Below are 102,414 nucleotides of genomic sequence, written 5' to 3'. Positions count from 1 at the left end.
CTATTCCTAATGCAGGCCAGGATGCCATTGGCCCTCTTGGCCCCCTGGGCACACTGCTGGCTCATATTCAGGTGGCTGTCAATCAGTACCCCCAGGTCCCTCTCTGTTTGGGAGCTCTCAGCTACTCTGACCCCAGCCTGTAGCTCTGCATGGGGCTGCTGTGGCCAAAGTGCAGCACCTGGCACTTGGACTTGTTGAATGCCATCCTGTTGGCCTCTGCCCATCTGTCCAGTCAGTCGAGGTCCCTCTGCAGAGCCTTTCTGCCCTCTAACTGACCAACATCTGCCCCTAACTTTGTGTCATCTGCAAACTTGCTGATGACTGACTCGACCCCCTCATCCAGATCATCAGTGAAGGTGTTGAAGAGGACAGGGCCCAGCACTGATAGGACTGCTTGCAATACTGGTTAGATTCAGCTCAACTTGGCCCCGCTGGCAAGCCTGGCCACAGCTTTCAGGTGGGGCAAAGATTGTCTTGGTGAAATGGGTTGTGCACCAAGGGGGCTCCAGTCTCTCAGTCCCTGGAAGATGTTATAGGAAGCTGGCCAGCAGCCTTCTCCTCAGCACTGTGAGATATGCTGCTTAAGCTTTCCCCAGGGAGAAGACTCATGCTGTGGCAATGTGAAGAGGAGAAGAGGAGAAACCTGTCTCCTCACTGGTGTGCCTTGGTGTGCCGAGCTAATGTGGTTATTCTTGTGGTTGCTGCCCCTCTGAGCCTGCAGTGAGCTGCCACAACAGATGAGCTGGTGCTCCCTGGCTGTCCCAGGCAGCCTGCATGTGGACAGCCTCCTGTAGCTGTCTGTAGGCTTGGGCATGTCTTGGGATGAGGGAGCTGTGTTGGATGTGGCCTGAGAAAACAGAAAAGGGAGCCTTTGCACTTAGGGCTCTCCTGGGGCTGGATCTAGGGCAGAGATGGCTCTGGGGGCCTCAGCAGCCTCAAAAGAAGACTCTCTCTGTTGGAGGTGGTGTGCATGCTTGGCTTTCCCATTGGCACAACAGGGGCAAAGGGTGGCAGGCACTGTGGTCATCATGGCCCTGCCATTGCCTTGGAGGAGATGCCAGGTTTGCTGGGCAGCCAGAAACCAAGGGGGAAATGTTGAGAGAGAGACCTCCTGGCTGCACTGAAGGCAGGACGCCGGGGGGCTGGCCCTTCCCTGGCCCGCTCTCTCAGCCCCCTTGGCTGACGTGGCACAGCAGGGCTTGTGGCTGGAAATAGCTGCTCTCTCGGTGCCCTTTTCTGACTCGAAAGAGCAGCTCTTGTGAGAGAGCAGGGCAGCTAAAACGGGGCTGGGGTGGAGAGCCAGGTGCAGCCTGTGCAAAAGCTTTCCTAGCGTGCCAGGTGCTGATGACGTGCTGAGCAGGGCAGGGAGAAGAGGAGAGAGAAACCAGACACAGCCCCTGCCTGCACACAGCAGCTCAGGGGCCTGGCTGAAACTCGAACCAGGTGTTTCCTGGGGTACATCAGCAAAGGGGCTTTTTTGCAAGCCACTTGGATCTCCATCTTCCTCCTCCTCATCTCCTGTCACATCTAAGCACAGCAAGGGAAGTGGAGTCGCCTCTGCATCCCTGAGATGAGGACTGCTCCATTGCTTTCCTGCACTCCTACACCCTGTACAATGACTCCTGCCCCTGGTTTTCTGCTCTGACCCAAGCACCAGAAGCTTCATGCTCTCTGGCCAGCAGAGAGCCCATCACGACAGGGCTGTGCTCTGGCTCCATCGGTCTCCATCAGCCACTGTGGTTGCCTGCAGCCACAGGGTTTGACACAGGCAGGCGGAGGAGACCTGCACCCAGGTGGCTGGCTGAGTGGAGCAAAAGCCTTTCAATAGAGGTGTCATATGATGCCTTCAAAAAGCTGGTGGTTGACTTGCAAGCAAAATGCCACACACTGGTGAAGTCCCCCAGTCTCAGGCTGTGCCAGGGGAAGTTTAGGCTTGAGGTGAGGAGAAAGTTCTTCACAGAGACTGTTGTTAGCTGTTGGAATGTGCTGCCCAGGGAGGTGCTGGAGTCACCATCCCTGGAGGTGTTCAAGAGGGGATTGGATGTGGCACTTGGTGCCATGGTCTGGTGATCATGAGGTGTTGGGTGACAGGTTGGCCTTGATGATCTTTGAGGTCTCTTCCAACCTTATTGATTCTGTTTGCTTTCATGTGCTCCTGTGTCTGTGGTTCAGCCTGGTGATGGAGTGAGTCGCCATCCCAGCACCAGCTTGGTGCCTGCTGCCAGAGCAGCGGCCTGCAACAGGGTCTGGGGCTTATACAGCAACTGCTCCATGCACAGCTCTTCAGTGACCTGGCTGTGCTGTTTCCCAAACCTGAATCCAGTCTGCTGTGTGCCCAGTGCCACCCACACTCTTCTCATGCTCCTCTCCATCCCACCCTGGGGAGCCTGGAGCTGGTGGAGTGGCCAGGGGGGGATGTTCCTGGAGGAGCAACGTGTGGGTGCACCTAGAGCACAGCTTAGGAAGTTTCTAAGCTGTTCATAGTCCATCCCAGTAACCAATCTGACAACTGGTGTGTGTGGTCCCTGGGAGCACTCGCTCCTTTGGGCAATACAGACTGCCCCCCTCTGTGGTCCTACCGAAAGGCCTCTGTGGTGCCGTGAGGGTTCCTGCCCCTGTTCCTGAGCAGCACAGCGCAGCAGGCAGAGTGGGTAACGTGCTCACCTGGCCAGCTCCTCTGCTTTGCAGCAGGGAGGGACTCTCTGAAGTGCAGTTCTTCAAAGACTTTGGCAGCTGTGGATGGCAGCTGTGGTGCATCTGACAGAGCCCACAGTGCTGGCTGAGCCCCTTGGCTGCTCTGCCCCTGCCAGGTGCCAGTCCTCTGGCGTTAGCGCCTGGGCCAGCACACAGGACCCGGGAAGCTGCCCCTCATCTTTGCAGAGGAGGCAGTGCTAGTGCTAAGGACATGTCATAACCCCCATGCTCCCTCCCTGGCCTGCAGGCTCTGCAACACAACATCCCTGCCCGGCAGTGATCCCTGCCAGGCAGCACACGCTGGAGACACAGCAGCGGGGGCAGACTAAACATCAGCTGCCTGAGAGGTTGTTGATGCTTTCTCGGGAGGAGAAGGCTTGGAGGAGGCAGTGAGGCAAGGTTCCATGCCAAGAGGGGACCCTTTCCACATCTGCAGCCTTTTTGGTGAGCCTTTGTGCACACACGTGCCTGCTGGCCGTGCTCACCGCCCCGGCACACGACCCCAGGCTGGCGTGACTGGGCCTTTACCCCAGGACAGGGGAGGTGAAACCAGCCCTGAGTTGTGCCCTAGCTGAAGAGTCACACTGTGATTTGGGATGCTGCAAGAACAGAAGAGAACAGAATAGAACAGCACAGAATAGAAATAGAAATAGAAATAGGAATAGGAATAGGAATAGGAATAGAATAGAATAGAATAGAATAGAATAGAATAGAATAGAATAGAATAGAATAGAATAGAATAGAATAGAATAGAATAGAATTAACCAGGTTGGAAATGACCTTTGATATCATCAAATCCAACCTATCACCCAGCACCATCTAATCAACTAAACCATGGCACCAAGCACCCCATCAAATCTCCTCCTAAACACCTCCAGGGATGGTGACTCCACCACCTCCCTGGGCAGCACATTCCAATGGCTAACAACTCTCTCAGTGAAGAACTTTCTCCTCACCTTGAGCCTAACCTTCCCCTGGCACAGCTTGAGACTCTGTCCTCTTGTTCTGGTGCTGCTTGCCTGAGAGAAGAGACCAACCCCTTCCTGGCTACAACCTCCCTTCAGGTAGTTGTAGAGGGCAATGAGGTCACCCCTGAGCCTCCTCTTCTCCAGGCTAAGCAACCCCAGCTCCCTCAGCCTCTCCTCACAGGGCTGTGCTCAAGGCCTCTCCCCAGTCTTGTTGCCCTTCTCTGGACACCTTCAAGTCTCTCAATGTCCTTCTTAAACTGAAGGGCCCAGAACTGGACACAGGACTCAAGGTGTGGCCTAACCAGTGCTGAGCACAGGGCACAATGACTTCCCTGCTCCTGCTGGCCACACTATTCTTGATACAGGCCAGGATGCCATTGGCCTTCTTGACCACCTGGGCACACTGCTGAGGTGTTGAAGAAAAACTGCATGTGGTGCTTTCATGAAAGGTGTGTGTCCCTCCAGCTATGCTTGAGACAGTTCATAGAATCACAGAATGCTGGGAGGTAGAATCATAGAATCATGAAGATTGGAAAAGAGCATCGAGTCCAACCGTAACCAAACTGCCCTGACCAGTACCCTATATGCTGCTGCACCACATCTTCCAACCTGGTCCTATTCTATTCTATTCTATTCTATTCTATTCTATTCTATTCTATTCGCTTCTTGAACACCTCCCATGATGGCAACTCAACAGGCAGCCTGTTCCAATGCCTGACCACTGTTTCAGTAAAGCAATTTTTCCTAATATCAAATCTAAACTGCCCCTGACACAACTTAACTCCATCTCCTCTCGTCCTATTGCTAGTTACTTGGGAGGAAAGACCAGCACAGGCCTCACTGCAGCCTCATTCCAGATAATTGTAGAGTGCAATGAGATCTCCCCTTAGCCTTCTTCCTAACATCCAGCCTAAACCTCCCCTGGCACAGCTTGAGACTGTGTCCTCTTGTTCTGGTGCTGGTTGCCTGGGAGAAGAGACCAACCCCCTCATGGCTACAACCTCCCTTCAGGTAGTTGTAGACTGCAATAAGGTCTCCCCTGAGCCTTCTCTTCTCCAGAGTAGACAACCCCAGCTCCCTCAGCTGCTCCTCATATGCCATGCCCTCCAAACCTCTCACCAGCCTCATTGCTCTTCTCTGGACACGCTCCAGGACCTCAACATCTTTCTTATCCTGTGGCTCTCAGAACAGGCCTCACCAGGGCTGAACACAGGGGCACGATGGTTTCCCTAGGAGGGACTTCTGGAGATCATCTAATCCAGCCTCCCCTCTAAAGCAGGTTTGCCTGGAGCAGGTACACAAGGTGGCTTTTGAAAGTCTCTGGAGAAGGAGACTTCACAACCTCTCTGGGCAGCCTGCTGCAGGAAAGATGTTGAGTGGCTGGAAGGTGTCCAGAGAAGGGCAACAAAGCTGGGGAGGGGTCTGGAGCACAGCCCTGTGAGGAGAGGCTGAGGGAGCTGGGGTTGCTTAGCCTGGAGAAGAGGAGGCTCAGGGGTGACCTTATTGCTGTCTACAACTACCTGAAGGGAGGTTGTAGCCAGGTGGGGGTTGGTCTCTTCTCCCAGGCAACCAGCACCAGAACAAGAGGACACAGTCTCAGGCTGTGCCAGGGGAGGTTTAGGCTCAAGGTGAGGAGAAAGTTCATCACTGAGTAATTGGCCATTGGGATGTGCTGCCCGGGGAGGTGGTGGAGTCACCACCCCTGGAGGTGTTCAAGAGGGGATTGGATGTGGCACTTGGTGCCATGGTTTAGTTAGTCCTGAGGTGTTGGTTGATAGGTTGGACTTGATGATCTCTGAGGTCTTTTCCAGCCTTATTGATTCTATGATTCTGTTCTATGATGTCTCAAACAGAAGGTGTCTGCCTTCAGGGAAGTGAATGCTAAAGGAAAACAGGGTCATCAAATTGTTTCAGTCAGAAAAGACCCTTTTAAGATCATCCAGTCCAACCACCATCTAATCTCCCAAGCCTGGTGCTAAACCATGGCCCTCAGCACCACATCTCAGCATCCTTGAAGCACCCCCAGGGATGAGGCTTTGGCCACCCCCTTGGTGCTTTAAAAAGGTTAAAGATTTGTAATTTGAGAAAAAGGAACAAACCAACCCCAAACCTTGGGTATCACAGCTCAGGCCAACAGACTAACATCTCCAGAGTTCATTCTTTGAAGAAGAAGGTTGTTCATGCTCTGAGGAGGACTCTGTGTTTCTGGTTTATTCTCTAGGCAGTCCCAAGGCGCTGCCCAGGCCCTGTCTGCCTGTGCCAAGCAGCGCTGTGGGTGCTGTGCCTGCCCACGCTGGGGGCAGGTGGCTGTCTGTCCTAGCACACCACAGTGTGTCAGAACACAGCAGCCTGCACAAGACAGGACTGAGCCTAGCTTAAAAAAAACCCCAATAAACCATTTTTTTGGGGGGGACCCTGGGAAACAAAGCCCCCCTCCCACATCTTCCCAAAGGAACCAAGAGGTGTTCTGCAGGCCTTGCCTTGTCCCGGGGGGAGCAGCCCCAGTGTTGGCCCTGTCCTCCCTGCCATTCCTCCCTGTGTGAGGTTGCTCAAGTGTGTGTTTGAAAACAACTTGTATGTCCAAGTTTATTATTTCTCCTAAGCAGATGAGAGGGTTGGAGGCTGATCAGAGCAGAGGATTCTCCTGGTGAGTTTGTTCTTCAAAAGCTCGGGTGGGCTGCTTCTCATTAGGGCTTGTTCCAGAGCCAAGAGAAAAGAATACTTCTCTCTGGATGAATGTGCATGCCCCTCTACTGCTGTCCTGGAGCTGCTGCAGCTGCTCTTCTCTTGGGATTGGCTAGACAGAGCAAAGCCAACGCTGTTTAGGCTGCTCAGTGGTGCGGGCAGCTGGAGGTGGAGGGCGGTGAGCAGTGTGAGCTCCCAGCTGTGCAGCGCTGCCGTGGGCACAGCACCCATCTCTGCTGCAGTGCCTAGGTGCAGGCACATGCTCCCTTCACACAACCCTGCTCCATTCACACATCAAAGAATGACTGAAATGTCTAGGGGGGATGCTTTGTTTCTCTCCACCCAAAACACCCCATGCCAAACCCCTCCAAACCTCAGGGAGAGTCTGGAGTCAACATGTTCACTTTATTGATGAAGGTTTACAAACTGCATTGATCTGTGCTGTGGGATGGGGTGCTGCTGGAACTGCTTGCCACCTCTCTTGTCCTTGCTGCTTGCTCCAGGGGTGCAGTATATTTCCTTGGGATACCTGACAGAGCATTGCCTTGGGCAGGAGATGTGTGCAAGACTGGGCTAATGAGGCAGTCCTCCATCAGAAACCTTTGCTGCTGATTCTGCAATGTTGTTTTCCACAGCTTTCCACTGTTCCTAGTTCTGCTGCTTGCTATGTCTCTGAGCATCCAACAGCAAACTAACTCCCATCCAACAGCAAACACTGACAGGCTTTTCCAACCCAGGTACTGGAAAGGTGGTGTGCTTTGAGCCTCTGGGAAGTGGGCCACCAGAGGGTGGGGCAAGAGAATCATAGAATCAATAAGGTTGGAAAAGACCTCAGAGATCATCAAGTCCAGCCTATCACCACAGACCTCAGGACTAACTAAACCATGGCAGCAAGTGCCACATCCAGTCCCTTTCTGAACACCTCCAGGGATGGTGACTCCACCCTGGGCAGCACATTCCAATGGCAAATTACTCTTTCTGGGAAGAACTTTCTCCTTACCTCCAGCCTAAACTTCCCCTGGCACAGCTTGAGACTGTGTCCTCTTGTTCTGGTGCTGGTTGCCTGGGAGAATAGGCCAACCCCCACCTGGCTACAACCTCCCTTCAGGCAGTTGCAGAGGGAGCAGTGGGTTTTGCAGGGGGCAGCCCCAAGTCTGTTTTGAGCAGTTTGATCTGAAAGCTTATTGCTAGTTGTGGAATACTTCAGCACTGCTGCTCCAGTGGTGATGTTTCACTGGGTCTGCTCACTGCAACAGCGATCACCAGGGTGTAGCAAGGGGAACATCTAAGTGTGATGCAGCAGAAGAGCATTTGCCTAACTGCTCCACAAGCTGCCAAGAATCACAGAACCATTAAGGTTGGAAAAGACCTCTAAGATCATTAGGTCCAACTGTCAGCCCAACACCACCATGCCCAGACACATCCAGAAGCACTGTGTCTACACAGTTTGCTAACACCTCCAGGGGACTCCACCACTCCCTGGCTAGCCTGCTCCAGTGCTTGGCCACTCTTTCAGTACAGAAACCTTTCCTAATATCCAAACTAAACATCCCCTGGTGCAACTTGAGGCCATTTCCTCTCCCCCTGTCCGTTGTTACTTGGGAGAAGAGACCAACCTCCAACTAGCTCCAACCACCTTTCAGGTAGTTGTAGAGAATAAGGCTGGGGAGAGGCCTTGAGCATAGCCCTATGAGGAGAGGCTGAGGGAGCTGGGGTTGCTTAGCCTGGAGAAGAGGATACTCAGGGGAGACCTCATTGCCCTCTACAACTACCTGAAGGGAGGTTGTAGCCAGGTGGGGGTTGGTCTCTTCTCCCAGGCAACCAGTACCAGAACAAGAGGACACAGTCTCAAGCTGTGCCAGGTGAGGTTTAGGCTGGAGGTGAGGAGAAAGTTCTTCCCAGAGAGAGTTGTTAGCCATTGGAATGTGCTGCCCAGGGAGGTGGTGGAGTCCCCATCCCTGGAGGTGTTCAAGAGGGGATTGGATGTGGCGCTTGGTGCCATGGTCTAGTCATGAGGTGCTGGGTGACAGGTTGGACTCGATGATCCTCGAGGTCTCTTCCAACCTTGGTGATACTGTGATGCTGTGATAATAAGGTCTCCCTTCAGCCTTCTCCAGGCTAAACAACCCCAGTTCACTCCTGTCGTAGTTTGGGCTGGCTGCCCTCTGCTGCAGGGGTGTTTCCTGTGTCCAGAAGCCCAGCCCAGTGGGTGGGCACAGGAAATTAGGTTATTTCCTACCATGATCCCTTGCACCACTATAAGTCTCACGGCAGGGTCTGGCACTTCCTCTTTCCTTCCTCTCCACCACCCGGTAACTGGGGGAGAGATCTCCCGGCCATGGGCCTGGTTAGGCCCAAGGCCACGGGGGGATGGGCAGTCTCAGATCTGGCCAGCTGAGACTAGCCTAGCAGTGGGGGGGGGGGGGGGGGGGCAAGGAGGAGCCCTGGGGGTCTTGGGTGCACCCTCAGGTGGGGATGGGATCTCTCTGGGTCTGTTTTGGGGTCTCTCTTGTCACAGTGTTTCTAGTTCTCTGCACACTCTCACTGTTCTCTGTTTAAACTTTCCAGCACTTTTGCAATCCATTTGTCTGAGTTGTTATTTCTGCCTGTGGTGGGGAGGGGGGGGTCTGCCCCAACCCATTACACCTCAGCTACTCCTTGTGCCACATCTTGCACATGGCTAATCCATCTGCACAAACTCCATCTTCCTTGGGGCTTGGTATGCTCTGTCACACTCAGTACCCATCCAATGCCCCTGAGCTCTGCAGATCTGAGCTGGCACATCAGCAGGTCCCATGAGGGCTCCTACTGCACCAAGCCAGGCTGCAGAGCATTCCTATGGCTTATTCCTATGTTTTATTCCTCAGTTTAAGAAAGATGTTGAGTTGCTGGAACATGTCCAGGGAATGGCAACAGAGCTGGGGAGGGGTTTGGAGCACAGCCCTGTGAGGAGAGGCTGAGGGAGCTGGGGTTGCTTAGCCTGGAGAAGAGGAGGCTCAGGGGGGACGTCATTGCTCTCTACAACTACCTGAAGGGAGGTTGTAGCCAGGTGGGGGTTGGTCTCTTCTCCCAGGCAACCAGCACTAGAACAAGAGGACACAGTCTCAAGCTGTGCCAGGGAAGGTTTAGGCTGGATGTTAGGAAGAAGTTCTTCCCAGCAAGAGAGATTGGCCACTGGAATGTGCTGCCCAGGGAGGTGGTGGAGTCACCATCCCTGGAGGTGTTTAGGAAGAGCCTGGATGAGGCACTTGGTGCCATGGTTTAGTTGATTAGATGGTGCTGGGTGATAGGTTGGACTTGATGATCTTGAAAGTCTTTTCCTACCTGGTCTATTCTATTCTATTCTATTCTATTCTATTCTATTCTATTCTATTCTATTCTATTCTATTCTATTCTATTCTATTCTATTCTATTCTATTCTATTCTATTCTATTCTATCCCATTATGTTCCATTCCATTCCATTCCATTCCATTCCATTCCATTCCATTCCATTCCATTCCATGTGTTGTGCTTTGAGGCTGTCAGTTGTTTGGGTTTCTAGTTTTATCATCATTATTAGTTACAATCCTGGATCAGTCCCTTGCAAATGCTTTGGTACACTGCTGTAATGGAGTTCAAAGAGCTGCTCAAATGCAAACAAAGCTCCATGGAGCATTTCCCTTGACTGCCACAACTTCTTTGGGATCTGCCAAAAGCCACTCTCCTACCACTGCCATAAAATGTGTTTGCATTTTTGAACTGCTCTTGTCTGCTATCAGAGCAGAGCAGCTCTTCTGCTTAGAGGTCTTCCTTACAGCTCTGGGCTTAACAGAGAGTCTTGTTTGGCACAGAAGGGTGACCTCTGGAGATCACTTAGTCCAACCCACCTGCTAACTCAAGTACTCCTAGGTCAGGTGGCACAGGAATGCATCCAGGTGGGGTTTGACAGTTTGCAGAGAAGGAGGCTCCACAACCTCTCTGGGCAGCCTGGCCCAGTGCTGCAACACCCTCACAGTGAAGAAGCTTTTCCTGATACTCAAATGAAACTTCTTGTGTTCTAGTTTGTGTCCATTGCCTCTTGTCCTACCACTGAGCACCACTGAAAGGAGCCCAGCCCCATCCTCTCATCCTCCACCCTTTAGATATTGATAAGAATTGTCATGATCCCCTCTCAGTCTTCTATTTTCTTTCAGGCTGAAGAGCCCCAGGTCTCTCAGCCTCTGCCTCTGCTTGTAAGGGAGATGCTCCAGGCCTCTCATCATCTTTGTGGACCTCCACTGGACTTTATCTAGGAGTTCCCTCTCTCCCTTGAACTGGGGAGCCCAGAACTGGACACAATACTGACCACACTGGCCTGCATTAGGAATAGTGTGGCCAGCAGGAGCAGGGAGGTCATTCTGCCCCTGTACACTGCATTGGTTAGGCTGCACCTTGAGTCCTGTGTCCAGTTCTGGGCCCCTCAGTTTAGGAAGGACATTGAGACACTTGAAGGTGTCCAGAGAAGGGCAACAAAGCTGGGGAGAGGCCTTGAGCACAGCCCTGTGAGGAGAGGCTGAGGGAGCTGGGGTTGTTTAGCCTGGAGAAGAGGAGGTTCAGGGGAGACCTTATTGCCCCCTACAACTACCTGAAGGGAGGTTGTAGCCAGGAAGGGGTTGGTCTCTTCCCCCAGGCAACCAGCACCAGAACAAGAGGACACAGTCTCAAGCTGCACCAGGGGAAGTTTAGGCTGGAGGTGAGGAGAAAGTTCTTCACTGAGAGAGTCATTTGCCATTGGAATGTGCTGCCCAGGGAGGTGGTGGAGTCCCCATCCCTGGAGGCGTTCAGGAGGAGATTGGATGTGGCACTTGGTGCCATGGTCTAGTCATGGGGTCTGTGGTGACAGGTTGGACTCAATGATCCTCAAGGTCTCTTCCAACCTTAGTTATACTGTGATACTGTGATACTTCTGTTGAGGCCTGGCTGGGGCAGAGTAGCAGGGCAGAAGAACCTCCCTCAACCTGCTGGCCACACTTTTCTTAAGGCACTCTGGAATACCATTGGCCTCAAGGGCACACTGCTGGCTCATGGTGAACTTGCCCACCAGCACTCCCAGGTCCTTCTCCACAGAGTGGCTTTCTAGCAGAGCATCATGTTGACCATCAGCTGGTGTCTGCTCAGTAACATCTTCCCAAGTCCACAGTTCATACTGCTGTGTATGAGCTCCTGCATGCTTTCACAACAAATCAGAGAGGCTAATGTTCCTGACAGTGCCACACTCTGCAGTCACCTTTGCAGGAGTCCTCTGAGACCAGAAAAGAGGCACTGCCCCTGGCCTGCACTCCAGAGCACTTCCAGGGAGAGTTTCAGCTATGGCCAGCAGTTTTCTGTCAGGGATTGATGGGCTGGTCTGACCAGGCTTTACTTACCAATGGGGGCAGAATCAAATGACCTCAGTGCCTGAGTTTCTTTCTCCTTTCTTCTGTGGAGTGGAGCACTTGGCTGGGTACATGTGGGGCTAGTTTAGTGACTCTTTGGGGCTCTCCTGCAGCTGGTTCATTGCTGGATCATTGCAGCTTACTGAAGAAGCACCCTAAAGACATTGAGGAACTCCCAAATCCACTGAGCATGCATGCAGCTCTGAGGGCAGGGCCTAGTTGCACTTAGTCTGTTACTGCTGCTGGCCAGGACTGAGAAGAGTAGGTTTGTTTATGGTGGATCCACCTGCCCAGGCTGGATATTTCTTCTTGCATGCTTCTGCCATTTCTCTTGTGTTTGATCCAGCAGGGAAATGAGGGCTCAATGCTCTAGTGGGAGCCCAAGATGATGTGGAAAGGTGGTATTTTGAAGGCTGTCTAGAATACAATAGAACAGAATTAAGCAGGTTGGAAGAGACCTTTGAGATGATCAAGTCCAACCTATCACCCAATACCACCTAATCAACTAAACCATGGCACCAAGTGCCTCATCCAGGCTCTTTCTAAACACCTCCAGGGATGGTGACTCCACCACCTCCCTGGCCAGCACATCCCAATGGGCAATCTCTCATTCTGGAAAGAACTTACTTCCTAACCTCCAGCCTAAACCTCCCCTGGCACAGCTTGAGACTGTGTCCTCTTGTTCTGGTACTGGCTGCCTGGGAGAAGAGACCAACTCCCACCTGGCTACAACCTCCCTTCAGGTAGTTGTAGAGAGCAAGAAGGTCTCCCCTGAGCCTCCTCTTCTCCAGGCTAAGCAACCCCAGCTCCCTCAGCCTCTCCTCACAGGGCTGTGCTCCAAACCCCTCCCCAGCTTCGTTGCCCTTCTCTGGACTCGTTCCAGCAAGTCAACCTCCTTCCTAAACTGAGGGGCCCAGAACTGGACACAATATTCAAGGTGTGGCCTAACCAGTGCAGTGTACAGGGGCAGAATGACCTCCCTGCTCCTGCTGGCCACACTGTTCCTGATGCAGGCCAGGATGCCATTGGCCCTCCTGGCTGCCTGGGCACACTGCAGGCTCATGTTCAGCCTACCATCAACCAGTAGCCCCAGGTCCCTCTCTGCCTGGCAGCTCTCAGCCACTCTGACCCCAGCCTGTAGCACTCCCTGGGGTTGTTGTGGCCAGTGTGCAGAACCTGGCACTTGGATGTGTTCAATCTCCTGCCCTTGGACTCTGCCCATCTGTCCAGCCTGTCCAGGTCCCTCTGCAGAGCCTCTCAACCCTCCAGCAGATCAACTCCTGCCCCCAGCTTGGTGTCATCTGCAAATGTACTGATGATGGACTCAATGCCTTGGTAGAGTTAGGTTATGCTTGGACTAGATGGTCTTACATGTCTTTTGCAACTGCAGTGATTCTATGGCTCCCCAGGGGAAGGGTTTCTCCTTGTAACCTTTTGGTGGAGGTGTTGAGCACATGCTAACATTTTGGGGTGTGCTGCCCTTGTGCTAACCGCGCTGTAATCGCAAGCAGTCCTGCCCCATCTGGACAGGGAACTGGGCTTTCAAGGGAAGCACAGCTGGAAAAGGCCTTCAAGCAGGATCTGATTAGCTGATTAAAAGCAGATGCTGTGCTGGCAGAGAGGCTGCCATGGATCATCCAATGCAATCCCCTTCCCCTCGTTCCTGTACATAATGTCCTTCCAGGCACAGCCACCTCCCCCACAGCTACGTCTAAATTGCATTAGGAATCTTGGCCTTTTTCCCCTCATGCATGTTGGGAATGGTTTACCATTGCAAGTATTTGAGGGGGATTGCAGAGTCAAGTGGTTGCCTGCTTATCAGAAACCCACCTTGTGTTCAAAGGAGGCAGCAGGTCTGGGGCTGCAGCATTTTGATCTCTGCAGTCCTTAACCTTGAGGCAGCATGTTTCCCCCTTCCCTCGCAGAAGGGAGCTCCATCATCTCGTGCACTGGATGAGGAACACCCTCCCCACCCCCATGCTTTGCTTGAGTTTTAAGCATACAAGATAAGCAGGCTCAGTACCCCAATACTGAACCATCAAACATCTTTCTCTCATTCAGCTTTGGAAGGGAACAGCACCTTGGAGCAGGTTTGTTTGCCTCTCACTGCTCCAGTATGGCTCAGGGCTACTTTAGCTTATCCACAGCCTCAGCTTAGCCGAGTGCAGAGACTGCATGCTGCTGGTCTATGTTCTCAGTAATTTTCCCCTGTAACTCAGGACTGATTCCTTTCCTAGGGGAGGCTGTAGAAAATCCTGCAGGCCAGTTGCCTGAGGGGTACAGGATGTTAGTCCTCCTTGGCACTGGAGAACCATGAGTAGTTCCAGGTAGACTTCTCTTCTTACCCTCTTCCCCCCAAACCAGCTGAAATACTTCCCTCACCCTCCCAAGACCAGACTTACTACCAGAAGTCACTGGGATCAGGTCCTGTGTAGCCAGAATCAACACATTCAGGAATTTCTGTAGTATGCTTAGAGGTGCAAACAAGTTTCACACAGGGACTGTTCATTTGGCTGCTCGGTCACAGAGGTAACAGGAGATTCATCCCAGAGAGGCCAGGGAAAGGGGGGAACTCCCTCTGCTCTTATTTTTCAGTCTGACAAAGGGCTGCTATCAGCTTGCTGAATAGCAGAACCATCTAAATTAATTTCACATGGAGTGTCTGGTCTCAACAGCAGGACGCTAAGCCTTTGCAGCGCTCCAGCCCCAGAAGTGCTGCGGGACAGAGCGGGGAGAAGGCCTCGCAGCGCAAAGCTGAGGCCACAGAGGCACATGTGACAGGAAAAACAGAGGTTTGGGCTACTGCTGGAGAAGGGAAGATGCCAAAGTCAGCAGCTCAGTTTTCATTCTAGGATTCTGTCAGCAGGAAAGAGCAGCTCAGCTTGAAGCGTCCATGGCAAACACACAGCAGCTCAGTAGCCTGTGAAAAGGTGACTCTGACCTTCCCCACATCTGCTTGCCCCTTCCTACTGCCAGGAGCATCAGGTTAAGAAAGAAGCACAAAACACAACAGGAGAAGCTGCCACCTGATACTTTGACCTCTCACTGCTCTGGCAGTTGCTTCAAACTCTGGCCTGGCCAAAGGACAGCAGGTAGGCTGAGATACATTGAGTCACCTGCCCATGGTCAGATGTCAGCTTGACAGGCTCCGTCTCTTACAACATCTAATTGCAGTTTCTGCAAGGGAATAAGGCTGCTTTCAGAAGGGCTGTGGCTGAGACAGCTGAGGCTCTTCAGCCTGGAACATCAGGATAAGCTTCTTTACTGTGAGGGTGCTGGAACATTGGACCAGGCTGCCTGGAGAGGTTGTGGAGTCTCCTTCTCCAGGAACACAACCTGACTGGATGTGTTCCTGTCCAACACAGCATCACAGAATCACCAAGGTTGGAAGAGACCTCAAAGATCATTGAGTCCAACCTGTCACCACAGACCTCATGGCTAAACCATGGCACCAAGTGCCACATCCAATCTCCTCTTGAACACCTCCAGGGATGGTGACCCCACCACCTCCCTGGGCAGCACATTCCAAGGGCTAACAACTCTCTCGGTGAAGAACTTTCTCCTCACCTCCACCCTAAACCTCCCCTGGTGCAGCTTGAGACTGTGTCCTCTTGTTCTGGTGCTGCTTGCCTGGGAGAAGAGACCAACCCCCACCTGGCTACAACCTCCCTTCAGGTAGTTGTCGACAGCAAGAAGGTCTCCCCTGAGCCTCCTCTTCTCCAGGCTAAGCAACCCCAGCTCCCTCAGCCTCTCCTCACAGGGCTGTGCTCAAGGCCTCTCCCCAGCCTTGTTGCCCTTCTCTGGACAACTTCAAGTGTCTCAATGTCCTTCTTAAACTGAGGGGCCCAGAACTGGACACAGGACTCAAGGTGTGGCCTAACCAGTGCAGTGTACAGGGGCAGAATGACCTCCCTGCTCCTGCTGGCCACACTGTTCCTGATGCAGGCCAGGATGCCATTGGCCTTCTTGGTGAACCTGCTTTAACACAGGGGGTTGGAGTAGATGATCTCTGGAGGTTCCTTCCAATCCCCACCCTTTCTTAGCTGTATATTGAGAGTGCCTAAGCACCACGTCTGAGCTTTACTGACAACAACTTCCCTCTGCTGTCAGCATCACACAGGGGGTTCGAGTGGTAATAAGGTCAGCCATCATTATGCTAATACAGTGCTCTTTTGAGGCAGACCTCTCCCCCTCTTTATGGCCCTGCAGAAGGTGTGAAATAGCCTTGGGCAAGGCAGTAAAACCTTGATCAGAACTTTTAATTGTACAGTGACTGCACGGGGGAGGGCTGTTAAATTGCAGACAGAATGATGGCATCCACAGACTGCCTCCCTGGCCTCTTCCAAGAGGAAATCATTGCAGCCACCCCTAACCAGGGCACCTCACTGTTTAGCTCAGCCTCCATCAAAGGCAGTTCAGCCAGTTGAATTCTGATATGCAAAACACCAGCACTGAACAGTCAAGCATTAGCAACAGCAATGGATATCCTGAACACTTCAATGATTTATTTCCCACTGCCATGCCACATCTGGAAGCCTCCAGTAAAAAAAGGGATAATAAAATCCTGGTGAATTAGCACAGCTCCAGCCTTGGAGGAAAGCTCTGCAGCACAATGCAGGTTCTTGTCTTGCCACTGAGGTTTGTGAGACTTGGGTAAGGGGAGGAAAAAAACAATGATACATAAAAGAGGCCAAGCCAAATCTTTCAAGGGAAAAATATACACAATGAGCTGCAGAGTGCCAAGATCTCCTTCTTGCTCTGCAAAAGCTCTGGAGGCACATTCACACTTCCCTGAGCCAAGTCGTTGCTTAAAATGACTGGACTAGGGGCTGAAAAACGTGCAGCCTGAGTCCTGAGAGGAAACTCTTTCAGTTTCGAGACTCTGAGCCATCTGTGAGCTGAAAGGGCAGAAAGCATCTCGAGACTGAGAAGCGGAGAGCGGCTCTGGTTTCCACAGCCTGCTCTGAGCCACCTTTAATCCCCTCGTTAAGGGGACACTGGGTGGCTCCGCAGCGGCCTCCCTGCCAACGCCAGGGGGTGTGAAAAACAGCAGATGGTTAATGTGGGTGGAAAGCTACACAAATTGTTAAGGGGAGCGTGGAAAATTCATTGCTGGCCATAAAAGTCACTAGACAAGGGCAGCTGTTAACAGCTAGGTGAAAAAAGGGAGGGAGGGACACATGGTGGCTGCCCTGTAGAGGCTGCTGCTGTTCTCAACAGCCAGCAGAGAAGGATCAGAAGAATCCTGTGTGAACTGAGCAGAAGGTGCAACACTCCCAGCTATTGACTCCAAGGTGGTTTTCCATCATCCTAAAGTTTCCAGCTTTGAGCAGAACCTTGGACCTGGTAATGGAATCACACAAGGACGCTGTGGGACACTTCAAAAGCAAACCCACTTGCTTTTTCTGAGTTGCATAGGCTCAACCCCAGCCCAGAGCCTACCTTCTGTAACTGATGTAACAGCAAGCTGAAGTTACCTGGAGTATGAACTTGACATTAAGCCAGGAGGCCACAGCAGAAAAGAATCACAGAGTGGCATGGGTGGGAAGGGACCTCTGGAGCTCATCTAGCCCCATCCCCCTGCTAAAGCAGGAGCACCTACAGCAGGCTGCACAGCAATGTGTCCAGGCAGGTCTGGGGTCTCCAGAGATGGAGACTCTGCAACCTCTCAGGGCAGCCTGGGCCAGTGCTCAGGCACCAAGAGGTTTCTCCTTATGCTTAAGTGAAGTTTCCTGTGTTGTAGTTTGTGGAAGGAGACTCAGGAGGGCTCATCTCTCACTGCACTCCCAGAGTTCAGGCTTTTGCAAGCTGACTGCAAACACAAATTGTGACATGCAATTAGGCAACCAAGTTCAAGAGGATTTTCCCCCTGTTGATCTCAGCAATTTACAGTATCTTTAAAGAGCAGAAAGATCTCTCTCTAACCACCACAATGGGCATGAATAACCACCTGCTAAGGTATCCCCAGAATCATAGAATCAATGAGGTTGGAAAAGACCTCAGAGATCATCAAGTCCAACCTGTCACCCAACACCTCATGAGTACTAAACCATGGCTTCAAGTGCCACATCCAGTCCTATTTTTGAACCCCTCCAGCAATGGTGACTCCACCACCTCCCTGGGCAGCACATTCCAATGGATAACAACTCTCTCTGTGGAGAACTTTCTTCTCACCTCCAGCCTAAACTTGCCGTGGCACAGCTTGAGGCTATGTCCTCTTGTTCTGGTGCTGGTTGCTAGAGAGAAGAGACCAGCCCCCACCTGGCTACAACCTCCCTTCAGGTAGTGGTAGACAGCAATAAGGTCTCCCCTGAGTCTCCTCTTCTCCAGGCTAAGCAACCCCAGCTCCCTCAGCCTCTCCTCACAGGGCTGTGCTCCAGACCCCTCCCCAGCTTTGTTGCCCTTCTCTGGACACATTCCAGCAACTCAACCTCCTTCCTAAACTGAGGAGCCCAGAACTGGACACAGGACTCAAGGTGTGGCATAACCAGTGCAGTGTACAGGGGCAGAATGACCTCCCTGTCCTGCTGTCCACACTCTTCCTGATCCAGGCCAGGATGCCCTTGGCCTTCTTGGCCACCAGGGCACACTGCTGTCTCATGTTCAGCCTACTGTCAACTAGTCCCCCCAGGTCCCTTTCTGCCTGGCTGCTCTCCAGCCACTCTGACCCCAGCCTGCAGCACTGCCTGGGGTTGTTGTGGCCAATGTGCAGAACCTGGCACTTGGATGTGTTCAATCTCCTGCCCTTGGCCTCTGCCCATCTGTCCAGCCTGGCAAGGTCCCTCTGCAGAGCTCTCCTACCCACTAACAGATCAACTCCTGCCCCCAGCTTGGTGTCATCTGCAAACTTACTGATGATGGACTCAATGCCCTCATCCAGATCATCAATAAAGATATTGAGCAGGATGGGGCCCAGCACTGATGCCTGGGGGACACCACTGGTGCCTGGCTGCCAGCTAGATGTGGCACCATCTCCTCTGCCATTGGCCTTCTTGGCCACCTGGGCACACTGCTGGCTCATGCTCAGCCTACTATCACCCAGTACCCCAGTGAGAGAAAAGGAACCACAAGTGCATTTCAATTTTATTCTGAGTGGGAGGGCAGTGGCATCCTGACATGTCACATCATCCAACAGAAGCTGTCAGGGGCTTTCCCAAGGCTCCTCATTCACCTAGCATTTGTGGTAGCAAGTCTTGCAGCAGTCTTGGCTTGGCTGTAGTGTTTTGTTCAGCCTGCAGACATGGCATTCCCAATTCCAGATAGTTTTGCTGGGTCAGGACCAAAGTAATCAGCACTAACAGAAAGGGAAAATAACCAGATGTGAAACAGAGACTGAATGGTGACCAATGTGCCAGGGCTGGTACTGCACAGTATCTGTTCAGACCAATAAGGAACAGGCTTTAGAAGTGGAGATGGAAAATGGCTGTAGCTAAGACCAGGAGAGGATGGGAGATATCAGACAAGAGAAAGACTGTTCAGAAAGAAATGGCCACAGGTAAAAAACAAAAGCCCAAACCAAACAGAAAACCAAACCACAACAGAAAAAGAAACCCCCAACCCTCTACACCACAGCAAAGCAAAGCAAACCCCCCCAACATTTACATTGGATAAATACATTTGAAAGAGTTGTACAGTTCACAGTGGCATAAAGTTCTCTGATTGCTTGAGTGCTTGAAAATATCTCATCAGTAAAAAAATACCAGAGCTGGGGGAGGAAAACCCTCTCTCTGAGTTCTGTACATGGGCAAATGCACAGGTTTTTGGCAGGCATCAGGTCCACTGGATCCCCGGGGAGCCAGCAGCGTCGCAGGACTGCAGATCACAAGTCAGGGGATGGAGGGTAGGAAGAATAGTAAGGCCCGTTTTCCTGCAAGGAGAGCAGAAAGAGCAGGGAGGTAAAGGTCTTCTCCAGCACACCCTGGTAAAATGGATGATGACACAGGCAAAGGAAAAACCAAACAAACCCAAACACCAAAGAGGTACTTCTGGCTTCATTCTCCCCAAGTGCGTAGTGACTGCCACAGTTCACCCAGGAGAGGACTGTGCCTGTGATAGGCAACAACAGAACTTGGCTCTGCCTGGGTTTTAAGCCCTGTGAGGAGAGGCTGAGGGAGCTGGGGTTGCTTAGACTGGAGAAGAGGAGGCTCAGGGGAGACCTTCTTGCTCTCTACAACTACCTGAAGGGAGGATGTAGCCAGGTGGGGGTTGGTCTCTTCTCCCAGGCACCCAGCACCAGAACAAGAGGACACAGTCTCAAGCTGTGCCAGGGGAGGTTTAGGCTGGAGGTGGGGAGAAAGTTCTTCCCAGAAAGGGTGATTGCCCATTGGAATGTGCTGCCCAGGGAGGTGGTGGAGTCACTATCCCTGGAGGTGTTCAGGAGGAGACCTGCTAGGGTGCTTGGCTGCATGGTTTAGTTGATTAGGAGGTGTTGGATGATAGGTTGGACTTGAAGGTCTCTTCCAACCTGGTTTATTCTACTCTAAGCAAAAAGTTGCTTACACAGACACACAGCTCTGGCTGTTACTTCAGAGTTCCAGCACATCCTCCTCTTTAGAATGATTTGACCAATGCAAGCCACATTAATTTCATCATTTGGCTAGAGGTGTGGGATGGAGAAGGGAAGGGGAGCGGGAAGGAGGAACACAAAGGCAAGGCTCCCTGTTACAGTTCCACTTTTCCCCTCCCACCTTTTTCCTCCCCTCCTCTTCTTGTGTGCTTGGGGCAGGGATCATGAAACACAGGATATTTTGCAGACAGTGTAAGGCATGCAGCAGGTGTGTAACACACATTTCACCTTGTCCACTGGTTTACAGTGTTTTATGTTACAGCTCCTTACTGAGGAAAGGAAGTCTGCCTTGTATGTCCATAGGAAGCTTCCTCCTAGCTGAGCCCTCTACTGGGACTGATGTAGAAAGGATTACAGAAGAACACCTAGACCCTCCAGGAACCTTCCCTTTCTTCTTGTTGTTAGGATGTGGAAGTCAGTCCCTTTAAAGCTCTTTCAGAGCAGAATGAGAGAAGCACAAGAACCACACTCAGCAGCAAACACTCCTGCTGGCTGCATGCAACCACTTACCCTGGCGTCATACTCGAGGACGAAAGGAGGGAGATCAATCTGTTCTGGGGGTATGGCTGTGAATAACTGCTGAAGGCTTTCAACATAGTGAATTTTGTCCTTTAGCCCTGAGACTGTAAAGGTTGTGAAAAACCATGCTGAGACCTGCAAATAAATGCCAACAAAACCAAGTAAAGGTGGTGCTGTTTCAAACCCTTCAAGCTCAGCACGACACGCTGCAGTTCAGCAGGCTGGAGCCACAGCTGAAACACTAATAACCACAGCAGCAACACAGTCCAGTTCTGGGCCCCTCAGTTTAAGGAGGACATTGAGACACCTGAAGGTGTCCAGAGAAGGGCAACAAGGCTGGGGAGAGGCCTTGAGCACAGCCCTGTGAGGAGAGGCTGAGGGAGCTGGGGTTGCTTAGCCTGGAGAAGAGGAGGCTCAGGGGAGACCTTATTGCTGTATACAGCTACCTGAAGGGAGGTTGTAGCCAGGAGGGGGTTGGTCTCTTCTCTCAAGCAACCAGCACCAGAACAAGGGGACACAGTCTCAAGCAGTGCCAGGGGAAGTTTAGGCTGGAGGTGAGGAGAAAGTTCTTCACTGAGAGAGTCATTTGTCATTGGAATGTGCTGCCCAGGGAGGTGGTGGAGTCCCCATCCCTGGAGGTGTTCAGGAGGGGATTGGATGTGGCACTTGGTGCCATGGACTAGTCACGAGGTCTGTGGTGACAGGTTGGACTTGATGATCTTTGAGGTCTCTTCCAACCTCAGTGATACAACAAGGTGTGCTAGTTTAACACAGCCTTTTCCCTAGCACACAGAAGTGAGGGGAAAGTAACACACAACCCCCCCTCTGAGTTCAGCTGAGAGTTCACTGAAGAAATGGGATAATACAATGCACAGCTGCCTTAGCCTATTAGCAGAGAAAGCACAGCAGAAAGCAGCAGCAAGCAAGCTGCAAACCCAAGGCAGTGAGCTACTCCCCCACCCCTCCCTGTCCCACTGCCATCTCAGCACAAGAGCACCAACACCCCAAACCCAAGAATCCAAAAGCAGTAACCAGAACAGGAAGCCTCATGCTACAACCTGAACTTCAAGCCCCATAATACTTTGCTCCAGCCAGCACTTGCATGAGGAGAGGCTGAGGGAGCTGATGTTGTTTAGCCTGGAGAAGAGGAGGCTCAGGGGAGACCTTCTTGCTGTCTACACCTACCTGAAGGAAGGCTGTAGTCAGGTGGGGGTTGGTCTCTTCTCCCAGGCAGCCAGCACCAGAACAAGAGGACACAGTCTCAAGCTATGCCAGGGGAAGTTTAGGCTCCAGGGGACAAGAAAGTTCTTCACAGAGAGAGTTGTTAGCTGTTGGAATGTGCTGCCTGGGGAGGTGGTGGAGTCACCATCCCTGGAGGTGTTTAGGAAGAGCCTGGCTGAGGCACTTGGTGCCATGGTTTAGTTGATCAGATGGTGTTGGGTGATAGGTTGGACTGGATGATCTCCAAGGTCTTTTCCAACCTGGTTAATTCCTTTCTATTCTATTTATTGGACAGAGACTTTCAGCTGTTCAAAGGTCCTACTGAAATCTGCTCTCTGCTTTGGGCTGGCTGTGTCCTGTCTTACCACATTTCTCATCCAAGCCTTATCAGCTGATTTGACAAGATTTTAAGCATACCCACCGCTCTCACCTTTTGGATGCAAACAGGGTAAGGAACTTTTGTTTCACACAGGCCAGTAAAACATCACTGGTACTTCTGTAAGCTAATAAGTCTTCCTGTTTGGATTCACTGCTTGTATTGTCCAGCTTGCCTTCTCCCAAGTGAAATGCTGTGATTATTTTTGTATTGCTTTTTAACATTTCCTATCTGGTCTTTTCCCGTCAGACTGAAGGGAAAGAAAAACAATGTTCTACAGGCCACAAATCCTCCTATTAGGGACCATCCACTTAGCCCTGGGCAAACAGGTGCTGCTGACCCTGCTTAAGCATGGGTGGCCTGGACTAGATGTCTCAGAATAGAAGAATAGAACAAACCAGGTTGGAAGAGACCTTAAAGATCACCGTGTCCAACCCATCAACCAATCCAACACCACCTAAACAACTAACCCATGGCACCAAGCACCCCATCAGGTCTCCTCCTGAACACCTCCAGTGATGGTGACTCCACCACCTCCCTGGGCAGCACATTCCAATGGGCAATCACTCTCTCTGTGTAGAATTTGTTCCTAACATCCAGTCTAAACCTCCCCTGGTGCAACCTGAGACTGTGTCCTCTTGTTCTGGTGCTGCTTGCCTGGGAGAAGAGACCAACCTCTGCCTGTCCACAACCTCCCTTCAGGTAGCTGAAGAGAGTAATAAGGTCACCCCTGAGTCTCCTCTCCAGGCTAAGCAACCCCAGCTCCCTCAGCCTCTCCTCTCCAAACCCCTCCCCAGGTTTATTGCCCTTCTCTGGACTCATTCCAGCAACTCAACCTCCTTCCTAAACTGAGGGGCCCAGAACTGGACACAGGACTCAAGGTGTGGCCTAACCAGTGCAGTGTACAGGGGCACAATGACCTCCCTGCTCCTGCTGGCCACACTGCCAGCCTCCTTTTGTCCAGACCAAACAACTCCAGTTCCCTCAGCTGCTCCTCACATGACCTCCAGACCCTCCACCAGCTTTACTGTCTGCCTCTGGAGCTGATCCAGCACTTTTTGTAGTGAGGGCTCCAAAACTGAACCCAATACTCAAGGTGTGGCCTTACCAGTGCTGAGTCCAGGGGCACAATCACTTCCCTGGTCCAGCTGGTCACACTATTCCTGATACAGGCCAGGATGCTGTTTGCCTTCTTGGCCACCTGAGCACACTGCTGGCTCATGCACATAATTTATACCAACTTCATACGAAGAAATCAAATAATGATGGTTGGCACCAGGAAGTGCATTGAAACCATGCTGGTTTTCTAGGGGCACATGAGTATCCAAGAGAGTTGATGAAAAGCCTTTTGATCCCTTTGTGGTGGTTTAAGCCTTAACTGGGAGTTAAGAGCTCAGATGGGGGCAAGGCTGAGAACCTCTCCCCTGCTCTCCACCCTCCCTCCCAGCAGAGATGGGGAAAAAAAGGAAAGGAGCAAATCCACCAAACAATAATTTGGAGTTGGCCTGGAAGTAGAGAGGTAAAGAGTTTTCTTTACACAATATATACATAACAATAACAGGTAAGGTTCACAAGGGCAAGGAACAAGGATGGATGGGAGTGGGACAAAGAAGAAGACTACAAAACCAGTCTCTCTCTGAAGAGGCACAGAGGCAGCAGGGAGAAGGATCAGACCTGACCACATGGCAGAGGAGCAGGAAGGCAGCTGCAGTAGCTCTCATCCAGGAGAGGCAGGAGCCAAAAGGAGACCTAATGACTCCAATGCCTTCCCTTTTATACCCTAGCTGGGCAGGGAGCGGGGAGTGGAACAGACTCAGTTTCCCGGGGGAAAACGCCCTGCAGGGAGGGCAAAGCACTCACAAGCCCTCCCCCCTGTCTTCAGAATGGGTGTTAGCCCACCACAGCCTTTTAGCCCAGAAATAAGCAAAGCAACTCTAAGAGCTGGCAGCCATCCCTTGTGCCAGGCTTCACCACAGCTGTGAAACAGTTTGTACCAGAGAGTGAAGAATGAGATTTAGGTGCAGGGACGATGTGTTTGGGAAGCTGCATGCAGCAAGTCCTCCTCCTGCTTCTGAGACAAGGGGTATTTTTCCCTACTTCTAGGGAAGGAAGTCAGTGCTCCAGACAGGAAGATCAATGTGCCAAACCCTTCTGAAGATATTTGTGGCTCCTGAGCTAGCAATCATCCATGGGGACAACAGCCCTGAAATAACCAAGAAAGGAGGAGGAGAGAAAAATGATTCCCTCTCAGCAGCCACCTGCTCTGCCTGCTGCCTCCTCCCCAGTATTTTTCACAAGCTGATAGTCCCTACAACAGCCAGCAGCAATCCCACTTGCCTTTCAGTCAGGGAAAACACTTGGCAGCAAGACATGAGCCTCCTCTTTCCCCTCCAGCTGTGCTGCTAGAATGGGATACAATCCAATTCCATTTCCACAAGTCAGAGAACTCCAGGTCTCAGCCTCCCTGCTTCCCACCATCTGCTCGCCCCACAGATTGCTGAGCCTCACTGCAGTTCCCAAAGGGACAGGGAACATGGTAATGGAGTGGGCAAAGGCAAGTTCATATCCTGCAACAATGAAAGAAACCCAACCCAGCCACTTTCCTCAGCCACATGGAAATGTAGTGGAAGGGAGGAGGGGGACAGGTGCTGCTGAGAACCTAAATCTAAACTAAATCTGATCTAGCACTTCAGACTTTTGATTTGCCCACTCAGCTTTGCGACCTTAGTGATGCTCTATGCTGGCTGCTATACTTTCAGGAATAAGAGCTGGAAGCTCCAACTGCAGACTCCAGACCTGTACCATATGGGAATAATTAATCAATATCCTGACACAAACTGGAGGCTATGCTGCTGGGAAGCCTCTGTCTCACCTACACAGCCCTGTGAGGAGAGGCTGAGGGAGCTGGGGTTGCTTAGCCTGGAGAAGAGGAGGCTCAGGGGAGACCTTATTGCTCTCTACAACTACAACTCCCTGAAGGGAGGTTGTAGCCAGGTGGGGGTTGGTCTCTTCTCCCAGGCAACCAGCACCAGAACAAGAGGACACAGTCTCAAGCTGCACCAGGGGAGGTTTAGGCTGGAGGTGAGGAAGAAATTCTTCATAGAGAGAGAGATTGGCCATTGGAATGTGCTGCCCAGGGAGGTGGTGGAGTCACCATCACTGGAGGTGTTCAGGAGGAGACTTGCTAGGGTGCTTGGTGCCATGGTTTAGTTGATTAGGTGGTGTTGGATGATAGGTTGGACATGATGATCTCAAAGGTCTCTTCCAACCTGGTTTATTCTGTTCTATTCTAGTGGGCTAAAAGATCTTTTGAGGTCTCTTCCAAGCCCTGACATTCTGTGAAGCTCAGTGTCTCATGGTGTCCCAGCTGTGAACAGGCCAAGGACAGACTCTGGAAGTTCAGCAGTTAAAGACATTCTTGCTGAACATGTGCAAACAGATGTGGGCTTTTTTTCCCCTTTCCCCAGACATATAAATATTCTCAAGTTTGATCAGTGTCAGCAAAAAGCAGAATAAACACAGAGGTTAATCTGAAGTGAACAGGGAGGATCACATTTCCAACTGTTCTAATAAGGCAAACACAGATTTTAGGAAGGGCTGCTGCTGACACATAATTCATCTGTGTACACACTGCTGCAGCATGAGGCACGTGAAGGGAGTGAGCACCACCTTCTGTTGGACCACAGACAGTATGTCACTGCTGGGTGAGCTCAGTTTGTCATCTCCTCAAGGCAGAACAGGATTGCTCTGCACTCCATCACAAAAGCATTCTTCCATCTATGGAAGCCCTATGAGCAGAGGCTGAGGGAGCTGGGGTTGCTTAGCCTGGAGAAGAGGAGGCTCAGGGGAGACCTCATTGCTGTATACAACTACCTGAAGGGAGGTTGTAGCCAGGTGGGGGTTGGTCTCTTCTCCCAGGCAAGCAGCACCAGAACAAGAGGACACAGTCTCAAGCTGTGCCAGGGGAGGTTTAGGCTGGAGGTTAGGAAGTTCTTCATAGAAAGAGAGATTAGCCATTGGAATGTGCTGCCCAGGGAGGTGGTGGAGTCACCATCCCTGGAGATGTTTAGGAAGAGCCTGGATGAGGCACTTGGTGCCATGGTTTAGTTGATCAGATGGTGTTGGGTGATAGGTTGGACTCAATGATCTCAAAGGTCTTTTCCAACCTGGTTAATTCTGTTCTGTCTTTCTTTGCTATTCTTCACTCTCTAATCCTGTCTAATCTCATTGCTGCTCCCTGCCCTTACTAGGGCAGCTCTTAAGTGATATACAGCACAGATGCAATCTCTCTTGTAGGGCAAGAAAAAGTGAAACATCCAGGAAATTAACTACAGAAGAAGGAATTCCCAGAGATATTGGTCATGGTTCTTCACACTGCCAACTAGACAGCAGAAAAATGGGCTGAAAGGTTTTCCTTTGAAAGAAATAAGATCCAAACCTTCCACCTCTCTCTGTTAAGAGCCTGTGCAAAAAACAGGGCACAGAGAGCATCACTGCATTGAGGTTCAGAATAGAATAAACCATGTTGGAAGAGACCTTCAAGATCCTTGTGTCCAATCCATCATCCAACACCACCTAATCAACTAAACCATGCAAACAAGCACCCTATCAAGTCTCCTCCTGAACACCTCCAGGGATGGTGACTCCACCACCTCCCCAGGCAGCACATTCCAAAGGCTAACAACTCTCTCTGTGAAAAACTTTCTCCTCACCTCCAGCCTAAACTTCCCCTGGTGCAGCCTGAGACTGTGTCCTCTTGTTCTGCTGCTGGGTGCCTGGGAGAAGAGACCAACTCCCACCTGGCTGCAGCCTCACTTCAGGTAGTTGTAGAGAGCAAGAAGGTCTCTCCTGAGTCTCCTCTTCTCCAGGCTAAGCAACCCCAGCTCCCTCAGCCTCTCCTCACAGGGCTGTGTTCCAAGCCCCTCCCCAGCTTTGTTGCCCTTCTCTGGACACCTTCCAGCAACTCAACCTCCTTCCTAAACTGAGGGGCCCAGAACTGGACACAGGACTCAAGGTGTGGCCTAACCAGTGCAGTGTACAGGGGCAGAATGACTTCCCTGCTCCTGCTGGCCACACTGTTCCTGATGCAGGCCAGGATGCCATTGGCCCTCTTGGCTGCCTGGGCACACTGCAGGCTCATGTTCAGCCTACTGTCAACCCGTACCCCCAGGTCCCTTTCTGCCTGGCTGCTCTCAGCCACTCTGACCCCAGCCTGTAGCACTGCATGGGGTTGTTGCGGCCAATGTGCAGAACCTGGCACTTGGATGTGTTCAATCTCCTGCCCTTGGACTCTGCCCATCTGTCCAGGTCCCTCTGCAGAACCTCTCCAACCTCCAGCAGATCAACTCCTGCCCCCAGCTTGGTGTCATCTGCAAATCTACTGATGATGGACTCAATGCCCTCGTTCAGATCATCAATAAAGATGTTAAAGAGCACAGGGCCCAGCACTGCTCCCTGGGGCACACCACTGGTGCCTGGCTGCCAGCTGGCTGTGGCACCATTCACCACCACTCTCTGGGCTCAGCCTCCAGCCAGTTCCTAACCCATTGCAGTGTGCTCCCATCCAAGCCATGGGCTGACAGCTTGGCACTAAAGTGGGAATACTAAATCTAGATCTAAGATAAGGATGAATTTCAAGTTCTGATTGTGGATCCAGAAGATACTGCTTGATTTTATATACCTCCCTGTCCCTTCCACTGCAGCCTCACATGCTACCCCCCCCGACACACAAAACACACTACTCTCTTGCATTATTTACCGCACCTTTGAACGAAATGTTGGGTGGACAAAATACAGTGCCTTCAAGTTCCTCTTGTACCTGGGGTGGAGAAAGGCAAAAAGTATTTAGCACAGACTTCTGGCCCCTCAGTTTAAGAAGGACATTGAGACACTTGAATGGGTCCAGAGAAGGGCAATGAGGCTGGGGAGGGATCTGGAGCACAGCCCTGTGAGGAGAGGCTGAGGGAGCTGGGGTTGCTTAGCCTGGAGAAGAGGAGGCTCAAGGGAGACCTTCTTGCTGTCTACAGCTACCTGAAGGGAGGTTGTAGCCAGGTGGGGGTTGGTCTCTTCTCCCAGTGAACCAGCACCAGAACAAGAGGACACAGTCTCAAGCTGTGCCAGGGGAGGTTTAGGCTCAAGGTGGGGAGAAAGTTCTTCCCAGAATGAGTAATTGGCCATTGGAATGTGCTGCCCAGGGAGGTGGTGGAGTCACCATGCCTGGAGGTGTTCAAGAGGGGATTGGATGTGGCACTTAGTGCCATGGTTTAGTTAGTCATGAGGTGCTGGGTGACAGGTTGGACTTGATGATCTCTGAGGTCTTTTCCAACCTCATTGATGCTATGCAGCCCAACTGTCATGTTGCCCAAGTGCCTGTATGTAACGTTGCAAGGTTAGAAGCAACATAAGGGCAGATAGCAGGAAAGCAAAGGGGAAAAAAGCAGAATGGCTGTTTTTGAGGTAAAGACATCATTGCCTGCAGGCTTATGTGGACAGTGACAGTTAAAGGATAAATGATGACTGCCAATGTTACCCAAGCCTCTCCCCTCACACCTTTTAACAGAGCCAGGCTACAGAAACTCCACCTCTGGAAAGGGACAGGCAGTACACCCAGGACACCTCTCCAACAGCTCCAGGAGGAAGACTGCAGAGGACAGAGCTTCCTGGTTTCATTGTTTTAAGGAGAAAAGAAACTATACATTGCCTCTCCTTCTCTTTTGTATTTGTTTAGAGCTTTGCCCCAGCAGAACTCTCATGTAAGCAGGAAGCCAGACACAGGGAAGGGCAAACATTTGCCTAGCACAAAGGAAGAGCAGAAAAGGTTCCTCTCCTATTGACACTCACTTGGCATCCACAACATCATAGAGCTTCTTCAAGAAATTAGAGTCTAGTTGATTGTAGTCATTTGTGAGTGTATGGAAGTACACCAGGACATACTCCTTCACTGCAATATGATCCATGACGTGGATGAAATACAGAAGAGCCTGAGGCAGGAAGAAATGTTACTTGTATTGGCAGAGAACACTTTCACTTGTACTCATAGTACCATAGCATAGAATCAGTCAGGGTTGGAAGGGACCACAAGGATCATCTAGTTCCAACCCCCCTGCCATGGGCAGGGACACCCCACACTACATCAGCCTGGCCACAGCCACATCCAGCCTGGGCTTAAACACCTCCAGGGACAGGGCCCCAACCACCTCCCTGGACAACCCATTCCAGGGCTTCACCACTCTCATGGGGAAGAACTTCCTCCTCACCTCCAGCCTCAATCTCCCCACCTCCAGCTTCATTCCATTCCCCCTAGTCCTAGCACTCCCTGAGATCCTGAGCAGTCCCTCCCCAGCCTTCCTGTAGCCCCCTTCAGATACTGGAAGGCCACAATGAGGTCACCTCAGAGCCTTCTCTTCTGCAGACTGATCAGCCCCAACTCCTTCAGTCTGTCCTCACAGGAGAGGTGCTCCAGCCCTCTGCTCATCCTCCTGGCCCTTCTCTGGACACCTTCCAGAACTGGAGGCAGTACTCCAGGTGGGGTCTCAGCAGAGCTGAGTAGAGGGGGAGGATCACCTCCCTTGCCCTGCTGGCCACACTTCTCCTGATGCAGCCCAGGATCTGATTGGCTTTCTGGGCTGCAAGTGCACACTGAGAGCTCCTGTTGAGCTTCTCCTCCCCCAGCACCCCCAAGTCTCTCTCCTCAGGGCTGCTTTCCAGCCAGTCCCTGCCCAGCCTGCATTTGTGCCTGGGATTGCTTCGACACAGCTTAGCATGCTTTACTTTATTCACAGATCAGGAAGCATGAGGCTGGGTGGCATTAGGTTTCACCTACAAAATCACAGTGAGCATTGCAAGTGTTCAACTCAGCTGTGACAACTTAGCTAGCTTTATTTGTTCTAGCTGACCTCACAGATTGCCATTGCAATTGTGGTGGGTTTAGGCTATGCTTTTTAAAGTTAGTTACAGCTTTTGAGCAGAAAAGTAGGCAAATAAAAATAGATCACTCTTGGGTGTGAAAAGGAACACAAAAGATTGTCCTGAACAAATTCATTGGGTAAATACCTGGAATAAGAGGAGCTGTACCATAACAGTTCTTCCCTTTTCTCTTCTGATCTCTGGCTGTTTTGCTTCACTCAGGAGAGATAATCTGTGTGCTTATGGCTGGCTTTGGCTAAGTAACTTCTCTGCTCCTTTCTCTTGTCCCTTTTGTATAGGGGTGGTAAAGGGAGGCAGGGAGGGTGAAGCTAGCAGCTTCCCCTGGTCCTTGGCCAGGGGAGGTCCTTGTGCTGTTTGCTAATTGTAAATACCTGCATAATATTGTAACTCCTGTATGTTTTGTACACATCCATTGCATTGCAGAGAGTAGATCTTGCTTGTAAATAGAGCTTCATTTGCTTCTAACTGAGTTGGTCTGGCAAAGGTAATGTTAGGGGGGAAACTGCACCCACCACAGCAGTGACAAAATAAATTGACTCATCACTTTCAATGCTCCATGCCCTGGCAGCCTCCTCCTTGGCAAAACAAAGGAGCCCAGGTTCAGGACTGTTTCTCTAAAAAACATCCAGCTGCTCCTTGAAAAACCCCACCCCAAGGCACACAAAGCTTCATAAGGGAGTACATTTTCATCTACCTATGAAAATAGTTTCTGCTGCATCTTTTAAGCCTTTCTACTATTAACACTGAATTACCCTGAGGCTCAGGCTGAGGCAACAAAGGGCAACAAAGCTGGGGAGGGGTCTGGAGCACAGCCCTGTGAGGAGAGACTGAGGGAGCTGGGGTTGCTTAGCCTGGAGAAGAGGAGGCTCAGAGGAGACCTTCTTGCTGTCTACAACTTCCTGAAGGGAGGTTGTAGCCAGGTGGGGGTTGGTCTCTTCTCCCAGGCAAGCAGCACTAGAACAAGAGGACACAGTCTCAAGCTGTGCCAGGGGAGGTTTAGGCTGGATATTAGGAAGAAATTCTTCCCAGAAAGAGTAATTTGCCATTGGAATGTGCTGCCCAGGGAGGTGGTGGAGTCACCATCACTGGAGGTGTTTAGGAAGAGCCTGGATGAGGCACTTGGTGCCATGGTTTCGTTGATCAGATGGTGTTGGCTGATAGGTTGGACTTGATCATCTCAAAAGTCTTTTCCAACCTGGTTAATTCTGTTCTATCCTACCCTGAACATTCATATTCAACCTTCTCAGCCCCAGTCATACAAAGCCTTACCTTTTCCATGTCTATCAGGGTTACAGGGATGTTTCTTCCCACCACCACCATCACTGTGCGGCCACAGTTATCTACACCTGCAGAAGAAACACAAAATGCAGCTCTGAACTTCTCTGAGCCATGCCAGCTTTTGGAGATGGTCCCTTTCAAACCAGGGAGAGCCAGCCAGAGCTCAGAGTTTTTGCAACACATTTGCTTTAATTGTGACAACAGAGCAGGGCCAGAGGAGGGCCACAAAAATGATCAGGGGGTTGGAGCACCTCTGCTATGAGGATGGGCTGAGGGAGCTGGGGTTGTTCAGCCTGGAGAAGAGAAGGCTCCAGGGAGACCTAATAGCAGCCTTCCAGTACCTGAAGGGGGCCTACAGAAGGATGTAGAGGGGCTGTTTACAAAGGCCTGTGGTGACAGAACAAGGGGCAATGGCTTCAAACTAGAGAAGAGCAGATTTAGATTGGATGTTAGGAACAGGTTCTTTACTATGAGGGTGGTGGAACACTGGAATGGGTTGCCCAGGGAGGTGGTTGGGGCCTCATCCCTGGAGATATTCAAGGTGAGGCTCAGCAGGGCTCTGGGCAACCTGGAATAGAGTAGGATGGAATAGAGTAGAGTAGAGTAGGATGGAATAGAGTAGAGTAGAGTAGGATGGAATAGAATAGGAAGAGACCTTCAAGATCATCCTGTCCAACCCATCAACCAATCCAACCTGGAGGATGTCCCTGCTGAGTGCAGGGAAGGTCAGACTAGATGACCTTCAGAGGTCCCTTCCAAGCCAGAGTATCCTGTGATTCTGCAGTTCTATGAATACAGCTAATTACTGTTCTCACTATGCAGTAGCTATTCTGATCCAATGCATACATCACATCTGAGAAATTTAAGCCCAAAGGACTGCAAGTGTATGTTGCCTGTGTACTCCATGTTTACCTAAACCTCATGTAGTAACATGTGTGGCCAGGCAGAAAGGGACCTGGGGGTACTGGATGAGAGTAGGCTGAACATGAGCCAGCAGTGTGCCCAGGTGGCCAAGAAGGCCAATGGCATCCTGGCCTGCATCAGGAATGGTGTGGCCAGCAGGAGCAGGGAAGTCATTGTAACCTGTACTCAGCACTGGTTAGGCCACACCTTGAGTCCTGTGTCCAGTTCTGGGCCCCCCAACTGAAGAAGGACGTTGAGGCTCTTGAACATGTCCAGAGAAGGGCAACAAAGCTGGGGAGGGGTCTGGAGCACAACCCTGTGAGGAGAGGCTGAGGGAGCTGGGGTTGCTTAGCCTGGAGAAGAGGAGGCTCAGGGGAGACCTTCTTGCTCTCTACAACTACCTGAAGGGAGGTTGCAGCCAGGTGGGGGTTGATCTCTTCTCCCAGGCAAGCAGCACCAGAACAAGAGGACACAGTCTCAAGCTGTGCCAGGGGAGGTTCAGGCTGGATGTTAGGAAGAAATTCTTCCCAGCAAGAGAGATTGGCCATTGGAATGTGCTGCCCAGGGAGGTGGTGGAGTCAGCATCCCTGGAGGTGTTTAGGAAGAGCCTGGCTGAGGCACTTGGTGCCATGGTTTAGTTGATCAGGTGGTGCTGGGTGATAGGTTGGACTCCATGATCTCCAAGGTCTTTTCCAACCTGGTTCATTCTATTCTATTCACTAGCAAAATACAATCATGCAGTAACATGATTCCTGGCTACACATACCCAAATAAACCATTGTATTTTCATCTTGTGTTTTTACCTTGAAGACAACACACATGAGCCACTGTTACCCTGAACTTACCTGTCTGGTACAAGGCTTTGAGAGAAGCAATGTCAGAGAGGTCTTCAGCTCTTGCCTGACACAGCCAGCGATTGTAACTAGAAAGGGAGAAGCAAATGAGACACAAACTGGTCACATCTCACCCCCTTGGGAATAGCACCAGCAGCCTGAAAAAGGATATGGGAAGGACAAAACAAGCTCTAACTGAATCCTCTCTCTAAAGCTGTAGTTTTCTGATCTGTGTAGCAGCTGGCAAGCTGTTAGATGTTGGGGGGAAAAGAACAGAAAGAGAAGTAGTTGTGCCTTAGCCTTTTGCTTCACTCTTAATCTTCTGGTTAATTATATGATTAATGATTTTCCTTGGGATGATGAATATGCACCACGCAGTAACTCCAGGGGCACTGCATTTGGGCTGAAAAGATCTCAGTTTTCTCAGCTCCCAGGAGTTAAATACCTCCATTGTTTAGTCTTTACGACACAGGAGAAAGAAAGCCTTAGGGATTTGTTTCCCCTCTCTCTGAATGGGTGAGCATCTTAGTGCCTCATCTAACAGCATGATGCTTGGCCTCTAGAGGAGTCCAGCACAGAAATGGCTGCTAAAGGAAGTGGCCAGGTGTATTAGGAATAATGGGGGGTGAAAAAAAAGGTTAAAAACAAGAGAGGAAACCACACCTTCAGCATTGATTTATCTGTTTAGAAAGATGGAAGAGTTCTGCTCTCTGCTCAGAGCCTCAGAAGCAGGTGACTCCACTACAAAGAGTGGTGACAGAGAGTGACATCTTGTGGCAAAGAGAGAAGGCAGGTAGGGGAAGCAGTGGGTACAGGGGGTTCATCAGAACTAGCACATTCAGCAGTAGCTCCCCTCTCCTACTGCCCCATCCCCTCTACCATCAGGCCAAAGAGGCTCCCACAAGGAGCCTGGGTGACACCAGCTTTATCTGCATCTTGTTGCCAGATCAGGCTTTACAAAATCATAAGGGCTGGTCCTATGAACCCCTAACACAAAACACTGACACAGACAAGGGAATTCTCACTTCCTCTGATGCTGTTTCTGCAGGGCTGCCTCTGACAACTGTCCCTGAAGGATGAGGCGTCTCTGTTTGTCCACGTCGCCCTCCATGCGGGCAAAGGCATGGGACCCAATGAAAGACAAATCTGCCTCCAGACCCTCTTCATCTGAAGCATCTGCAGGAGAAACAAAGGCAGTGCAAAATGTTCAAGCTGCATAAAAGACAGCAATGCTGCTGAGGAGTTGCCATGCATCTCAGTGAGGCAGATCAGCCATCCTGCCACAAAGCAACACAAAACCCCCACATGTGCCATGATGGGGCTCAGATATCTTGCTTAGCCTGGAGAAGAGGAGGCTCAGGGGAGACCTTCTTGCTCTCTAAACTACCTGAAGGGAGGCTGCAAACAGGTGGAGGTTGGTCTCTTCTCCCAGGCAACCAGCACCAGAACAACAGAACACAGACTCAAGCTGTGTCAGGAGAGGTTTAGGCTGGATGCTAGGAAGAAGTCCTTCCCAGAAAGAAAGATTGGCCATTGGAATGTGCTGCCCAGGGAGGTGGTGGAGTCATCATCACTGGAGGTATCACAGTATCACCAAGGTTGGAAGAGACCTCGAGGATCATCGAGTCCAACCTGTCACCACAGACCTCAGGACTAAACCATGGCACCAAGTGCCACATCCAATCCCCTCCTGAACACCTCCAGGGACGGTGACTCCACCACCTCCCTGGGCAGCACATCCCAATGACTAACAACTCTCTCTGTGAAGAACTTTCTCCTCACCTCCAGCCTAAACCTCCCCTGGCACAGCTTGAGACTGTGTCCTCTTGTTCTGGTGCTGGTTGCCTGGGAGAAGAGACCAACCCCCACCTGGCTACAACCTCCCTTCAGGTAATTGTAGAGAACAGGAAGGTCTCCCCTGAGCCTCCTCTTCTCCAGGCTAAGCAACCCCAGCTCCCTCAGCCTCTCCTCACAGGGCTGTGCTCAAGGCCTCTCCCCAGCCTTGTTGCCCTTCTCTGGACACCTTCAAGAGCCTCAATGTCCTTCTTAAACTGAGGGACCCAGAACTGGACACAGGACCCAAGGTGTGGCCTAACCAGTGCTGAGTACAGGACAGAATGACCTCCCTGCTCCTGCTGGCCACACTATTTCTGATCCATGCCAGGATGCCATTGGACTTTTTGGTCACCTTGTCACACTGCTGGCTCATGTTCAGCTGCTGTCAATCAGTACCCCCAGGTCCCTTTCTGCCTGGCACCTCTCCAGCCACTCTGACCCCAGCCTGTAACACTGCATGGGATTGTTGTGACCAAAGTGCAGCACCTGGCACTTGGACAACTTGACTGCCATCATGTGGGACTCTGCCCATCTGTCTAGACTGGCAAGGGCTCTGTGCAGAGCTCTCCTACCCTCCAGCAGATCAACTCCTGCTCCCAGCTTGGTGTCATCTGCAAATGTACTGATGACTGAATTGATCCCCTTGTCCAGATCATCAATGAAGATATTAAAGAACATGGGGCCCAGCACTGATCCTTGGGGCACACCACTGGTGCCTGGCTGCCAGCTGGCTGTGGCACCATTCACCACCACTCTCTGGGCTCAGCCTCCAGCCAGTTCCTAAAGCCTGCTTTAGATGGGGTGGGGGTAAAACATCTGCTTCCCATGCACCTTTTCTGGTTCTGTGTTGCCTTTCACTCACACAGATACTTACAGCAAGCTCAGTCAGGAACTCACCATCTGGCAGCCCTGGCTTCTCACTAATCCTGATCTGCCGCTCTGGCACCACAGGCTCCCCTTCCGCGTTGCCGATGTCTGCAGGGAGGTAAGGCAAGGACCGCAGCTCCTCCTCCAGCGACCGCGGGAAATACAGAGGCAGCAGCTTCTGGTAAGTGGCCTACAAGTAACAGAAAGGCAAAGGGTCTGGCACCCATTCTTGCTTCTCAGTGAATAGAATAGAATAAGCCAGGTTGGAAGACACCTTCAAGATCATCACATCCAACCCATCAACCAATCCAACCCACCCAAACAACTAACCCATGGCACCAAGCACCCCATCAAGTCTCCCCCTGAACACCTCCAGGGATGGTGACTCCACCACCTCCCCAGGCAGCACATTCCAATGGGCAATCACTCTCTCTGTATAGAACTTCTTCCTAATATCCAGCCTAAACCTCCCCTGGCACAGCTTGAGACTGTGTCCTCTTGTTCTGGTGCTGGTTGTCTGAGAAAAGAGACCAACCCCCACCTGGCTACAACCTCCCTTCAGGGAGTTGGAGACAGCAATAAGGTCTCCCCTGAGCCTCCTCTTCTTCAGGCTAAACAGCCCCAGCTCCCTCAGTGTCTCCTCACAGGGCTGTGTTCCAAACCCCTCACCAACTTCGTTGCCCTTCTCTGGACATCTTCCAGCAAGTCAACCTCCTTGCTAACCTGAGGGGCCCACAACTGGACACAGGACTCAAGGTGTGGCCTAACCAGTGCAGTGTACAGGGGCACAATGACCTCCCTGCTCCTGCTGGCCACACTGTTCCTGATGCAGGCCAGGATGCCATTGGCCCTCTTGGCTGCCTGGGCACACTGCAGGCTCATGTTCAGCCTACTAACAACCACTACCTCCAGGTCCCTCTCTGCCTGGCTGCTCTCAGCCACTCTGACCCCAGCCTGTAGCACTGCATGGGGTTGCTGTGGCCAATGTGCAGAACCTGGCACTTGGATGTGTTCAATCTCCTGCCCTTGGACTCTGCCCATCTGTCCAGCCTGTCGAGGTCCCTCTGCAGAGCCTCTCTACCCTCCAGCAGATCAACTCCTGCTCCCAGCTTGGTGTCATCTGCAAATGTACTGATGATGGACTCAATGCCCTCATCCAGATCATCAATAAAGATGTTAAAGAGCATGGGGCCCAGCACTGATCCCTGGGGCACACCACGGGTGCCTGGCTGCTAGCTGGCTGTGGCACCATTCACCAGCACTCATCTGCCCTTACAGCAGGGACCTTGGACAGCTTGGAGGCAGAACAGTGTTTTCTCAGTGGCTTAATTTAAGTTGTTACCTAGCAATAAAGGCAGAGAACCTTTATCAGGGTTAACTTCTTATTTTTGCCACACTGGCACAGGACTTTGAGAGGACTCTGCTGAGGCTGCATGAGCTCAGGGAGGTTGCAATTACTTTAGCTCCATAATGAAGTTACAGCATATAAGGATAACAGACTTTATCAAAGCCTGCTTGTATTGCTCTCTACAAGCACCTGAAGGGAGGTTGTAGACAGGCAGAGGTTGGTCTCTTCTCCCAGGCAGCCAGTACCAGAACAAGAGGACACAGTCTCAGGCTGCACCAGGGGAGGTTTAGGCTGGAGGTTAGGAAGAAGTTCTATACAGAGAGAGTGATTGCCCATTGGAATGGGCTGCCTGGAGAGGTGGTGGAGTCACCATCACTGGAGGTGTCCAGGAGGAGCCTTGATAGGTTGCTTGGTGCCATGGGTTAGTTGTTTTGGTGGGTTGCATGTGATGATCTTGAAGGTCTCTTCCAACCTGGTCTATTCTATTCAACTGCACAACTACACAGACCACCTTTGGGGATCTGACTGGGAGAGAGCAGCACCCAACAAGCAGAAACCCTCCCTGCACAGGGAAAAATGGAGGATCTTCACCATAAGAGTGGTGAGACCCTGGAATGGGTTGTCCAGGGAGGTGGTTGGGGCCCTGTCCCTGGAGGTGTTTAAGGCCAGGCTGGATGAGGCTGTGGCCAGGCTGATCTAGTGTGGGGTGTCCCTGCCCATGGCAGGGGGGGTGGAACTAGATGATTCTTGTGGACCCTTCCAACCCTGAATGATACTATGATAATACTTCATGCATTCTCTCCAGCAGATAAGTTCTAGAACTCCCAAGAAGTTAGTTTTTCCTCATCTGGATGCCAGAGAACCTGAACTCAGTGTGTGGGTTCTGCCTGGGAACTGTCTGATATACAAGAGAAGTCATCACTCAGACTGCTAGCACCTGACTGCACACAGATCATTCCATGTCAGGCTTGCTGTTTCATTAAGCCAGCAAGCAATGATGAGGATGTTTCTAGGTGACCCATGGGCATGCTAAACTGGCTGTTTCAAAGTAGAAGAGATGGATCATTGTGTAAGGAGGACATCTGTACAAGGAATTTCCTTTCTGGCTGGCACATACCATCCAGTACAGTTCCATGCTATAACCTCTAGCACTGGCTCCTGCTCAGGGCTCAGAAACACAGAAGCCAGGAGTGGAAAGATCCTGTGGGAGTGACTGCTAAGAGCATAAATAGTACTGGAAAGGAAGGTATGCTAGTAGGAGACAAAAGGGACCAATGGTTTAGGAGATTTGAAAGGGAAATCCAAATTGAGCTCTACAATGCAGGAGTTCAATCTCATGGAGAGAAGATCAAACATGCCCATTAACTTTGGCAGAATGAACATCAAAGAGATACCTCTTCCAGCTCAGAGACTGCAAACACCACCTTCTCCAGAGTCTCTCCATGGATCTCCAGGAACCTCCTAACTGTGCCTGCAGGGAAGAAGATTAAATGTAGGTAGCAAACCAGGAGAAGACATTTACACACACAAACACAAGTGAAGGAGAGTGCAGAATAAAGAGGTCTCACAGAAAACAGCTCCACAGGTTGCATACAAGGGGGGATAAAGGGACAGCTTAACACACCAGATGGCTTGTTGGACAGAGTGGAAGTTTCCCCTCCACTCTCAGGCTGCTTGTTTCACAGATGGATACAAAAAGAGTCTCTGAGTTTAGCTCCTAAGTATTCCTCAGTCTGTGGAATGTGATTCTATGGCCCTGCAAAATTAAGCCAAATCCTTGCACCAGGAGAGGTTTAGGTTGGGGAGCAGAAGTTTCTTGACTGAAAGGGTTCCCAAAGACTGGAACAGGCACCCCAGGGAGGTGGCTGACTCCCCTCTCCCTGGAGGTGTTTCAAAGCTGCAGAGATGTGGTCCTGAAGGATGTAGCTCAGCAACTTGTTAGAGTTAGGTAACGGTTGGAGTGGATTTTTTGAGGTCTTTTCCAACCAAAATGATGCTGTGAAACCACAGCCCCCTACAACAAGGTTTCCCCACAGGAACAGCAGTCTTCCAGAGAGAAGTCATTGCTGAGTACTGCCATCCAGACTATGCCCCTTCCCAACACACTTACGCAGGGCTATGTGGGTTGCATCCTCCAAGGGGTAGCATCTTTTCAGAGAATTGATGACACAAAATCCTATGGAGCACATTGCCTGTTCCCTGCAACCCAGAAAGACACAAGAAGGAATGACTAGATGGTCAGATATCTCAGAACAAAAGGCTGCCAGTACAGTAAGGTAACACTAGCACTACTTTTCCTGCCTCTCTGCAGCAGCAACCCTCTTCCACCTTGCTGCAGAAGGATTCTTCCCTGGCAAGATTCATACATAGCACAGTTAAGCAGAGAAGGAGGGAATCATTAATGATTCCAGCATTTCCTCTTGTGCTTGTTCTCTGACTTTTCCTTCTGCCTCAGCTATGTTGTTCCTGCAGTCTCTCCTGCATGAGGAAGTTCTCCCTGCAATCCTTTCCAATATACTTCCCTTCCTGTATAGGATTGACAGCGAGGAGGAGGAGGAGGAGGGGAGAAGAAGGTGCTCTTTATTGCAAACAGTCTCCTGTTCCTTCACTTGACCTACCACTTGTTTTGTTAGTCAGAGGGCAGGACACATAGCAAGGCAGCTTATTCAATCCTAGGTATCATAGTATCATAGCATCAGTCAGGGTTGGAAGGGACCACAAGGATCATCTAGTTCCAACCCCCCTGCCATGGGCAGGGACACCCCACACTAGATCAGCCTGGCCACAGCCTCATCCAGCCTGGCCTTAAACACCTCCAGGGACAGGGCCTCAACCACCTCCCTGGACAACCCATTCCAGGGCTTCACCACTCTCATGGGGAAGAACTTCCTCCTCACCTCCAGCCTCAATCTCCCCACCTCCAGCTTCATTCCATTCCCCCTAGTCCTATCACTGCCTGAGATCCTGAGCAGTCCCTCCCCAGCCTTCCTGTAGCTCCCTTCAGATCCTGGAAGGCCACAATGAGGTCACCTGGGAGCCTTCTCTTCTCCAGACTGAACAGCCCCAACTCCTTCAGTCTGTCCTCACAGGAGAGGTGCTCCAGCCCTCTGCTCATCCTCCTGGCCCTTCTCTGGACACCTTCCAGCACCTCCAGATCCCTCTTGGAATAGGGGCTCCAGAACTGGACACAGTACTCCAGGTGGGGTCTCACCAGGGCTGAGCAGAGGGGGAGGATCACCTCCCTTGCCCTGCTGGCCACACTTCTCCTGATGCAGCCCAGGATCTGATTGGCTTTCTGGGCTGCAAGTGCACACTGAGAGCTCCTGTTGAGCTTTTTGTCCACCCCCAAGTCCCTCTCCTCAGGGCTGCTTTCCAGCCAGTCCCTGCCCAGCCTGGATTTGTGCCTGGGATTGCCTCCACCCAGCTGCAGGACCCTGCACTTGCTCTTGTTGAACTTCATGAGGTTGGCTTGTGCCCACCTCTCCAGCCTGTCCAGGTCCCTCTGGATGGATCCTTCCCTCCAGCTGTCTGCTGCACCACACAGCTTGGTGTCATCAGCAAACCTGCTGAGGGTGCACTCAATGCCACTGTCCATGTCCCCCACAAAGATGTTGAACAAGCCTGGTCCCAGGACTGATCCCTGAGGGACTCTGCTTGTCCCTGGCCTCCACTGGGACATGGACCCATGGACAGCCACTCTCTGGGTGCAGCCATCAAGCCAGTTCCTTATCCATCTAGTGGTCACCCATCACACCCATGTGTCACCAGCCTGGAGACCAGGATGTGGTGTGGGACAGTGTGGAAGGCTTTGCTCAGCTCCAGGCAAACGACATCAGTTGCTCTCCCCTCAGCTATTAATTTTGTCACCTGCTCATAGAAGGCCACCAGGTTGGTCAGGCAGGATTTGCCCTTGGCAAAGCCATGCTGACTGTTCCAAATCACCTCTTCACTATTCTTCTGAGCCAGTATGATTAGCCAACCAGTGGCATGGAGTGAAACATACTTTAAGATCAGAAAGATTCTTCCAGCAGAGAGACATTTATGGGAGAGTAAAGCAGAGGTGTTGCCAACAGTCATCAGAGGTGTGAGAGCAAGCTCAGAGTTGGTAAGCAATTTTACAGGCACCTGAAGTTACTCCAGAGACTGGCTGAAAGGTACTCACAATTCAGGAAGCAGAATTATTAGACTTTAGGTTGAGCTTTTTTAACATGTTTCAATCCAGGCCTGCCTTTGCTTGGTACTCCTGAGGCAGAACAAAACTGGCAGGTACCACAAACCTTAGCTGCAATCTTGATTACAGTGCAATAGCAACTGTGTCAACAATGCACAGCCCAGACTTGGAGGAACTGATCTTCCCAAGCCTAAGAACCTGTTAAGTAGGTTTTATGACATCACTGTTATTCAGGTCTTTGTTAGGACTGTGCCAGCCATCACAGGGGCAGACCAGAATAAAGGAAAGAACACAGAAAAATAGAATGAAAACTCCCAGCTAGCTAAAAGGAAGTAGGAAGTGTCATATATGCAAGAGGAAAACCTACAAACCCATCTGCATCAACTGTAGATTTAGCAATATCCTTACACCCTGACTCAGGACTTGAGAAGGCAGAGGCCAAATACCTGAGCTGATCACCAAGCAGCTCTGCCTGTGGACAGGCCCAGAGGGCTGCAGAAACACATGAAGCTGCTGCTGGGGTAAGCTCACTTAAAGCTTTCACAGCACAGAAGCCAACAGTGTTACCAATGCTGCTCCTTCTTGGAGCAACTGAAGGCTGCACAGTTCCAGCTCCAGCATTCCAGGGCTTGAACCAGCTCAGCTCTCTGCACAGCAACACAGGTAAACCACAGGCACGAAGCGCGCCCCACTGCCTCTAACGCTCCCTGATCTTTTACTACAGGCATGGACAAGGTATTCACATCCACTTGAATAAATACACCAAACCAGGTTGGAAGAGACCTTCAAGATCATTGCATCCAACCTATCAACCAATCCAATCCACCTAAACAACTAACCCATGGCACCAAGTGCCACATCCAATCCCCTCTTGAAGACCATTGGAACGGGTTGCCCAGGGAGGTGGTGGAGTCACCATCCCTGGAGGTGTTCAAGAGGAGATTGGATGTGGCACTTGGTGCCATGGTCTAGTCATGGGGTCTGTGTTGATAGGTTGGACTCGATGATCCTCGAGGTCCTTTCCAACCTAAGTTATACTGTGAGACTGTGATACCTCCAGGGATGGGGACTCCACCACCTCCCCAGGCAGCACATCCCAATGGCTAATGACTCTCTCAGTGAACAACTTTCTCCTCACCTCCAGCCTAAACTTCCCCTGGCACATCTTGAGACTGTGTCTTCTTGTTCTGGTGCTGGTTGCCTGGGAGAAGAGACCAACCTCTGCCTGTCTACAACCTCCCTTCAGGGAGTTGTAGAGAGCAATGAGGTCTCCCCTGAGCCTCCTCTTCTCCAGGCTAAGCAGCCCCAGCTCCCTCAGCCTCTCCTCACAGGGCTGTGTTCCAAACCCCTCACCAACTTCGTTGCCCTTCTCTGGACTCGTTCCAGCAAGTCAAGCTCCTTCCTGAACTGAGTGGCCCAGAACTTTTAGCCTCAGTGCAGAGCTGAGGATCCAGGACTGACACACCAGGGAGGGCAGGCAGTGCTGGCAGCCGCTGTGCACTCACTTGGCCAGCTGCAGGACGTTGCGGTAGCAGCTGTAGAGGGAGCTCTCGGCGGCCGTGCGATAGCGACTTTTGTACTTGGGCCCCACTGTGTGAATGATGAAACGAGCAGCCAGGTTAAAGCCTTTGGTGAGCTTAGCCTCACCTGTCCTGCAGCCTGAAGGAAAAAAAGAAACACCAGGATAAATGCCAATGTCATCACAGGAAAGCTGTAAGCATTCAAGCCCTTAACTTCCTCCAGTGCCAGACAGCTGCGCTCCATCCATAGGAGTCAGACTGAGAGCCTTTCCTCATTAAGACAGGTCTTCCACTTCCTTAAGCATCCTTGTGGTCCCCTATTGGACACTCTCTAGTATATCTCTGTCCCTCTTGCTCTAGAGAGCCCAGAACTGATGTCACAGAAAAACTGGTTTCTGGAAAGCTCTTGTTGCAAGACTAAAAGGAATCTGTCCTGCACAGGGAGTCACAACCCTGCAAAAGGCATTAGAATAGAATAGACCAGACCAGGTTGGAAGAGATCTTCAAGATCATCCTGTCCAACCCATCAACCAATCCAACCCACCTAAACAACTAACCCATGGCACCAAGCACCCTGTCAAGTCTCCTCCTGAACACCTCCAGGGATGGTGACTCCACCACCTCCCTGGGCAGCACATTCCAATGGGCAATCACTCTCTCTGTATAGAACTTCTTCCTAACATCCAACCTGAACCTCCCCTGGTGCAGCCTGAGACTGTGTCCTCTTGTTCTGGTGCTGCTGCCTGGGAGAAGAGACCAACCTCTGCCTGTCTACAATCTCCCTTCAGGTAGTTGGAGACAGCAATAAGGTCACCCCTGAGCCTCCTCTTCTCCAGGCTAAGCAACCCCAGCTCCCTCAGCCTCTCCTCACAGGGCTGTGTTCCAAACCCCTCACCAACTTTGTTGCCCTTCTCTGGACTCCTTCCAGCAACTCAACCTCCTTCCTAAACTGAGGGGCCCAGATCTAGACACAGGACTCAAGGTGTGGCCTAACCAGCGCAGTGTACAGGGGCAGAATGACCTCCCTGCTCCTGCTGGCCACACTGTTCCTGATGCAGGCCAGGATTATGGAGAGAAGACTCAGTGTCAACACAGCGGTGGAGAATTTAGAATACACCAAACCAGGTTGGAAGAGATCTTCAAGATCATCATGTCCAACCTATCAACCAATCCAACCTCCCTAATCAACTACTCCATGGCACCAAGCACCCCATCAAGTCTCCTCCTGAACACCTCCAATGATGGTGACTGCAAAACTTCACCTAACTCAGCAGGACAAATTTAAGAAGCTAAGCTCAGCTTTGATAAGTAACTCCCTACAAAGCTGACTGACCTCACACTTTAAATACTCCTTGAAGTGTTGTCCCTCTCCTTCCACTTCAGTACACAAAAGATGCCCTGGTTTATTTTAGAAGTGTCCTGGAACACATAGCAGGCTTCTAACGGCTCTGTAACATCTGCTGTATTCTAACAGTTGCTTCCACCTCCAGGACACTAAATTTCCCATCTCGTATGGAGTGGTTGCTTTTCCTCCCTCATGACTTCCAGGTTGCTCATAAGAAGCAAGATGAATCAGCAAAATGTGATCTTATGAAACCAGAGAATCTCTGTTCAGGTGTAGTTTAAACCACTGAGAATCTGTGTTGAAAATAGGGCTCTCCTATCCATGTTCAACTACACAATAAGGAGACAGAGCTGCTACCCAGGAGAGTGAGCAGTACCACTCAAGGACCAGTTTGCTCTCAAAATTCAGCTCAGCATCACAGTTCTTAGACATGTGAATTCTGAACTGCAAACTACATCAGACTTCTGTATCACCCTGGATAACTATGAGCTCTGTTCCTCACACACTAGAATAGAATAGAATAGACCAGACCAGGTTGGAAGAGACCTTCAAGATCATCCTGTCCAACCTATCATCCAACACCACCTAACCAACTAACCCATGGCACCAAGCACCCCATCAAGTCTACTCCTGAACATCTCCAGTGATGGTGACTCCACCACCTCCCCAGGCAGCACATTCCAATGGGCAATCACTCTCTGTGTAAAACTTCCTCCTAACCTCCAGCCTAAACTTCCCATGGTGCAGCTTGAGACTGTGTCCTCTTGTTCTGGTGCTGGTTGCCTGGGAGAAGAGACCAACCCCCACCTGGCTACAACCTCCCTTCAGGTAGTTGTAAACAGCAAAAAGGTCTCCCCTGAGTCTCTTCTTCTCCAGGCTAAGCAACCCCAGCTCCCTCAGCCTCTCCTCACAGGGCTGTGCTCCAGACCCCTCCCCAGCTTTGTTGCCCTTCTCTGGACACTTTCCAGCAAGTCAACCTCCTTCCTAAACTGAGAACTGGACACAGGACTCAAGGTGTGGCCTAACCAGTGCAGCATGCAGGGGCACAATGACCTCCCTGCTCCTGCTGGCCACACTGTTCCTGATGCAGGCCAGGATGCCATTGGCCCTCCTGGCTGCCTGGGCACACTGCTGGCTCATGTTCAGCCTACCATCGACCAGTACCCCCAGGTCCCTCTCTGCCTGGCTGCTGTCAGCCACTCTGATCCCAGCCTGTAGCACTGCCTGGGGTTGTTGTGGCCAATGTGCAGAACCTGGCACTTGGATGTCTTTGATCTCATGCCCTTGGACTCTGCCCATCTGTCCAGCCTGGCAAGGTCCCTCTGCAGAGCCTCTCTACCCTCCAGCAGATCAACTCCTGCCCCCAGCTTGGTGTCACCTGCAAATGTACTGATGATGGACTCAATGCCCTCACCCAGATCATCAATGAAGATGTTAAAGAGCACAGGGCCCAGCACTGATCCCTGGGGCACACCACTGGTGCCTGGCTGCCAGCTGGCTGTGGCACCATTCACCACCACTCTCTGGGCTCAGCCTCCAGCCAGTTCCTAACCCAGCTCAGAGTGCTCCCACCCTGAGCATTTCTAAATTTCATTAATAGCCATAAACTCTGCTAATGAAGAACCCAGGGAAAGCAAATGCCATCCATTTGCAGACCTTCCCTTCCATTAGGGATGGCCTTGTCACTCACTAATAAACTCTTTTGCTGTGCAGAAGAGGCAAGTGAACTGGAGAGTTTAAGTAGTCACCAAGACTTTATGTGGATAGGCAGTGTTTTATGAAGCTATTAATAATAATTATTAGCCAGACAGAAGATGTATTAGAACCCACTTAATTTCTGCAATGCTCAAGTTTAGTTCTGGTCTTCTACAGTGCATACATACTGAACAGGGTAAGAGCAAAATCCATACAAGGCTGGCCCCTAGAGTAAAAGCTCTGATAAGCTAAGCACTCTGAGTGGCTTCAGATAACAGTGGGAATTATTGTACCACAAAGCAAGGGCTCATCAAGTCCAACATCTGCCACACACTCTCAACAATCCATAATCTGAAGAGCAAAAGGAGAAGAGACCAGACTGGTTTGTATTCCCTCTCTTTGCAGCTCAGAGGGCTGCAGCACCTCTCCTGTGAGGACAGACTGAAGGAGTTGGGGCTGTTCAGTCTGGAGAAGAGAAGGAGACCTCATTGTGGCCTTCCAGTATCTGAAGGGGGCCTACAGGAAGGCTGGGGAGGGACTGCTCAGGATGTCAGGGAGTGATAGGACTAGGGGGAATGGAATGAAGCTGGAGGTGGGGAGATTCAGGCTGGAGGTGAGGAGGAGGTTCTTCCCCATGAGAGTGGTGAAGCCCTGGAATGGGTTGTCCAGGGAGGTGGTTGAGGCCCCATCCCTGGGGGTGTTTAAGCCCAGGCTGGCTGAGGCTCTGGGCAGGCTGCTCTAGTGTGGGGTGTCCCTGCCCATGGCAGGAGGGTTGGAACTAGATGCTCCTTGTGCTCCCTTCCAACCCTGACTGATACTATGATTTATTTCACATCACTATCAGATGTCATGACCAAAAGCCCCAAACCACAACAAAACAGCCAGACCTTGATTTTAGCTTTCATCCACATCTTGATCCTTTGTACTATGGAAGGACAGCAGGTTTCAATTCAATAAAAACATCTCTGGCCACTTACCTTTGAGCTTCTGCAGTTCATCCCTCAGGTCAGGCCCAGCATGCATGAATATACTTTCAGATACTGGATTCTTATCAGTGAGAGACTCATTGCTAGTGTTTACTATGGCTGTGCAGTTCAATAATGCTACATCTCCTTTCCTGGGGAAACAAGAAAAGGGTTTCTTTTGAGGCAAGTGGAAGATTAAGCAGGATGTTCCAAACTAAGAGCTGGCAAGCAGGGAAATGCCAAGTTAAAGGAAAAGCATGAAGAGTACTCCAGGGCCCAAAAAGCACAGCATATCCTGACATGCTCTTCATGCACAGTCATCCTTTGTCTCTAACTGATGAGGAAGGATGGCACACAGCTCATCATCTGCACTCATCTTAAAGGTCTTTTCCAACCTAAATGATTCTGCTTCCTTAAAAGCTTCCACCCTCAACAGTAACTCAGTGATGTAAGGAACAAAGACAGTGTTGTAGTTGCAAGTAGTGCAGCTTATCCAGCAGAGTATGTGAAGCAACTGTGCTGAGCTGATGGGAGTCAGATGTGCTCCAGGACACATCTGATCTGCCCTGGAGATAAGAGGACAGGCTTTGGGGTGTGTTACTTTCAAAACTAACAGTCTTCTCAATGCACCTTTTGTCTGTCTGTCTGCACACACACCAGGCAGGGCACCCTACCACTGCTGCTGCTCTTCCTCACAGCACTGAGAATCTAGAGCGACATTGCAGCTGAGCACAGCTTCACTGCTTTTGTCCCTGCAACTGGATCACACTCACTCTGCTGTTCAAGGATCAGACATGCAGAAGATAACCAAAGCAGTGATGTGCAAGAGACAACGGAGTAGCAGAACCTCTGATCTGTTCCCTGCCACAGCAGCAAGCCATTAGAGATTTTAGGATCAAAGAGCACAGAAAGGGAAACAAACGATTCCCCCACACAGAGAGAGGTTCAGGTAACAGTCTGAATTGCACACATTTATTACACCCAAGCCCAAGCCACAAGAAATGTTTAACCTTTTACTTCTCTTTACTTAGTCAGGTTCAGGAAATCCATGAACAGTCCCATTTCCTGCATGCATTAACCAGAAAGAGGATCAGGCTGATCCCTGAATCTGTATCCCTGAGAACTCCTTCTCTCTTCACATTGATTAACACATTGTTACTCATCTAGAGACCAGGCACAAACATCTGTGTTACAGGGAAGAAGAACCAATGGAGTAAGTTCAGCTCAGCACACTGTACTCTGTCAATAACTTGTTTTGGTAGAAAATCATGGAGATAGAACACAGAATGGAGAGAGAAAGAAGTGAGGGGGCGGGGGGGGGTGATTAAAAAAGGATCAAGAGCAAGCCACAAGACCCACATAAAAAACCAGTGGATCTGCACTAGAAAAATGAGAGTAGAATAAAGCCAGCAAGAAAGAAAAAAAGCTATTAGACAGCAAATAGATTTTGTTAGTATTAATAAAAATCAAAGTATCCAAGGGCAGAATTAGTCTTGGGATTAAGTGCAGAGCGTGACAGTAAGCAGCACAGCCCCAGCCTGCTGCACCAAACAACCTCTATGAACATGCAGTGTGTAAACCAATGTGGAGCAAACCCCAGGCTTGAAGATTTACAGGGAACAAGGAGATTAACTCTCTTCCCAGCCCCCTCAATGTTTGATTCGAGGAAGGAGGGCTTGAAGGCTTTATGCTACAGCAACAATTGTTACACCAGGCAATGGGATCCCACAGCAAACAGAGAGGTGACATCAAACACACCAGAGCCACGAGGAACTTACCATAAGACTATTTTGGCATTGATGTCTTTCCTGTATGGAAAAGGTGATCTGACATCAACTTGAGCTTTTTCAGCAGGATTTGGGTGAGAGGCAATCTGCCTGTCCTCATAGGTATCAGTCCAGCACGGCAGGCTGTCAACGTCCACAAACTGGGAGGGAGCACCCAAGGGATCCATGGGATGGAAAAAGGAGCTCCTCTCCTCAGATAGTCTGGCACACTCCAATTCTCACTGGAGTCTTCTAGGAGCTTTAAAGGAAGAAAAAAAATCAGACCAGGTCACTAGCTGGTCTCTAAAAGTAATTCCTGTGGAGCCAGCCCTTGCTCAGGACTGCACTGTAACTACAGCTAGCAGAAAAAACAGACACCAGATTCTCATCTCAACTGCTTCCAATCTCTGGTTTGGCACACCTGTGCAAAGAGGCAATGCAAATCATAGAATCATCACAGAATCAGTCAGGGTTGGAAGGGACCACAAGGATCATCTAGTTCCAACCCCCCTGCCATGGCCAGGGACACCCCACACTAGATCAGCCTGGCCACAGCCTCATCCAGCCTGGGCTTAAACACCTCCAGGGACGAGGCCCCAACCACCTCCCTGGACAACCCATTCCAGGGCTTCACCACTCTCATGGGGAAGAACTTCCTCCTCCCTCCAGCCTCAATCTCCCCACCTCCAGCTTCATTCCATTCCCCCTAGTCCTATCACTACCTGAGATCCTGAGCAGTCCCTCCCCAGCCTTCTTGTAGCCCCCTTCAGATACTGGAAGGCCACAATGAGGTCACCTGGGAGCCTTCTCTTCTGCAGACTGAACAGCCCCAACTCCTTCAGTCTGTCCTCACAGGAGAGGTGCTCCAGCCCTCTGCTCATCCTTCTGGCCCTTCTCTGGACACCTTCCAGCACCTCCAGATCCCACCTGTAATAGGGGCTCCAGAACTGGAGGCAGTACTCCAGGTGGGGTCTCAGCAGAGCTGAGCAGAAGGGGAGGATCACCTCCCTTGCCCTGCTGGCCACACTTCTCCTGCTGCAGCCCAGGATCTGATTGGCTTTCTGGGCTGCAAATACTTGCAGCCAGACAAACGTTTTCAAACAGTGCAAGATGAAAACATGTTCTCTACTAAATTGGTCCAACTGGCTTGTGACCTTGCACTTTGAAAATGCTGAACACAAGTTCCCAAGGGCAGAAAGGTAAAATAAACCCAAACATTTTCAGAAAGGCTGAACAAAAAGCAAGTTGTGGCCTCTCCACAGGAAGGGCTCAGAGAAGGGCAACAAGGCTGCTGAAGGGCACAGAGCAGAGCACAGATCCTAAGTGGAGCATCTGTGGAGCTGGGGTTCTTCAGTCTGGAGAAGGCTGAGGAGAGACCTCATCACTCCCTTCAACTACCTGAAGTGAGGTTGGAGCAAGGAGGGGGCCAGCCTCTTCCCCTTGGTGTCAAGTGACAGGACTAGGGGAAATGACTAAAAGCTGCCTCAGGGGAGGCTCAGGATGGGTGCCAGGAAATACTCCTTCACAGAGAGGGTTATCAGACATTGGAATGGTCTGCCCAGGGCAGTGGTGGAGTCACCATCCCTAGAGGTGTTTAAGCAGCATGTGGACCTGGCACTTTTGGGACATGGTTTAGTTTCTGCAGGCCTCATGATCAAGGGGATTCTACTGATGAAGCCTTCTTACTCCAGCTACATGAGGCATCATGCTCCCAGGCTCTCAGCCTATTGGGGGATTTCAACCACTCCAGCATCAAGAGGACACAGTCTCAAGCTGCACCAGGGGAAGTTCAGGCTGGAGGTGAGGAGAAAGTTCTTCACTGAGAGAGTTGTTTGCCATGGGAATGTGCTGCCCAGGGAGGTGGTGGAGTCCCCATCCCTGGAGGTGTTCAAGAGGGGTCTGGATGTGGCACTTGGTGCCATGGTCTAGTCATGAGGTCTGTGGTGATAGGTTGGACTCAATGATCCTTGAGGTCTCTCCCAACCTTGGTGATTCTTTATTGACCCTTCAGTGCTGGGTTGAAGGCTGGTTGATGATCTTTGAGGTCTCTTCCAACCAGATGTGTTCTGTGATTATCCCTTCAGAAGTTTTGGTTTAGCCTGGGGTTATACTTTAAAAACATGCCCCCCACACCCAAAAAACCCCAACCAACCAACCAACCAACCAACCCCCCACCAGCAAAAACCAATAAGCCATGTCCTAAACCACTACAGCTCCCAAAGACTCATGACTCAAAAAAAACCCTATACAAATGTTCTAATGAATACAGGACAATGGATACAGCCCTGGCAGCTCAGTGACTTCTGAAGCACTGCAAGTAAGGACTTAGAGTTCCTTAGTCATTCCAGTCATGCACTCAGGCACCAAACCCCTTCACCCAAATAAGTTGTCCAAGAAAGAACAACAAAGTTGTGCACTTGAATGCTGGCCCAGTGAGCCTACAGACTGAACTCTGCCATCTGAGCCTTTTTATTTAGAGCTGAGATGACACTGGTTGCCAGATCAGGACTCAAACTTGCAGACACAGGCTTTTCACAGTACCACCAAGGCTGGAAGAGACCTCAAAGATCATCAAGTCCAAGCTATCACCCAAGAACTGATGACTAGGCCATGGCACCAAGTGCCAGGTCCAATCCCCTCTTGAACACCTCCAGGGATGGTGACTCCACCACCTTCCTGGGCAGCACATTCCAATGGCCAACAACTCTCTCAGTGAAGAAATCTCTCCTCACCTCCAGCCTAAACTTCACCTGGCACAGCTTGAGACTGTGTCCTCTTGTTCTGGTGGTGGTTGCCTGGGAGAAGAGACCAACCCCCACCTGGCAACAACCTCCCTTCAGGTAGTTGTAGAGAGCAATAAGGTCTCCCCTGAGCCTCCTCTTCTCCAGGCTAAGCAACCCCAGCTCCCTCAGCCTCTCCTCACAGGGCTGTGCTCAAGGCCTCTCCCCAGCCTTGTTGCCCTTCTCTGGACACGTTCAAGTCTCTCAATGTCCTTAAACTGAGGAGCCCAGAACTGGACACAGGACTCAAGGTGTGGCCTAACCAGTGCTGAGTACAGGGCAGAATGACCTCCCTGCTCCTGCTGGCCACACTGTTCCTGATGCAGGCCAGGATGCCATTGGCCTTCTTGGCCACCTGGGCACACTGATGCCTCATGTTCAGCTGCTGTCAATCAGCACCCCCAGGTCCCTTTCTGTTTTCAATAGCCAACACATAACACTTAGGCTACTATATTTTCATTGTAACTGCTAACTGTACTATTAAGCTAGCACAAATGCACTCACTTCAGTAACTTCATAGAATCACTGAATTATTGTGTTGTATGTTGTATGACTATATTGTACAAGTATATTGTATTATATGTAGTATAAGTATCTTGGAGCACAGCCCTGTGAGGAGAGGCTGAGGGAGCTGGGGTTGCTTAGCCTGGAGAAGAGGAGGCTCAGGGGAGACCTTCTTGCTGTCTACAACTACCTGAAGAGAGGTTGTAGCCAGGTGGGGGTTGGTCTCTTCTCCCAGGCAGCCACCAACACAACAAGAGGACACAGTCTCAAGCTGTGCCAGGGGAGGTTAGGCTGGATGTTAGGAAGAAGTTCTTCCCAGAAAGAGAGATTGGCCATGGGAATGTGCTGCCCAGGGAGGTGGTGGAGTCACCATCACTGGAGGTGTTTAGGAAGAGCCTGGATGAGGCACTTGGTGCCATGGTTTAGTTGATCAGATGGTGTTGGATGATAGGTTGGACTCCATGATCTCAAAGGTCTTTTCCAACCTGGCTAATTCTGTTCTATTTCAGTTGGGAAAGACCTTCAAGATCACTGGAGTCCAACCATTATCTAACTCTACCAAGTCTGGTGTGAAACCATATCCCTCAGCACCACACCTCTGCACGTGTGAAACACCTCCAGGGGTGGGGTTTCAGCTGCCTCCCTGGGGAGGCTCTTCCAGTGTTTGAGATCACTCTCTGAAGAAATGCCTTCTAACATCCAACCTACACTTCCCCTGCTGCATCTTGAAGCTGCATCCCCATAACCTTTCACTTGTTACTGGGGAGCCAAGGCCAACCCCTCCTCCCTATAACGTCCTTTCAGGGGGTGGTAGAGTGTGAGCAGGTCTCCCCTCAGCCTCATGTTCTCCAGACTAAACACCACCAATTCCCTCAGCCACTGCTCACAGTTCTGCAGACCCTTTAGCAGACTCCTGCCCTGCTCTGGACACGCTGCAGCACCTCAGTGTCTTTCTTGTAGCGAATGCCCCAAAACAGAGCTCAGTACTGAAGGTGTGGCCACAGCTGCGCTGAGCAGAGGCTGCTGCTCACCTCGCCATTCCCAGTTTGCCACAATCACACCTGCCAGGGAGTATTTTATACAGGCCCACAATCAGATTCAAACACAGCATCCACAACAGCCAATTCATTGCCTAGGAAAACACATCCCAACCAACCCGACGCCTGAGCTCGAACTGAGGGTAATAGAAGCTGACGCTGCCTCCAAAACAGCCTTAAGGGCACCTGAATAGAATCCTCACCGCGCAGAGCCGTGAGAAAGGCAACAAGCAAGGAGGAAATAGCGGTTACAGTGCTTCCAAACAAAAGCTCACCCACCACAGGGTCTGCCCTCTGATTAACAGCCAAACCAGGGCGCTAAGTACCACAGCGAGAGGCAGGCAGCCCAAAAGGGATGCACATCAGCTCCACTTGGCCATTCTCCCCGGGTTTTGGCCGAGGTCCTCCCTTCCCCCTCAGGGATGGAAGGCTCGGAAGGCGGAATAAAGCCAGCGGCAGCCGAGGAGCACGAAGCCCTTCACGCCCATCAGCCGCCTGCACCCACGCCAGCTGCCGGTGAGATGCACCGCCGGAGGCGAGGCCGGCGAGCAGCCAGAGGCTTCGCCCCCCTCCCCCGCCGCTTACAGGCGGCCCCCGTCAGCGCAGAACGCCGGCACACGCAGCAGCGGCGAGCAAGGACTCACCGGCAGAGCGTGCCGCCGCTGCCAGGCCCGCCCGGCCACAGGGTCTCGATCGGCGCCGCTTCGGCGACATCACCCAGAAAAGCGGCGCGGCCGCCACCCGCTTCCGCTTCCGGCAGCGGCGCCGCGCCTCCCCCGGCCTGCCCCTGCGGCGCTGCCCGGCCCGCGGCCTCACTTCCGGCGCAGCTCCCGCCCCGCCCCACGCACTTCCGGCCCGCGCCGGGAGGGGAGCCGCGCGCGGCACGTGTGGCGGGCGGTGCGGCCGGGACGGGCCGGCCCGGCCCGGGGCTTGCTCGGCGCCTCACCCCCGCGCAGCAGCGTTGCCCTCGCGGCCGCCATGGGCCTGACGCGGCAGTATCTGCGCTACGGGCCGGCCGCGCTCTTCGGGCTGGTGGCCAGTGCCAGGGCTAACGTGGTCTTCGTTACGCTGCGCGGCGAGCGGGGCCGCTGCGTGGCCGTGCCGGCCTGCGAGCACGTCTTCATTTGGGATACGCGGAAAGGAGAGAAGGTGGGTGCCGAGGCGGTGCAGGCAGCCCTCCGGGGCTGATGAGGAGCCGGGGAGGGGGTGGGGGCTGTAATGTGCGGCGCTTTTGGATCGTATCCCGCAAAACTGTTGGTGTCGGGGGTTTGCCTTTCACGGGCAGTGTCGTCTCTGCAGCTTCTCCCCTGATCTGTAGCCTGAGCACAGCTCGAGGTTTGCTTGTGGAGCGAGTCCGCAGCTCTGGGTGTGCGCTGGCTGAGTCCGCTGCTGATCCTTTGGGGTCTGTGTTTGGTACCTCAGTTAGAATAAAATTAACCAGGTTGGAAGAGACCTTGGAGATCATGGAGTCCAACCTATCACCCAACACCACCTAATCAACTAAAGCATGGCACCAAGCACCCCATCCAGTCTCTTCTTAAACACCTCCAGGGATGGTGACTCCACCACCTCCCTGGGCAGCACATCCCAATGACTAACAACTCTCCCTGTGAAGAACTTTCTCCTCACCTCCAGCCTAAACTTACCCTGGCACAGCTTGAGACTCTGTCCTCTTGTTCTGGTGCTGGTTGCCTGAGAGAAGAGCCCAACCCCCACCTGGCTACAACCTCCCTTCAGGTAGTTGTAGAGAGCAAGAAGGTCTCCCCTGAGCCTCCTCTTCCCCAGGCTAAGCAACCCCAGCTCCCTCAGCCTCTCCTCACAGGGCTGTGCTCGAGGCCTCTCCTCAGCTCTGCTGCCCTTCTCTGGACACGTTCTAGAGTCTCGGTGTCCTGTTTCTGTGCAGCCTGCTGTGGGAGTACCTGTGTTACCCGGGAGCTGCACTAGATTACCTCCGGAGGGCTTTTTCAACCCCTACCTTTCTGTGATTCTGTGAAAGCTGTTCCCTGTTCAGCTGGTGAGCAGCAGTAGTGCTGTGTGTGTAAGTTCTGGGAGCAGGTAGGGGTGTTGTGTAGCTTGTTTCTGCTGTGGAGCTGGTTTTCCCCTGTGAAAGTTGTATCCTGTGTGGATTTTGTGATGTGTAAGTTTAAGGACTTGAATGCCTGTTTCCTTCTGTTAGGTTCTGAAAACATTGTAGCTCCTGCTTACTGCCCACTGCCAACTGAATTCAGGATTTGCTTTAACAGCCACTGAGGTGGTGGCTGCTGGCATGTTGTTTTGCAGAGGTTTTTGTTATGTTCAACTTTTAGTGCAGTCTACGAGGAAACTGCTCTGTTCCATACCTGAGAAAGGCCAAGTGAGAGAGGATGAGTCAGGGAGCCTTTACTCTCAACCAATCATAGAATCAATAAGGTTGGAAAAGACCTCAGAGATCATCAAGTCCAACCTGTCACCCAACACCTCATGACTAACTAAACCATGGCTTCAAGTGCCACATCCAATCCCCTCTTCAACACCTCCAGGGATGGTGACTCCATCACCTCCCTGGGCAGCACATTCCAGTGGCCAATATCTCTTGCTAGGAAGAACTTTCTCCTCACCTCCAGCCTAAACCTCCCCTGGTGCAGCTTGAGACTGTGTCCTCTTGCTCTGGTGCTGGCTGCTAGAGAGAAGAGACCAACCCCCACCTGGCTACAACCTCCCTTCAGGTAGTTGTAGAGAGCAATAAGCTCTCCCCTGAGCCTCTTCTCCAGGCTAAGCAACCCCAGCTCCCTCAGCCTCTCCTCACAGGGCTGTGCTCCAAACCCCTCCCCAGCTTTGTTGCCCTTCTCTGGTCATGTTCAAGAGTCTCAGTATCCATCTTAAACTGAGGAGCCCAGAACTGGACACAGGACTCAAGGTGAGACCTACCCAGTACTGAGTGCAGGGCAGAATGACCTCCCTGCTCCTGCTGGCCACACTATTCCTGATCCAGGCCAGGATGCCATTGGTCTTCTTGGCCACCTGGGCACACTGCAGGCTCATATTCAGGCAGCTGTCAATCAGCACCCCCAGGTCCCTCTCTGCCTGGCTGCTCTCCAGCCACTCTGACCCCAGCCTGTAGCTCTGCCTGGGGTTGCCATGGCTGCTGCATCCTTACCTTGCTCTGTCATGTCATTTATCAATGTTATGTATGTTTTTGTCTCCTACAAATTGCAGGTTCTTATCCTTAAAGGCCTCAAGCAGGAGGTTAGTTGCCTCTGCCCTTCCCCAGATGGGTTGCACTTGGCTGTTGGCTATGAAGATGGATCGATCCGTGTCTTCAGCCTTCTGAGTGGAGAAGCAAATATCACCTTCAATGGACACAAGGCTGCAGTCACAGCCATGCAGTATGACCATTTGGGTGGCCGGCTGGTATCTGGCTCCAAGGTGAGGATTGCACACCTAGGGGACAGTCCTGTCATAGAGAAGCTCTGGGGAGAGCATTGACCTGCACTGTCCTGTCTGAAGTGTGGGCTCTGCCTGTAGCCAGAGGATGGCAATGAGATGGCAATGGAGCTGGGGAACCAGGGGCTGGGGGAGCAGCAGGGAGGAGGCAGGGCAGGAGTGGGGTCCTAGTGAGCTGTTGAGGTATAGAATCATAGAATCAGTCAGGGTTGGAAGGGACCACAAGGATCATCTAGTTCCAACCCCCCTGCCATGGGCAGGGACACCCCACACTAGATCAGCCTGGCCACAGCCCCAGCCAGCCTGGGCTTAAACACCTCCAGGGACAGGGCCTCAACCACCTCCCTGGACAACCCATTCCAGGGCTTCACCGCTCCCATGGGGAAGAACTTCCTCCTCACCTCCAGCCTCAATCTCCCCACCCCCAGCTTCATTCCATTCCCCCTAGTCCTATCACTACCTGAGATCCTGAGCAGTCCCTCCCCAGCCTTCTTGTAGCCCCCTTCAGATACTGGAAGGCCACAATGAGGTCACCTGGGAGCCTTCTCTTCTGCAGACTGAACAGCCCCAACTCCTTCAGTCTGTCCTCACAGGAGAGGTGCTCCAGCCCTCTGATCATCCTCCTGGCCCTTCTCTGGACACCTTCCAGCACCTCCACATCCCTCTTGCAATAGGGGCTCCAGAACTGGAGGCAGTACTCCAGGTGGGGTCTCAGCAGAGCTGAGCAGAGGGGGAGAATCACCTCCCTTGCCCTGCTGGCCACACTTCTCCTGATGCAGCCCAGGATCTGATTGGCTTTCTGGGCTGCAAGTGCACACTGAGAGCTCCTGGTGAGCTTCTCCTCCACCAGCACCCCCAAGTCTCTCTCCTCAGGGCTGCTTTCCAGCCAGTCCCTGCCCAGCCTGGATTTGTGCCTGGGATTGCTTCCACCCAGCTGCAGGACCCTGCCCTTGGTCTTGTTGAAGCTCATGAGGTTGGCTTGTGCCCACCTCTCCAGCCTGTCCAGGTCCCTCTGGATGGCCTCCCTTCCCTCCAGCTGTCTGCTGCACCACACAGCTTGGTGTCATCAGCAAACTTGCTGAGGGTGCACTCAATGCCACTGTCCATGGCACCCACAAAGATGTTGAACAAGCCAGGTCCCAGGACTGATCCCTATAAGGAAGCTTGTGAGATCAGGAATAGCAAAAGCCAGTCCAGCCACAGCAGGGATGTGCTTATTGGTCTGAACGCACCTTTGGGGAAGGAATGTCCTTTGCATTTGTCATACCTGGCATTAACATTGAAAGTGAGGATGCTGAGAAGTCAGTCTCAGAGGTAGATGTTTTGCAGAAAGAGATGGCAGTCCCTGGGGAGTCTCTTTTCTGTTCCAGGACACAGATGTCATCGTGTGGGATGTCATCAACGAGAGCGGCTTGTACCGGCTGAAGGGCCACAAGGATGCGGTCACTCGAGTCCTTTTCGTGAAGGAGAAGAACCTGCTGATCACCAGGTCAGTCACAATCAGGGTAGTGGTCAAGGAGGAAAGCAGCTATGGTTTCACTTGCAGTTTGCACATCCCAGGTGCTACTGCCATTTGTATTTCCCTTCCTGGCTTGTGGTATCTCAGGCCCAGCAGCTCGTTAGGATATGGCGTTGCCACCTTGTCATACTCCCAAGTCTGGTGCCTGAGTCCAAGTAGAGTCACAGGATTGTTTGGGTTGGAAAAGATCTGTAAGGTCACTGAGTCCAACTGTTGTCTAACTCTACCAGGACTGGTGCTAAACCATATCCCTCAGCACCACATCTCTGCATCACCGCCAGAGGTGAGGATTCAGCTGTCTCCCTGGGGAGCCAGTTGCAGCATTTGAGAGCCCTTTCAGGGAAGTTCTGTCTAATATCCAATCCAACCCTCCCTTGGTGCAACTTGAGGCTGTTTCCACTCATCCTGTCAGTTGTTACTAGGGAGAAGAGACTGACCCCTGTCTCACTCCAGCCTTTCAGGGAGTTGTGGAGAGTGAGAAGGTCTCCCCTCAACAGCTTTTCTCTGGACTAAAAAGCCCTGGTTCCCTCAGCCACTTCCTCACAAGATCTGTTCTCCAGACCCTTCACCAGCTTATAGATATCAATAAGATCCCCCCTCAGCCTTCTCTTCTCAAGACTAAACAGCCTCAGTTCTCTCAGTCTTTCTTCATAGGAGAGGAGTTCAAGTCCCTTAATCCTCCTTGTGGTTCTCCAATGGATTCCCCTCAGTGGATCCCTTTCTCTTTTGAATTGGGGAGCCCAAAACTGGAAGTTGTATTCCAGATGTGGTCTCACTGAGGCAGAGAAGAGGGGAGGAGAACCTCCCTGGACTTGCTGGACACTTTTCTTGATGCACCCCAGATCATCCAGTCCAACCCATCTGCTGGAGCAGGGTCACCTAGAGTAAATTATATGGGAACACCTGCAGAAGTCACTTGTGGCATGGTTTAGATGTTTGTGTGTCTACCACTTCTCTAAGTGTGCAAGCTTTGGCAGTCTTTCCTATTCAATATCTATACTGATGATCTGCATGAGGGGATTGAGTCCAGCATTAGTAAGTTTGCAGATGACACCAAGCTGGGGGCAGGAGTTGATCTGTTAGACGGTAGGAGAGCTCTGCAGAGAGCCCTTGGCAGGCTGGACAGATGGGCAGAGTCCAACAGGATGGCATTCAACAAGTTCAAGTGCTGGATGCTGCCCTTTTGCCACAACAACCCCATGCAGTGCTGCAGGCTGGGGTCAGAATGGCTGAGAGCAGCCAGGCAGAGAGGGAGCTGGGGGTACTGGTTGACAGCTGGCTGAACATGAGGCAGCAGTGTGCCCAGGTGGCCAAGAAGGCCAATGGCATCCTGGCCTGAATCAGGATAGTGTGGCCAGCAGGAGCAGGGAAGTCATTGTGCCCTGAACTCAGCACTGGTTAGGCCACACCTTGAGTCCTGTGTCCAGTTCTGGACACCTCAGTTTAAGAAGGACATTGAGACACTTGAACGTGTCCAGAGAAGGGCAAGAAGGCTGGGGAGAGGCTTTGAGCACAGCCCTGTGAGGAGAGGCTGAGGGAGCTGGGGTTGTTTAGCCTGGAGAAGAGGAGGCTCAGGGGAGACCTTCTTGCTGTCTACAACTACCTGAAGGGAGGTTGCAGCCGGGTGGGGGTTGGTCTCTTCTCCCAGGCACCCAGCACCAGAACAAGAGGACACAGTCTCAAGCTGTGCCAGGGGAGGTTTAGGCTGGAGGTGAGGAAGAAGTTCTTGATAGAAAGAGAGATTGGCCATTGGAATGGGCTGCCTAGGGAGGTGGTGGAGTCACCATCCCTGGAGGTGTTTAAGAAGAGATTTGATGAGGCACTTGGTGCCATGGATTAGTTAGTCCTGAGGTGTTGGGTGAGTGGTTTGACTTGATGATCTCTGAGGTCTTTTCCAACCTTGTTGATTCTATGATTCTATTCTATTGTATCTCAACTTTTTCTTCTTTCTTCCAGTGGCAAAGACACCTTGGTGAAGTGGTGGGATCTGGACACCCAGCACTGCTTCAAAACTCTCGTTGGACACCGTTCTGAGGTAAAGGGGATGCATGGGGAGTTGCTGGGGTGCAGGGACTTTGAATTGGCATGGTCAACTCTGCTTTTCCCTGCAACTCCTGTTGTCAGGAGTTGTAAACTGGCACTGAGATATATTTTGCTTGTCATTAGGCAAGCAGGAAACTACCAAACTTTCCAGGAGCTGTCATCAGTGTGCAGGGGGTGACAATTCCAATACAAATGTCTCTGGGGAAGGTCCTGGCTAGATCCAGTCTCTTCTGAATTGCCATTTAAATGAATCAAAGGTGCTCTGCTGTTGGTATGATGATTAAAGGTGCCATAAGCTAATTCTTCCCATTGTGCCCTTGGACAGGTTTGGGGGATGGCTTTGATATCTGAAGAGAAGCGTCTGATCACTGGGAGTGGTGACAGTGAGCTGAGGGTCTGGGACATCACTCACATCCAGGAGGTAAAGTCTTCCCTCTCTGTCCCCTCACAGTCTCGTCCAGCTGCTTGTCTTTGCACTAATACAGGGCTGGAATGTGTTAAATCTAACTGATGTTGTGGGAAAAAGAGCCAAAGCAGTGTCTTTGCTGTTTGAGAGCTCCAGGAACTGCTCTGTTGGCTGGTTTTTGGGAGCTTCCAAGTGAAGCTGTGAGCACTTCCAGAACAATCTTTCCAGAGTGTGTCAGATCTTCCAGCCTTCTGGCTTAGTGCTAGAAAAGACAGTCTTATGGCAGGTAAATGATGAATGATCTTTGAGGACTCTTCCAACCAGGACTATGTGTACAGGACCTGCTTTTCCTTACTCCTTTCCATTCTCCTAATAACACTAATAGGCAAACAATGCTGAAGCATTTCTGATATAGAATAGAATAGAATTAACCAGGTTGGAAAAGACCTTTGAGATCATCAAGTCCAACCTATCACCCAACACCATCTAATCAACTAAACCATGGCACCAAGTGCCTCATCCAGTCTCTTGCTACTAAACACCTCCAGTGATGGTGACTCCACCACCTCCCTGGGCAGCACATTCCAGTGGCCAATCTCTCTTTCTGGGAACAATTTCTTCCTAACATCCAGTCTAAACTGCCCCTGGCACAGCTTGAGACTGTGTCCTCTTGTTCTGGTGCTGGTTGCCTGGGAGAAGAGACCAAACCCCACCTGGCTACAACCTCCCTTCAGGTAGTTGTAGACAGCAATAAGGTCACCCCTGAGCATCCTCTTCTCCAGAGTAAGCAACCCCAGCTCCCTCAGCCTCTCCTCACAGGGCTGTGCTCCAGACCCCTCCCCAGCTTTGTTGCCCTTCTCTGGACACCTTCCAGCAACTCAACATCTTTCCTAACCTGAGGGGCCCAGAACTGGACACAGGACTCAAGGTGTGGCCTAACCAGTGCAGAGCACAGGGGCAGGACACAGTTTTTGGTGTCTAAAGGCATGCTGTAAGCCACTTCTTTGTTGCAGTGTTTGCTAACCACTTGTTCCTTCAGGGAAATGAACTGTGAGACAAAGCCCCAAACTCTTGTGATTTCAGGTACTCCTTCTGGGGTTCTTTTGTGTTTGTGCATAGGTAAAAGACCCTGATGAGCCAGAACTAAAGAAAAGCAAAGGGTTATCACCTGGAGGAGAAGAAAACACAGAAGAGGATGAGAACCTAGAGCTGGATGAGCATCCTGAGGACGTAAGCTCAGCTTTCCACACTGTGGGACTGTATCTCTAAGCCCATTTGCATGGTGCTGCTTGCAGAGCCACCAGAAGTTTTAGTCCCCCACACATTGCTGCTCTGTATTTGGTTTATACCTCCAAGTGTCATTTTTAGCCTGTTAGGTAAATCCTGGCAATTTCTGTCTGTCTTTGTAGCCTCTTCCTCAGGAGCAGCTGCTGCTTTATCTGCCTTGCAAAACAGCAGCAGAAGGATGTGTGCCAAACTTTTATTCTCCTTGGAAAGCTTTCTCTTTGCCTTCTGTTTGGGGAGGACTAGCAACTCTTTAAAGTTTGACAGTGCTAACAGAACTCTTCCACTAAACAGCATGGGAATAAGAGTTCCTAGCTGGTGGGTTGCTGCCAAGCACAGTGCTGCTGCTCCACTCTGCAAGTCAGCTGCAGAAGCTGAGAGGTCAGAGCTGCTCCATAATGAAATGGTGCATGAGATCCTGCTGAAGAAAGCCATTCCCACTTGTGCTGCTGGGGGAGACTTCACTGAATCAGCTTTCTGGTGGAACTTTCTGGGCTCCTGCTCAGATGTCAAACCTACTGTATGTAGTTATGGTAGATACTTGACTTTGTTAGGTACAGCTTCCTCTCCAGAGAATTCTCTCCCTTCAACCACGTTTAAGAGTCTTTGTTCTCACCTTCTCTGCTTTTTTGAGGGAGGAGCTGATCTCTGCTGTCTTTGTAGCATGAAAATGCATCTATCTCTTAAATCACTATGGTTGGTTGATAAAGCTGCACTTCCACTGAGACTATCAAAGGTTATTTCCCCTAAGAGACAACGAAATGAGGCTGCAAGCCTGTAGCTCACACAAATGCTTGCTTTATCTCCAGATACTCCTTGCTGGCTGTTGTGCCAGCACCCTGTAGATTTATTTCCCCTTCTTCTCCTTTTGGTTTCCCTTGCCAGTAGGCTTCTGAATTTGCTTGATCAGATCACTTGCCCTTTCAGACCCAAAGTCTTCTCATTCTCTCCCCGTAGCGCCTGGTGAAGTGCAGCAGAGTTGGATCCATCATGAGGGAAGGGCGAGACCGAGTGGTGACTCTGGCCACAGACCAGGCTGGCAAGGTTTTGGCCTGCCATGTAAGTAGTGGGGGTTGGGCTCTGGTCTCCACCTGTGAAGGAGACTGCTAGAGGAACTGTATCATTTCTGCAAGGGCCAGCCAGGGCTTTGCATGCCGTTGACTTTGCTCTGCCTCTAGGGAACGGATGCTGTGCTGGAAGTCTTCTCTGTCCTTTCTGAAGAGGAGCTCCAGAAAAAACTGGAAAAGAAAATGAAGAAAGCAAAGAAAAAAGCCAAGTAAGCAGTCTGTTGGATGTGTTTGGGTGCTGTCTGTCTCCAGAGAACTGCCAGAAAAGCCCAGCAGCAGGGTGACATGGTGGTTGGACTCCAAGCTACCGGTCATTCTGTCTATGGGATTTGGGGCTTTACTGTTCTGTGTATCACAGTATCACAGTATGGCTGAGGCTGGAAGAGACCTCGAGGATCATCGAGTCCAAGCTGTCACCACAGACCTCATGACTAGACCATGGCACCAAGTGCCACATCCAGTCCCCTCTTGAACACCTCCAGGGATGGTGACTCCACCACCTCCCTGGGCAGCACATTCCAAGGGCTAACAACTCTCTCTGGGAAGAACTTTCTCCTCACCCCCAGCCTAAACCTCCCCTGGCACAGCTGGAGACTGTGTCCTCTTGTTCTGGTGCTGCTTGCCTGGGAGAAGAGACCAACTCCGTGAGGTCTCCCCTGAGCTTCCTCTTCTCCAGGCTAAACAACCCCAGCTCCCTCAGCCTCTCCTCACAGGGCTGTGCTCCAAACCCCTCCCCAGCCTCGTTGCCCTTCTCTGGACACCTTCAAGTCTCTCAATGTCCTTCTTAAACTGAGGGGCCCAGAGCTGGACACAGGACTCAAGGTGTGGCCTAACCAGTGCTGAGTACAGGGACAGAATGACTTCCCTGCTCCTGCTGGCCACACTATTCTTGATGCAGGCCAGGATGCCATTGGCCTTCTTGGCCTCCTGGGCACACTGCTGGCTCATGTTTAGGCAGCTGTCAATCAGCACCCCCAGGTCCCTTTCAGTTTGGCATGTAATTAGCACTGATGGATAAAAGGGTGGTTGTTTTCAGCAGGCTAAGTGGTTTCCTCATGCTGTTCTCTGTGCTAGCTGTGTTGGGTTATTTGACTCTCCTCTGTCATCTGCCATTTCTAGACAGAACTCTGAAGAGGAGCCTGAAAAGAGTGTGGAGCTGAGCCTGCAGGAGGAGATTCAGCGGGTCACGAACATCAAAGCTTCTTCTAAAATCAAGTGAGTGGAAAGCCTCTTGCAGAGTCTGAGCTGACATTATGCAGTTATGTGGGGATGCCTGCACAGCTCAGCATAGGGAGAGGTGGATTAGTTTCCCTGTCCACATCTGTTCACCTTGGAGCTGGGGAGAAGCCTACCATGGTCTCCAGTCCATTCACACCTCTTCATACAATTCATAGAGTCATAGAATCAATAAGGTTGGAAAAGACCTCAGAGACCATCAAGTCCAACCTGTCACCCAACACCTCATGACTACTAGACCAGAGCTCCAAGTGCCACATCCAGTCCCCTCCCAAACACCTCCAGGCATGGTGACTCCATCACCTCCCTGGGCAGCACATTCCAATGGCTAACGACTCTCTCTGGGAAGAACTTTCTCCTCACCCCCAGCCTAAACCTCCCCTGGCACAGCTTGAGACTGTGTCCTCTCATTCTGGTGCTGGTTGCCTGGGAGAAGAAACCAACCCCCACCTGGCTACAACTTCCCTTCAGGTAGTTGTGGAGAGCAGTAAGGTCTCCCCTGAGCCTCCTCTTCTCCAGGCTAAGCAACCCCAGCTCCCTCAGCCTCTTTTCATAGGGCTTGTGCTCCAGAACCCTCTTAGAAACTCTTAGAACCAATAAGGTTGGAAAATACCTCAGAGATCATCAAGTCCAACCTGTCACCCAACACCTCATGACTACTAAACCATGGCTTCAAGTGCCACATCCAATCCCCTCCCAAACACCACAAGTGGGACCACAAGTGGTCCCTTTGTCTTAGTGAGCCCTTGCTGGTGGCATGCACTCTGCCTTCTCAGTTGTATCGGATGCTTGATCCCTCCTACATTTTGTCTTTATTACCCCTGATTTTTGTCTGATCAAACAGGTCCTTTGACTTGCTTCTCTCTCCAAAAGGAGAGCTGAAGATCGTACTGCTGCTCCAGAACAATGTCATTGAGTCCTACAACCTGAGCCTCTCGGCACCAGTGCCACAGGCTGTCCGCACGTCCAAGATAACCATCGGAGGCCACCGCAGCGACGTCAGGACCTTGGCTTTCAGCTCTGACAACATTGCCATTCTCTCAGCAGCTGCAGAGTCTGTGAAGATTTGGAACAGGTACACAGGCCAGTTTTGTCAGCCCCCTCTGCCCTATGTGTGTCAGTCTCCCAGGACTGGGGGATTGCTCTGTTCAGAGGCAGTGATAAGGAAGAAAGCTACGGCAATCCCATGCAAAGCTACAGGCTGGAGTCAGAGTGGCTGAGAGCTCCCAAACAGAGAGGGACCTGGGGGTGCTGATCGACAGCCACCTGAATATGAGCCAACAGTGTGCCCAGGTGGCCAGGAGGGCCAATAGCATCCTGGCCTGCATTAGGAATAGTGTGGCCAGCAGGAGCAGGGAGGTCATAGTGCCCCTGTACTCTGCTTTGGTTAGGCCACACCTTGAGTCCTGTGTCCAGTTCTGGGCCCCTCAGTTTAAGAAGGACATTGAGAGACTTGAAGGTGTCCAGAGAAGGGCAACAAGGCTGGGGAGAGGCCTTGAACACAAGCCCTGTGAGGAGAGGCTGAGGGAGCTGGGATTGTTTAGCCTGGGGAAGAGGAGGCTCAGGGGTGACCTCATTGCCCTCTGCAACTACCTGAAGGGAGGTTGTAGCCAGGAAGGGGTTGGCCTCTTCTCCCAGGCAAGCAACACCAGAACAAGGGGACACAGTCTTGAGCTGCACCAGGGGAGGTTTAGACTCGAGGTGAGGAGGAAGTTCTTCACCGAGCGAGTCATTCGTCATTGGAATGTGCTGCCCAGGGAGGTGGTTGAGTCACTATCCCTGGAGGTGTTCAAGGGGAGATTGGATGTGGCACTTGGTGCCATGGTCTAGTCATGGGGTCTGTGTTGATAGGTTGGACTTGATGATCCTCAAGGTCCTTTCCAACCTAAGTGATACTGTGATACTGTGATGGAGAAGTATGGGCGACAGAGATGGGAATCAATACGGCTGACCAATATGATCGAGTATTGTTCCTTTTTGTTCCAGTGTTGCAGGCCCTTGGTGAGGCCTGTAGTGCAAGTATAGCACAGTAAAGTGTAGAAGAGGAGACAGGAAAGGCAGAAGTGCATAGCAAGGGAACTGCTACAACTTACATAAACTCAGAGAGCCTCGTTGGCATGGCTCCATTGGTTCCCTAGGAGTGACCACACATGGCACTGCTATAGATCATTGGTCCAACTCCTAACGACACGCAAGGTTTGTTGATGCAGGTGCATGTCCTGTTGTCCCAAGATAACTGTCCATGTTTATAGCTACCAGTGCCTTGTTTTAGTTCCATGCTGCAGGCACAGCTCTGTTTTGCTCCACTGCTAGCTGGCTCTGCACTTATGCTGAGCATGGCCTGCCGCCATGTCAGGCTCCAGGCCTGCACTGCCGCATTGCTCACACTGCTCGTCGCTGGCATTGCCACAGAGAAGTACAAAATAGTGAGTGAAGTAAAGGAAGAACATGGAAAACTCTTTGACTTTTTGCCTTACTAGGGAAGCTGAGAAGAGCTAAAGCTATGTGCCTAACATAGAGTTTGCTTGTAAAGCAGCACAGAGGCTGAGTTTAGTGGCAGATAGAATAAAACAGAATGAACCAGGTTGGAAAAGACCTTTGAGATCATCAAGTCCAACCTATCACCCAACACCATCTGATCAACTAAACCATGGCACCAAGTGCCTCATCCAGTCTCTTCCTAAACACCTCCAGTGATGGTGACTCCACCACCTCCCTGGGCAGCACATTCCCACAGCCAATCTCTCTTTCTGTGAAGAGCTTCTTCCTAACATCCAGCCTAAACTTCCCCTGGCACAGCTTGAGACTGTGTCCTCTTGTTCTGGTGGTGGTTGCTTGGGAGAAGAGACCAACCCCCACCTGGCTATAACCTCCCTTCAGGTAGTTGTAGAGAGCAAGAAGGTCTCCCCTGAGCCTCCTCTTCTCCAGGCTAAGCAACCCCAGCTCCCTCAGCCTCTCCTTACAGGGCTGTTGAGCCTGGGAAAGAGAAGACTCTAGGGAGACCTTACAACTACATTTCAATATCTGAAGGGGAACCTACAGGAAGGAGATTGGACGTGGCACTTGGTGCCATGGTCTAGTCATGGGGTCTGTGGTGACAGGTTGGACTCGATGATCCTCGAGGTCTCTTCCAACCTTGGCGAGACTGTGATACTGTGAAGGCTGGGGAAGGACTTTAGAAGGGCTTGTAGAGACAGGATGTGGAGTAATGGTTTTAAACTGCAGCAGGGTAGGTTTAGGTTGGACCTAAGGAAGAAGTTCTTTACAATGAGAGTGGTAAAATACTGGAACAGGTTGCCCAAGGATGTGGTTGAGGCCCTGTCTTGGGCGACATTCAAGATCAGACTTGATGTGGCCCTGGGCAGCCTGATCTCATTGGAGGTAAGGTGTGCCTGACCATGGCAGGGGGGGTGGACAAGATGACTTTTGAGAGTCCCTACCAACCCAGTGCAGTCTGTGAATGTGGAACACAGGAGGTTTCACTTAAACATGAGGAAAAACTTTCCTACTTTGAGGTTGCCAGAGGGTCACAGAGAGGCTACAGAATCTCCTTGGGAGGCTTTCAAAACCCACTTGTTCCTGTGCAGCCTGCACTAGGTGACACTTCCTTAACACGGGAGTTGGGCACTCCTGATGTTATGGAAGTCAAAGCCAGGGACGGGGAGGAAGAACTGCCCATTGTAAGTGCAGATCAGGTTCGTGATCATCTGAAGAACCTGAAAGTGTTCAAGTCCATGGGACCCGACGGGTTACACCCACGGGTACTGAGAGAACTGGCAGATGAGGTTGCTAAACTCCTCTCTATTATATTTCAAAAGTCCTGGCAGTCTGGGGAAGTCCCCACAGACTGGAAAAGGGGAAACATTGCCCCCATCTTCAAAAAGGGCAAGAAGGAGGAACCAGGGAACTACAGGCCAGTCAGTCTCACCTCTGTGCCTGGAAAGATCATGGAGCAGATCCTCCTGGAGTCACTACTCCAGTAGAATAGTGAAGAGGTGATTGGGAACAGTCAGCATGGCTTTGCCAAGGGCAAATCCTGCCTGACCAACCTGGTGGCCTTCTATGAGCAGGTGACAAAATTAATAGATGAGGGGCGAGCAACTGATGTCGTTTACCTGGAGCTGAGCAAAGCCTTTGACACTGTCCCACACCACATCCTGGTCTCCAAACTGGTGACACATGGGTGTGATGGGTGACCACTAGATAGATAAGGAACTGGCTTGATGGCCGCACCCAAAGAGTGGCTGTCAATGGCTTCATGTCCCAGTGGAGGCCAGGGACAAGCAGAGTCCCTCAGGGATCAGTCCTGGGACCTGTCTTATTCAACATCTTTGTGGGTGCCATGGACAGTGGCACTGAGTGCACCCTCAGCAAGTTTGCTGATGACACCAAGCTGTGTGGTGCAGCAGACAGCTGGAGGGAAGGGAGGCCATCCAGAGGGACCTGGACAGGCTGGAGAGGTGGGCACAAGCCAACCTCATGAGGTTCAACAAGAGCAAGTGCAGGGTCCTGCAGCTGGGTCGAGGCAATCCCAGGCACAAATGCAGGCTGGGCAGTGACTGGCTGGAAAGCAGCCCTGAGGAGAGAGACTTGGGGGTGCTGGTGGACAAGAAGCTCACCAGGAGCTCTCAGTGTGCACTTGCAGCCCACAAAGCCAATCAGATCCTGGGCTGCATCAGGAGAAGTGTGGCCAGCAGGTCGAGGGAGGTGATCCTCCCCCTCTACTCAGCTCTGGTGAGACCCCACCTGGAGTACTGCCTCCAGTTCTGGAGCCCCTATTGCAAGAGGGATCTGGAGGTGCTGGAAGGTGTCCAGAGAAGGGCCACGAGGATGATCAGATGGCTGGAGAACCTCTCCTATGAGGACAGACTGAAGGAGTTGGGGCTGTTCAGTCTGGAGAAGAGAAGGCTCCGAGGTGACCTAATTGTGGCCTTCCAGTATCTGAAGGGGGCCTACAGGAAGGCTGGGGAGGGACTGCTCAGTATCTCAGGTAGTGATAGGACTAGGGGGAATGGAATGAAGCTGGAGGTGGGGAGATTCAGGCTGGATGTAAGGAGGAAGTTCTTCCCCATGAGAGTGGTGAGACCCTGGAATGGGTTGTCCAGGGAGGTGGTTGAGGCCCTGTCCCTGGAGGTGTTTAAGCCCAGGCTGGATGAGGCTCTGCCCAGGCTGATCTAGTGTGGGGTGTCCCTGCCCATGGCAGAGGGGTTGGAACTAGATGATCCGTGTGGTCCCTTCCAACCCTGAATGAAACTATGAAACTATGATCTCTGGAGGTCCCTTCCAACCCCTTGCATTCTGTGATTCTCACTTACTGGGCCAGATCCTGTGTGTGATGAGGTTCTGGGCTCTGCCTTTGTCCACAGATCAACCTTGCAGTGCATCCGAACGATGGACTGCGAGTACGCGCTCTGCTCCCTCTTCGTCCCCGGAGACCGGCAGGTCATCCTTGGCACCAAGGTACACCCTCTCCTGTTCTGCAGACATCACTAAGGGCTGACAGCATCGCTGACACTCTGGCTCTCTTCTGTTCCCAAGCTCTCTGTAGCTCCTGTGGCTTGAACAGGATGGCTGGGGCTTGTTTTGGGAGTCCCCTGAAGGAGATGCAGAGTTTGGCTCTCTGTAACAGCCATCTAATGAGGCTGGCTGGGAGGGGGGTGGCAGGCTGCTTTCCTGCTAAGAGTGTGTTGTGAAGGCAAGGGAGGCTGATTTGTCTTCTGTGATTGATCTTTCTCCACAGACTGGGAAGCTGCAGCTGTATGACCTGGCTTCTGGGAGCCTGGTAGAGGCACTAGATGCTCATGATGGAGCAGTGTGGTCTATTGCTCTTTCACCAGACCAGGTAACTCAGCCACCCTTCTGCCTACCACCTGTTGCACAGCTTTTCATACAGCTCCTTCCTGTAGTGCTGTTTGTACTAGTGGAGGGAGTATGGGGTCTCCTCATCCTGGCAAGTAGAGGATGCAGCTGGTGGTGTCTAAGATCTTTAACTGTGGGTACACACACAGCTTGATGCAATACCTTCCTGGTTGTGTGGTACATAGCAATCACCATCTGGGCTCTGTGGGACCATCTTTATTACCTTATCATGCTTCTGCATGGCTGAGAACAATTGGACTTCCCTGATAAGGTCTGTGTGTGTGGCAGTACATAGCTTGTGGATGCATTCCAGCTGCTGCAGTGGCTGATTACCCTTGTTAAATGTGCTGCTTGTCTGCTGAAGTTAACTTGTTAATAGTGAGGACTTTGTTGGGGTTTCTTTTGGTGTGTTGCACTCAAGCAGTGACCAAATCTCCCTCCCTGTCTGTCTGGTGGCCATTAGGATGAACTTCTGTCTTTGCAGGGTGTGTTTTCTAGGCTCTTAATTGTTCTTGTGGTACTTAGTGGAGTCTCTTAATTTTTGCTGGTAGCTTCAGGATTTGGGAGCACTGTGTAATAGGAATGATACCAGAGCCAGGTGCACCAGTACCTTTTGAATCCACACAAGGACTTAAATTCACATAATATAGAATCAATAAGGTTGCAAAAGACCTCAGAGACCATCAAGTTCAACCTATCACCCACCACCTCAGGACTAACTAAACCATGGCTTCAAGTGCCACATCAGGTGTTCAGGAGGAGGCTTGATGGGGTGCTTGGTGCCATGGGTTGGTTGTTTAGGTGGGGTTGGATTGGTTGATGAGTTGGACACGATGATCTTGAAGGTCTCTTCCGGTCTGGTCTATTCCTATTCTATTCCTATTCTATTCCATTCCTATTCCTATTCCATTCTATTCCTATTATCCTATTCCTATTCTATTCTATCCCCTCTTAAACACCTCCAGGGACGGTGACTTCACCACCTCCCTGGGCAGCACATTCCAATGACGAATGACTCTTTCTGGGGAGAACTTTCCCCTGGCACAGCTTGAGACTGTGTCCTCTTGTTCTGGTGCTGGTTGCCTGGGAGAAGAGACCAGCCCCCACCTGGCTACAACCTCCTTTCAGGTAGTTGTAGAGAGCAGTAAGGTCTCCCCTGAGCCTTCTCTTCTCCAGACCAAGCAACCCCAGCTCCCTCAGCCTCTCCTCACAGGGCTGTGCTCCAGACCCCTCCCCAGCTTTGTTGCCCTTCTCTGGACCCATTCAAGTGTCTCAATGTCCTTCTTGAATTGAGGCCCAGAACTGGACACAGGACTCAAGGTGTGGCCTAACCAGTTCTGAGTCATTGTGCCCCTGCACAATGACTTCCCTGCTCCTGCTGGCCACACTGTTCCTGATGCAGGCCAGGATGCCATTGGCCTTCTTGGCCACCTGGGCACACTGCAGGCTCATGTTCTGACTACTATCAACCAGTACCCCCAGGTCCCTAAGCAGTGCTGCTCCAGAAGCTTGCAGCAGAGCTGGTTTCACAATAATTGCTGTTTTTTGGTTTTCCCTGCAGCGTGGCTTTGTGACAGGAGGTGCTGATAAGTGTGTCAAGTTCTGGGAGTTTGAGCTGGTGAAGGATGAGAGCAGTGCACAGAAGAGGTGAGAAAAGAAACCACTCTGGGCTGCCTTCGCCTGTAGCCCTGCGCAAGCCGGCATGAGGAGTGAGACGCTGTGTGTTAGAATTAACTTGCTCTCCCAGGGTGCAAAGTGGGAGCTGTCTTCATGCCTCTTCCCAGCTTGCTTGTTTGGGATGACAGTTGGGTGTTTTCCCCTCCTCTTGGCTGCAGGCTTTCCATGAAGCACGTGCGCGTCCTGCAGCTGGATGAAGATGTCCTCTGCGTGCGCTTCAGCCCCAACCACAAGCTGCTGGCTGTCTCCTTACTGGATTGCACTGTGAAGATCTTCTACGTGGACACACTCAAGGTGTGTGGCCAACTGGGCTGTGAGGCCAGATGGACAGGGAGTGGAAGCTCAGGAAGAGCTAGGAAAAGTGTCTGTGTATTGCAGGGTGCTTGAGGCCGTGCATCCCGCTTCAGATGCCTCTTGGCTAGCAAGGCTCTCAGAGCCATGGCTGGCCCACACAGGGAAGGAGACACACGTTCCATCTGGGAAGTGCTGTGAACCTTCAGGTGGCAAGGCTCACTCAGCCCTGTGGGTGTGATGGTACTGCAGAGCTAGGAATGGAGTGGAATGGAATTAACCAGGTTGGAAAAGAGGCACTGTAAGGGTGGGGATGGATGTGTCACACCTGGCCTTAAAAGGGTTTAGAGCACAGCCCTAGGAGGAGAGGCTGAGGGAGCTGGGGTTGCTTAGCCTGGAGGAGGTTCAGGGGAGACCTTGCTGTCTACAACTACCTGAAGTGAGGTTGTAGCCAGGAGGGGGTTGGTCTCTTCTCTGAGGCAACTAGACCCAGAACAAGAGGGCACAGTCTCAAGCTGCACCAGGGGAGGTTTAAGCTGGATGTTAGCAGGGAGTTCCTCATAGAAAGAGAGTTGGACATTGAAATGTGCTGCCCAGGGAGGTGGTGGAGTCACCATCACTGGGAGTGTTTAAAAAGAGCCTGGATGAGGCACTTGATGCTATGGTTTAGTTAATTAGGTGGTGTTGGGTGATAGGTTGGACTTGGTGGCTCAAAGGTGTTTTCTGACCTGGTTTATTCTATTCTAAATAAGGCCTAGCAGAGGCAAAGCTTGAGGGAGAAACATTTTCTTTGTGGCAGTGTGTGGTGGGTTTATGAGTTGTGTATTAGTGCATGAATGTTAGGGAGTGACACAAGAGAGACCAGCAATGAGAAACAGAGGTGAACTCTAAAGAGTTGTGATTAACACTGGGGTTAGCTCATCTTGCTTGGATCCTCTCACCCTTCTCCCTGTTTTGCCATCATTTCATGGCAGAGGTTGGGCAGAGGTGAACCTTGTGAAGCTCAAAAAGAGCAAATGTAGAGTCCTGTACCTGGGGCAGAATAACCCCCTGCACCAGTACAGGTTAGGGCTTGACCTGCTGGAAGGCAGCTCTGCAGAGAAAGCCCTGGGAACTGGGTGGACAGCAAGGAGCCAGCAATGTGCCTTGGTGCCAAGGCAGCTAGCAGTATTCTGGGGTGCATGAAGAAGAGCATGGCCAGCAGGTTGAGGGAGGTTCTCCTCCTTCTCTACTCTGGTGAGGTCACACCTGGAGTACTATGTCCAGTTCTGGACACTGGGTGCTTTCCAAGCCCTGCCATTCTGTGTGTTTCTCTGTGCTCATGGCCCTGCTGCTAACAGTGTTCAGGGTAGGAATGAACATTGGGCAGTGCTAGGAAAAGCTCCTGAAGCAGGCCAGAATATCTCACTGAGATGTTTTTCTTCTGCTTCAGTTTTTCCTCTCCCTGTATGGACACAAGCTGCCAGTGCTGTGTATGGACATCTCCTATGTAAGTATGATTGGGGCTATGTGTTAGGTGGGACTATGGTGATACAGATGACTGTGAGAACCTCTGCTGGCAGCAAGGCCTCCAAGATAATAGTTTCTTGTCACCTCCTTGCTCCTGACTTAGCAGTTTCTTGATGGAACACAGCAAAAGGCTCTCCTTGTCCCACAGTCCTATGCTCACTGGGAGGGGTCCTGGAGTAGCAGTCACAGAACTGATCATTTTGTGAGCAAGTGGAAATCAAAATGCTGTGGTGGTTCCCCACATTCCTCTGAAGAGGTTCAGCTTGCCCTGCTTAAGGGTACCAACTGTGTGAGAGCAGCCTCAGGCTGAGAGGAGAGCAGGTGCTGAGGTGAAGCAGCCTCTCCATGCCTGTTCATTCTTGGGCTGCATTTTGCTCTGGACTGTCCTTGGAATAAGACTGATTGGAAGCCAAAAACTTCAAGATGCAGCTAAGGTCTTCAGTGCCTGCAGAGGTTCAGAAGAGAGCCAGGGTGCTGATACCACGAGCATGATCCACTTCAGTTAGATGAGGTGGAGGGATCAGGAGGGCATGTTTCAGGAGCCATATATATATCTGTCTGCTCAACACTGCTTAGTCACTGCTTCAGCAGCAATTCCTCTTGGGGCTGCCAGCCAGCTGCCCACACTCTTGTCTCCTTGTTGCTCTGCAGGATGGGACTCTAATTGCAACTGGCTCTGCTGACAGGAATGTGAAGATCTGGGGCTTGGATTTTGGGGACTGTCACCGCTCCCTCTTTGCCCATGACGACAGGTTAGTCAAACCCCACAGCAGCTCTGCACTGGGGACCCTCTTACCTCCAGGGCTGTGGTCCAGCAGTAACACTTTTGTCCAGCATAGTGGCAGGGGGGGAGGTCTGCAGCATTCTCCAAGTGAGTGAACTTGAGCCTTTTTCCTTTCCAGTGTGATGTACCTGCAGTTTGTGGCAAAATCCCATCTCTTCTTCACAGCTGGGAAGGACAGCAAGATAAAGCAGTGGGATGCAGACAAGTTTGAGCACATCCAGACGCTGGAGGTAGGAGCTTTAGGAGACTGTTGAAAGGAAGCATTATCCCTGAATGGGCAGCATGGCCCTCAGGGGGTGGGGCTGGGTCCTGTTCACAGCTTTTCTCTCCTGTCTGTCATGCAGGGGCATCACAAGGAGGTGTGGTGTCTGGCACTCAGTCCCAATGGAGACTATGTGGTGTCCTCGTCCCATGACAAGTCCCTGCGCCTCTGGGAGAGGACGAGGGAGCCGCTGATTTTGGAAGAGGAGAGGGAGATGGTAAGACTCACATCTTCTCTGCCAAATACAACTTCCAGAGCTGTTTTCTCCCCAGAGCAGGCATTATTCACTGTGGAAGAGTCTGACTTCACACTTGGCAGACTTGCTGATTACTAACTGCAGCTTGGCACTGAGGTGCCCAGGGTAGACTGGCATCTTCTGCCTGGGGGGACTGGTAACCTGAGCTGTCTGGAGGCACCACTGCAGATGTTGCAAGTTCTTTGTCTGTACTGCACTGCAGATGCCTGGATAAACTGCTCTCTGCTTTGCTTCTCTCTTGCTTCCCAGACTGTCCTCTACAGCTGTGGTTTACAGTTCTGCTGGCAACAGTCTTTGACCTTCTCTTATTCCCTTGTGCTCCTTTCATTGCCAGTGTGCTTTGGAGGCAGTACAGGAGGTGGCTGTTGGGGATTGATGAAGGGCACTGCTTCTGTTCAGTGCAGTTCTTGATTTCCCCTCTTGCAACTGTGAGAGATCCATCTGTCTCAGCAGCTCAGGCATGCTGGAAGAAGCCCTTTCCTACCCCATTTGAGCCTGTATTGTGAGGAATCACACTCACAGGAGGAATTCAAGATGAAGGTTTCTAGTCCAACCCCCTGCTCACTGCAGGATAACCTTAGAGCTGTATCAGACTGCTCAGAGACTTTTCTTCTTACATGGTGGTCTCCAAGGAAGGAGATTTTCCAGGCTGCCTGAGCACCTGTTCCAGTGCTGAAGCACTGCTGGATTGGCAGATGTATTTATCTCCTATCCAACTGGAAAGTCCCTTGGGACAATTTCTAACTCTTGTCTTCACTGTCAGAGGAATCTGACTCTGCCCTTAAAGCAGTTTTGAAGGCACAGTGGGGGAGGGATGTGGAAATGTGCAGAAGCAGGAGTGGATGAGAAACCTACGATAAACTGGGTGGGATTTTTTTGTCCTAGCCTGTTTGCAGAGAGCTGAGGTGACCTATAGGCAGCATCTTGCTGCCCAGTGGTTGGTGTGCTAGGAATGATGGTGGTAGAAGGAGAGACAGAGACAGCTGCTGTCCCAAGGTGCCAGTGTGGTTTTGGGTCAAGCAACAAGGTGGGCATGAGACCAGCAGTGAATTACCTGATGGGAAGCTCTATCCCCTTGCACTCTGGGACAGCCCTGGGACTTTTCGATGCATGTTTCTTTTGTGATGTGTGCCAAACTGGAGGCTGTGGTGTTGAGTTGCTGCTGTCTCTATCTCAGCTTGGTGAGCTGCCTAAGGACTATCCCTGCATCCAGAGCTGAGACCTTGATTTGTTTGGGAGGTTGCAGAGTTCTCTGTGGGCTTTGAGCAGGGACAGGTTTTGCACTGGCATTGCTGTCTGCTGATTTGTCCTGGTTTTGCAATGGGCTGCACAGAGCTGTAAGGCTCCCTTGCTTGACCAGTCTGGAAGGGATTTGTACCCTTGCTTGCTTGCTGCTCACCTGTGTTCTCTTGCCCACTGCAGCAACGAGAAGCTGAGTATGAAGAGAGCGTGGCGAAGGAAGAGCAGCCTGTGGTGAGTGGCAGCATCTGAGTGCCTGACTGTACAGAGTCTGGAAGAACTGCTCCTGTGGGAGGCATAGAAGAAGTGTCAGAGAGGACTGACAATCTCCTTGGTCTGGGGAGGTTGCAGGGGATGCTGCTGAAGCTGTGGTTGCCTGGTGGTACAGCTGAGTAGCTCCAGACAACTTCCAGAGGGCCTGTGGGGCTCCTCAAACTGCTACACACTGAAACCTTGCTGTGCTGTTCCCCTTCCTATCTTCCCAGCTCAGCTCCACACCAGCAGTGTACCAAGGCTGGCCTGCCTTTTGATAGCTGCTCCCAGGTCCTTGTAGTCAGGATGGGTGGGGAAACCTGATCCCTCTTGCTCAGATGCTTGGGTTGTGTTGCTGCTTAGGTCACTCAGCCTCAGAACGAGAGCTGGGTTTGGAGCTCAGCATTTGCACGGTGCCTTTGCTCTGGAGGAAGAGCTGTGCACCTGGGGAATCCCCACATAAATGACCAGCCTAGGGGCTGTTGCTGGTGCTTTTCTTAGTATGGGATGTGGTGGGATGCAGGGGGAGCCTGTGTGTGTCGGCTGCAGAAGGATGGAGCTGCAAACTGTGTTTGCAGGTGGCTGGAGAGACGCAAGGAGAGACGGGGCTGGCAGGAAAGAAGACCATCGAAACCATCAAAGCGGTAAGACTCTGGGGGTCTGCAGCCATGGCTTGGTGTCTCGTCAGTCTCTCAGGGAGAAGGACCTGTCACAAGGTCACAGCATTGCTCTGAAGAGGACTGACCTGTGCAGCCTCAACAGGAGTCCTCCAAGAGCATGCAAGAGCAGTCTGTCCTGCTCCTTGGCACCTGCTCCGGGTGTGAGGTTCCTGGAGCTGCAGCTTTTCTGCCTGTCTCATGTGGGACAGAGGGGGCTGCTCTTGCCCCTTGGAGTTTGCAGTCCAAAGGAGTACAAGGCAGCCAGGATGTTCTCTAAGTGGGAGGTGGTGGAGTCACCATTACTTGGAGGTATTTAAGAGGAGACTGGATGAGGCACTTGGTGCCATGGTTTAGTTGATTAGATGGTGTTGGTTGATAGGTTTGACTCGATGATCTCAAAGGTCTCTCCCAACCTGGTTAATTCTATTCTATTCTAAGTGTCTCTCTGAAAGGCTGCCCAGTCCCATGGGCATCTGTGGAAGGTGGAAATGTATCACAATGCCTGAGTCAGGAGGTATACCAGGAAGGTGTGGGAGTGGGTGATGTCCTGGCTGCAGAGTTCAAGCCTGGTCCCCATTGTAAATACAGAGAAAGTCCTTACTCTGAAAAGTCAAACAGCCTGACTTTGGCTTGTGCTTCAAAGGGGTACTGCTTGCTGTAGGGGGACTTCAATGCCAAGGTAACAACTGAAGCTCCAGCAGGGACTACCTGAGGCAGGGAGGTCAGGATGTGGATGGTGTGTGATCTTCAGGGCATGATTGATGTGCTCCGAGGTAGTGGTACAGTCTGGAGCAGAGGTTAACCTTTGAGCAAGGAGTCCTCTGGTGCTCCATGTCAGCCTCTCTGCTTCCACCTCTCTCCAGCTGGGTTTGAGCTTTGCTTTGACTTGGCTGGTGTCAGGCTCTTCTCCCAGGCAATTAGTGACAGAACAAGAGGGCATGGTGTGAAGCTGTGCCAGGGGAGGTTTAGGTTAGATGTTAGGAAGCACTTCCTCTCAGAAAGGCTGATTAGGCACTGGGGTGGACTGCCCAGGGAGGTGGTGGAGTTGCCATCACTGGAGGTCTTCAAGAAAAGACTGGATGTGGCCCTTGGTTGCATATTTTAGCTGCTGTGGTGGTGTTAGCTCATAGGCTGGACTTGATGATGTCAGAGCTTTCCCAGCCTTGGTACTTGTGTGTCACTGATGTGCTGCTCCTGTCCTGCACAGGCTGAGCGGATCATGGAAGCTATCGAGCTGTACAGAGAAGAGATGGCAAAGCTAAAGGAGCACAAGGCTGTATGCAAAGCTTCAGGAAAAGAGGTAAAAGACTACAGCAATGTACTAGTCCCAGGGTCTGTTGGGTGTATTCTTCCAGCTCAGGTGGAAATAGCATGCAGATAAAATGGGGACAGCTGGGGCATGGCTGGGGGAGTCTTCTTTCCAACCATCTTCATGTTTAAAGTCAGCATTTTGTCCCTGGGGGAGCATGCTGCTGCAAGTTCATCCCAAAGCCACCTCTTTGCTTTCATCTCAACACTCCCTGCTAAATCTGGGGCTGGGTTACAAGTGGGAGGGGTGGCAGTGAAGTGGAAGAAGATTGACAGGTGTTTGAGTTAGTCACAGAAGTCTGAGGCTGCAGAGGGGCTGCAAATGAGGCCTTCAGCAAAGCTCTGGGAAGGGCAGAAGTGTGGGCATTGCAGGAAGACACTTGAACCCACAGTAGAGAGAGGTGCTACCAGTTTTCTTCTGAACACACATTTGTGCATGCCTGCCTCATTCTAACCCTTCCTTTCTCCCCAGGTTCCCTTTCCTGTCAATCCCATCCTGCGTGCCTATGGAAGCATCACAGTAAGTACAATGCTCAGGCCACTGGGGCCATTCCCAGCTGCAGTGGGGCTGGTTGGATTGCTGCCTGAGCCAAAACACTGGGTTCACTGAATGGCAGCACAGCCCAAGAAGGTTTCAGGCACAGAATCAGAATCAATAAGGTTGGAAAAGACCTCAGAGATCATCAAGTCCAACCTGTCACCCAACAGCTCAGGACTAACTAAACCATGGCTTCAAGTTCCACATCCAATCCCTGTGGCCGGTTGACGTTGCCCCCTTAAGAAAGGGAACATGGTGGACGGAAGTTGGTAAACGGAAGGAATAGTCTAAACTAATTTCATTGGACGAGTGGGAGGAAGCACTTTATGGAGTGGGAGTGAAGTGGACATTTCCAGCACTTCTCAGTCAGTCTTGCTTCCGTCTTTGCTCTGTGCAGCAGCTTTCTGTGCTGGGCTTTCTGCCAAGGCCCCGGCCTTGAAAACCAGATACCAGGCCTGTATATTAACTCCTTTCCAATTAACACGAACTGCTTCTAACTTTTTTTTCCTCTCTTTCCTTTCTCTTTCTATCCCATTCTGGGGAAAGGGGGGGAGAGAGGGGAGAGCGGAGGTGGGGGACCCCTCTCTGCTGAGGGGGGCACTCTCATTTCTGTGTTACTCTGTTGTATATCTTTGTATATATTGTAGATATTGTAAATTTGTAAATATCTCCCTGCAAACCCTACATCGCTTTGTAAATATAGCTCCACTGCTTTGCTAATTCAGCTTGCGAGTTTTTTTTTCTTTCCCTTCAATTTTTTTTCCCTTTTACTTTACAAGGGGGAAGGGAGGAGGCTTCTTGGCCTTAGCCCTTCCAACCCACCACAATCCCCTACTGAACACCTCCAGGGATGGTGACTCCACCACCTCCCTGGGCAGCACATTCCAATGGCCAGTTGCTCTTTCTGGGAAGAACTCTCCCCTGGCACAGCTTGAGACTGTGTCCTCTTGTTCTGGTGCTGGTTGCCTGAGAGAAGAGACCAACCCCTACCTGGCTACAGCCTCCCTTCAGGTAGTTGTAGAGAGCAATAAGGTCTCTCCATTGGCCTTCTTGGCTGCCTGGGCACACTGCTGGCTCATGTTCAGCCTGCTATCAACCAGTACCCCTGGGTCCCTCTCTGCCTGGCTGCTCTCCAGCCACTCTGACCCCAGCCTGAAGATCGTGTCAGTGCCAGAACAGTCTTTTGTCCTTCTCCTAACCTCTTGCAATCACCTTACAAGAGCTTTTCTGTCCTCCCCTCCATAATTAGAGGTGAATTTAATTTAGAGTTGAATGGACTGAATGGCTGGATGTTAGGAAGAAATTCTTCCCAGCAAGAGAGATTGGCCACTGGAATGTGCTGCCCAGGGAGGTGGTGGAGTCACCAGCAGTGGAGGTGTTTAGGAAGAGACTGGATGGGGTGCTTGGTGCCATGGTTTAGTTGATGATCTCAAAGGTCTCTTCCAACCTGGTTTCTGTTCTAGTCTAGTCTATTCTAGTCTGTTCCCTGTGTTACATTCAGTTGGATTTGCCCATCTCACAAGAAGTGATTGCATGGCTGTAGCTGTGTGAAATGGACCCCAAGGCACATGTTAGTCCTGGAGTGTTTCTTGATCAGGAGAGCTGATGTCTTTCCTCTCTTACAGCCTTCTGCATATGTGCTAGAAGTTTTCAAGAAGGTCAAGTCAAGGTGAGTCCCAAGAGCCTTATTGTTAAAACAAGTTAGTGACTGATTTCTGGGCCCTGGATTGGCTGAGGTCTTGGAACAGTCTCTGGTGCTGCGTGTGGGCAGTGCTGAGGTGTCTGGAGCTGCTGTTCCTGGCAGCCTGTGTGCATGGAACTGGGGAATGGGAATGGTTTCTTTCATGTGGAGTGTTGGAATGAGCTCATGCACATTGGCTGGCTGCTTGCAGATGCATATGTACATGAAGAGCAGCTTCAGGAAGCTGTGTGAAGAGGAAGATTGAGTGCCTGTTCTCCATGCCAGGAGGTGCCTGCTGGCCTGGGCTGCAGTCTATGCACATGCACTGACCCACAGTGATGAATACTTAGCACAGCTTTTGTACCAGTATGGAAGTGTTTCCTGCTCATCTTTAGCAGGGCAGTGACTGAAGCTAATGCTTCTGTCCCTTTGCTTTTTCCTCAGTGAATTGGAAGAGTCTCTTCTGGTGCTGCCCTTCTCCTATGTCCCTGACCTGCTCAAACTCTTCAATGAATATATTCAGCTGGGTTCAGATGTTGAACAGCTGTGCCGAGCTCTCCTCTTCCTGCTCAAGTGAGTTCCACCTGCACAGACAGATCTGCTGGCTTCAGAACCTGGGCCTGAGCAAGGCCTCACAGGGCTCTGGTCAGCAGTGGGCCTGCTGGTTGCTCTGGGCCCCCCATGCTGGTGCATGTCTTGAACTAATTTTGTGCCAGTTATGTGACCAGGAGGGTGGTGTGGGTCAGGGCTTAGGGACAGCACAGAGCTGGAGAACTGGGAGGTTTAGGCTGGAGGTGAGGAGAAAGTTCTTCCCAGAAAGAGTCATTGGCCTTTGGAATGTGCTGCCCAGGGAGGTGGTGGAGTCACCATCCCTGGAGGTGTTCAAGAGGGGATTGGATGTGGCACTTGAAGCCATGGTTTAGTTAGTCCTGAGGTGTTAGGTGACAGGTTGGACTTGATGATCTCTGAGGTCTCTTCCAGCCTTGTTGATTCTCTGATTCTGTGCCATATTCTGTTCCCTGGGGCTGCAAAGATGACCTTGCTTGCTGTGAACATGTGTAGCATGAGAGCAGGGGGGAATTTGGGCTTCCTCATGTCTCTGGGTCTGAAGCTCTTGGAACGTGTCCTTGGGAATAACAATGTGGTCTCTGCCAGAGATAAGGAATTGCTGTAAGCCCCAGCAGATGGTGTTTGGGAATGGATTGATTGGATGCAGTGGCACATTTCACTGGCATGGAGTCATTGTAGAGCCCTCAGAGAGGCCTTCCCTTGAACTACTGTGTCCTGAAGAGAAGCTTCAGAGAAGAGCATTTCCAGATACATCTGCCCATGCCTGTTACACAAGGCTGGTCTGGAGAGGCCACATTCAAGACAGATGCTGTGTCCAGAACGTGGAGGAGCTTGGGAGAGCTTGGGCTGGCTGGTGCTTTAAGAACAGTGCTGGAATGTGTCACTGCTTGCTGTGTTCCCAGGATACATTTTGGCCAGATCACAAGCAACCACATGCTGGTGACAGTGATAGAAAACCTGAAGAAAACCACCATCTCCAGAGTCAGTGAGGCCAGGGTGAGTGTGGCAGCTTCCTCCTTTCCTAAACCTGGAGTAAGAGGGTGGTGCAGGGGCTGGGAGTGTGCATTGCCTATGGTGTCCAGCAGGAGAGTCTGTTGGGGCAGCCCAGTGCAGGACCCTCTGCCCCATAACAAGCTTGAGCTGTGCCCAACAGCGTGGTGCTGGTCTGTCTCTACAGGATGTGCTGGGATTCAACATGGCAGGGCTGCAGTACCTGAGGAGGGAGATAGAGGCCAAGGAAGAGGTGACCTTTTTTGCTGACGCTACTGAGCGTTTTGAGGAGAAGAGGAGGAAGAGGAAGAAGAAAGAGAAGATGGTTCTTGCAGTGCTCTAGCACTTGCTGCCCAAGGCCCACAGCACCTGGGTGGGGTCACATAACCTCAGTGCTGGTGTGGAAGCCTTTCTGTGACTGAACATCTGTGATGAGGGGACTGGGGGAAAGTCTGTCCCCCCCTCATGTGTTGTTAGCCTATGACCCGGCTCAGAATGGTTCTCTCTGAAGAGCTCACTGCAGACTGCTGCAGCTGTATGGATGGTAACCATCCCTGAGGTGGCTATCAGGGGTATATGCTTTCCTCCAGCAGAGTACCCATTAGAAATGGAGCTGACTTCTCCTGCAGAAGAGGCTGGGTCACTAGCAGCATTGACTCAATGGAGTGAATGCAGCACATGGAGCAGCTGGGGAGATCATGCCCCGTGCAGGGAAGGCAGCTGGCAAGATTTGATGATGGTTTGACACCTGCTGGTTTGTGGTGGTGCTCAGAGCCTCTGGGCACAGCCAAGTGACTTGTGAGAACTTGCTCTGCAGCCACTCACTTTTCAGTGGGGCAGGGCAAACTGTGGCTGCACTCTAAAAGGCATATTTATATGTGCTGGATGAGCTGGCTTTGTTCATGGACTTTTGTCATGATGTGTCTCTAGTAAAGCCTCAGCTGCCTTGCTCTCTGTGTCTCTTCTCAAAGGAAAGTTTGTTCCAGAGAATCTGGGAGCAAATGAGAGGGCTGCCACCCAGGCCTGTGCTGGCCTGCAGAGTTGGCAGCCTGAGCATGAGCAGCATGAGTCACCTGCACTGGGCTTGCTCCAGCTTTGAGAAAACTGCACTGAATTTCTGCACTGTTTTGCTAGTGGTGTATCAGACAAAAGGATTCACTTCTGCAGTGGGGCAGGACAAAGTAAGCAAAGGTCTCTGCTGCTGTTACCAGTTTGTGGTGCATGGTGTCTGATAAAGACTGAGATGCTTCTCTTAGTCACTACTCTGTAAGTAGGAAGGAAGGTGGGGGGAAAAGCCATCTCCAAGTGGTTCAGTTTCCCACTGTGAAACAGATGTGCAAAGGAGCATTTGAAGATGGTGTCTGACAGCAAGAGTTCATCAATGGGCAAAGTCTGAAGGAGTTAATGGGTGTTCCATACTCTGTATTGCCTGCAGGAGAAGGGGATAGGATAGGATAGGATAGGATAGGATAGGATAGGATAGGATAGGATAGGATAGGATAGGATAGGATAGGATAGGATAGACCAGGTTGGAAGAGACCTTCAAGGTCATCACATCCAACCTATCATCCAACACCACCTAATCAACTAACCCATGGCACCAAGCACCCCATCAAGTCTCCTCCTGAACACCTCCAATGATGGTGACTCCACCACCTCCCCAGGCAGCCCATTCCAATGGGCAATCTCTCTCTCTATAGAACTTCTTCCTAACATCCAGCCTAAACCTCCCCTGGTGCATCTTGAGACTGTGTCCTCTTGTTCTGGTGCTGGCAAACCTATGGGGAACCATTCATCACTCTTCTGAAGTGCAGAGACTCCAACACTGGGCTTGAGTGACAGTCATCCTTTCACTCTTTGCATTTCAGACAGCCACAGCAGCAGGTTGTGCAACTTATGGACCATGTTTCCCATTAATAGGAGACAAGACAAAATATTCACATTAATCTGGTTCCATAAAAAGCCTACACAAGGGACATTTCCATAACATCAGGACTAAAATTCAGGTGTCTCAGTATTGCTGATCTTCATGTTATTCTTCCAGGGCTCTGATCTGTAGTGAAAAAGGACAGAAAAATAACATGAAAGGGAAGAAAACAACAAAAAAACACCAACCCTAAACCCCCCCCCCAAAAAGCCAACCAAACCCCAGCTCTGCCTTGGTACAGTTGAAGCAAACCCAGTAATTGCACCTGGATTCTTTGCAAGTGTGTAAGCACTGCCAGTGTTTCGGACTGGCTTCAGTAAGACCTGGCCTCTGCTCTTGCTGTTGGGACAATGTGAGTGTGGCAGTTCAGGCTGGGTGCCTCCTGCTGCTGCCACACAACCTACACCTCCAGTGCAGCTTGAGACTGTGTCCTCTTGTTCTGGTGCTGCTTGCCTGGGAAAGGTCTTCCCTGGGCCTCCTCTTCTCCAGGCTAAGCAACCCCAGCTCCCTCAGCCTCTCCTCACAGGGCTGTGCTCCAAACCCCTCCCCAGCTTTGTTGCCCTTTTCTGGACACCTTCCAGCAACTCGGCATCAACCACATGAGCTCCAGGTTGTAAGCCTCTGAGCTGAAAGGCATTGAATTTGCTGTTCTAGGCTGAATTCTGTGTTACTCTGGGGATAAATTTCCACACTGGAAAAGTTTGGAGGATACTTAGGGGAGGAAAAAAGCTTTGTGGTTTATGTACTCTGAGCAGTTTTAGAGCAGATGCAGCCATCACGGGTGCATGCTTCTCTGCAGTGTTTCTTGGGGTTGATTTCCTTTTCCTCCAGAGGAAAAGAAATGAGATACAGCTGGAATGTCTTAGTCCTGCTTTTAGCTCAGCTGGCAGCTGAGCCCTGGCTATCTGGTCACAACAGTGGGGTTGTTCCTTCCCCACCCCTGGTTTAGAGAGGTATTTCCAACAAGGCTTTCCTGCTGGCAGTGAGGACATCCATCCCTCATGCAGTCTCATTGTTCAAGGTTACAGAATTGTGCTGTATGAACCAATGTCTGCAGAGGGTTGTGTGTGCTCAAACTTGTCATTATAAGGTTGCCCTGTCTGTCTGCAAGATGCCTGTCCTGACTTGCTGTCAGTGTCAAAGAGTCAGCAGTAAGACTTGGTTTTACCAAGTGAAGAGGCTGATTTAATAGGGTTCAGCTGCAATAAAACCAGCCTCCTGCTGCCAGAAGGCTCAATGACTTGCTCAAGGTGGAGGCAGTTAAGTGAAGGCTTTGGGACAGGACGGGGGAGGCTCCTCTGTGAGTGCCTCCACTGCCCTGAGCAGCTGTAGTAATATGTCAGTGAGTCCTCTTGTTAGTATCATCCAGTGCTTCCCACTTCTTGCCAGGCCTGTGTGCTGTGTGAGGGACAGCTTTGCTGTGAGGTTTGTTGATGTGGATCAGAAGTGTGCTGGGTTACATCCATCCCAGGGTGTGGAGGGTTGTGAGAGCCCTGCTTCCCCCAAGGGACAACAGAAACTTGATCCAGGTGGATTTGGTTTCTCCCTCCTGGGAGGAGGGGTCCCGTTGGTCTGTTCCTCTCCCCCTTCCTGCCCAGCAAGACTCTAAAGGGGAGGGCATGGCAGCCATCTCTCTTTGCTCCTGCCTCACCTATTCAGAAGGACCAACTGCTGCTGATGGCCTCCTGGTTCTGCCACGTGGTCAGGCCTGATCCTCTCCCTGCCACATCCAGGCTCCTCTAAAGGACTGAAATCCACCTACACCCAGGGAGATACAAGGTCTGCCCCCCAGGATGGCTGTAACCCAGCACAAGAAGCCAAAAGGAGGCTAAACAGCTGCTCTCCCTCCACCCAGTACTCACATTAACCAGAAAGCTTTCAGGGAAGGGCAGTCTGGAGCCGTGGCTTGGAGCTTGGAGGAACTGCCTGGACGGTGGCTGCCATCCCCCCCTGGGGGTACCCCTGCGGGCGGCACTCGTAGAGGTCTCCGGTGAGCACGGGTGGGATGGCAGGTTAAGGATCTAACCATGCCTGCAGAGCTGTGCAGCCAATATGCATGGGGGCTGGAATGAATTCTGGAAATAAGGCTGTGAAACAACTTGAATCATGGCTGTTTTCTTTCAGTCTAGCTCTGTCCTCAGTTAAGCGGTTCTAAAGCTTACTGAACCCACACGTGGCTAATGTCTGACACCATTCCTGAGCCTCTCTGCTGGCATCTCCCCTGACAGAGCATACAGAACACAGAATTAACCAGGTTGGAAAAGACCTTTCAGATTGAGTCCAACCTATCACCCAACACCATCTAATCAACTAAACCATGGCACCAAGTGCCTCATCCAGTCTGTTCTTAAACACTTCCAGTGATGGTGACTCCACCACCTCCCTGGGCAGCACATTCCAATGGCCAATCTCTCTTGCTGGGACAAATTTCTTCCTAACATCCAGCCTGAACCTCCCCTGGTGCAGCTTGAGACTGTGTCCTCTTGTTCTGTCACAGGTGGTCTGGGAGAAGAGACCAACTTCCACCTGGCTGCAGCCTCCCTTTAGGTAGTTGTAGACAGCAAGGTCTCTCCTGAACCTCCTCTTCTCCAGGCTAAGCAACCCCAGCTCCCTCAGTCTCTCCTCACAGGGCTGTGCTCTAAACCTCTCCCCATCTTTGTTGCCCTTCTCTGGACACATTCCAGCAACTCAACATCTTTCCTAAACTGAGGAGCCCAGAACTGGACACAGGACTCAAGGTATGGCCTAACCAGTGCTGAGTACAGGGGCAGAATGACCTCCCTGCTCCTGCTGGCCACACTGTTCCTGATGCAGGCCAGGATGCCATTGGCCCTCTTGGCTGCCTGGGCACACTGCAGGCTCATGTTCAGCCTACTATCTACCACTACCCCCAGGTCCCTCTCTGCCTGGCTGCTCTCAGCCACTCTGACCCCAGCCTGTAGCACTGCATGGGGTTGTAGTGGCCAGTGTGTAGAACCTGGCACTTGGGTGTGTTCCATCTCAAGCCCTTGGACTCTGCCCATCTGTCTCTGGGCTTACACATGGATTTGTACCATCAGATGCTGCCATCAGTTCATAAGTGTTACAAAGGACTGGGGTGGTGGGAAAGGGCTCCTGTTAGCTCTTTCTGAGCTGACCATTTCTCCTTTCCCCACTCCTAAAACCCTTGTTACCCTGCTGGAAATTGCTTTTGCTTTCTTAGATCTGCATTTGTTGTGCTTTTGGAAACAGCCATTGGTGTGTTCCTGTGAAGGCCAGGAACGCCTGCCAGCTCAGCAGCCCTTACTGCAAAAGATGCTTAAGGCTCCTGGCAGGTAGTTGGTCCCCAAGTGCCTGGTCTAGTTGATGCTAGAAGATACGTGTGAGGGAATTAAGACATCAAAGGATATTTGCTCTCACAGGCAGGAAAAGAGTTGCTGTTTCTGTTAATATTTCAATATCATGGGAAATATCTTCAAGGCCACCAGTGTTTCCCCCTCCAATTACCCTGGCAAAAATCTCTATCTCCAGTTCAACCTGCAAGCCTGCTGCCACCTAGGAGACACAGAGGATTGATTACTCACAGGTAAGGTTCATGTTTCATACCTAGTTCCCTCCAGCAGTCCCTGAGTGGTTTGGTTTTGTTTTGCACTGTCTGGTGAAATTAAAGGCAGTTCCCAGCACACAGGATGGTGCTTGCCAGGTACCCAGGGTGAGAGACTAAATCTTGTCTCTCTTGATGTGACTCTACAAAGATAAAATCACCTTTGCTGCTTGCCCAGACAATAGCTGATGGGTATTGGGCAGATGCCACTGGACAATGACTCTCTGGAAGGTGCATGAAGATTGGTCACCAGACTGCAGCTGCCCTGGAAACAATGGGCAGAGGCCACTGCTATCCATGCCCTCAGGAATACACATACCTAAAACCTGTATGGAAGATCTGAGCAACTGCTGGCTGAGAGAAGGAAAACACAAGAGAAAGAAAAGACTGGAGCAATGCTGGTCTGAAGAAAAATAGAGAGAGTACCAGGAGAGAATAGAGACATCACCATGGAGCCTGGAGGAAGCAGACCAAGAGGAACCCTCTCTCTGTGTCCTAAGTTCTGCCTGCTGCGACTGATGGAGCTGAAGAGGCTGCTCAGAGGACAGCACAGCCAACCAGGACAACATCTCCTCCACGCCAAAGCTGCAGCGGCCGCCTCCCAAAGCTGCAGCGGCCGCCTCCCAAAGCTGCAGCAGCCGCCTTCCGCAGCGGCCGCCTCCCACAGCTGCAGCGGCCGCCTCCCACAGCTGCAGCAGCCGCCTCCCAAAGCTGCAGCGGCCGCCTCCCAAAGGTGCAGCGGCCGCCTCCCAAAGGTGCAGCAGCCGCCTTCCACAGCTGCAGCCGCCGCCTCCCACAGCTGCAGCCGCCACCTTCCACAGCTGCAGCAGCCGCCTCCCAAAGCTGCAGCGGCTGCCTCCCACAGCTGCAGCGGCCGCCTCCCAAAGCTGCAGCGGCCGCCTCCCAAAGCTGCAGCGGCCGCCTCCCAAAGGTGCAGCGGCCGCCTCCCAAAGGTGCAGCGGCCGCCTCCCACAGCTGCAGCGGCCGCCTCCCAAAGCTGCAGCGGCCGCCTCCCAAAGCTGCAGCGGCCACCTCCCAAAGCTGCAGCGGCCGCCTCCCAAAGCTGCATCGGCCGCCTCCCAAAGCTGCAGCGGCCGCCTCCCAAAGCTGCAGCAGCCGCCTCCCAAAGCTGCAGCAGCCGCCTCCCAAAGCTGCATCGGCCGCCTCCCAAAGCTGCAGCAGCCGCCTCCCAAAGCTGCAGCCGCCTGCCAAAGGTGCAGCAGCCGCCTTCCACGGCTGCAGCAGCCGCCTCCCACAGCTGCAGTAGCCGCCTCCCAAAGCTGCAGCGGCCGCCTCCCAAAGCTGCAGCGGCCGCCTCCCAAAGCTGCAGCGGCCACCTCCCAAAGCTGCAGCAGCCGCCTCCCAAAGCTGTAGCCTTCCCAAAGCTGCAAGCAACCGCCTCCCAAAGCTGCAGCCGCCTGCCAAAGGTGCAGCAGCCGCCTTCCACAGCTGCAGCCGCCGCCTCCCACAGCTGCAGCCGCCACCTTCCACAGCTGCAGCAGCCGCCTCCCAAAGCTACAGCGGCCGCCTCCCAAAGCTGCAGCGGCCGCCTCCCAAAGCTGCAGCAGCCGCCTCCCAAAGCTGCAGCAGCCGCCTCCCAAAGCTGCATCGGCCGCCTCCCAAAGCTGCAGCAGCCGCCTCCCAAAGCTGCAGCCGCCTGCCAAAGGTGCAGCAGCCGCCTTCCACGGCTGCAGCAGCCACCTCCCACAGCTGCAGTAGCCGCCTCCCAAAGCTGCAGCAGCCGCCTCCCAAAGCTGCAGCGGCCACCTCCCAAAGCTGCAGCGGCCGCCTCCCAAAGCTGCAGCGGCCACCTCCCAAAGCTGCAGCATCCGCCTCCCAAAGCTGTAGCCTTCCCAAAGCTGCAAGCAACCGCCTCCCAAAGCTGCAGCCGCCTGCCAAAGGTGCAGCAGCCGCCTTCCACAGCTGCAGCCGCCACCTTCCACAGCTGCAGCCGCCACCTTCCACAGCTGCAGCAGCCGCCTCCCAAAGCTGCAGCGGCCGCCTCCCAAAGCTGCAGCAGCCGCCTCCCAAAGCTGCAGCAGCCGCCTCCCAAAGCTGCATCGGCCGCCTCCCAAAGCTGCAGCCGCCTGCCAAAGGGGCAGCAGCCACCTTCCACAGCTGCAGCAGCCGCCTCCCACAGCTGCAGTAGCCGCCTCCCAAAGCTGCAGCAGCCGCCTCCCAAAGCTGCAGCCGCCTGCCAAAGGTGCAGCAGCCGCCTTCCACAGCTGCAGCAGCCGCCTCCCACAGCTGCAGTAGCCGCCTCCCAAAGCTGCAGCAGCCGCCTCCCAAAGCTGCATCGGCCGCCTCCCAAAGCTGCAGCAGCCGCCTCCCAAAGCTGCAGCCGCCTGCCAAAGGTGCAGCAGCCGCCTTCCACAGCTGCAGCAGCCGCCTCCCACAGCTGCAGTAGCCGCCTCCCAAAGCTGCAGCAGCCGCCTCCCAAAGCTGCAGCCGCCGCCTTCCACAGCTGCAGCCGCCGCCTCCCAAAGCTGCAGCAGCCGCCTCCCAAAGGTGCAGCAGCCGCCTCCCAAAGGTGCAGCAGCCGCCTCCCAAAGGTGCAGCAGCCGCCTCCCACAGCTGCAGCAGCCGCCTCCCAAAGCTGCAGCGGCCGCCTCCCAAAGGTGCAGCAGCCGCCTCCCACAGCTGCAGCAGCCGCCTCCCACAGCTGCAGCACCTGCCTTCCACAGCTGCAGCGGCCGCCTCCCACAGCTGCAGCGGCCGCCTCCCACAGCTGCAGCAGCCGCCTCCCAAAGCTGCAGCAGCCGCCTTCCACAGCTGCAGCACCTGCCTTCCACAGCTGCAGCGGCCGCCTCCCACAGCTGCAGCAGCCGCCTCCCAAAGCTGCAGCAGCCGCCTCCCACAGCTGCAGCACCTGCCTTCCACAGCTGCAGCACCTGCCTTCCACAGCTGCAGCAGCCGCCTCCCACAGCTGCAGCAGCCGCCTCCCAAAGCTGCAGCGGCCGCCTCCCAAAGGTGCAGCAGCCGCCTCCCACAGCTGCAGCAGCCGCCTCCCAAAGGTGCAGCAGCCGCCTCCCACAGCTGCAGCAGCCGCCTCCCACAGCTGCAGCAGCCGCCTCCCACAGCTGCAGCAGCCGCCTTCCACAGCTGCAGCACCTGCCTTCCACAGCTGCAGCGGCTGCCTCCCAAAGCTGCAGCAGCCACCTCCCACAGCTGCAGCAGCCGCCTCCCAAAGCTGCAGCAACCGCCTTCCACAGCTGCAGCACCTGCCTTCCACAGCTGCAGCAGCCGCCTCCCACAGCTGCAGCAGCCGCCTCCCAAAGCTGCAGCGGCCGCCTCCCACAGCTGCAGCAGCCGCCTCCCACAGCTGCAGCAGCCGCCTCCCACAGCTGCAGCAGCCGCCTCCCAAAGGTGCAGCAGCCGCCTCCCAAAGGTGCAGCAGCCGCCTCCCACAGCTGCAGCAGCCGCCTCCCACAGCTGCAGCAGCCGCCTCCCACAGCTGCAGCAGCCGCCTCCCACAGCTGCAGCACCTGCCTTCCACAGCTGCAGCGGCCGCCTCCCACAGCTGCAGCGGCCGCCTCCCACAGCTGCAGCAGCCGCCTCCCAAAGCTGCAGCAGCCGCCTTCCACAGCTGCAGCACCTGCCTTCCACAGCTGCAGCGGCCGCCTCCCACAGCTGCAGCAGCCGCCTCCCAAAGCTGCAGCAGCCGCCTCCCACAGCTGCAGCACCTGCCTTCCACAGCTGCAGCACCTGCCTTCCACAGCTGCAGCAGCCGCCTCCCACAGCTGCAGCAGCCGCCTCCCAAAGCTGCAGCGGCCGCCTCCCAAAGGTGCAGCAGCCGCCTCCCACAGCTGCAGCAGCCGCCTCCCAAAGGTGCAGCAGCCGCCTCCCACAGCTGCAGCAGCCGCCTCCCACAGCTGCAGCAGCCGCCTCCCACAGCTGCAGCAGCCGCCTTCCACAGCTGCAGCACCTGCCTTCCACAGCTGCAGCGGCTGCCTCCCAAAGCTGCAGCAGCCGCCTCCCACAGCTGCAGCAGCCGCCTCCCAAAGCTGCAGCAGCCGCCTTCCACAGCTGCAGCACCTGCCTTCCACAGCTGCAGCAGCCGCCTCCCACAGCTGCAGCAGCCGCCTCCCAAAGCTGCAGCAGCCGCCTCCCACAGCTGCAGCAGCCGCCTCCCACAGCTGCAGCAGCCGCCTCCCAAAGCTGCAGCAGCCGCCTTCCACAGCTGCAGCACCTGCCTTCCACAGCTGCAGCACCCGCCTCCCACAGCTGCAGCAGCCGCCTCCCAAAGCTGCAGCAGCCGCCTTCCACAGCTGCAGCACCTGCCTTCCACAGCTGCAGCACCTGCCTTCCACAGCTGCTGCAGCCGCCTCCCACAGCTGCAGCAGCCGCCTCCCAAAGCTGCAGCAGCCGCCTTCCACAGCTGCAGCACCTGCCTTCCACAGCTGCAGCACCTGCCTTCCAAAGCTGCAGCGGCCGCCTCCCAAAGCTGCAGCAGCCGCCTTTCAAAAGTGCAGCAGCCGCCTTCCAAAGCTGCAGCCGCCTCCCACAGCTGCTGCAGCCGCCTCCCACAGCTGCAGCAGCCGCCTCCCAAAGCTGCAGCAGCCGCCTCCCACAGCTGCAGCCGCCGCCTCCCACAGCTGCAGCCGCCACCTTCCACAGCTGCAGTAGCCGCCTTCCACAGCTGCAGTAGCTGCCTTCCACAGCTGCAGCAGCCTTCCTCCTCAGACCCAAACTGTCTTGGGGGTTTAGTGGTGTGGTAATATAATTCCTCTCCTCTTCTCTCTCCCTCTTCTCTATTTTCTCTCTCTCCTTCTGATCTGTCCACTTTATTATCTTAATTAATAGCCTTTAGGGCTGTTGCTATTTGGCCTTGTTTGTGCCTCTAGTTTCATAACATGGAATATTCAAAGGAACTGCGGCTCTTGCCCTCTCTGGACTGAGACACCCAGCATGTGTTCCACACAAGTGTCTCTTCACATTGCAGTGTGCAAGGTGTTTGTAGTTCTGTTCCTTCACAGTTTCCTTGTAGATTCCAGGGAAATGGAGACACTGGGGCAGATGAGAGAATCAGAAGGAGGTGGTTGATGTCCCATGCCTGTCAGTGTTTGAGAAGCGTTTGGACAATGCCCTATACTGAGCTTTAAATTCTGGCCAGCCCTGAAGCTGTCAGGCAGGTGGAGTTGATGGTTGTTGAAGGTCCCTTTCCACCTGAAGTAGTCTGTTCCATTTGAAAATGAACACAAAGGTAGGGAAAAAAGGGAAGATGCAAAAGGATGGATGTGTGGATGGGAAAAGAGAATGGGAATTATTCCAGCCATCTAAGTGGGCTTCTGTAAGGCCTTTGACAATTCCTCACAATGATTCTCTCTAAATGGGAGAGAGATGAATTGATGATGGACTGTTTGGTGGATGAGGAATTGATTGATGGTCACAACTAGAGGGTAGCAGTCAACGGTGTGAAGGACATTGAGTTGCTGCTGTGTGTCTAGAGAAGGACACCAAAGCTGGTGCAGGGACTGGAGAACAGGTCTTGTAGGAAGTAGCTGAGGGAGCTGGGGTTGTTAGTCTGGAGAAAGGGAGTCTGAAAGGAGACCTCCTTGCTCTCAACCTTTCAGGGTGTTGTAGACAGGGACAAGGTCTCCCCTAGCCTCTTTCTATCCAGACTAAACAACCCCAGTTCCCTCAGCTGCTCCTCACAAGATCTGTTCTCCAGGCTCCTTCCCACCTTTGCTGTCCTTCTCTGGAGGTGCGCCAGCATTTCAATGACCTTGGAGGGAGGGGCTGAAAACTGAAGCCAGTATTCAAGGTGTGGCCTCACCAGTGGTGAGTACAGGGGGACAATCCCTTCCCTGGTCCTGCTGGTCACACTAGTCCTGATAGAGGCCAGGATACTGTTGGCTACCTTGGCCAGCTGGGCACACTGACAGCTCAGCTACCTGTCAGTCAACACCGCCAGGCCTTTCTTTGCTGGGCAGCTTTTCAGGCACCCTTCCAAGCTTGGTGAATTCAATGAGGCTAATGTTGGAGTATAAGAGAGAGCAGATACAACAAATACCCTAACAGATGAGAAAACTCAGAGGTGGTGGTAGAGTATCAGATTTGCTTTCAAAAATACCTTGACCAACTCTGTGCCTGACCTGCTGCTTTTCCCTGAATAAATTTCTCCCTCTGCATTCTGCTCAGATTCTGAGTGCACAGGGTGCTGAGCTGAAGGCAGCAGAGGGACAGCAGAAGGCAGCATTGCTTCAAAGACCTCTAAGCAGATCATGCACTGTGCCAGTGCTGTTCCCAGACAGCTGTCATGAGAGGACCTCTAGATGGCCTGAGGGGCAGATAACTCTAGCAAGAATCCCAAAGATCCCCTGTAACTTACAGGTCCTGGGGTGTACGTCACCTTGAGTCCTGTGTGAGCGGGTGGCTGCTTCACACGAAACCTGTCAGAAGGAGAAGAGACTCAGTTTACTGGAGACTGGTTCAGGCAGGCAGAGACCCTACTGAGGAAACAGGCACCGACCCTACTGAGCAAGCGGGCACCGACCCTAGTGAGCAAGTGGGCACCGACCCTACTGAGCAAGTGGGCACCGACCCTAGTGAAAAGCAGGCACCCACCCTAGTGAGCAAGCGGGCACCAACCCTAGTGAGCAAGCAGGCACTGACCCTAGTGAGCAAGCAGGCACCGACCCTAGTGAGCAAACGGGCACCGACCCTAGTGAGCAAGCAGGCACCGACCCCAGTGAGCAAGCAGGTACCGACGCTACTGAGCAAGCAGGCACCGACACTAGTGAGCAAGTAGGCACTGACCCTAGTGAGTAAGCAGGCACTGACCCTACTGAGCAAGCGGGCACCAACCCTACTGAGCAAGCGGGCACCAACCCTACTGAGCAAGCGGGCACCGACCCTAGTGAGCAAGCAGGCACCGACCCTACTGAGCAAGCAGGCACCGACCCTACTGAGCAAGCAGGCACCGACCCTACTGAGCAAGTGGGCACCGACCCTAGTGAGCAAGTGGGCACTGACCCTACTGAGCAAGCAGGCACCGACCCTACTGAGCAAGTGGGCACCGACCCTACTGAGCAAACGGGCACCGACCCTAGTGAGCAAGTGGGCACTGACCCTACTGAGCAAGCGGGCACCGACCCTACTGAGCAAGCAGGCAGAGGCCCTAGTGAGCAAGCGGGCACCGACCCTACTGAACAAGCAGGCACCGACCCTACTGAGCAAGCAGGCAGAGGCCCTAGTGAACAAGCAGGCACCGACCCTAGTGAGCAAGTGGGCACTGACCCTACTGAGCAAGCGGGCACCGACCCTAGTGAGCAAGCAGGCACCGACCCTACTGAGCAAGTGGGCACCGACCCTACTGAACAAGCAGGCACCAACCCTACTGAGCAAGCAGGCAGAGGCCCTAGTGAGCAAGCAGGCACCGACCCTAGTGAGCAAGCAGGCAGAGGCCCTACTGAGCAAGCAGGCAGAGGCCCTAGTGAGCAAGCAGGCACCGACCCTAGTGAGCAAGCAGGCACCGACCCTACTGAGCAAACGGGCACCAACCCTACTTAGCAAGCAGGCAGAGGCCCTAGCGAGCAAGCAGGCACCGACCCTACTGAACAAGCAGGCACCAACCCTACTGAGCAAGCAGGCAGAGGCCCTAGTGAGCAAGCAGGCAGAGGCCCTAATGAGCAAGCAGACACCAACCCTACTGAGCAAGCGGGCACCGACCCTACTGAGCAAGCAGGCAGAGGCCCTAGTGAGCAAGCAGGCACCGACCCTACTGAGCAAGCGGGCACCGACCCTACTGAGCAAGCAGGCAGAGGCCCTAGTGAGCAAGCAGGCACCGACCCTAGTGAGCAAGCAGGCACCGACCCTACTGAGCAAGCAGGCAGAGGCCCTAGTGAGCAAGCAGGCAGAGGCCCTAATGAGCAAGCAGGCACCAACCCTACTGAGCAAGCGGGCACCGACCCTACTGAGCAAACGGGCACTGACCCTACTGAGCAAGCAGGCACCGACCCTACTGAGCAAGTGGGCACCAACCCTACTGAGCAAGTGGGCACCGACCCTACTGAGCAAGCGGGCACCAACCCTATTGAGCAAGTGGGCTCTGACCCTAGTGAGCAAGCGGGCACCGACCCTACTGAGCAAGCGGGCACCGACCCTACTGAGCAAGCAGGCAGAGGCCCTAGTGAACAAGCACGCACTGACCCTACTGAACAAGCAGGCACCGACCCTAGCAAGCAAGCAGGCACCGACCCTACTGAACAAGCAGGCACCGACCCTACTGAGCAAGCAGGCAGAGGCCCTAGTGAGCAAGCAGGCACCGACCCTAGTGAGCAAACAAGCAGAGGCCCTAATGAGCAAGCAGGCACCAACCCTACTGAGCAAACGGGCACCGACCCTACTGAGCAAGCAGGTACCAACCCTACTGAGCAAGTGGGCACCAACCATACTGAGCAAGTGGGCACTGACCCTAGTGAGCAAGCAGGCAGAGGCCCTAGTGAGCAAGCAGGCACCGACCCTAGTGAGCAAGCAGGCAGAGGCCCTAGTGAGCAAGCAGGCACCGACCCTAGTGAGCAAGCAGGCAGAGGCCCTAGTGAGCAAGCAGGCAGAGGCCCTAATGAGCAAGCAGGCACCGACCCTACTGAGCAAACGGGCACCGACCCTACTGAGCAAGCAGGTACCGACCCTACTGAGCAAGTGGGCACCAACCCTACTGAGCAAGTGGGCACTGACCCTAGTGAGCAAGCTGGCACCGACCCTACTGAGCAAGCGGGCACCAACCCTACTGAGCAAGCGGGCGCCGACCCCAGCTCCCTCAGCCTCTCCTCACAGGGCTGTGCTCCAAACCCCTGTCCAGCTTTGTTGCCCTTCTCTGGACACCTTCCAGCATCTCAACATCTTTCTTAAACTGAGGAGCCCAGAACTGGACACAGGACTCAAGGTGTGGCCTAGCCAGTGCAGTGTGCAGGGGCACAATGACCTCCCTGCTCCTGCTGGCCACACTGTTCCTGATGCAGGCCAGGATGCCATTGGCCTTCTTGGCCAACTGGGCACACTGATGCCTCATGTTCAGCCTACTATCAACCAGTACCCCTAGGTCCCTTTCTGCCTGGCTGCTCTCCAGCCACTCTGACCCCAGCCTGTAGCACTGCATGGGGTTGTTGTGGCCAGTATGTAGAAGCTGGTACTTGGATGTGCTCAATCTCATGCCCTTGGACTCAGTCCATCTGTCCAGCTTGGCAAGGTCCCTCTGCAGAGCTCTTCTACCCTCTAACAGATCAACTCCTGCCCCCATCTTGGTGTCATCTGCAAACCTACTGATGATGGACTCAATGCCCTCATCCAGATCATCAATATATTGAACAGGATGGGGCCCAGCACTGATCCCTGGGGGACACCACTGGTGCCTGGCTGCCAGCTGGCTGTGGCACCATCTCCTCTATCCACTCAGTAATAACAACAGGATTCCAAATTTACAAACACAGTTTGTAAGCTCATGGTAATCAGATTCAATAGCTGACAATTAACAAGCAAAATGTGTTTGGACAGTTAATAACAAAGGTACTGAAAATTCAGACCAACCTTAGGAAGTTCACACCAACATTCTTCAAGATCACAGTTGCTGCATAGGTGCAGCCTTCCTTTAGTACTCCGAATGTCACTCGGGGTGGAATGAGATGGAAGTCACCAAGCTGCTGTCTTGTTGTTGCAAGGGAAGATGTGTTGACCTTTCCTGCAACAGGATCTTCTATCTTTGCAAAGAAAATGAAAATATTAGAGACACTTCAACATGCCCAGAGAAGGGCAATGAGGGTGGGGAGGGGTCTGGAGCACAGCCCTGTGAGGAGAGGCTGAGGGAGCTGGGGTTGCTCAGCCTGGAGAAGAGGAGGCTCAGGGGAGACCTTCTTGCTGTCTACAACTCCCTGAAGGGAGGTTGTAGCCAGGTGGGGGTTGGTCTCTTCTCTGTAGCAACCAGCACCAGAACAAGAGGACACAGTCTCAAGCTGTGCCAGTGGAGCTTCAGACTGGATGTTAGGAAGAAATTCTAACCAGAGAGAGAGTAACTGCCCATTGGAATGTGCTGCCCAGGGAGGTGGTGGAGTCACCATCATTGGAGGTGTTTAGGAGGAGACTTGATAGGGTGCCATGGTTTAGTTGATTAGGTGGTGTTGGATGATGGGTTGGATATGATGATTTTGAAGGTCTCTTCCAACCTGGTTCATTCTATTCTATTCTATTCTATTCTATTCTATTCTATTCTATTCTATTCTATTCTATTCTATTCTATTCTATTCTATTCTATTCTATTCTATTCTATTCTATTCCATTCCATTCCATTCCATTCCATTCCATTCCATTCCATTCCATTCCATTCCATTCCATTCCATTCCATTCCATTCCATTCCAAGACATAGTTTGGAACTGCTGTGTTTCAGTAGGCAGATCCAAAATACCCTGCAGTATTGCTCCAGAATGAAGATTTTATGTGACTGAGAGAGTATCAGTATTAACAACAAAAAAAAGATGCTATCTTACCTTTTTATTTGGTATGGACCTTGGTCTGCTCCCCTGAAGGCATGAGGGTAAGGTCACTTTCTCCTTTCTTGGCTGTCCCGCAGCATTCACCAGCAGACTCTGAACTTTATGCTGGAAGGGTGTCTCTTGTGATACTGCAGCCTTGTTTAGGTCTGAAAAGGAGATTTCTAAACCCACAACAAAATAGGCATCTCACTACAGAAAAGACACTGATTTGCTGTGGCAGTTCCAGAGATGGACAGGGAAGCTGGTGAAGGATCTGGAGAGCAGGTCATGTGAGAAGCAGCTGAGGGAAGTGGGGTTGTTTAGTCTGGAGAAAAGGAGGCTGAGGGGAGACTGATCGCTGGCTGCATCAAAAGATGCATGGTCAGCAGGTCAAGGGATGTGATTCTGCCCCTCCTGGAGTACTGTCTCCATCTCTGGAGCCCCCAGCACAAAAAGGACATGGGTCTGTTGGATAGAGTCCAGAGGTGGACCACAAAGATGATTAGAGGGCTGGAGCTCCTCTGGTATGAGGATAGGCTGAGGGAGTTTGATCTGTTCAGGCTGGAGGGAAGGCACCAGGGAGACCTTCTTGTGGCCTTCCAGTACCTGAAGGGGGCCTAAAGGAAAACTGAAGAGGGACTTTTTGTAAAGGCATATGGTGATAGGACAAGGGGTGATTGTTTTAAACTACCCAGAATCATAGAATTGTCAGGGTGTAAGGGACCTCAAGGGTCATGCAGTTCCAAGCCCCCTGCCATGGGCAGGGACACCTCACACTAGATCAGGTTGCTCAGAGCCACATCCAGCCTAGCCTTAAAAACCTCCAGGGATGAGGCTTCCACCACCTCCCTGGGCAACCTGTGCCAGTCTCTCACCACCCTCATGGGGAAGAACTTCTGCCTAACATCCAATCTGAATCTACTCATTTCTAGTTTTTTTACCATTCTCCCCAGTCCTATCACTCACTGACAGCCTCAAATGTCCCTCCCCAGCTTTCTTGTAGCCCTCTTCAGATACTGGAAGGCCACAAGAAGGTCTCCTCAGAGCCTTCTCTTCTCCAGACTGAACAGCCCCAACTCTTTCAGTCTGTCCTCACAGGAGAGGTGCTCCAGCCCTCTGCTCATCCTCCTGGCCCTTCTCTGGACACCTTACAGCACCTCCAGATCCTTCTTGTAATAGAGGCTCCAGAACTGGGGGCAGTACTCCAGGTGGGGTCTCACCAGAGTGGAGCAGAGGGGGAGAATCACCTCCCTTGCCCTGTTGGCCACACTTCTCTTGATGCAGCCCAGGATGTGATTTGCTCTCTGAGCTGCAAGTGCACACTGAGAGCTCCTGTTGAGCTTCTCATCCACCAGCACCCCCAGGTCCTTTTCTTCAGGGCTGCTCTCAAGCCAGTCCCTGCCCAGCCTATATTGGTGCTTGGGATTGCCTTGACCCAGATGCAGGACCTTGCACATGGTCTTGTGTATATATTATATATATATATACACATTCATACACACACACACACACGTCTCTCTCTATATATATATACACCCCCTCATTTCTACCAGTCTTGCTTCAGAAGTATTTAGCAAGCTGACCAGACATAGGTGGATTTACATTTCTATTGTAGGTATCTTGTCAAGAGTTCTAAGAAGAATGAACCTGCTCCAAACTACCTGCTGGAAAGCTGCTTTACCTGTTGTGCTGCTGCAGTCTTCATTTTGCTTGGAAGGAGCCTGCAGCAGAGGGCCAGGTGAAAGTGAAGAATCACTACTGGAACTGAGACATTCAGATGCTAGTAGGGAAACAATGGAACACCATGACAAGTGTTTCATGATGAATAGAATAGAATAGAATAGAATAGAATAGAATAGACCAGGTTGGAAGAGACCTTCAAGGTCACCGCGTCCAACCTATCATCCAACACCACCATCCAACTAACCCATGGCACCAAGCACCCTATCAAGTCTCGTCCTGAACACCTCCAGTGATGATGACTCCACCACCTCCCCAGGCAGCCCATTCCAATGGCCAATCACTCTCTCTGTGTAGAATTTTTTCCTAACATCCAGCCTAAACCTCCCCTGGCACAGCCTGAGACTGTGTCCTCTTGTTCTGGTGCTGGTTGCCTGGGAGAAGAGACCAACCTCTGCCTGTCTACAACCTCCCTTAAGGTAGTTGTAGAGAGCAATAAGGTCACCCCTGAGCCTCCTCTTTTCCAGGCTAAACAACCCCAGCTCCCTCAGCCTCTCCTCACAGGGCTTGTGTTCCAAGCCCCTCACCAACTTTGTTGCCCTTAAACATGAACATCATTTTCATGAACACAAACCCAAAGTCTTTGGCACTTGAATTGTGCCACTCTTACCACTGAGCTCTAGAATTCCATCTCCCATTTCTATTCCCTACTGGCATTCCAGTCTTTTGCTGTCCTCCTCAGTTCCTGCTCATCCCTCTCTAACTATTATTTATTCCACTTAAGTATTTCTTGAGCATTTTGCATCCACCCACCCCTCATTCACAGCATAATTCTTCAGCTTTGCAGCCACAGTCTGTGGTGCTTCCACATGCAGGGATGTCCACCACAAAGGCTCCTTTAACACATGAAGTTTTGAAGCCTCATAGACCACCTTTATAGTAATGGATTAAATAGGAACATTCCCAGATAGTGAAACATGCTGATCTTTAACTGTTAACTTCGTAGAACACTGGTATGATACTGACTCTGCAGCCCAGCAGCCTCCCTCAGAAGACTCTGGGGTGCACAAGTTTTGGTTAGGGAAAAGACCATCTTGTTTTGGGAGGCAAGGGGAAGGGACCTCAAGGATCATCTAGTTCCACCCTCATGGTGAAGAATTTCTTCCTAACATCCAATCTGAATCTACCCATTTCTATTTTTTTTCCATTCCCCCCAGTTCTATCACTACCTGAGATCCTGAGCAGTCCCTCCCCAGCTTTCTTGTAGCCCCCTTCAGATTCTGGAAGGCCACAATGAGGTCACCTGGGAGCCTTCTCTTCTCCAGACTGAACAGCCCCAACTCTTTCAGTCTGTCCTCACAGGAGAGGTGCTCCAGCCCTCTGATCATCCCCATGGCCCTTCTCTGGACATGCTCCAGCACCTCCAGATCCTTCTTGTAATAGAGGCTGGAGGCAGTACTCCAGGTGGGGTCTCAGCAGAGCTGAGCAGAGGGGGAGAATCACCTCCCTTGCCCTGCTGGCCACACTTCTCCTGATGCAGCCCAGGATCTGATTGGCTTTCTGGGCTGCAAGTGCACACTGAGAGCTCCTGTTGAGCTTCTCCTCCCCCAGCACCCCCAAGTCTCTCTCCTCAGGGCTGCTCTCAAGCCAGTCCCTGCCCAGCCTGTATTGGTGCTTGGGATTGCCCTGACCCAGATGCAGGACCCTGCTCTTGGTCTTGTAAATATATATATAATATATATATATATACACACACATGTCTATATATAATACATACATGTCTCTCTCTATATTCCCCCTCATTCCTACCAGTCTTGCTTCAGAAGTATTTAGAAAGCTGAACATCACATTACCTCCACTGTGTTTTCTGATGGTCTCTGGAGGGAAAGCTCCTCTTTCTTTTTCCTGAACTGGAGGAAGTTCCCTGCACAGTGCTTCCACATCAGGAAACTAGAGAAGAGTAAGAAAGAGAGGTTACCTCTCCTAGCTCAGCGCTTAGGGAAAAAAGCCAGCAGTAGACATGCCCTGGATTCAAAGAATAAAGGAAAAAAACCCTAAAAAGGTGCAAAGGAAAGAAGCAGAAAAGCAGAACAGAAGTGTTAACTACAGAAAAAGCTACAGAATTACAGAATCAATGTGGCTGGAAAAGACCTTGAAGAACATCAAGTCCAAGCAGTATCTAATTCTACCAAGTGTGTGGCAGCAACAGGAGGCACCCAGCTTGAACTGCCACACCATATAATTCCCAGTATTAACTCTGCCATGCCTGTCCTCTCTGATGGTTTATTGTGAGGCTGAGAAGCAAATCCACAACCATCAGTGTGGGACTATAACGGAAATTACCCAGCCTGACACAACCTTACCCAGAGGTCAGCTCCATACCTTTCTCAGGCAAAACTCCTTGCTGAATTCTGACTCAAAATATGGAGGAATTATTTTGTTTCTTAATGCCATTAGGGATTTCTTTTCTTCAGCAAGTTCTTTCCTAAGCAAGTGTTAACATTGTTGAGGAGGAAAAGAAAGAGAAAAAGCATTATAACTGAGTTCAGCCTGGTTTTCAATGTTATGAATAGAATAGAACAGAACAGAACAGAACAGAATAGAATAGAATAGAACAGAACAGAACAGAACAGAACAGAACAGAACAGAACAGAACAGAACAGAACAGAACAGAACAGGTTGGAAAAGACCTTCAAGATCATCAAGC

The 102,414-nt window shown here is 52.1% G+C and overlaps 3 protein-coding genes across 7 annotated transcripts; 1 reads left to right on the top strand and 2 right to left on the bottom strand.

Moving 5' to 3' along the window:
• Positions 1-18,812: 18,812 nt before the first annotated feature.
• Positions 18,813-53,964, bottom strand: GDAP2 (ganglioside induced differentiation associated protein 2). 3 transcript variants are annotated; one of them, XM_068165921.1, is made up of 14 exons: positions 53,842-53,961; positions 48,889-49,135; positions 47,123-47,262; positions 43,091-43,244; positions 39,525-39,613; positions 38,809-38,885; positions 36,097-36,256; positions 34,389-34,539; positions 33,376-33,452; positions 31,619-31,695; positions 29,264-29,403; positions 28,187-28,241; positions 20,818-20,961; positions 18,813-19,608 (listed from the first exon to the last, which is right to left on the bottom strand). In XM_068165921.1, exons 2-14 carry the CDS (start codon positions 49,062-49,064, stop codon positions 19,561-19,563), a joined length of 1,488 nt encoding a protein of 495 aa, XP_068022022.1. In that variant the 5' UTR covers positions 49,065-49,135; positions 53,842-53,961; the 3' UTR covers positions 18,813-19,560. The 3 variants fall into 3 exon arrangements, with proteins under 3 accessions (XP_068022022.1, XP_068022024.1, XP_068022023.1); XM_068165923.1 differs by lacking the exons at positions 48,889-49,135; positions 53,842-53,961 and adding an exon at positions 48,121-48,231; XM_068165922.1 differs by lacking the exons at positions 18,813-19,608; positions 20,818-20,961 and adding an exon at positions 22,098-22,197 and having other exon boundaries at positions 53,842-53,964.
• A 100-nt stretch (positions 53,965-54,064) lies between these two features.
• Positions 54,065-83,002, top strand: WDR3 (WD repeat domain 3). The gene is made up of 26 exons (XM_068166009.1): positions 54,065-54,346; positions 56,393-56,602; positions 57,991-58,109; positions 60,096-60,174; positions 60,508-60,603; positions 61,708-61,818; positions 62,830-62,931; positions 63,051-63,148; positions 64,059-64,154; positions 65,020-65,250; positions 69,542-69,635; positions 69,916-70,017; positions 71,596-71,681; positions 71,870-72,005; positions 73,435-73,491; positions 74,163-74,263; positions 74,414-74,525; positions 74,640-74,774; positions 76,236-76,286; positions 76,883-76,948; positions 78,171-78,263; positions 78,744-78,791; positions 80,435-80,478; positions 80,935-81,063; positions 81,963-82,056; positions 82,238-83,002. Exons 1-26 carry the CDS (start codon positions 54,176-54,178, stop codon positions 82,391-82,393), a joined length of 2,817 nt encoding a protein of 938 aa, XP_068022110.1. The 5' UTR covers positions 54,065-54,175; the 3' UTR covers positions 82,394-83,002.
• A 970-nt stretch (positions 83,003-83,972) lies between these two features.
• On the bottom strand, positions 83,973-102,252 carry LOC137455308 (sperm-associated antigen 17-like). 3 transcript variants are annotated; one of them, XM_068166012.1, is made up of 9 exons: positions 102,090-102,252; positions 101,561-101,657; positions 99,709-99,807; positions 98,043-98,209; positions 97,089-97,258; positions 93,913-93,952; positions 87,367-87,511; positions 85,840-85,977; positions 83,973-84,103 (listed from the first exon to the last, which is right to left on the bottom strand). In XM_068166012.1, the coding sequence occupies exons 1-8, from the start codon at positions 102,159-102,161 to the stop codon at positions 85,856-85,858; spliced, it is 912 nt and encodes a 303-aa protein (XP_068022113.1). In that variant the 5' UTR covers positions 102,162-102,252; the 3' UTR covers positions 83,973-84,103; positions 85,840-85,855. The 3 variants fall into 3 exon arrangements, with proteins under 3 accessions (XP_068022113.1, XP_068022111.1, XP_068022112.1); XM_068166010.1 differs by having other exon boundaries at positions 93,892-93,952; positions 102,090-102,251; XM_068166011.1 differs by having other exon boundaries at positions 93,892-93,952; positions 98,043-98,194; positions 102,090-102,250.
• Between the last annotated feature and the right edge of the window lie 162 nt (positions 102,253-102,414).

The sequence above is a fragment of the Melanerpes formicivorus genome, unplaced genomic scaffold (assembly GCF_026170545.1).
Source record: "Melanerpes formicivorus ecotype bairdi unplaced genomic scaffold, bMelFor1.0.p_v2 SCAF_95, whole genome shotgun sequence".
In the NCBI taxonomy this organism is placed as follows: Eukaryota; Metazoa; Chordata; class Aves; order Piciformes; family Picidae; genus Melanerpes; species Melanerpes formicivorus.
Note: the sequence above shows the minus strand (reverse complement) of the source record. Positions and strands in the feature narration are given on the sequence as shown.

Bases quoted from the DNA above. Each gene is read 5' to 3' on its own strand.
- GDAP2 (XM_068165921.1), bottom strand. From the start codon at position 49,064: ATGGATCCCTTGGGTGCTCCCTCCCAGTTTGTGGACGTTGACAGCCTG. The intron at 43,245-47,122 runs GTAAGTGGCCAG...TTTTTCCTTCAG, and splicing joins TGAACTGCAGAAGCTCAAAG to GCTGCAGGACAGGTGAGGCT. The intron at 20,962-28,186 runs GTGCGGTAAATA...ATTTATTTGCAG, and splicing joins ACCCAACATTTCGTTCAAAG to GTCTCAGCATGGTTTTTCAC.
- WDR3 (XM_068166009.1), top strand. From the start codon at position 54,176: ATGGGCCTGACGCGGCAGTATCTGCGCTACGGGCCGGCCGCGCTCTTC. The intron at 63,149-64,058 runs GTAAGCAGTCTG...TGCCATTTCTAG, and splicing joins AAAGCAAAGAAAAAAGCCAA to ACAGAACTCTGAAGAGGAGC. The intron at 74,526-74,639 runs GTAGGAGCTTTA...TCTGTCATGCAG, and splicing joins AGCACATCCAGACGCTGGAG to GGGCATCACAAGGAGGTGTG.
- LOC137455308 (XM_068166010.1), bottom strand. From the start codon at position 102,161: ATGGCATTAAGAAACAAAATAATTCCTCCATATTTTGAGTCAGAATTC. The intron at 99,808-101,560 runs GTAATGTGATGT...TTTCCCTACTAG, and splicing joins CATCAGAAAACACAGTGGAG to CATCTGAATGTCTCAGTTCC. The intron at 87,512-93,891 runs GTAAGTTACAGG...TGTGTCTCCTAG, and splicing joins TGACGTACACCCCAGGACCT to GTGGCAGCAGGCTTGCAGGT.